The 143079-nt window shown below is 48.2% G+C and overlaps 1 protein-coding gene across 1 annotated transcript; it reads left to right on the forward strand.

Moving 5' to 3' along the window:
- The first annotated feature begins 21542 nt into the window (after positions 1 to 21542).
- FOXO1 (forkhead box O1) lies at positions 21543 to 108273 on the forward strand. The gene is made up of 3 exons (XM_054586511.1): positions 21543 to 22332; positions 104316 to 105670; positions 106124 to 108273. The coding sequence occupies exons 1-2, from the start codon at positions 21685 to 21687 to the stop codon at positions 105651 to 105653; spliced, it is 1986 nt and encodes a 661-aa protein (XP_054442486.1). The 5' UTR covers positions 21543 to 21684; the 3' UTR covers positions 105654 to 105670; positions 106124 to 108273.
- The last annotated feature ends 34806 nt before the right edge of the window (positions 108274 to 143079 follow it).

A 143079-nucleotide genomic window follows, 5' to 3' on the forward strand; every position in this document is an offset into this window, starting at 1 on the left:
GCAGCAACCTGATAAGGACTGATACTAGGGCACTACTTTCACAGCATGTCTTCACGTCTGTCGCTCATCCATTCCTGTGTTAAGCGTTCCCTGCGCTCTGCCATGTGCCAGGCCTCTACTAGACACCAGAGTATAAATGCACCGGTCCTGCGCCCGCTGGTCTTGAGATGTCATCTTAAAGGCCACTTCTCCAGAAAAGCCTCCCCTCCCTGCTTTGTTCAGTAGGTCCTCCCTTCTTCCTAACACCCCTCTGTTTCCTTCCCAGTGTTTTCCTAGCCTGGTCTCCTTAAGGGGAGGGCCTGTGTCAGCTTCTGTCACCTCTGCAAAGCCAAATGTTCAAGACCTAGCACATTGCCGGGTCCCAAATAGGCGCTCGATAAAACTGTCAGCGTGAGGAGAAGGCAGAGGGAATAAAGCATGCTCATGGGAAAGAGAAAAGTAAAGACTCCGTTGCCCTACGCTGCGGCGAGTGCCAACGGAGAAAAACAGGCTGAGGGTGTAAGGGAATCGCATCCCATCAGGACATCCGCCGCCGGTGAGCGTCCTGCAGGAGAGCGGTGTCAGGCCAGGTCAGCGCCGTCTGGGGAGAGCTGGGGCGAGCTGCCTGCTTCTGGACTGCAGAGTAGGGGGGCCCTCTGCCCGCGCACACAGATAAGCTGCATTCCCCCAAATTGGCGTTGTTCATAATAAAAATGATATTCTGGTCTCCATGTGCCACGCGCTTCATTGTCTGTCTCGTAAATGGTTCAGAACTCAGAAAGAGGAACGTTATTTATCACCCTTTCTTATACTTTTTAAGCTGATAATCTAATTCTTATGCAATCTTTTTATCTGTTCTCCTTATCATTTATAAAAATAGATTAAACTGATGGGATCATATTTTAGGGAAATACTACATTTCTTTTTAGGAAAAGTATATTTAGGAAACAGTAAAAAAGTAAATGACTTACATTGTCTGTTTATCACAGTGCAGAATTAGAAATCTGAGTCTTTGGGCTGCCAACAAATGAGTAAATGGCCAAAAATAACGTAAAAATTCTTTCACTATTCTCTTCCTGGGATTCATTATGTCAGTATAATATAAATTTAATATGTCTGAAAATAAAGGTATAAATTGCTGCAGAATGTAAGATACGATCAAATCACCCAGTGGTGGAAACAACCCAAATGTCCATCAACATTCGGACGGATAAACAAAATGTGTTATGTACGTCAATGGAATATTGTTCAGCCTTAAGAAGGAAGGAAGTTCTGACACATGCCACGGTGTGGACGGGGCTTGAGGACGTTATGCTGAGTGAAGTAAGCTGGTCACAAAAGGGCATGTCATATGACTCCACTTACACGATGTGCCTGGAACAGTGAAATTCACGGAGATGGAAAGCAGACTGGTGGCCGTCGGGGCTGAGGGGAGTTATTATTTCATGGGGACAGGGTTTCTGCTGGGGAAGGTGAAGAAGTTCTGGGCACAGATGGTGACGATGGTTGCACAATCACGTTGAAGTACTTAATGAGGCTGAACTGGGAACTGAAAGAGTTAAATGGTGAATCTCATGCTTTACATAGCTCACTACAAGAATACAATTTAAAAGATATGACAAAGTGCAGATCATGTGTGTAATAAAGGTACCCCAGCCACTTGAAGGAGACGTGCTCTGTTCTCAAGCCAAACGGAAGGCCCGCACCAGCCCAGGGGAGGGCAGAGGTTAGCCAGGGCCCAGGACGGCTGGGCGGGGTGTGGTTCCGCGGCAAAGGCCCGCAGCACGGAATGTTCCCTTCTTGCTCCAAATGATGACCATCATGTTCATCATGGCTCGCGTTGTCAGAGCCACGACGGACAGGGTGAAGTTCATAGAGGTGGTGCTATGTGCTTCATGGGTACTTTTGGAACAGTCTCTGAGGGAGGCATGATTCCCATTTACAGGAGTTGGATCCATTCCCAAGGTTGCAAATAAGCGCTGCAGCCAGCACTTAACCCCTAGATCAGCAGCACCGAAACCAAGTATTTTTTACCCGCACGCTTCCAGAAGAGAGTGCAGGAACACTTCTACGGAGAGTCTGGAGTAATGGAAGAGGACTTTCTTCACTTGGGTTCAGTGAACTCATGGGATGATGAGAAACAGGAACTTCGGAGTGATAATTAATGATCCGATGAAAATCATTAGTGTTTCAGAGGGGAAGGGGGTTGGAGGCTTGGGTGAAAAAGGTGAAGGGATTAAACAAAACAGACAAACAAACAAACTTATAGACACAGACAACAGCATGGTGGTCACCAGAGGGAGAGGGGCGGGGGCGGGTAAGAGAGGGCGAACAGGGGGCAAATGGTGATGGACGGAGACTTGACGTGGGCCGGTGAGCACAATGTAACGTACAGATGGTGTGTTACAGAATTGTACACCTGAGACCAATGTCATTTTATTAACCAGTGCCACCCCCGTAAATTCAATAAATAAAACATTTTTTAAAAAGAATAGAAAAATCATTAGAGTTTAAAGAGTGGAACAACAATGTAATCAAAGAGTGTTGGGGGCTAATTCAGCAGAGCTATTTGGGGCTGGCGGGGGAGGCGGGGACTCAAGCCCGAGAGCGCGGTGGAGCAGATGTCATGGTGGCCGCACGCACATTAAAAGAGAGGTTTTTTAAAAAAAGATTTTATTTATTTATTTTTAGAGAGAAGGGGAAGAAGTGAGAAAGAGGCAGAGAGGCTATCAGCCCATTTTTAAAAACTTTTTTTTTTTTTTTTTTTTTTTTTGCCCTGGTTAGTGTGGTACAGTGGATTGGATGCCGGTCTGAGAACTGAAAGGTCGCTGGTTCGATTCCCAGTCAGGCACAGGCCTGGGCTGCGGGCTGGTCCCCAGTTGGGGGGGTGTGTGAGAGGCGACCACATTTTGATATTTCTTTCCCTTTCTCCCTCTCTTCCCTCCTCTCTAAAAATAAATAAATAAAATCTAAAAAAAAAGGAGCTGATAAGAAATAGCAATTGAGAGAGTAAGAAGTCATTTTCCCAGTGTCATTATGAGCATAAGGAAAATTGTGCCTTTAGACCGGGAGTGTCCAAACTTTTGGTGTCTCTGGGCCACACTGGAAGAACAAGAGTTGGCTTGGGCCACACACTAAATACACAAACATTAATGAAAACTGATGAGGAAAAAAAAAAAAGGTCCATGCATAATTTTCGTTTCCTGATATCTGCCACCACAGATAAGCACCCTAATTATGCAGCAGCCCTTTTGAAAATCTTTTAAAATCGTCAAGCAGATCCCAAGTTTGTGCTCAATAATGTAGAAAATGTACATATCTAAGTAATAAAACCTAGTATAACACTTAGTGATAAAACTAATTAATGTTTTAAGTTAATGTATGATTTCAGGTTGGGCTGCACTCACAGCCACCCCGGGCTGCGTGCAGCCTGCAGGTCGCGGGTAGGACACCCCCCGCTAGACTCCAGGTTAGCCTGTCATAGTCCGGGGACTGGCCATTCCGGGAGGTCGCTGACTGCTGACTGTGACGGCACCTCCATTCCCTCCGCCATGACCGAGAGGGGTCCGAAAAGGAAAGGGGAGGAAAGGAGCCAGGTGCGCTGTGCTTCGGGGTTGCTGAGAACCCCTCACATGGGAAAGGAATTGGAGACGTCATCCTTGAATGAAGTGTTTGATTCTGATGAATTGAATTTCACCCTGTGAAAACAGCTCCCTGCTAAGTCATTCGTGCATAAAATCAAGAGCTCTGAATGAGATTAAGATCTTTATTAAACTTTCTGAGATGTTAAAAATTAAGACTCCAATGACTTCTGCCACGTAAATTGACTTTGGTTCATTAATGCATTGGACTAGGAAGCTACACTAGAAACTTGTATTTATAGTCTTTGGTCACTTTTACACCAAAGCTGTAAGCTTAACTTGGAGGGGAAGGCCAAGCGAAAAGGAGCCAGGAGTTACGAAGCAGGACCCACAGAATTCCCGAACTGAGAAAGACAAACAAATGTCTTTTTCTGACTCTCATTTGTAGCCGTAGAACACTGAGGCCTAAGGAACTAAGTTGCCTAGGGTTTTAGTGTTCATTAGCAGCCGGGCTGGGACCAGAACCTCCGACAGCGGACCAGCGACCCTCCCATGGTTCCCCAAGCAGGTAATAAAAGGGAAGGTTTGGACTGGAAGATACCAGGCACCGGTAGGAGGCACTGTGCTGCCTACAGAGGGAATTAAACAAACTCTCTGAATGCTTAAATCTCTCAGCTCAAAATATTGAGAGACAGCTGGTGCTATCGATTTCACCTTCCTGAAGAAATCTCACCCGGGAGCTTCGCGCCTGCTCTGGACCACTTGCCCTCTGCCTGCCTGCCATCTCTCCTCACATCTTCCTAAGACCTCTCTCCTATGGGGTTATATTTCTTCTTGTAGCCCATGCTTCCTCCTTCTTAGATTACTTCATCTTTCGGGGAAGCACACCCTCTGACAACTGTCCGAAAAGAGGAGCATGGGTTAGTTCGTGCTGTAATATGCTGCACATCAACCAACCACAAAACCTTAAGTAGGCGTCAAGCCCTCACCCTGGGGACTAGATTCAGCTGGTCTTCCTTTCAGCTAGTAATCCTGACTCATTATAAAAATCACCTGGAATGATTGTTAAGGGCACAGATTCCTGGAACCGTCCCCAGACTTTCTGATTAGAGTTTCCAAGACCGGGGCCTGGAAGTTTCTTTAACAAAGCTATTCAGGTGATTTTGTAAAAGATTTTATTTAATTTTTAGAGAGAGGAGAAGGGAAGGAGAAAGAGAGGGATAGAAACGGTCAGTTGCCTCTCACATTCTCCCCAGATGGAGACCTGGCCTGCACCCGAGGCATGCGGCCTGACTAGGGATTGAACCAGCAATCTCTTGGTTCTCAGGCCAGCACTCAAGCCACTGAGCCACACCAGCCAGGGCTACTCAGGTGATTTTATCAGTTGGCAACTATGGTAAACACTGCTGTGACGATGGTTCTGTAAACCCAGGTTTGAAAGTTGCCCCAGGCAGGCATATTGGAGCTTTAAAACAAGGAGCCCTTCTACCCCATTCAAAACTGCGTAAGTCATGTGTCTGTGAGCGTGGACCCTGAGAAAGAAGACACCTATTGAAAATGGCTCCTGGTAGCTAACTGGGCTCAAATAAAACAAAACAACAAAAAACAGAGCCTAGCAGCCATTCCTACATAGGGGCCTTGCACGTAAACTGCATTTCGGGGAGAAGCCTGCACAGAACTGCCCGCCTGCACCATGTCTCTGCCGTCTGAGCAGCCCTTACAGAGGAGGCCTGGGATCCTATTTCAATCAATAGGACGGAGTCTTCCCCCATCCAATTGGAGCTGCACAGTTTATCCCCATCAACCTCTTTACTGCTCATTCCGAGTGGCTCCATTCTGATGAATCAGGACAGTCAGTGCCTTTTGGACCAACCAACCAGAGAAGATTTGAAGTCCTCATTTACATGAGGATGGACCAATCAGAAACCAGGGGCAGGGACTTCCCTTTATATAAGTCAGCTCCCATCAGACATTAAGAGTGCGTTTCCCCTTTCTTTAAAAGTTTTTTTATTCTAATTTGTATGTTTTTTTTAAGCCAACCTTTACAGGTCAGCAATTTAACTTTAAAAATTATTTATTTATTTATTTATTTTTAGAGAGGGGAAGAGAGGGAGAGAAACATCAATGTGTGGTTGCATTTTGTGCGCCCCCTGTTGGGGACCTGGCCTGCAAATCAGGCATGTTCCCTGACTGGGAATCGAACCAGCGACCCTTTGGTTTGCAGGCCAGTGCTCAATCCACTGAGCCACACCAGCCAGGGCAAAACATTCTTTTTTAAAAAAAAATTCATTGATTTGAGGGGGTGGGGGAGAGAGAGAGAGAAACATCAATTTGTTGTTCCACTTACTGATACATTCATTGGTTGGCCTGCATGTGCCCTGACCGGGGATCGAACCTGCAACCTTGAGGTATCTGTACCATACTCTAACTGAGCTGCCTGGCCAGAGAGGAGCACTTCCCCTCTCCATGGAAGACACCGTTCCCCTGCTGGAGCTGACTAAACCTGAAACCCCAGATAGGTCTCACCGCAGCAGAGCAGAGCCGACCAGCACAGGGCCAGGAAGACCTGCACCGAGCTGCCTAGCCTGCGAGGGGTCTGGCCCAGCCCTGCATCTCGGCCGGGTGTTTTCACAGCCCTGGTGTATCACCAACGAGCCGTTTGCACTGAATACAGTTTCCTTCTTCAGCGCACCCCAACCTGGGGATTCCTACTGCCTTTGAATTCGCACGGAGGACCACTGGTTGACATGAGTCTCAGTCTATTTTTACTCTTTCTTCGAGGTAGGCATTCTAATCAAACCACGGAATACAGATGCATAGGAGCTCCTCCTTTGTAAGAATGAGCTACTTTTCATAGGCTTAGTTATTTAAAAAAAAATTTGTCTCATCCCTTCTCCTCCCCGAGAGCATGAACTGAGAGGTGAGGTTGAGTCAAATTTATAACGTGCTTCTGACCATGTGAGGAATAAACCGTGGAGGCGAGCCTGGGCTTTCAAGTTGTCTAGTTCCTGAGAAATTACAATGGGTAGGTTTGGTTTTAGAAGAACTGTCAGTTAAAGCAGTTTTCCCCCTACAGTATGACTAATAATGGCAGTTATTAAAATTGAAGCTGAAATACCTAGAATTAAGATTTTTGGCAGAACATACTGACATTCCCAAGTTTTGGACATTTTAAATACATGCCTTGATGAAAACGTTCACTTCTCACCTAGCTTTTAAAAGCCAGAGATGGAAACACATGGCAGAAATAAGTCATATGACAAATATACTTTAAATGCTTGTCCTCTTATGAATCTTAAAATTAGGAGAAGAAAAAAAGAAAAGCAATGAGTTTGAAGATCAAGTTTGAAAGCAGCGTGGAAAATCCTTGAGGAACGAACAGAAGAGTACTTCGGGCAATTTAAATTTCCTGGGATGCTTTGCGTATTGGGAGAACTTTGAGAGTATTTTTCACTGGCAAGGCTAACCTTTCAAATCTGGCACAAGATTATCCGTGGAATGATTTTGTTTGGCCCAGTTTGACTTGAATCTCTCTCTAGTTTCTTTCTGGCTTTACAAAAACAGGCCTGCCCATCACTGGCTCAAGTGGAACCCCCCAAATCGGTGAGCTCAGCCTGCCTTCCTCGCAGGGACTGGGAACTCTCAGGCTCCACTTGGCTGTGGAGGCTGCGCGGACGCCGGCTTGTAGTTCCTCCCCTTAGTTCTGGCTAAGAGTGGACAGAGAGCTCCGGGCCACGTGGAATCCCTTTTGCCCTGGTTGGCTGTACATTCTACCCAAATACAATAGGGGGAAAAAAAATGGTTTCTGTGTACAAATCGATGTTGCACAATTATTTAATCGTCTAAAGCAGGGCTTGCTTTATCAGAGACAAAAAAAGTCTTTCCCCGCATGTAATTACGGATTTGATTAACTCCCATTTCCTAACCCTCCTCCCCCCCCGCCCCCCCCGCGCCTTACCCCTTTGAAACAGTTCAATTATTTATATTACTTTCCCTCAGTTCCTGTCTCTGTTCATGGTCCTTTCGTCTACTAGTCTCACATGTGGAGTATTTGTCTACTACCCTTTTAGAGATTTTGGTTTTTATCATAATGGCTACTCACCAATCCACTTATGTAATTATTATTGTTGTGCATGAAAATCCAAGGCATAAATTTCCTTAAAGATCCATTCATTCCCAAGGCCTTCTTCCTCCCTTTTTCTTAAGCGAAACAAAGATTTTATTTTTAGCCTAATAAAAAAAGATGCTTCAGAGAAGCTGTGAAAATCTAAAGAAAATTCTCTCTTATGTATATTTATTAAGTAAAAATTGTTTTCCAAAATGCAACTGATCGTTTTTTCCCCACCAAAACTAAATACATATTAGAATAAAATGTTGAGAAGTCAAGATGTTTAATGTTAAAATACGCATATATAATGAATAATGAAAATGGAGTATTTATATTACTTTATTTAAATTTTTTTCACTTTATTGATTTGAGAGAGAGAGAAACATTGATTTGATGCACCACTTATTTATGCATTCATTGTTTTTTCCTTTGTATGCGCCCTGACCAGGGATTGAACTTGCAACCTTGGTGTATCAGAATGATGTTCTAACCAACTGAGCCACCTGGCCAGGGCTTACACTACTTTTAAGATACTATAAAATTAAACTATTTTTAAAAGGCTCATCAAAAACTGTTTTGTTTTTTTTTTGACTTTTCTGAATTCTTTGTAAGTGAACCTCTTTTGCAAATGAACTACTAATTGACACATACCAGTAGGGGGCACTAAAACATTAAAAATTAATTGAAGTATTTTTGAAAAAGGGAGTTTTTGGCAGCTTTTCTCTTGCCCCTTAGCGTTAATCAGAAAATGATGGAAGACACTGGCAAGGGAAAGAAACAGTTCAATTAGAAGATTAAAGCTAAAGTCCTGGCCGAGTAGCTCAGCTGGTTAGAGGCGTTATCCTGATACTCCAAGGTTGAGGGTTCGATTCCTGGGCAGGACACATACAAGAAGCAACCAGTGACTGCATGAAGAAGTGGAACAACAAATTGATGTTCCTCTTTCTCTCTCTCTCTCCCTTGACCTCTCTCTAAAATCAATCAATAAAAATATACATTAAAAAGAAGATCAAAACTAACAAATTACCATGACTAAGTTTTGTAGAGAGAGAAACATTTTCTGTGTAAAAACCACGTGACAACTATGTTTAAGATGCCTAGTATTAGCGAATGTCTCATGGACACAAAGCTTCGTGCTAGCTCTCTGACACCCCGTAACGACTGTGGACAATTATCAATGGGAACCTCTCACACTGGAACAAATGGCAAAACTCCATTGCACGTGCTCGGCTATGCACTTTGATGGTCTAGAACGTGTACCATTAATGTCCCAGACTGTAACAGCTTTCAGGATGATGGCAGTTTGGGCACGGACCATGGAGCCATCCACGTGAAGCGTGCCAAGAGCATATGACGAGGAATGGCCAGAGGACATTCTTGGCCGTCGGTGCCACATCACCGTTGGCAGGCTGGACTTCTGGGGGACCTGCCCTTGGCAACTGGCACCGTGGGGTAAAGGAACACTGGGTCCTAAAAAGGCAAGCGCTTGTTCCTTGGCGTGTTTATTTCTATCAGAAAGAGGGAAAGGCAAGCCCACGCCTTTCCCTTTGGCCAAGCCGCACACCTGGAGAATGTGGACTGAATTTAGCCGGGCCTGTGGCATTTTGTCATTTGTTTTACAAATTTTAGGAGTGTAGAAAGAAACCATCAGTACAGGGAAAAAGTTCTGTGGCCCTGAATGTGTTGAGATCTGAATCAAACCCAGGGCCCAGCCCAGCTGGTGTCCTGGGCCTCGGTGCTCCGCCCTGCCCAGATGCTGAAAGCCCTCTCTGTGTGCGGGACAGGAGGTGAGCTGGGTTTAGATCTAGGCGAGGGGCGGGGCGAGGGGCGGGGGGTGGCCGCTGCAGTAGCGTGAGCCTAAAGGGGCGTGAGCGTGCCTGGGAAATGCCCACGTCCAAAGCAGCTTCTCAAAAGCGCATTTCTCTGCCCTGGGTTAGTATCAAGAGTAGGAGTTCCCTCTTCCTTCTTGTCTTTTTATTGTATCTACGTGAAAAGATGGATGTGCACTAAACCTGTTATGGTAATCGTTTCACAATAGATGTAAATTAAACCAGCCTGCTGTATGCCTTCAACTTCAACAGGGATGTACGCCAATTATTTTTCAACTGGAGGAACAACAAAAAGACTAGGAAGGGAATTCATTGTCGCATCAGCCCAGACAAGGGTATGGCAAGGGTCGCTGAGCCCGAGCCGCAGACAAGGTGGGGTGGGAGTCGGGGGGGGGGGGGGGGGGGGGGTGGCTGACGACCGGCTTGCGTTGTGGCTCCAGAGGCCTGAGCCGGGGAGTCCTGAAGCCTGTGGGCAGCTCTGGGGAGGCTGTCCCCTCGTCAGGCTCCTCCACAGCCCGGTGGGCATCGCGGGCGAGGAGCGGGGGTGCATTTTGGGTTGTGGGTGTGGGCCCCGGGCCCCCCGCAGGGGAGTGCCCCCCGGACCTGGCCTGCGTTTGCCTTATTCCAAAGGCCGCCCTTCCCTTCTTTTTGATGAGCGCCGCCCTGCCCCCAACTCCCTCCACCATTACCTTTCACGCAGACTCTGCTCACCCTGAGGCGACATTTTCTAAGGGCGCTCCAGAAGCCTAGGGGAGGGGGAGAGAATTGCTCCCCGGGCTAAGGAAGGGCTGGGGCGGGGGTGGGGGGGGGGCTCTGTTTCCTTCCCTTTCCTACTTGTCCACAGGACAGCTTGCTGAGGGCAGCGGGCGAGGGACGTGTGTGGACGGGCGTGGCTGAGCCCTTGCGCACTGCAGATCAAAGGCCGAGTGGGAGGGGTACAAACCCTGCGTGGGGCTAAGGTTCCCACTCGGTCAGCAGAGAGGCCCCCCAACTACCCTAAGAAGGCGTCCCAGACCCTGTCCCTGTGCCTGCGATGCCTGGGGCGAGCCCCGCCTGCACGCACTCTCCTACGATGCCCACAGTTGACCCACGCAGCAGGTCGGCCTTACCATCCCCGTTACTCAGATGGGGAAACTGCCTGAAGGAATAGAGAGCTCTTCTTGCCACGTAGCCCTGCTGTGTGTTGGGCTGGGGACGGAGAGGCAGGGGGGTCAGACCTGCTGACTAAACGAGCCACAGGGGTCACCGGTTAAGTGCCAAGACTCCCGACCAAATTGCCGGAGTTGGCGTCCAAGCTCCCAGGCTTGCTGGCTAAGTGACTGCACCTCGCCCTCCTGTTCCCCCATGTCCTCATCTGTACAAGAGGAACCCCCCCGCCCCACATCTGGTTTTGTGAAGGCGAAAGGAGAGTTTACATGGTAACAGCGTTTAGAACTACCAATGGCACACAGCAAGTCCCAGATGTCCGTGGCGCTCAGAGGGTGACCGTGCTACGTGGTCCTCAGTGTTCACCCAAACATTTGGTTGAGGCTTCGGCTCCTAAATTAGTGCTTTATTTGCTTAACTGCTCCCTGGCTTAGGGCCCCTTTCACTTCTCAGCAGAAGGTTAACAATCTAACCTAACCTCTGAAAAAACTTTGAAAAATCCTTTAGTCGGTGGATTGGTTTGCCAGGGCGGCCGTAACAAAATACCACAGACGGGGTGGCTTAGACAACAGAAATCATTTTCTCACGGTTCTGGAGGCTAGAAGTCCAAGATCAAGGTGGTGGTGGGTTTTTTCATTGTTTTTTTTCCCCCCTCTTTCTTGGCTTCAGATGGCTCCCTTCTCGCTGTGCTCTCCCACCAGTTTTCCTCCCTGGGAGTGCTCTTGCCTCTCATATTGCTGTTCTTTCAAATTTCCTTTCCATAGAAGGACTCCCGTGAGACTGGATCAGGCCCACCCCCTAACCTAACTTAATCACATCTTTAGAAAGACCTGATTTCCCACAACAGTTGCATTCTGAGGTTGCGGGGCTTCAATGTATGAATTTGGTGGTGGTGGATGGTGGGGGGAACACAGTTCCGTCCATCAAAGTCAGGTCTCGCAATCAAAACAGTCTAGAGGCACTGACAGTAGAACAAGAAGGGAACACGTATCATTTACAGGCAGAAGCTGAGAGTGCGGGAGCTGGCCGATGGTGGGTACCAGCGGAACTGCTGTCCTGGACCGGGCCTGCGAATCGGTACCGAGGGCAGCCAGGATTTTAAACTGAGTGGCATGTCAGGATGTACCAATCCCCCTGCTACTGCTCTCAGCTGGCCGAGAGAAGAGGGACGTAGTAAAGGGGCAGTGGAGGGCCGAGAGTGTCCGCCAAGGACAGCGAGCTACTCAGGAACGCCGACACCCCCTACTGGGACCAACTTAGGAGCCGCTTGGGACTCTCCTGGGAACCAAGTATTTTATCCGTTACGATTACTTTGATCATTTCTCCATTAAAAATACGTTTTTCCATGACGGCCATTTTACTGATCATAATGGAAAAGAATTTATCAGCAAAGGCAGCTATGAAGGTCCTTGCGAATAAAGAAACTTTCACACTTTTAAATGTTTTTCGGTAACATTGACATTACAAATTCTTACGTTGACTGTGTAATTTTGCAACTTTTTGTGTTCTTTTAATTTCAGGTCCTCCTGATGTCTAATTTAAGAGGTTTCCGTGGTTCTCATCAGTTTTTGTTTATTAGCGACTAAATTTGTTGTGCATTTTAATTGGGCTGTGAAAATAAGGTGAATTTATGATCTTTTAATAGAATCCTGGTGTGTCTACATAGAAACATGAGGGCATGGGCGTGTGAATGCACACACAGTAATTGGCACATGGTTTTACAGGGCAACTGCCAAGAACAACTAATCTAGGAATAACTGTGGAATATGATAATACAGGTGGTTTCGTTTTAGAAATAATTTATCTATGTGAACAGATATAAATCCTTTCTATTTTTTTAAAGATTACATTTATTTATTTTTCTTAGAGAGAGGGGAAGAGAGGGAGAAAGAAAGGGAGAAAAACATGAGAGAGAGCAGCATTGATCGGTTGCCTCTCCTACATGCCCGCAACCCAGGCGGGTGCCCTGGTTGGGAATGGAACCAGCAACCTCGCGCTTAAAGGGCCAACGCCCAGCCGACTGAGCCACACCGGTCAAGGCCCCTTTTGAAGTTTAATAGTGAACATTAAAATTAAGCTTCTGCCTCCTCCCTAAATAAGTGTTTAGATAGTTTCTGAAAAAAAAAAAAAAATCAAACCTAGAAAAAAAGATCTAGGATTTAGAAGTCATTATATTCCAATTCCTTTTAAGTGGGATGTTTATTATGGTTACTATTGTTCTGTATGTTTTGCTTTGCTTTGAAAAAAATTTTTGTAGGACTTTTTGGGTTTTTTCCACAAGAAAATCTCTTGTCTCCGGTTTTTATGTTTCTTAGAGGCAACATCTAACTCTTTTAAAACATGTTGGGGTGTCTGAGTGGGTTTAGTTTTTAAGAATTTTACCCAAAAGAAGAACCACAGAAAACCAAAAGATAGACACACAATTCTCTTTTGCAATTATTTTGCAGAAATTCGTCCTGTAGTTAAGATTGTCGTGCCGTTCTCTATGATAACATTATCTGCTAAGTCGATGCTGCCAGTAACATCATCAGCTAAACTCCCCAAATGAGTCAGCTAACTTTATTTTTAACTGCTTTTTAATCACCTGCTGAGAATATCAAGAATAATATAAGAGCATTTCTAAAGACTTCAGAGGAATGTTTTTGTACATCAGACCATATGAAAAAGTGAATCAAAGGTTCAGAATTCTCAAGTCATTTACGTGGGTTTTTCTTTGAAAACTCAGCTGTGGGGCAGGGGTAGGTAGTACAAATTCCTAACATGTGAGACTTTTCCTAAATTTTTGCTGTGACATTCCATGCATAGTATACACATTATCTCTGAATTCACAAAGAATACGGTTGGATTTTGGCAACTAATATGCATAATATTTAAACAGGAAGGCGCCCTAGCAGGATTTTGAACAAATATCAATGATTTAGAAATCAGGTGTTTACTTAAGTTAAAGGAATTCATATAGTAGCAAAAACATGCCCACGAAGTTGTTCCAGTACCGAAGGACAAAAATATCATCCCTGTTTCACAGCACTTTAAACCATTATTTGATCTCTTAGAATTCACTTTGCTGAGTTTCTGCTTGTCTGGTACAACCCATTGGCGATTTTGCTTTATCACGTTTTGAAGGCAGGGCCCCATCGTGGCACACTGGTTAGAAGAGCTCCCGTGCTCTGCAAGAGAGCCGCTGGGTAGCCACCGCTTTCTAGTCACGCAGGTCTTGGCCGGAGACAACTGAGGGACGAAACAGGGCGTGCTTTCGCAGCTGGGCCTTGTCAGACTCCCAGGACGCCTGTGTCCACAAGGAAAGGCGAAGAATCAAATCGAGCATCAGGTACATAGCTATTCAAGGAGAGAGAGGAGATAGTGGAGCGATGAATTGATTCTCCTGGGTTATCCCCCAAGAGTCGGCATTAATCTTCAACCTCTGCTGACTCTCCCATCCACTGGGTGCGTTGGATGATGTTTGATGGGTCATTAAAACTAGGGCATCTCCTGGAAATGGAAGAACACCACGGAGTGACTTTCCTTTTGTGATTCATTGGCAATTCAAGCTGTTCCTTGCGGAAACAAGGAGGCAGCCACAGATAAGCTCTTCTGGCGAACACTGGCCTCAAAGTCTGGTTTGCAAAGAGGCTGTAGATAGAATGCAGCCTAAACTCTTAGCCCAAGGATGTCTTGTTCATGCTTTTTATGAAAACTAGGGGCATTCCCACAGTAAGTTTTTCTGAAGGTGCTTTAAAAAATATTTCTGGTATTTTTATACTCACGTGGTTGATGGAGGGGCGCTTCCTGATTTTCTTTGAGGTTGACTCCAAAATGAAGAGGAGCAAGAGCGTTTTTTCTTTTAATTTTGTTTACTGTCTCATGAAAGTAAACTTTCTAGCTTCGACCAGTGCCCAGCAAGCTCAGCAACAGATAAAAAGTACTGGGCTAGCACCCCATGTAAACTGTAAATCCATTCATTTGTTCTAATCTGACTCCAAGCTTGTGAACCTCAGAGGCAGGCAGACTTTCTTTAGATAAAAACTCAATGCTAATCTTTTTCTTTGATGGCGCTAGAACTCAATAACGCTGTAGAACTTGATTGGATGTGTCTTTATTCAGGATAAGGGAAGTTTTGGAAAGAGTTTCTGATAAGCCAACCATTCTAGAAGGGGAGGGTGCTCCTATGGTACGACGTCTTAGGCTGCTGATTTCTACAAGGCAGAAGTGCTAATGGCTAATGCCTTGAATTCCCCCACATCATTTGTTACACAGATGCGAACATCAGCATTATTATTGTCATTTATGTTCCATCTCTAGGCTCCTTTCATTAACATAAACTGAACTGGTTTCAGGCGGAGCTGATCGGGGACAGAGGAGTCTCCTCCACCCTCCACCCCCAAGCCCAGATAGCAATTTTCTGGAAAAAAAATTGAATCATCAAATTGTGTCTGGTTAATCTCTAGTCCTCTAGAAAATCCCCAACATTTAATGGAGGCAGGAAGTACAATATTAAACAGGAGATGAGCTCTGGATTTTGATAATGGTAGCTTCATGATGATTATACTCAGATAAGCTTCTAAGATAAGACATAAGGTAAGTCTCTGAGCTCTTTGTACCTCAGTTTCAATTTCTGTAAAATGTGAATCATAATAATTCCTACATTTTTGGGTAGTTTTGAGTAGATTTCGATTATAACTATAAAGTGCTTAGTGTATAGTTACTGTTGGGAAAAAAGGCATTTTTATTAATGGTGGGGCATAAAGAAATTTTATGTGTAAATTCTAATTTTGGGTAAAAACAATTTATGGTTTAGAACTGAAAACATTTAGAAACAAGACGTATATATATGTTTATATTGATCAATTTACGTATCTCGTTTCAGATGATGTATAAAAATGGAAAACAGGAGGAAGAGCTACCACTAAGCCTGATCTTAGACTGCGGAAAGGCTTTGCAGGTTGGAGTCTTTTAGAGCACAGGCATGCAATACAGCTGTCAAATGTTCTGTTTTCAGTTTGTTGTTCAAACACAAAATTATTTAAAGATATGAAATAAAAATCAGTTTTCCCTCCTGCACGATGTCAGTGATCAGCTAATTAGAAATTCCATTTTTAAATGTTAACCCTTAGACTATAGACTATTTCAGTGTGTTTTAAAGGTTGTATTTACTACAAAATAGAAACCTGACATTATGGAGAAATACCCTCTGTTCACCTATGTTTACCCTCTGGCAGGGCGAGCTTTGCCTATGGGTGGGCCCTTGTGAGTCAGCCAAATCTGAAATTTCATCAACTCTTCCCTCCTGTTTTTATACCATAACTGACACACTCAGCGGCTACGCCTCTCATATTAAAAACACATGCACTCTAACTACACAGTCATTACCTCTTGTTATTGATTTTTATCACCAGGTGACAAGCAACATGGTTAGTTACTATAAAATGCTAACAGTTTCTTCATCCTTCATTCTTTCATTACTGGACTCTTCGTGGTTTGTTTACGATCACATTCAACTTCCTTTCCGTATGACAGTGTTATGGAAATAGGGTGATTTGACATGAAAAAAACTGATTATTGAAAACAGCAGTTAATTCTTACTGCTGAACTTGAACATTCATACATATTAGTTTCCCAAGTAAATAAGTAAAATGCCTTGTAAAACTTCCTTTCTGCCAAAAATGTACTCCCATCTGTGTTCTACATGGCAGCATTTTTAAATTTAATACATATGCCCCCTTTTTTCGAAGCACATTAAGAGCTTTAATATGACATGAAACAGAAATGAAATAGTGAAAACACATTGTGTTTCAAGCATGAATGGAAAATTCAGATTTGTGACGTTCAAAGAATTTGGGATTTCACGTGCCATCCATTCATTTTATGGTGATTCTATGAGTCCTTAACATCAGAAAAATTTTAATTGTAGTATGTAAACATTTTGGGATTTGAGTTATTTTATTGTCTCAAAGATAAAAACCTAGTGATTAAAATAGGTCGGATTTTATCAAATAATCTGAAAACCCCCAATTAGAAAAGTTACTGTGAAAAGCAATGAAGTAGAAGACAAAAAGTTTTGGTCTGAATACCAGGAGGTCTAAATTCTGATCCAAATACAATACTTTACTAACTGCACAGCCTGGGAAAAATCACTCGACTTCTTACTATCTCTATTTTCTTGCCTGTAAAATGAGGGGTTTTAGTTAGGCAATAATAGTCACCTGTAAATCCATCCCTCAGATACCACCATTGCTGACACTTCCAAATATATATATATATATATATATATATATATATATATATATATACACACACACATATATGTGTATATATATATATATTTTTTTTTTTAGTTGATCGGTTTTAGAGAGAGGAAGGGGGAGAGAGGGAAACATCAATTTGTCGCTCCACTTATGCATTCGCCAGCTGATGGCTGTATGTGCCCTGACCGCGCACGGAACCCGCAACCTTGGCATGTGGGGGTGCCTCTCCCACCAACTGAGCCCCCCAGCCAGGGCAGCTAACGTTTTTAGCTGTCGCAATGTCGTTACCAAGATGCGTCCACTATATTTTCAATGACTGCGTGAGATTCTGCCTCACCGATAAGCTTTGAGTCACTTAACCATTCTCTAGTGTTGGTCATTTAGATTATCTACACATATATTTTAGAATTCCTGTGGAAACCCACCAGTTGACCCTCACTAATCCTTAAAGTGAAGGAAGAGAGTAAATGGAGGCTGAGAAACAATGGAAAATATTGACCGTCTGGTCCGTGACTTGCCCAGTGCTTCTCCCTAGTTACAAGTCAGTAAGCATCATCTTTATATGTCACAGACAAATAATCTGATGTAGCCAGTGTCTTTCGTCCATTTGGAGCAGGATTATGGAGACCCCAGACTTGGTGGTCAGAGTTCATACTCCAGTGCCTGTGGTCGGCACATTCCTTTAGCTTGTCTACCTCGCTGCTTTTCTTCAAAATGGTTATGATATTTGATGTTTTTCCTGCTTTAGCAGTCCTTGTATCCATCAAACACTTTTGTGTGTAATTCCTCCAAAAAAATATTTCAGTGTGCGTTGCTGATCATTTAAGAGCAACGGGATCTTAATTCTGACATCAAATGTCATATAAAGGAAAGTAAAATAAAATGTTTATAACCTCAAGGAATTTAACATTGAAACTATGTACTATATAGCACCTGGCATGCACACAGTAGGCACCCTATCAATATTTGTTAAATGATCAAGAAAATCCAGAGGAGATTACCCCTCAAGAAAAATGAACGACTACTTCTGATATTACCATAGTACCACTTAATATGCCAGTGCACTGAAGCTGGTTTTTTTTCAATTATTTTCTATGCACATACTGACAAAAGGCTGTTTTAGGTTCACAGCAGTACCTTTTATTAATTCAGATAAAATACTGGGAGTGAGTAGCTTTGGGGAAAGGGAAATGTGAAGTATGCTAAGTGTCATGACTGAAACATAGGCATCCAGACTATTCACTTACTCATTAAATTTGACTTCAATGACCTATTTTGATGAATAAGAACTTAAATCAGAGATCAGTGTATGGTGTTTTGATAGTGATGGGTAAATGCAGAAGTTTCTGCTTGGGAATTGATCAGTTGAGATGGCATCAGTGAGAATAAATTTCCATTTTCATTTTAATTGTCCTTACCTGACATGAAACATTTTTCTTCTCAGTTTGGCCACATGTACCAATTAATAATTGATAATCATTAGAAAAAGCCTTCAAAGCAAAAAATACTAACAGAGAAATGAACATTTTTTTTCTTTTAAGCAGAGCTAGTGCCAATCTAAATACTTTGGCATCCTTCAAAGAGAGAGAAAACATTTATATTTTTTACTAAAAAACCTAAACCACATCTTTCGTAATCTTTTTTTCTTTCATTATCTTACTATCACTATCTTTTTGTATCTGCGTTTTACATCTTTTAAATCAAAACTTCATTCAGTTCAGTGGAGTTCATCTAAGTAAAATTACTAAAATCTGAGCGGTTCACTGGAGAGCAACACACCACAGTTTATTAGTGGTTGTTCATATAGTGGGGTTACAGAGTATTTATAATTGTCCCTCTGTGAATTGAGATTATTAATGGGAAACCAAGGCAGCAGAGATCCCAGGCCTTGGGCCACATGGCCTTGGACAAATCAGTTAGTCTCTCTGTGCCTCAGTTTCCCTATCTATAAACTAAACGGGGCCACCAAGGTGATCACCAAGTTTATTTGCAACGTTCAGATCACGTAGGTGTAGCTGAAAAGAAAGTTCAGCTCGATACAGCTCTTACGGAGGGCAATTTTGGCAGCGTGTCTCAAAATTACAAATGCATTTAACTGCTGACCCAGTAATTGCTTTTCCAGAAATTCCTCCTATACAGTTGGAAAGTTACAAACTGAGTTCTACAAGGTTATTCTTTACAGAATAGCTTGTGGTAGCTAAAGATTGACAACAAGCACTCTATAGTTCACCAGCACCCTACAGTTCATTAAATTGATACACCCATTGCTCCGGTAGGCAGCTATAAACTAGGACATTAGTTGAACATATAAACAATGAGGCAGGATAGCACTGAATCCAAGGATCTGGGCAGTCTGTAAGAAAACTCCCTTAACCGAACACTCTCACCCGACTGAGGCCCTGAAAAACCGGAATTGAAATGAAGGCCAGGCCAAATTTGCAGCTGCCTTCCTTCGCCAAGAATGATGCAGAGAGCAACGCCTCTATGCAGGGTGCGGCCGTCTGGATCCGGGACTGCCTGGGCCGAGGGTAACTGCAAAGGGTCGACTTTGCCACCTTCCTTTGAGCTCATCCTCGGGGGTGCTGAGGTCCCCTAGCGGCTGGCAGAGGAAGCCCGAATGTCCGAATTTGATAGTAAACGCCAGGAGGCCACAAGAGGAAGGGGGTATGAACCAACCCCATCCTCAACACACCGGGCTCGAGAACCGCCCCCGCCCCCGGTCCACGCCCCCCCAGCAGGCCCCACCTCCCAGATCAGTAGGAAGCTGTCGTGGTAAGTGGATTATAAAGAAGTAGGGGGCTGTATAGGGAGATGATGGTGAGAATGTCAAGGAAGAAACAAATCTCTAAGTCTTCACACTTTTATAAAAGAGGCCTAATTTTCTCAAGATGTCATTTTTTTTCCCAACTGAAGATTTACCTGTAAGAAAGTTTGTTTTTTTTAAAAAAAAAAAATTGGGAGCTGTCATTTTGGACAAGATATTTAAAACCCTACTGTCAATCTTCCATCGTAAGTGATCCCACACCTCTCTGAAAGGAAATGCCTTCCATATTCCTCCTAAAAAAAGCAAAGCAAAACAAAACAGAACTTGAAAACTGTTTCTTCTGTTCCCTCAGATACAAGGGCCGTTGTCTTCCTACCTTTGGCTCCACTGATCTCGACAGGACGTCCTAACCCTGGAACCCAGATGGGGCAAGGTGGGGTGGGGTGGGGTGGGTGGGGGTAGGTGGGTTGATTGACGCACGTGGCAAACAGCCTAAATTAGAAACCTGGGGGTGGGGCAAGGCTACGCCCTAAGGCTCTTGAGCTTTTAACATCTCAACACCTCATCACTTCCATTCTAAATAGCAAAGAAATTACAAGCAAACAGTTAAACTTAATTAGGGGTAAATACTAAAGTGTCACTTGTCAGTTTCTCACTCAATGCTCCTCTTTCCCCGCCGTCCCTGGCTGACTTGGCGGGCAGTCTGAGGTTCCCCCTGAGGGAATGAGGTCTAGGATGCCTTTGGGGCCATCTGTGTGTGAAATAGGACTGCATTTGCCAGGCCGAGCCCTTTCCCCTGATTGCTGGCCGTTTAGGTCAAGGATGGAGTGAGTGAACCTGGCTGGTGGCTGCCAGGTTGCACGACTGGCCCCGGACTAGACCGAACCGCCGAGGCTCAGCTAACGGGTGCGGAGGCGGCGGGAGGTGCTCGACGCGCGGGCTGGACCGTCAGAGCCCTGGCGCCGGGGGGCGTGCGCGGCCCACGCCGGGCCGGAGGTCTTGACAAATCGCGCAGAGAGAAAACAAAAAACCAAAACAAAACCCACCGGCAGCCCCACGTTTCTTTGCAAAGAAATCGTGGGTGGAGCTCACAGCCAGGCGATTGAGCACAATTCTGCGAGGCCGTCGCCGCCCGCCCACCCAGCGCCCCCGGAGCGCGGCGCGTCCTCCCCGACCCCCGGCCGAATGCACCCGGCTCAGGGCCCGGAGAGGAGGTCGAGGTAAAGCGAGCGACTCGTTCTTGTGTTTCCCCAGTACTCGGCTTTGCTCCTCGGTAGTAAACAAAGTGTCGCCGCCGCCGCCTCCACGCTGGTTTGCCTCCTAGCAATCGAACACTGAGAGGGCGAGAGACTCACGAAACACTCGAGAATTACCAGAAAATAATAACAGATCCAAAAAGAGAGAGTGTGAAAGAGAAAAACACCCCACTACCCCCCACCAACCCACTGCCACCTCCCGGTGAAAAGCCGGCCCCCGCCCAGGCCGGCCTCCACTGGCTGCCTTGGCGGCGGTGCCGCGCGCTCATTGGCCGCTTTAGCTGTCAGTCAGGGGCGGGCCGGCGCGCGCGCCGCAGCGGGCGGGGGGTGGCGGCAGATCCCGTAAGTCGGGCGGCAGCGTAGTAGCTGCAACCTCCGCTGCCGCAGCCACATTCAACAGGCAGCAGCGCCGTGGTCGCGCCGCGGAGGAGAGCGAGCGGCTCGCGGCTCGCGGCGTCCGTCAGTCCTCCGGTCCGCGGGCCCTGTCATCGGGAGCACGGTGCCGGTGCTGCCCGGGCCCGGCGACCCTGGCCTGCTGTCCCGTCGGTGCAGCGGACCCAGAGGAGTCTAGATGTTGATGGACTCGTGAAGTTAAGTTCTGGGCTCGCGCTTCCACTTAGCCGCTTCTTCCTCCCGGTTTCCGTCCGCTTGCGGCACCGACCTCGCTCCCAATCTCGGACCGGCTCTTCGCGCGTCCCCCCCCCCCCCACCTCGGCTCCGGGTGCTGCGCTCTACCCCTTCTCGGCTCTCCCGCGGCTGGGGGAGGGGCGGGGGTCACCATGGCCGAAGCGCCCCAGGTGGTGGAGATTGACCCGGACTTCGAGCCGCTGCCGCGGCCGCGTTCGTGCACCTGGCCGCTGCCCAGGCCGGAGTTTAGCCAGTCCAACTCGGCCACCTCCAGCCCGGCGCCGTCGGGCAGCGCGGCCGCGAACCCCGATGCCGCCGCGGGCCTGCCCTCGGCGGCCGCTGTCAACGCGGACTTCATGAGCAACTTGAGCCTGCTGGAGGAGAACGGGGACTTCCAGCAGGCGCCGGGCTCCGTGGCGGCGGCCGCGGCGGCCGCGGCGGCGGTGGCGGCAGCGGCCGCGGCAGCAGCGGCTGCCACCGGGGGGCTGTGCGGGGACTTCCAGGGCCCGGAGGCGAGCTGCCTGCACTCGGCGCCGCCGCAGCCCCCGCAGCCCGGGCCGCTGTCGCAGCACCCGCCCGTGCCCCCCGCCGCTGCCGGGCCGCTCGCTGGGCAGCCGCGCAAGAGCAGCTCGTCCCGCCGCAACGCATGGGGCAACCTGTCGTATGCCGACCTCATCACCAAGGCCATCGAGAGCTCGGCGGAGAAGCGGCTCACGCTGTCGCAGATATACGAGTGGATGGTCAAGAGTGTGCCCTACTTCAAGGATAAGGGTGACAGCAACAGCTCGGCGGGCTGGAAGGTGAGTGGCCTCGGGGCGCACGGCCAGACTGGGAGAGGGGGCGCGGGGACCTCTGCCTGCGTTTGAGGTCACGGTGGGGCAGATGAGGGGCGGTGGTGCAAGTTTGCTCGTCCTGAAAGTGCAGGGCTCGCGTGCAGGGAGCGGGCGAGAACTGGCACATGCGGGTGGCGGGCTTGCCTGGGACCAGTTGGGGAACACAGGTATAAGTGGGTCCGCGCGCTCAAGTGAAAGTTGGAGTGGGATGGGGACCGAGCCCGTTTAAGGGAGTGAAAAAAGTACGCCAGGAAGTGGATATCAGAGGAGGCAGAAAAGTTCCCCAGTGAAAGGAGGGGGTCCACTGGGAGCAGTTTTCTCCCCCGCGGCCCGGGCAGATTTCTGCGGCTGCTCCTTAACCTCCAGAATCTCGGGGCTAAGGGCGGCTCCTTTCCCACTCGCGGCGCGCGACCTCCCAGCTCGGGCCGCACCGGGGAGCCGTTTCCGCCGCACTGGGCCGGTACGGGCGCGGCGAGGGGTATCGGAGCTCCGCCAGCGGGGGACAGGGCTCGCAGGTGGAGTGGATAGGCGCGAGCTTGCCCTGTGGGGGTTGGCTGCGCAATTTTTGGAGGCCGGTGTGCATTTCACTTTGTTTTGATTGTATCCGAAGTGGAATTGAGTGGAGGGAACCGGTCGCGCCAACCCCGAGGTAGCGCATCCAACACGTGCAGCGGGGTGGCCACCGCCTGCGGAGCCGTGGCGCCGGGCCGCGCAGGGCGAGCTAAAGTTCAAGTGTGACCCTCGGCGGGGGTGGAGGCGGGAGCTGACGACGGCGAGGGAGGGGCCGAGGGCGCAGGAAGCGAGCGCCTTTAAAGGGCCAGCGCGGCTTTCCGCCCGGCCCGAGGGACTGCGCGGCCGGCGCTTAGCTACGCAAGGAAGTGCCCGCACTCTTGGCCTCGCCCGTGGCCCCCAGGCCTTGAAGCCGCAGGGAGAGGCCCCCCTGGGAGACCCGGGCTGGGGACCTCTGTGTGTACCTTCTCTTTCGCTTTGCCACCTCAGTGTTACCATCGAGCGCGGAGGTACAGATCGGAGGGCCTCAGCCTGACTGACTACACGGCATAATAAAGATAATCATAATCTTTATGTGCAGCATAATCTTTAACGCGCAGTGGTTACACCAGGGTGATTCTACACATAGTCATTCCTGTGGTTATTGTGTGTCAGAAAGGTTAAGTTACTCACATTGTGTTGAAGTTCCTGGAGAAGGAAACAGGATTTTACTTTTTTTCCAAAGTGAGTTTTAGAGTAAAGTTATCACTTACAACTTAATTACTAGGTACCCATGAGACTGATCAAGTGTTTCAGAAAGGCGGAGTGCCTCCTTAGTAGGTTTATAGTTGTGAGTACGCTAAAAACAGTTTATTCTTGTATTACTTATTAATTATTGTATTACTTTCCACACGAACAACTGTAAACCTACTTTTGCCCCACCCTGCATTCTTTTAAGTCACAAAGTTGGGATTGTCTGCCCAGTCCAATTTTACTTAACATTTGAATATAACTGCTTAATTACTTGCTCATCTGTCATCCTACTTGAGCTATGATTAAAGCGTTTGCTATTTTAAAATATTTTTTTTTTTGCCATTTGAAGTACAGGGTAGACTTACACCATCCGTTTACTCTTTTACGTCTTTGGATTTGGATACAACCGATCTGTGCTTGCTGCAGTGTCTTTCTTTGAAGGTAGACCAAGGCAAAGTTTTGTTAGGATTTTAGTTTTGCCTCTCAAATGGTCTTAAGTCAGGGTATTGTCCTCCAGCTAGTAATGTAACTAAACTTTTTAGGTTTAGTGCTTAGTAAAGAAAGAGATAATAAAGCCATATCACCCCTCCCAACATTTTTATTAGGTTCTTGTTCTGATTTTTCCCCACAATGCACTTATAATTTTATTATTTTTAGAGGTTTACTTAACAGAATGAGCAGGTCTGTCAGGTGTTAGGACTCTCTGTCCAGCCTTGGAGGCGGGGCGGCGCCTCCCACCAGCCAGCGAGTGGGGCTTGGGGAGGGGGGGCAGGCCGTGCTTCTCAAGGGAGCCAGCGGTTCAAGTGCAGTCAGGAGTCGGTCGGTGCGGGCAGATAACAGCCAGTGCGTTTTCACTTTGAGTAAAAGGGTATTTTAAGAAGAAAAGAAAAAAAAAATGAGGTGTCCTAACTCATAACTAGGCTTATGGTTACAGTTTTCATAAAAATGAGTTACTTGTTCAAGTTTCACTCAGACCTGAAAGATTCTCCTGTTTTAAAGATTCATAACAGGGAGAAACTGAGTTCTAAATGGCAAATCAACCAAGACTTAACTGTTGTCGGACTGAGGAGTTGCTGCTTTGGAACACTTAAGTATTTCCTGTGATTTGCTACTGGGAATTAGGCTGAATCTTTAATTAAATATGGTTTTCTTGTGCTTTACTTCCTATGGCCTGCCTGAGAATTTGAAAGTCATTTGCATGGACAAAGTAGTTGGAAAGCTGTTAAAGAGCTCAAAAAGTGCTAGTTCCTTAAATACCGGTTTGTTTTAGGGATGTGAATTTTGTATTGGTAGGGATGGTACCTTAATTCTCTTTTATACTTGTTTTAACATTGGCTATAGCTGTCGTAAGGTTACACACTAAGTAGAAGCTAAGGCTTTTGGAAAACCCGGGATCTTTTAAACCATGAAGAGTATTTATAAATAGTGAAACTTCATTTCCATGACCTGTTTTGTTTTGTTTTGTTTTGTTTTCTCTCACATAGAAAGCTTTCTAGAGTTTGGGAAGTAGTATTGTGAGTTCTGGCGCTCGCTCTCTCTCTCTCTCTCTTTTGTAAATGGCAGTTTTGAGTTGACTCTTGTTTTTTATTTTGATATTATTTGGAACACTTAATTTAGGTTAAAGGAATGCTTCCACATATAAGACTCAACACATGTTTAAGAAAATTTAGATTGTTTATTATGAAGTAACTCAGGTACTCTATTTTGGAATGAAGTTTCTTTAATTTGGTCTGTGAACTGAGAGTGCATTTTCTTGCATTGTAAAATTCGTGTCTGTTTTGTAATTTGGGGTTTTAAGCTGCAGGTGAGTAATTTACAATAATTAGCCCGAGGTCTCATGGCAGGAAGATGGCTGCTTTCTTGCTGCACCATCGCATTCGACTTAAAGACTCCTGGTGTGGCCAGCTTCTAGTTCGTGACTGAGATAACCTTAAAGAAAACCTTTTTCACAGTTGACTGAAAATTGCAATATATGCATTTGAAGGGAGCACGAGGAAAGAGATTAAAATTGGTTAATGGGATTATACAACCAAGTACATCTTATTTGCTAAAAGCTAGAAATTGTGTAGGACTGATGTGCTCATGTCTTAGGATGAGATATTTTGTTCAGCAATTTAAAAAGAGATGCTAAGTGTAAATATCTTTGATAGTCATAAGAACTTTATGTTTTGTACTTTTTTTTTTCAATTGATTACAGAGAGTGAGGGAAAAACCCACATCAATTTGTCCTACCTGTTTCTGTATTCATTGGTTGTTGTTTGTATGTACCCTGGCCTGGAATCGAACGAACGCCTTGGCATATCAGGACAACATTCTAACCAGTTGAGCCACCTGGCCAGGGCAAGAACTTGATTTTTATTTGACCTATGTTTTTGTGTATGGCAGGAAGGGTGGCTTCTATTTTTGAATGATACTGAGCCTTTTTTTTTTTTTTTTTTTTTTAAGGATCAAACAGTTGCATATTGGAAAGAAAGTTTCGAAAGTCTTCATGTAAACTTTAAAAAAGGTTAAAGTTTGTGGAGACCTTCCTAAAATTACTGAAAGGCTGTCATGTTGGCAGCAGACACAAACGTGGCTAGATATTGCGTGCTGTACAGAGAATCCAAGTGGACATTTGAAATGAAGATGAGGGGAAATAATACCCAGTGGTTAGTTAGAATCCCCAGTTGGCTGGGAACTTTTTGACTGTCCTTGAGCTCTTCATCCAAACTCCTAAACTGCAGTCTGCATGACTTTCTAAGAGAGCAGCTGTCTGTATTTGCCTGGAATTTCTTTGGGAAGTCTGAACTATTTGTATTTTTCTGGAACACTCTGCCCTTGGAAACTACCCAGTAACCTGGCATCATGGGAATTTGCTTAGCTTTTTTTTTTTTTGGGCCTGTGTGTACTGTAACTTCAGTGCTTCCTGGAATCCTCTTGGAAAGGCAGTCTAAACTCCGTGGTGATTGGAGGGAGCAAAGGAGTTAGCAAATACATACAGCATTAGTAAGCACAGAGTGGATTCGGCCCAGCTTCCCTGCAGTTCAAGATCTGCCTTCGCCTTCCCAGGACCACCTTGCAGAGACTTACCCCAAATCGACCTCCCTTGGGCCAGATAACTACCTTTTTTCTGTGCATACAAAATGCTGGAGTTGATGTGGTATTCTTAAGTGTGAGACACAGAGGACTAGGTGAACTTGGAAAAAATGTTTATTTTGATGTCTAAGGGTTGCAAGCTTGCATTACAATGAGTATGGACTGTAAAGAAATGTACTCAAGTGTGGGAGAACTCTCTTTTTGCAGGTTTCCTGACAAGGACTAACAAAACTCATCAGTGGCGCGGAAGTCCTTGTGGTCTTCTGAGGAACACATGAAACAAGAGAATATATTTCTGTACATTGGTAATTTCATACGGTTCCACCTTCTGGAAGAGCGCTTTTTCCATTGGCATTTTGTCTTATTCCACGCCATCCACCTGTGGTTCCTCAAGCTCCCTGTGGGTTAAAGCACTCTGATACTGAGCCTTGGGTTGAGTTAGCCTTGCTACTTGGAAGACATTTGGGCTGCCTGCCTTTTTAAAGTTTCCTTTTCACCTAGCATATCGCTTTGATAGAAGCTAACGAAAATAAAAAGAAAAGCAACTTGGATGTAAAGCCAAATAAAATTGGAATGTTAAATACCTTTTCAGTTTATTATTTAGTGAATTTCAACTTTAATGCATTACTTACAGACATAAATTCAACGTGTGTCCTTTATTTCACGCCATATTCATTACCGGAAAAAAGAAGCAAACAAATAGCGAGACCGAGCTGCGTGATGAGCTTCTGTAATCCCAGATTTTGTGTTTTGCTGATCGCAAAGCTTCACTCTTGATTGTCAGTCAGTCACAAAGGCTGGCGAGGACTGCCTGAGTCTTCTCCTTTCTCATTTTCTGTTGAACACCCTCTTTGTAGAAGTATTTCCTTGTCTTGGACTCTTACATTGACTCTCCTGATCCTCACTCTTCATTCTGACTTCTCTAACTGGTTTGTTCGTGATTTTCCTTTTCCTGTGCTCAATCATGAGTAGGAGGTCTGTGCAGAAGGTATCCCGCCGTGTAATTTGAAAAATAGAGCCATTTATTGAAGAAGATAAAAGATACAAGAAACATTGTACATAGGACAATGACACCTCACTCCCCTTCAAAGTGAGGCACCCTGGGACCTCACACAGTTCTCCCATTCGTCACCAGCCGCCCTGTCTGGTTTTCCTGAATCTCATGCATGGTTGAAATCTCTTCCCTTTCAAAGGTTATTTGCGTTTTGGGAAAAGCCAGAAGTCTCAGGGCGCCACATCTGAGCTATAGGGGGACTGAGTCAGCTGGGTGATTGGGTGTTTCTCCAAAAAACTCTTCAAGAGAGATGATGCGTGAGCGGGCGGGCTGTGGTGATGAAGCTGCCAATCGCCAGGTTCTCATAGCTGTGGCCTCCTGAGTCATCTGAATAGTGAATAGTTTCTGGGAGGAATGTTCAAGCTTAATGCAAAATTTGATGCAGATTTGTTGCTCTACTTGCTCATTTTGAGTGCGACAGCCACACAGTATACACGTGGTCACTTAATGGCTCTGCTGCTCCCACTGGGTGTAGTACAGTGAGGGCATCATTGTTCACGCATGCACATTCCAGTCCACTCGCCTTGGCTGCCAGGTCACATCATTGTGGCACAACCCGTTCTCATTGTGTTAACGACGGCTGGACCTTTCCTGGACAGCCCTCGCGTACCTTGAAACCAGTTGTGTCCTTTTTCTCTGGTTCTCTTCTAGATGACTTACCCCTCTACTGTCCTGGGTCTCTAGGTACCTAAAGGCCATAAATGTCCCACTTTCATCTCCGAGTCAACGGTCTAAACCCAGGTGTAGTATATTTCCTTTCTCTCGGGTGAGGTCCCTATCCCGAGTTCCCTGATTTGGTTAATTAATGGTCTACTTAAACCTTTCCGCAGTTTTCAAACCTGGATTTTTCAAACCTGGATGTTGCCCTCAGCATTCTCTTCTTATCGGTTCAGGGTCCCCAAGCCTGTCAGCTCTTCTTCCTTAGAGTTTTCTGAGACTTTTACATCCTAGCCTCTAACCATTCTGCTAGGTCACCTCTTAATTCAGGCCTAGACCACATTTGCCCCAGGATTTGGATCCTCTGTTCTCCTGAGAATTCCCCAAATTTTGCTTAGTCTTCAAGGCTCAAGTTAGTTCCACCAACTTTTATTCTTGGCTTTTGTTTTCCTTGAGTGAATTTCTGGTAAGCTCTTAATGCACGCTTAATTTAACTTGACTGTCTGCGTGCTTTAGCATCCCAGTTATTTTGTGAATGTATGGTTGGGGAAATTTTTCTTAAAATAGGGGCCCTCTATATGGGATGCTATTTATTTATTTATTTATTCATTCTGGGCTTCCTGTTTCCTAGATGATCATAATCTTTATTATGTGAGAATAATTTTATTAATATAACTAAAGCACAGTGATTATGTTATTTTCAAGAGACGGTCAAAGCAGTGTCCTCCTAATTTGCTGAATGGTTCTTGTGTATAAGATGTACTGGATGCACTTGAATGACTGAAAAATTATTCCAGCTTGGATCCTTGAGGGAGATAGAAAGGGTTAAGTGCTTTGGAGAAAAATGGAGTTCTTCATTGGCCATTGAAGTGCGCCTTGAAAATGAGATGCTGTTCTCCCAAGATTTCATTATAAAACTTTTCATATATTCAGCAAAGTTGAAAGAGTTTTACGTTGAACACCCATATACCTACTACCTAGTTTGGCTACTGCCATTTTGTTATACTCGCTTTATTGTGCATCTGTGCATGGGTACATCCGCCTGTCTATCCTTCAGTCCATCTTATTTTTTAAATTTATTTTTGGAATGATGGCCTGGCATTTATAAAGGCATGAAAATAGGGAAAGTGTCAGTATCTCTGAGTGATGGACACATGAAATACAGAAAGTTTGAAAAGTAAGAGGAGAGTCTTGTCAGACTGACTTGGACTTTATTATGAAAGTAATATTGGTTATAAGACAATTTTTCTCTGAAATTGTGTCTTTGTTTTTATAATAGGAGAAATTACAAAAAGATTACATTTTTAGTTTTTTTAAGTGCAACTTTTTAGAAACATGCTCATTTGTAAATATAGAGGCCCAAAGAATGCAATTTAAAGCCAGCAGTATACCACATTCTTTTTAACTCTCACCTGAGGATGTGGTTTATATTAATTTTGAGAGCGAGAGCGAGCGAGAGAGAGAGCGAGAGAGAGAGCGAGAGAGAGAGCGAGAGCGAGCGAGAGAGAGAGAGAGAGAGAGAGAGAAGAAACAATGATGTGAGAGAGAAACATCAATTGGTTGCTTCCCATATGCGCCCTGACGGGGGATCGAATATGCAACCTAGCAATGTGCCTTGACCAGGGATAGAACTTGCCACCTTTTGGCTACGGGATGATGTTCTAACCAACTGCGCAACGTGGCCAAGGCATTTAAGATTTTTTTATTTTTCAATTACAGTTTACATTCAATATTATTTGGTAGTATATTGCATTTGATTTAAAACTGACATAGAATTTGGTAAGACATGGAACAGATTACATAATTGACTTAATGAATAGTAGGCATTCACAAAATATTTAGCTTTTTGCTTGATCTGTTCTTTAAAATTAACTTTTATGCCCTGGGAGCTGAGTGATTCACCGAAAGAAATATCCTTATTGAACATAATTCTTGTTTTTTTTTTTTTTGAGAAATGAAGTTAGCAATCTTAAAATATACTCAGGGAAATTGTAAGAGAAAGGCATAGCGACTTAAAAAGATGCTTTAAAATAAAAAAATTTAAAAATTTAAATATTTAAGATATTTAAAGTTTTAATATTGCATTACTTAAATATTAGTTACCCTTGATATAATAGCTCTTTATCCTCTAACTCAAGTGGAGGAATAGAGAAGATTATAATGAGATACTTCAACGGATCTAGGGGAGGTTAAATTTGGGTTGGCTAAACCCCAAATTAATGCCAAGCAGAGAGACATGATGGAATGTATTCAGAATACTTGGAGTGAGAATGAGTAGCTTATAGTGATCTAAAAGTTTTATGTAATAAAAACTATTGTGGCATATCAAAAGGCACAATACAGATTTCTTAAAACTTCTGAGCCATTTTGGAAATGACATGTGTTGACATGTAGAAAGCTATTTTACTATTCTGTTTGTACCTACAGTAGCAGTTACATTTTAGTTAAAAGTACTCTGCCTGGGGGTGGGGGCAGTGAAACCGAAGTAGACCGAACAGCCCACCACTGTAAGGTTTTATTAAATGTGTGAGTTATCTTCCACGTGTACACAATAGCTTTCTAAGCACACTTGTGTGATTGCTAATGATATCAGGGCAAATTAGGAAACCCCCTAGGAAACAATATAGAACTGGCCAATCTAATTTTTTTCCCATTATTGTCTGTGGGTTGAGTGATGTTCAGAGTTGCAGCTGGTCTTTGCTCTTCTCATTCCGTAAGTGGAGAGAGATGTAAAAACATCCTTCAACTCACTGCTCATCCCGGCTCTACTATTGCCGGGGGGCGGGGCGGGGGGCGGGGCACTTGCCCCTCTGGGAGGAGAGGCGGAAGTGGATTTGCCGGGGTCTGGGAGGGCAGGTTATTTCTGCCCAGGTAGCCTGTCCCTGCTGGCACTGAGTCGCGCGACTTCTTTAATTCTTCGGGACCGTGGATGGCACCCTTGTCTTCTCAGAGGAGCATGCCACCTCTAAAGCATGTGGCTCATGGGTCCGCAGGGCGGCACCTGTGACCCGGGGTGTGTCACCCTCAGCAAGTGCTGTCCCTCTTACACACCCCTGCAAGCCGCACGGATGCAGGGGGCCAGCATCTCTGGATCTTTGGCACCTAAAATGAAAATACTTTTCTGCTGTGATTAATTTCCCCTCCAGATGATATTTGTGTTAATTACAGCGTGGTTCTTTGTGTGGCTTAAGTCACAGAACTGATCTTCATGCTAAACCCCAGGAACCTAACCATCAAGACGCTGCCCAACTCATGTTATTAAAGCAAAACTGGGGGAGGGGTGGGATTTGATTACGCATCAGAGTTGAGGGAAAAAAACTTTTTTTTTCTGTTTTCAGCCCAGCCGGGATCATGAAGTTGTTACAGACTTACCTTTGCCCTGCTGGTGAGGGGCCTCCCCACTCCCTGGTTTGCTGACTTCAGCTGAGCGAACCTGGCAGGAAGGGGAGGGGACTGCGTGTTGTAACTGCAGTTAAAAAAAGAAAAGGCCTCAAAGAGCATGATGGTCACCCTCTGGGCCGGGCCTGGCTCCCGGCCAGGAGGAGGAAGAGGAGAGCCGGTTTGGGTTTTGCGGGGATGTAAAGATCTTGTCAGTCAGTAGCTCGAGATTTCTCCCCGAAGTTACCGGGGCCTGGAGGCACTTCATTCTTCCTCCGCGGGCCTCCCCCCACCCCACCCCACCCCAGCCCAGTTAGTTTTCCATTTTTAATCTAGGAAATTACGCAGTGCCTATCCACCACCCGCACGGGGCCCCAGGAGCCGGTGGTGGGCGGCGGTGGATGGAGGGGAGACCTGCCCTGTCTGCGCGAGAAGTACCTGCGGACGGAATGGGACAGAACAGACCGGGAGGCAGGGTCTTTATCTGCGGCTGAGGGGTTACAGTGGGGAGGGCCTTCATTTGGCGTCTGAAAAGAAGTGCATTTGGATTTCAAATCCAATTTGGGGAGATAAGTTATTGGATTACATAACTCCTAGGCTTGTAAATATTGTGCCCTTCAAAGCTTGAAAACAAGATAACCATATACATATTTGCGAATGTTCGATACAAATAAATTATCAAAATGCCTCAGACTGGTTGCTTGGAAAGCAAGGTCCAACCGAAATAGTTTGCATATGGTTTACTTAGCTAGAGACTTTTATTTTGCCAGATTCTTGAAGCAGTGACTGTCAAATGTGAATTTTATTATACTGTTTTGTCGGGAAAGGAATATTTCACAGCTGTTCTCATATAACCTTAAGTGTGGGATTGCATCAAGATAAATGCATCATGACAGGTGCATTCACTCACCACCGTTTGTACCTTAGATGATGTGGTTTCTTGTCTCTGTGAGGCTTAATTTGAGGAGTCTCTAATTTGTCACACCAGTGAGGGTCCAGTGTCAGGTTTCAGCCAGCGGTTCTGTACTCTGAGGACAGGAGAAGCCCGGCTACCTTCAGGCCAGCAGGGCATCACCTGTCTGCAGCCGGGGACCTCCGTCTCCTCCGTCTTGAAGGGCGCTGAGGGGGAGGTGGCGGAGGGGAGCTTGCAGAACTTGTAAATACCATCTGAGGTTGTTTGTGTGCTCAGCGCCAAGCTGGGCGCATTTCTCCAAACCTTTCCTGAGCCCTTTCTCTGGATGGGTAGGTATGCATGCCATCAGGAAATGTGCATGCAGTGAATGTGAAAGCTTCCTTTGGACCGTCCTATTTTTATGTAATCTATGGCTGAATTGATCTCTCTCCTTAAAAATTTAACTTTACCTTTTAGTGGCTCATTATGACATTTGCATGCATTGAATGTGGAAGATTCCTGTACCCTCATTCTCTTTTGTGACCTGTGTGTCCATGGTGGTTTCTGGAGCCATTTTAGAATTCATGAAATAGAATTCTGTAGTGCCTAGGTTTGTTTACTTACATGTAATATATAATTATTAATATATTTATATGCATTTGTGTTAACAAGTAGGCTTTGAGGATATAACACTGATTTTAAACACAGTATTTGATGGCTTTACATTTTAGATGAGGCCACCAAATGGTGGTGGTTGCTGGTGGGTTGGCCAGAACGTTTGTTCGTGTGTCTCTGTACCATGGCTCTGGTAGTGCTCATGTGTCTGTGACTTCATTAGAAACAGTTTTGTTAGGTTGTATTGTGACTGCGGTCATCAGTGTGCATTTAAAGAAACAAGAAAAGTTGGTAAATTTTTGTGCAGCCATTTTAATACTGAAGATGGAAGAAAATATGCAACATTTTCAACGTATTATGCTTTATTATTTCAAGAAAGGTTAAAATGTAAGTGAATGCAAGAAAAGTTGTGCAGTGAATGGAGAAGCTGCTGTGACTGATTGAATGTGTCAAAAGTGGTTTGCAAAGATTATTGATACAACTGACATTTTGGCCAAATAATTCTTTGCCGTGGGGTGTCTTGCGCATTGAAGATGTTGAGCAGCCGCCCTGGCCTCTACCCACTCGGCGCCGATAGCGGGAGACAGCCGACAGACTCAAAACCTCCAAATCAATAAAGTTATTGGTGAAAATGAAGAATGTGTCTTATTTTATGGAAAAAAAACTTACACGGACTTTTTGGCCAACGCAATATTTTTGTTCTCTTGTGAAGTACTTGGGAAAATTTAAAAATTAACAAGGAAATTCATTAGGGTTAAAGATTGCTGTAATTAGATGCACCTTGACGCTCTTCGCACCCTCTTTTTGGTGGGTGTTTTGCTGTGTAAGGGACGCCCCCCCAGCTCGGACGGCGTTGCTCTGTAGCAGTCCTGTCACACTGCACTCCAGTGTTCCTGGGGTGTTTCCTTAAGGTGCTTTCTGTTTCTTGAAATGCCATTTTAACACCTGTGATCATGGCTAAAGAAAGCCGGAGAAAAGTGGACTTCGGATTATAAAAATTGAAGCGTAAAAGTATGGTTGTCGCAAACCTCAGGAGTCACGCCGCCCGCACGGCCGCGCGTGAGGCCCGGCCCCTCCCCGCCCCCGGCGTCTGTCCCGGCCCCTTCACAGGGGTCCGCGGTCGTGCTCCGAATTTCTCGCTGTGGCGGCCAACTCAGGAATAAGTGTTTCCAAAGCAGTCTGTTCATTTGAGCTGAGTTTCATGCCATTTAATAAGTAGTTTGAATATTGAAGTGTGTGCCATTGAATTTTTGAGTGTGATTTCTTTATTTTCAGCCTAAGGTGGAGGATGTGGGAGATGTAGAATACAATGGAGAATTTTACATTTCTACATTGGTCCACAGAGGTCGCCCCTATTTATGCTAAGTGCTTTTTTCTCCATGAACTATGGGCTGTTGAATGGTTGAAGTTAATTTCAGAATTCATTACTTTTTGATTGTATGCCTTACAAATTGTATTTCTAAGAGAATTAAAAAAAAAAAACACATCGTGCCCTGTGATCTCACTGAACAATGTAAATGACCTTGGATTGTATCAGATGTTGAATGTATCCATGGGAAGACCCTACTTAATTTCTTTTGTGATGTGCTTGTGGAGTCATTTAATTAAAGACAAGCTGTTTGTTGATGGCTATGGCTTATAGACTAACCGTGACTTCCACCTGTGTTTATACAAAGGCCAGAAGAGAAAAGGAAAATACATTAAATCAAGGAAGTCTTGAGCTGAGATCTCTTCTGCGTCCATCCGACGAGGCAGGGCCTCCAATTAAGCCTCATTTACACTTCCCGCCCTCATTTGTGTTTCAAATAACTTTTAAAAGCAGGGAAAAGTGATTGGGGGGGGGGGGAGAAAATGAAAATTGAAAACATCCCAGAGTCAGAGGCGATGAATGCAGGGGAGGGGTTCCTTTCCTGATGGCCTTCTTTGTGGTCCTTACCCGTGAATACACCCCTGGGAGTCGAAGTGGCGACTCCCTTGCCCCCTTCATTAAGCTTATTTCTGTCTGTTTTAGGGACTCACCTAAAAAGAATGATGTTGAATTTTATTAAGTGAACTGCGTGACCTGCCTTGTGCGCGAAAAGCCCGCCAGTTTGCGTGCAGGGGGGCCCTCCCCAGGGCTGCGGGCTTGCCACCCTGGCCTGGAAGGGTTAGCCGCCACCTCCCTGAAGGACGTCACGTGATGACCTCACTGATAAGAGCTTAATGACTTGTTAGACCACATTTATTGTGCAAATGAACTTGAATGTCTCTAGGACAGCATACCTATGTAGGTGTAAAAACTTTTGAATTTCATGCCCCTTCCATTTTTTTTTTTAAAGTTACAGCTTTTGGACTTACATGTTCTTATTCTGGCTGTAAATGTGTTAATAGTATTTTTGGCCAAATATGGGGCATGACCTTTGACATCTTGCTTGGCGATGCCTGGGAATTTGACAGCCTTCAATTTAAATGGAATTCCCTTTGTTTCCTGTGATAGTGTGGGGAATACACATTTGGCAGTTTCAGCCTGAGGTGGAAGAAGACAGGAAATAAGTAGAACTGGAACACACAAAGAGGGTATTAATTACTTCTGCTGGGTGTGGTTCAGTTGGCATGCTTTTTATAGGAGTCCACCTACAGAAGTAGTCAGTGCAGAATACTAAGAAAGTGCTGTAATATTTAGTTTTGTTTTCTCTCACCTGGACTTAGTTTTTGGCCAGTTGACACTTTAGGGCCTTAGAACTGTTTTGCATGTAAGTGCACATGGTAGAGAGAACTAAACCCCGGTCCTGTCCTTTGTGACGCCTTCCCCCGTCCTACGCGTCCTCAGCACAGAAAGCTGCAAAAGAGACCACGTTTGCACTTTCTCCAGTGCGCAGGGAGAGGACCTTGCTGTTACTGACAAAAAGTTCACACGTGCGGTTGTTTTCCTCAATGTAGTCAGAACCGCTTATCAAAAATGACCCGTTTTTGAACTGCCTAATATTTGATGTAAAGTGAAATCTCGAAGCCAGATTTTTTCAGTATTTCCCTTTAAAAGTCGCAAAAGTCAACTTTTGCTTTAACAACTTCAAATAAAAAAATCATGATCCCCCCCCACCCCCGCCCATTAACAGACTTGTTTTTTTTCATTAGCTTTTTTCTGTATTCCTATTTCTAAGGCCAATACCCAGCGTAGACTAGTTAGCAATGTCGGTTGTAGCCGTATCTGTTCTGTTCTGTTCTCACTTACTCAGTGAAGAAGGCCGCATGTGGCCGTCTGAGCTTTTGAGGGTGCACATCTAAATGGCTCCTGTTAACAGGGGCAACTTGTTTTTGATCATCGTCTACACCCCTCCCTATTTTTCAACTCCTCATTTGCTTTTTCTCTTCATTTTTAGGCCTATCAGTCAAAGTATTTGATTTGAATAAAATTTTCCCACCTGTTAATATAAATTAGGTGAAAAGCCTCTTTAAAAGTCATTGCTAGTTACTGGTGCCTTCTGCTTTTATCACAACAACCTTGCGGTGTTTACTACTGCAATCCCACTTAGAAGTATCGATAAGTAGAAGATTTACTGTCTGACAAGCTGTCTGTATGGGAGTTATCTTAAAGTGTTGGTGTTCCCCCTTTATTTCCTAGTTCTTGGGTTTTGGCTTGGAAAGTTTATTTGTGTAATAGATGGTATGAAGAATAGTGGAGTCTTTGTGGAACAAATTTTAAAACTACCACTTGATACAGGAACAATTTGGAGGTTTTGAGAATCCACCACTCACACTGCTGATAGTTTATTTGTCTACTGACCCTGTGTGGTCGCCTACTATTCCTTCCCTCCCACGTTCCCAGCTTGCTTCTGGTTCTGGTTTTGGGAGCTGCATTGAACGTTTTATTTCCCCTCAGGTACATGAAGCCAATTCCCATGGTTATTCTTTCCCTAGGTAACCCGTCCAAACTGTTGTTTTTTCTTTTTATCTTAACCTGAGGTTATTCTTTTCACTGCTCTTAGAGTGGGAGGGAGAGGGGATGGCGGGGAGAGAGAAGGAAACACGGACTGGCTTCCATCTTGGACGTGCCCGATTGGGGACTGAACCCACAACCTGGGTATGTGCCCTGACCAGGAATCAGCCCTTTCGTGCGACCTTTCGGTCTTTGGGACAGAGCTCCAACCAACTGAGCCACACACGCTCAGAGCCCATTCTGACTTCTCAGTGAGACCTTCAGAGGACTTAGTTTTTTACATGTTGTCCAAACTGGGAACCCCAAAGCAAGTCTTCCGTTGTGGAGGGACAGGGGCCGGCAAGCAGCAGGGGTGGTCAGCCCCTGTCCAGGGACTGCGTGCCTCTGGGGGGGGTGGTGCTCGAGAACGCCTGTGCTGGCTTTTGGATGCTGTTGCCCTTGGACTTAGAAGAGAGGTAGACGAACTCTGGGCCAGCAAGGCCTGTGTGGGTTGTGACCAGTGTTCAGAAGACGGAGGTTCTGTGCTTCCCCGGGTACGGGAAAGCTGCAAGGCCCGTATAGAGGAGGTCAGCGAGGGGCAGAGCAGCCAGGGGAGTAGGCGAAATGGAAGCAGCTCTGTAGTCTAGCCGCGTCAGCGGAAGTCTCTAAAGATGTGTTCGTCCGCCTGTCCTGAAAGATACCTTTGCTAACGTCGGTTTGTGTTAGTAAGGAGTCAGGGAAGTGAAGGAGACGCTTTCCTGGTGTCGGGTCATCTTGCTGCACAGAGGTGAATTCCCAGTGAATGTGCCCTCCCAGGTCCACCCCACTGTGTGCTGCGTAGTTAAGCTGCATTTGACTGCAGGGAGAGAACCACGCCGCGGGGCGGGGTGGGGGGCGATCCTGGCCGTCTGGGCGTTCCTCTGGGTGTGCAGTGTCATCAGCCATGCTTCCTGAGCTGGGGCAGTGTCTTGGTACTGGTCAGTGGTGAATTTGAACTCAGCCTCCAGCCATGGTCTAGTTCAGCAAATTCTGCACCCACCCTGCTCCATCTGGGCTACATGTGGAAATTGCAGACTTCGAGATCGGTGGTGTTGGCTGACTTCACATTTTGAAGTTTTAAATTTTAATTCCTGGCTTAAAAAAATATGAGACCATGCACTAGAGTAGTCTCTATGTTAGAAAAAGGAGTGCTTTAATAAGAATGAGAGAGGGTGCTGCCGCTGTGTTTTGGGTGAATAATTCCACAGATAAATATTTTATCTGTTGATCACATGGATTTGACCCAGTCAGACCAGGCTTTTTATAGAGTTGAGATGCTAAGGAAGGCCCGTGTGCCCCTATAAACTGCTTGGGAAGCGCCTGAGCTAATGCTGAGTGTGCAACCACGCACAGCCCTCGGGACCCCGTGGATCTGACATCATGAATGTTTCTCCGGCTCCACTGGATTTGGCTCTCACCTGATCTTTGGCTTTTAATTGGTTGTCCTTTTATTCTCCCATCTTTTCTTTCCCTTAGAGTAACTTGTCCCTTTCTGTGGGAGGCAGCAAAGTTCCTACTCTTCTTGTCAGTCCACACGAAAGCTTTATCTACTTGGCTTTCCCCTTGGGGTGAGCTGAGGCGGAAGAGGATGAGTGTTCTGTCTTAATCCCAGATTTACAGGGTGTGTGTTTCCGTTTCCTTCTGTCTCAATTCCCCCACCTGTAATTTTGGTCCATGATAATTGGCCAGCCAGTGCCAGTGTCTAGAAACATTAGAGATCCTTGGTAGATGTGTGTTTTCTCACACCCCTGGGAGGACGCCCCTTCGGTCGCTGGGGTGTTCCAGAGCTGGTGTTAGGGTCATATCAGAACTATCAGGCTTCCCTGTAGCACGTGCTTTTTGTAATACCCTTGTGAGCCTAGCCCAGATCTGTAATTCGGCTGTAACTATTCAGAGTCCTGGATTCAGTCTCTAGATTGGCAACGTGACAAGTCATGTGGAGAGAAGTCACAGCACTGCTGCCCTGGCCTATCCATCTGTAAAGTGGGGTCAATGGTGCCACTGGGAAGTACTTGCAGGGCGAGTCACGGCGCTCAGAGCAGGGAGCCGTATAATTACGCTGTAATAGACCAGGTCTGTCCAGAAGGTATCCAGCCATGTTATGTGAAAAATGGAGAAGATACAAAACACGAGAAACACTGGACGTAGGACAGCGATGCCTCAGTCCCCTTTAGGGCAGGCACCTTGGGGCCTTGCACAGCTCTCCCAGACTCCATGAGTGGCCCCGTTGTATTTTCCTGTATCTCATGGATGGTCTGAAATCTCTTCTCTTTCAAACATGATTTTAGTTTTGGGAAAAGCCAGAAGTTGCAGGGCACCAGATCTCGGCTGTAGAGAGGCTGAGTAACCTGGATGATTTCATGTTTCACAAAAAAACTATACAGGAGACGTGATGCATGAGTTTGCGCATGGTAAGTGATGGAACCCCACCATGGCTGGTGGGTTTTTACTGTAGATATCAGACTCTTAACTACTTCACTTTGCTACATCAGGGAGATGATTATCCTTGGAATCTGGGGGAAAAAACACAGAGGACTTTATATTGTGAGCCCTGGCGCATGCGACTCAGTGGGTTCAGTGCCAGCCAACCAACCGAAATGTCGCTGGTTCGATTCCCGGTCAGGGCATGTGTCTGGGTTGCTGGCCATGTCCCCTCTTGGAGATCACTGATGTTTCTCCCCTCTCTTCCTTCCTCCCTTCCCTTCTCTTCTCTCTAAAAATAACTGTAAAAAATCATAAAAATAATTTAAGTTGGAAATACAAAAGTAAAATAAAATTAGTAGGTAGATAATCAGTTAATTAACAGAATCTAAACAATTAATGCACGTACTGATAAGATAGAGGCTTGGCTGGCTCATCCAGCTAGTTGACCAGACCCTTAAAGATGAAAAAATACTTTGGTAGAGAGTCTCTGGGTTAGCGGATTTTCTTGTCTTCTGAGGAGGAACATATTTGTGGTGGTGATGAGTAAGCAGTTGGGAGGAGCTGACTAGAGACCCATCATGGCTCAGAGCGCGGCAGAAAAGAGGTGCCCCATGTTTTCCTCGCCAGATAAATGGGTGGGCTTTGTTCGTCCAAACTCTGGGCTCTGTCACCCTCCACAGACTGCTTGGGAGGAGGAAGAGTAATGCTTCCATGGGGAGATGGACTCAGCCTGTTGATGCTCTAGGGTTGTCAAACAGAAAGAATACTGGCCCCCTTTGGACAGAAAAGAGTTTGTTGGTGAGCTTCAGCATCAAGACGGCTGCTGAGCCCTTATTTAAGGATGAGGATGAGGTCACATTCTTCAGCTGTCATCCAAACTGTATGAGTGCCGGTCAGTCTTCTTACCACTTGGACGTGTCTCGGCTGCATGGATTGGAAACCGAGGCCAAGGGAGGCTGTGCGGCCTGCGCCAGGGCGTCCTTCCCGCCAGGCGTCCGTTGGCCCGGTCCCTCAGCGCTTCCCTGGCTCTGAAGGAAGCATGGGTCGGGGGGAGGGGTGGGCCCAAGGTGGCGTAGCTCCGGCTTCAGAGGCAGGCGCAGCTGGGCTTCGGGTCTTGCTTGCTTCCAAATACCCTTCATCCTCCCTGTCTTTGAAAAGTCATGGTAGCCCGCAGCGACCCTTGCCGCTGCCTCCCGTACGTTGCTCGTGTGAGGCGGTGGCACACTTGGTTCTTCCCAAACGAGGAGCTCCTGATAGGATTTGTGCCGTTTTAGCGTGGGGCTATGGAGAAGGTTATTAATACTTGTTTGATGAAAGCAGTGGACTCTCCGCCTTCCTGAGCGGAGGGCCCCTCGGGGTAGCAGTGCTCAGGGCCTGGGGTGCTGTCACTAAGGCCCCCGAGCTTGTGGCGCTTAGCCGGCCTCTGCACAGGTTAACGTGAAGTGCAGCTTTTGCCATCTGTACAATTAGAGTGATCCTTCCAGGAGTGCTGTCAGGGCCGAGAGGTTGGGGTCTGCCCCATGAGGGGGCCAAGCTTCCCGTCTCCCCTGTCCTCGGTCCGTTATCTGCAGAGAGTTTTAAGTGTGAAGGGAGAAAGGAAAAAATTCTAAGTGTTTTCACATTCTTCCTGTGCAGAACAGTAGGCCGGTGGTTCTCTCCTGGGGAGGGTGGGCTTTGCCCCCAGCGACATAATCTGGGAAACATTTTTGTTTGTCAAAATTTGGGGGGTGGTGTTGCCACCGGCATCTAGAGGGGAGGCCAGGGTTGTGGCTGAACATGCAGGACAGCCCCCCCAGCAAAGAATGACTGGTCTCATATGTCAGTCAGTCCTGCGGAGGCTGCGTGACCTTGTGCTGTGCAAAATGATCCTCTATGTTTTCCTTTAAAAAGGGAAAAAAAATTAAATCTTGATTAAAATTAAAATTTCTTGATTTGTTATCTACTGAATGGCTTCAACACCTACAGAAACTCCTTATGCTTCCCGGGCTGAACCTGCGGGGAATGTAGAGCTGACTTCCATTCTTCCCATCGCTGTCATAAGAGGGCATGAGTCTGCCGCCTTCAGAAACCCCGGGCCTGGACCCCGGCCCAGGCCCAGCCCCAGCCCCTCCCTGTGCCAACACCTTTACGAGGCAGCATTTAGGTAGGCCCTACTCCTGTTGTGCTTCCTCCCAATTTACTGGCATCTCAGCCTTTCCTTGGATTTCTTGCAGGGGCTACACTTTCTCATGGAACTTCTCCCAGATTTGCCCCTTGCTTCCTGTCTTTCCCCGGACTGGTTGTTCTTTGGGGCAGAACTCTTCTCCTCTCTTCTCTGGCCCCTGGTAACACAAAAGTCTAGTACTTCAGATACTGGGCATGAAACAGACATTTGGAAAATAACACATTAAGAAAAAAAGATTTTATTTATTTTTAGAGAGAGGGGAAGGGAGGGAGAAAATATAGGGAGAGAAACATCAATGTGCAAGAGATATGTCAGTGGGTTGCCCCTTGCATTTTCCCAGCTGGGGACCTGGCCCACAACCCAGGCATGTGCCCTGACTGGGAATCGAACCAGTGAGCTTTCATTTTGTGGGCCAGCACGCAATCCACTGAGCCACAGCAACCAGGGCGACATTTTTCTTGATGAGGATGTAAAAACAATTTGTTTCATATTATGTCTTCCTTATGTCTCTTTAATATTCCCCTGTAAATGACGATGACATTCATGTTCTTAAATGACAAAGTTAATAGTTGCTGAGGAATTAAGTGTCGTCGGGTGGTTAAGAGCTTTGGTTTTACTGGTAGCATTGCAGTGGTCGAATTCTGCCTGTTGTACTTAGCAACCTTGTCACTTGGGTGCTTGACCTCACTGTGCTGTAAAAAAGTTTAAATAATAATTCTCTTATAAGCTGTAAGAAATCAGTAAAACATGCAATGTTCTAGGGCAGTGTTTGGCACGGAGGAAGTGTTTTATAAATGGCAGCTATTACTTCTTCAGTCTAGAATGGAGTAGATAAAAGGCAGAAGATGGGAGACGGACGTATATTGAGCGGGTGAAGATTTGACGGCTAGGAAGCCTCCGGTCAGGAATGAGATCCCAGCTTGGGCCTGGGGTACGGTTTCCCGCCCGCCTCAGCAGCCACTGTTCCCCGCCGCTGCCGCCACGAGAAGGGCCGCCAGCTGTGGCGTTGGGAGTCTTGACGTCTGATTTTTGAATCTAAGCTGCCTTCGCTCATGAGTGACACTGCTCCCTGTGCCTGTGTCCTCGTCTGCCAACTGGGGCAGTGGTGGTGGAGGCGGCTGTGAGAGCTCTGTGAGTTAGTGACACCTGTCGAGGGCCGGAAGGACAGTTCCTGGCACGTGGTGCTCAAGAAGTACATTGTGTATAATGACCATCATTTATTTAGTTTATACTTGCTGCCAAACACTGTGCTCGGCCAGGCTTGTTTAAATGTGGCTTCATTCTCACAGCGACCTCTGAAGGTAAGTATTGTCATCAGGAGGCCCAGAGCTGGGAGGACTTGCCCAGGAATGTGTAGCTCGTTGAGGCTGTCTTCGGTGGCAGGGGTTTAACTGCCTCCGTGGCTTTTTCCAAAGATGGGCACTCTGTGGACCGTGCGAGGCGGATGCGGCTTCCCAGGCACGGGCAGTGGTTCCCCCAGGGCATCGCAATGGCCAGAACCGCGCTCAGGCCCTGGGTGTGGCCGAGGTCGGCCCCGGAGGAGGGTCACCTTTGTCAGAGGGCTTGCTGGTGGCCGCAGGCCCTTCCTGCAGACCAATGGCCCTGCCTGGTTGTAGAGGGCGGCGGGTGTTGAAGGGGACGCGTCTCGTTTAAAGTGTTGCCTGGACATGACACCTTCTAAATTCTCATTTGGACACAGATATTCTGCCAGGATGGTTGTGCAGGTATTTTCATTACAGCCTTCACAGGGTGTTTGTTCACGGATTAGAAACCGCAAACATTTCAATAGTGTTTCACAAGCGGATTGTGAAGCTGAGTAAAAACAAAACCGACCATGCGATGCGTTTTTTCTTTTTAAATGGCCTCGGCGGTGTCTGAAATGCCTTCTTGTCCCATGGATCGCGTATTAAACTGCACGTTAAGTCTCGAGACGTTGCCTTGTGTTTTAAAGGACTTTTGATTAGAAACACGATGAACATTTTTCCTACATATAAAAGAACTTGTAATGGTTTTGTGAAGCTGCAGATACTTAGTAGCTTACAGAAATTTTTTACCATCTTGAATTCACTACTCATTTATCTTCTTTTTTTCTAGGAGGAATCGAGAAAACAGAGTTTTTTAGAACCAGTATTTTTCTAAACTTTTCTTTTGTAAGCATTTCTGATATCTAATAACTCATTTCAGGCAGATAGAACAATGCCAGGTACCCCTTAAGATAAGGGGCATTTAATTGATCATGACTCATAAATGTTATGAGATAGGTTTAGAGGCCTAGATTTTAGTGAATGATGCTACATCAATGGTGAGTTTGTAGCATTTTTTTAAAAAAAGAAATGAAGACCAAAGCCATTTTTCTTTTTAATATACTTAGAGTGATTTAAATGACATGTTTTCCCCTGCAGCTTCTTAGGTTTCTATGGTCAGTTTATTGAACATGGGACTGCTCATTTGTTGACGTCTAAGTATAGCAAGAGAATTATATGTGCTTCTGTGTGGTGGAATAGACAGGAAACAGTTAATTGCTGAGTCTTCTCCTGCAAACTAGTCCAACACAAAGCAAGTCTTTGTGGTGTCATTGGGAAAACTCTAAGGAGACTTTGCCACTGGCATTTTTGTTAGAAAAGTGAAGCTTTTTTAAATTTAACTGTTAACTCACATAGCTATGGAATATCAAGCATTTAGTATCCTATCACATACCGATTTATCACCTGGGCAAACAGTTTGATATCAGGCCCTAGATTGTAAAGGAAACTTCTCACAATTACATTTCTGACCTTAATAGTGAGTGTTTCACTTGATACAACACTTTGACCCCGAGTGTTTAGTATAATACGTACATCAGGCATGACTACTGACGTGTACATGGGCTAGTGTCTCCACGGAGGCTGCGGGGGAACGTTCGGTTCCTGTAATTGATTACAAGGTGAGTTGTGAATTCTTTCCTCTACCATTCAGAGAGTTACTGTGACTAAGGTATCTTCTAGGCACGGAATGGATAGACATCCGTATTCATACTTTTTTCATAATAGCTTTATTGAGATATAATTCATATACCAATTAATCCATTTATTTATTTCTTAAGTCCTCACCCAAGGATATGCTTATCAATTTTGAGAGAGAGAGAGAGAGAGAGATCAGTTGCCTCCTGTATGGTCCCCGACTAGAGACTGAACCTACAACCTAGGTATGTGCCCTGACCAGGAATCAAACCTGCAGTCTTTGATGTACGTTTGGTGTACGGGACGATGCTCCACTCAACTGAGCCACCCAGCCAGGGCTCAATTAACCCATTTAAAGAATGCAATTCCGTGGTTTTTAGTATGTCCACAGAATTGTGCAACCGTCACCACAATCGATTTTAGACCATTTTCATCACTCCCCAAAAGAAAACTGTAACTCTTGCCAGTCACTTCTCATTGCCCTTTTCCTTCCAGCCCTAGGCCACTACCTATTCTTCTACTTTCCGTCTTGGTGGATTCGCCTGTTCTGGGCATTTCCTCTTAATGGAATCCTATGATATGCAGTATCTGTGACCGGCTTTCACTGAGCATAGCGTTTTCAAGCTTCGTCCATATTGTAGAATGAGGCAGTACTTATTCCTGTTTGTTGCCAAATGGTGTCCCATTGTATGGATATACTACATTTTACCCATTTGTCCAAATGTCACTGATAGACATTTGGGTTGTTTCCACTTTTGGACTCTTATGAATAATATTGCTAAGATCATTCACGTACAGTTTGTATGTGTGTATAAGTGTATACATATTTTTCATTTCTCTTGGCTAGCGGTGAAATTGCTGGGTCATATGATAACTCCATGTTTAATATTTTGAGGACCTGCCAGACTGTTTTCTAAAGTGGCCACTGCATTTCTTATTCCTACCAGGAGGGTGTGAGGATTCTAGTTTCTCCATATCTTTGATAACGTTTGTTGCTCTCTGTTTCATTTTAGCAGCCTAGTGGTTATGAAGTGGTATCCCATTGTGGTTTTCTTGTCCAGTTCTCTGATAGTTGATGCTGTTGAGCAATCTTTTTATATGCTTACTGGCATTTGCCATTTGTGTATATTTGAAGAAGTGACTTTTGAGATCTTTTATCCAGTGTTTAATTGTGTTGTTTATGTTTTTATTGTTGAGCTATAAGAGCTCTTTATATGTTCTAGGCATGCATCCCTTATCAGATACGTGATTTGCAAATAACTTCTCTCACATTCTGTGGGTTGTCTTTTCACTCTCTGGTGTGTTTTTTTTTTTTAATTTCTTTTTTTAAGTTGTGGTAAAATACACACAGAGTTGCCATCCTAACCGTTTTTAAGTGCACAGTTGAGTGGCATTAAGTGCTGTCACCATCCCTGTCCAGTCTCTTTCCTGCGTGTGCAACTGAAGTGCAGCCGTGGCTCCTCGTACCTCCTACCGCCGTCCGTCCCTGGCGGCCATGATGCTGCTTTCTGTCTCTGAGTCTGGCTGTTTCTAGGTACCTCTCCAGCGGAGTCCCGCAGCACTTGCCCTCTCGTGACGGGCGTATTTCCCTTCGCACAACAGCTTCAAGTAGATACAGCGTATAACAGAATTTTCTTCCTTTTTAAGGCTGAGTAATATTCTGCTATTTGTATATACTGCATTTTGTTTATTTGTCAAATAAACAAAGTAAGGGACAGTTGAGTTGCTTCCAGTGTTTGGCTACTGTGTGCAGTGACAGACATTGGTATAGAAATGGTGGTGGTTTTCCTTGTGGTATAAAAGTTGGCCATTTTGATGAAACCCAGTCTACCTGTTCTTCCTTTTGTTGCTTGTGCTTTTGGTGTCACGTCTAAGAAAATACTGCCTGATCCAAGGTCACCAAGATTTACACTCAGGTTTTCTTCTGAGAGTTTAATGGCATTTGTTCTTACGCGTAGGTCGTTGGTCTTTTTGAGCTACTTTCAGCCAGCAGTGTGAGGTCACCTCCATAGTCTGTGGAATGGCGGTTCCAAACTTACCCTCCAGGGGCGAGGCCTGCACGGCCTTGCTGCAGAGCTGGGGCCTCACGTCTTCCTCAGGAAGCCCCCGCCCTTCCACAGGACCCCAAGCCCAGCTTCTCTGGGCCCCACAGGGTTGAGGACTCTGGAGCATTCTCTTCGATTCTGTGTTCATTGTAGTGGCTTCTTTCGTTTTCACTTACCCTCATGGGCAATCCCCCTGTGCCTCTGTAAGCCCCTTTGGGAATCAGGGGTCACACCGGGGGGCATTGCCTCTTCTGGTCTCCTCCAACCGCATCCACAGAGTGGCGCCAGGAGGTTCGCCTTGTGCCTGAAGGCCCCTTCCCTTCCGTGTCAGAAATTTAAAAGAATGAAACAAGGAAAATGGCAGTGTTGTTGCCAAAGCATGTAGGCTTCACAGTATTTTGAGGGGAAAATTTTTACACCCTTTTGTTGTTTGCCACACCGGTCATTAAGTAGCAAGCCTTTCCTGGTTTTCCCAGTGTTGACAAACAATTTTTGCTTTTTGGTAGAAGCAAAAACCACAACAGCGTAGGCTTTCTGAAGGACTCCCCCGGCAGGCAGGTTTTCTCTGTAGCCGGCGGCTCTCGGGGTCCCCCTTCCCCTGCTGCTTCAGGGGATGGCACTTGAACTCCCAGAATAAATACCTTGCATTTTGGTAGGTGTGGGGTTCCTGGGTTAGCTCATTACATTTTAAACCGCCTTCCCTTATTTTTTGGAGGTAGAAGGTAGAAGATATTAACCATGTTTTTTAAAAAGTGGTGACTATTATTTAATATGTTAAAAATACTAACAGTGATGTAACTAAAAGTTCTTATCACACCCTGTGTTAATGGGCTTGAGCACTTAGCTTGAGAAAAGCATACACCCGGCTACTTGTACCTTCTGGAGCCTTCTTGACCACTAGTCCCCATCTGCCTTCTAGGTCCTCTGGGTTGAGAGTGATGTACACTCGCTCCCCAGCACCCACAATCCTGTCTCTGTAGCTTCCTCTCGAAGAAGCCAGCGCTCCCGCAGGGGCCACCGGGAGCCGGATGCCCCAGGGAAGCTGGGCCGCCCTGTGGTCTCTGCCCAGGTTTTAGCGAAGGCCCACAACCAGCTCTGTGAAAGGGGGCCCTTGCGACACTTACAGGATGTGAAGGAAGGGCGGGCAGCTCAGAACCAGGTTCTGGGGCACGCAAGGCTGCCCTGTGAGGATGAGGCCGTTACACTGGGGCGCAGTGCAGCGCCGGCGATTCTACTGCCGAGGCCCGCTGAGTGGAACACGGTGCGCCACGCGCGGCCTCACGAAAGCACTCTGATTCGCTCTGCGTGAACTCGGGCAGAGGCGGGTCTGTTTCAGAGGAGGCTCTGCCCTTGCGAGGAAGGTTGAGCTCGCAGGGCCTAGATGTGCGGAGATGGCAACCCTGCGCACTGGGCTGTGGTGTTGCGGTGACAGAGCACCCTCATTGCTACCCCGCCTTCCACCCCGTTAGCTTGAACCCCGGCCCCGTGCTGGTTCCCGTGAGCCTCTTGTCAGTAGGTGGCCGAAACCCCCATTTTACAGAGGAGGACCTGAGCTTTTAATTGAGTGGCGAAAGTGTGTGGTTGGTTAGAGCGTTGCCCCGATAAGCCAGGTTATGGGTTGGGTCCCAGGTCAGGGCACATACGAGAATCAAGCAATGAATGCGTAAATGAGTGGAGAAACAAGTCAGCGTTATTCACTTACCGTCTTTAAAATCATTAAATGAAAACCAATGTGGCCCTGACCTGTGTAGCTTAGTTGGTTGGGCGTTGTGTTGTGAAGTGGCAGGTCATGGGTTTGATTCACGGTCAGGGCACTTGCCTGGGTTGTGGGTTCGGTCCCTGGTCAGGTGCGTATGAGGGGCAACCCGCTGATGTTTCCCTCTCACGTCAGTACTTCTCTCCTTCTCTTTCCCCGTCCCTTCCCTTCTTTAAATAAATAAATGAAATCTTAAAACAAATATAAAAGTTAAGCTTTGACATTATGTATGCACTTGTGAAACATTACCACCATCAAGATAATGAACATCCATCACCATGAAAAGCTGACGCATGCCCCCTCAAAGGACTTTTTTCCCCCTAGCAAATAAGCTTAGAGAATAATATAAAGAACTTCTATACGTCCTTTATTCAGATTCACTAGTTTCTAACATATTTGCTTGCATTCTGATGTATGAAGTCTGCCCAGAAAGTAATATGGAAAATAAAGCCATTCGTTGAAGAAGATACAAGATGCAAGAAACATTGTACATAGGACATCTGTCCCCTTCAAAGTAGGCACCGGGGGACCTCCTCACACAGGTCTCCCGATCGCCATCAGCTGCCCCATCATATTTTCCTGAATCTCTTTGATGGTCTGAAATCTCTTCCTTTTCAAAGGTGATTTCAGTTTTGGGAAAAGCCAGAAGTTGCAGGGTGCCGCATCTAGCGGGGCTGAGTCACCTGGGTGATTTTGTGTTGTGCAAAAAAAACCGCATGAGACGTGATGCTCGAGTGGGCACCTTGTGGTGAAGAAGCTGACAATCACCAGCTGCCTGTAGCTGCAGCCTTCTGGGACATCCAAATAGTATTGCAGAGGAATGTTCATGTTTAGTGCAAAATTTGGTGCAGATTCATGGCTCTACTCAGGCATTTTGAATGTGACGGCCCACACAGTATACACGTGGTCACTCAATGGTGTCCACTGCCCACTCTGACTAGTACAGTGAAGTTGTCACTGTTCACACATGGGCATTCCAGTCCCCTCTCCTTGGCTACCAGGTTGCATGGATGACACACAAATCATTCTTGTTATATTAACAATGGACAGACTTTTTCTGGACAGACCTTGTATATACTCATGTGTATGTGTAAATTTATATAGACATACATTTATACGCACGTTTTTCCCCAACCTGTTTGAGTAGTTGATGGAAGTGGTCTTCCCTTACTCTTTAATTTTTTTTTTCTTTTTCTAAAAGATTTTATTTATCTTTTAGAGAAGAAGAGAGGGAGAGAAACATTTATGGGAGAGAGAAACATTGATCAGTTGCCTCCTGCACGCCCCCAACTGGAGACCTGGCCTGCAACCCAGGCATGCGCCCTGACTGGGATTGAACCAGAGACCTTTCAGTTCGCAGGCAGGCACTCAAGCCGCTGAGCCACACCAGCCAGGGCTTATTCTTTAATGTTTTCAGTGTATATTTCCAAAAAATCGAGTCATCTCTTATGTATTCATGGCATGACTACCACATTCAGGAAATGAACGGTTCACACAGCATCTTTCATTCCATGTTCCATTTTGTCAGCTTCCCAGTAGTGTTGTTAACAGCAACTTTCTTTTCCTCCTGGAAGAGGATCCAGTACAGAGGCCACACAATACATTTAAGAAATTATACCTTTGTTTAGTCTTTTTTTTTTTTTCAGTAGAACAGTTCCTTAGTTTTCATCCTTCATGCAGTTGCCAGTTTGGAAGAAGACACGCCGGCCATTTTACAGTGTCAGAAGGCGTCTGAGCAGGTGGGTGGGGAGGGCCCGTCTCGGCTTGGGGACATGAACAGGTGTGAGCGGGATGGGGGTGGTGGGGAGGTTGGAGGCGGTGGCCCTGCTGCTGTGAGCTGTGGCGGAAGCACTGGAAAAGCTGCTTGGCTGCGGGGAGAGCTGGAGAAGAGCAGAGGCGATGGCAGGGCCTCTAACGCCCGTAATCTGGAAAATTAAGGACAGGAGGAAGAGGGAAGAAGAAAGAAAAACCGACAAAGGACAGTTTTCTGTCTCCGAGTTGTGTGTACACACACACACACTCTCTCTTTCTCTCTCTCTCTCTCTCTCTCTCTCTCTCTCTCTCACTTCTGAAATCTTATTGGACATCACAACACCTCTGGTGTGGTAACTGTTTAGAAAGAGGGGGTGATGTTTTAGAAGTTTTGGATCTGTGGCCACGTGAAGCTCGTCGCAAAGCTGACAGGGAAGCTGCCCTTGAGCATGTGAATGGCCCGTGGGGCCCTTCAACTGTAGACCGCGGAAACTTGTCCTCGTTTTAGGGCATTAAGGCTGATACCAACTTGGGCAGAACCGGGTGCCCCTGGTTTTGGGGAAAGTCGCGGGTCCTGTGTCTCCACTTGAAGCGAGGCGTCTTCCCCACCCGAGCGCGCCCGTGGAGAGCCTCCGTGGAGGTCGCGGTCGGCGGCGGCGGGGGGCGGGGGTGCGGGCAGGACTCGCAGCTCTGTTCTGCAGCCCAGTTGTCATTTCTGTGGGCGTTGCATTTGGGAATTTTAATTGACATGGAATTATTTTTACAACACTTGCGATACAAACAGCATTACAAGGCGGAGGGCGGGAGGTCTGACAGAGTTAGAAACAGTGTTAGGTTTTCAGTTTTGTATGATGTTTATCATTTATATTAAACTGTCATTATGGCCTAAGGTCCTTTATCTTACTTGGTTCTTTGTCAGGAGACTTGGGAATATTGTATCCTTTCAACTTCTTACAGTATTTTAAGTAGCAGGATTAGTTAAAAATACATCCTGTTACCAGGATGTCTGCTGCCTAGGCCTTTTCATTTGTTTGTTTGTTTTTAAATTCTATCTCAATAGAATATATCATAGAACAGGTATTGTCTAAATTAGCCTTAGGTTTTAAAATAGCGGTGAGGGTGAAAAAGGCTTCCTCCGTGGTCCCTGGTCCCTGCTTGGGTATATCATTTAAACTCTCCTGTTTCCCACTTTCAGCATCTATAAAATAGAGATGCTAATCTGTACTGGCCTGAATTGCGTTTCGCAGTGGACAAGCTAAGGCATGTCTTCAGATGGTAATAGGTTGTTACCTCTGCGCCGTACCTGTCATGAGCCATGTTTTCCTTTAATTTGCACCTGAAATATTTTAAAGAGGCAGTTGCCTTATGTAGAATTACCACAAGATCATGCACACACGTCCTCCCTCTTTGTGAAAAATCAGACCAGCTTTTTACTTGAGTCTAAGCTGACAGATTTATACAATTTTCTGTTGGGTCACATGTGGAATTTTTGCTGTCATATGGACACTTACTAAAATTATTCAGAATTAACTGGATTTCATTTTATTTAGTGGGAAGTAGAGCCCTCGAGTTAAGAGTTTTTGGATGACACATTTAGTACTTGGTATATTTATGCCATGTCCAGTTAATTTTAGGTCATAATAAACAGTTTATTAATATGCCACATTTGTGGTAGTCATGGTAATGCATTTATTTTCTATTTTGGTTTGAATCTAGATAACTTACTATATTTTGTGTTTCTTTTAACTCTGTATGGTAATACCATTGCATTAAAGCTTTAAGCAGTTTTCCTTTTACAATTTACTTTATCACAATAAATAATACTTCCATGATTTCTACTAATTAAAACTTTGCCTTTACTAGGCTTTTTTTTTTTTTTTTTTTTAACTTTCAGATAACATTTGAAACCATGTTCTGCTGGCAGAGAGCTTTAGGATATAAACACAAATCTTCAGTGCTGAAACTGATATTATTGTTAAAGTTTCTATGTAATGGAGTGCTAGAAATATTCTTTGTTACATACGTTAAAAACTGTGTGCGTAACTCTTGGGGAGATAGTTATTTCCATTACTGAAACCATCTCATTGGAAGTTAAAATCATATGTTCCTATATGTTCCTTTACATGTTTACAAAAACTGATATTAAATTGGGAGAGTGGGTAATGCCATACACTTTGGAAATTTCCAAAAGTAATTCAGAACGCGGCCGACGAACTTGAAAAAGTGTGACGCTCCCGCACAGAGGCCCCCTGCCCGGTGCCTGGCAACCACCGCTGCATCCGCGCTGAGACCGCGGCCCCGGCCCCGTGACCCCCGCCCCACCCCGCCGCCCTCCTGGCGCGCCGTGGAGCGCTGCTGGGGTTTTATGAGTGGTTGGGTAAGGTGGGCGATACCTGGTGAAGCGTGCTTGGTTATTCTTCTACGGTACGATTTTTATGATGTTCTAAAGCAAAGCATTACTGCAGATTCTGGTAAATGTTTATGAAGCTCCTATAGATAGTGCAGTATTTCTTCACGGTCCTTGGAAATTCAAGAGTGATGTATTTCTGCAGTAATAGTGTTTGCTAACAGCTTTGATCACACTACCGACCTGCTTCAAGCACAGTGGGACTTTAATTTCTCGTGATCTGGAAATTATACTTTGGCTGATGCGGCCTAGGACCCTAACCGCTTGTTCAGCATCTTTTTCACTCTGATGGTTCATGTAAAGCTTGCAGTCAGCAAACAGGTTTTGACTCCTTCCAAACACACTAAAAAAAGAAAAACAACTGTTGAACTTTAAATTTTGTTCTTTTAAAAAAAATTTTATTTATTAATTTGAGAGAGACATTGGTTAGTTGTTCCATTAACTTATGCATTCATTGGCTGATTTATGTGCCCCAACTGGGGATTGAACCTGCAACCTTGGTATATCAAAATGACACTCGAAACCAGCTGAGTTACCCAGCCACAGCCTTTCATTTTAATCTTAATTTTTAACCCAGAATTCTAACTTGACAGTATAATTTAATTCTAGTTTTTATTTTCTTGCTTTTCTCATTTTGCTTTTTGTCATCGGCACATTCGCTGATCTGCCCTCTGGGTACTCATTCATGTGCTACACAGAGATATACTTGCAGAATAAAAAAAGTTTATTAATAACAGTCAGCAACAGTAAGAACTAAGTGCCCCCTGTGATTCCCACTGCCACTTAAAAAGTCTGTGTTCATGGAGTAGCCTACCAATGGATTGGTGTCTTTATTGTTATATTTTTTGATAGGGAAATGTATTTTAATATAGGGGTTGTGTTATTTTTCAGAAGTCAGCTTCCCTTTTACCTGCATTTTATTGTTTTTAAAGTTTCCCATTGGAGGATTAGAGGAAGAGTGAATAAATGCAAATTAGGTTGTTTTGATTTAGTTACTTTGGATAACAGGTATTCTTTCAGCTGAGAATTTCACTGTGTGAGTATTAAGCGTTAGCATACTTACAGGCCTGTGAAACGGTCAGCGTGAACTGAAATCTTTGGGCGTCACTGTGGAAGCTGATACTGCTCTGGGAACCTCCTGCGACCGGAGAAGTTTCTCAATGGGCACCCGCCTTTTCCACGCGTGCTTCCAGCTCCAGTCATTCCTTGGGAATGGGCAAAATAGGAGGAAACCGGAAAATAACTTTTAAAGGATTGAGATTTATCGGTAACAATAATAACAAAGAGCTGACTTTAAAAAAAAAAAAATCACTTCGTGTGCGAGGCACGGAGCTGTGTGTGTTCCGTGCACTATCTTCTTTCATTATCGCCAGGGTCCTGAAATAACTGCCTGCTGTTACCGCGGCCTTGCGGTTGGGGGAGCGGGCTCAGGAAATGGAGGAATTGTGTGGAACCAGCGGAAGGCTCGGCTCCCTTTGTTCAGGTGCCTTTGACTTGGGAAAGGCAGGTTTGCCTCTGCCAGGAAAGGGCCGCCGGGGTGAGCAGGCGCTGGAAGAGGGATGTGTGTTGAGGCTCGGCCAGTTCAGCCGGGGCCTTTATCTTTTTCTTTTTAAATAAACACTGCTCCTGCACAGCCAGCTCTTTCCACAGTTAGGAAATTTGAGATTTTTACTTTAGAACGAAGGATGCATCTTTAATGGATATAGGCTTTTAAATAAGAAATGTCAAGCTCATTAATAAGGAGAAATTATACAGATTTGATATAATACTGTATACAAATAATTATGTAACGCTGAACAATACCATTAAACCATCAGGCATCGTCTGGGGAGCCTCAAGCATCTGCAGGCGGCCGCCAGTCTCGCAGAGAGCTTTAGGGTCTCTCAAGGAGTGAGTGGGAAGAACCCCGTTCTGGTACCATTTCCCGTTGCTGGCGTGCCAGTGGGAATAACGGAAAGAAGAATCGATACCTACCTTTCGTTGAGCACTTATTTTGTGCTAAATGGTAAGGGCATAGTCCCTCTGTATTAGGGAGATAATGCTGCTGTTCCCTCTCTTCAAAGTAGAAGTTAAGGCCTAAATACGTCAGGTAGATAACATACTTAATTAAAATATCAACCCAGGGCCAAATACAGGTCTCTCTGTCTTCAAGGTTCGTAGTTTTAGCTTTCTGGTGCTCGTCTCCGATTCGTAACTCTGCTCTTCTGTGGGATGACATTGGCTTTTCTCTCTGCCTTCGCCACCTGCCAGAACTTCACCCTGTAACATGGGACACAGCTCTTGGGAGCCCGGAAGAATGAAGAGTGCTCATTTTGTTATGAATTGGTATTTATACTTGCACATTTAAAGTTCTTCAGCCTTGAAGGACTCTGGAAGGAACATCTGAAGATGCAGACGTCCCTTTGGCAGGCGTGTCCTGTGTTGGCTTCTGTTTTGCCAGTGAAAGAGTGATGCTGAAGTGGCTTATTAGTTGTTCATTAGTTATTAGTTGAAGTGGCCTAAAGTGTGGGAGAGCTAGACTTTTCTAGTTCTTGGTCGCTATAATTGTAGGCGAGTGTGTGAGAGCTTCTCTTTGCAGAGAATTTCACATACACTACCTGTCGTTCTTCGTGCCTGTGTGTGGCATAGAACACCCCTCTTCGCATTGCTCGGCATCTCTGAAATTACTTAACTGCTGCATATGTTTGTGCTTTCCTCTTGGTTCTTTTTCAACACGTTCCTTTGCTCTTTTTCTCCTGTTTGCAGATCCTGATCTCTTCCCCTCTCCCGCTTCACTCATGGGCTGTGTTTTCCTTTGGTCCCTTCCCCCAGGTACGAGTTGGGCCGGCAATGGTGCTGGCCTGTCGAGGCCTGTGTGCCGTGGTTCTGGGTCTCCCGTGGCTGAACTGGATTCCCCGTGTGGCCCTTGTATAGGGGACATTTTGTCTGGTCTTCTCCTTTTCTGTCAAAAGAATCTGAGCTCTGCTAAGATAAGTCTCTTTTTAGTCATAAACATTCTCAATAACCTTCCACTTTTTTAATTCCCTTAGTCGTTAGGGGTAGACTGTTCCCTAAAATACTGTTTCCCTTCCTCTCATCCCACTTGGATTCTGGGCAGGGAGGAATACTTTTGTGCAGTATTTTAAAGGTCGGTTCGGTTATCTGCCTTTCAGGTGGCCTGGATTCAGTAAGGCAAGGGGGCAGGGTGGCTGTGTGTGGGTTTGCCTGTAGGGGTAGGGGGTCCACAGCAGAAGGGATTTTGCCTGAAAAAGAAAAGAAAAACTTGAAAAGCTCAGAATTTGTCTAGTGTTTACTCTAAGACTCTCCCACCAGCGGGGACTGAAGTTGGCCCTGTGGGCTCGTTGTTTCTCTTTCCCCTGGCCCCTGGCCCCGGGCTCCATTCAGACCACCACGTATGCAGTGCCGGTTGGTTCTTTTCATTTCGTGGGTCTCCTCTGTAGGTCCTACTTGGTTTCCTTTGCCTGGCACCCACCCTCACCCCCACGGAAGCAAAGCCTCGTCCTCCCTGTATTTCAGCCTGGCCCCGCCCCGTGCTGGCCCCGCCCCATGTGGTTTCCTCACGCTTAACCTGCTGTGGTAAATAACCTTCCTCCTTCCAGCCTGGTTGTGCCACCAAGCAGCTCCCGTTAGGAAGGGGCCTTTCTGCTGCCCCTACCTGTGACTTGACCTGCAGGCCTGGCCTTCCGCCACGTGCGTCTTGCCCTCTCCCAGGCCTCTCCATCAGGCTTACACGGTCTCATCCTAAAGACTCATTTCCTCTGCAGAACTTTCTAGAGCTGCCTGTTTTGATTCTTTTTGTCAGTGTTTCCATCACTCTCCTTCATACTTCTTCACTCATTGCCCCTCTGCAGAGCGCTGTGACTTTTTTGTTGTGTGGGCAGTGTTCTTGTCTCAGTGTGGCCTACTAAAGATGCGTGTGTTCCGTTTAAGTAAATAGTACAAATAACTTTAAAACAGTTTTGAATTCAGGAGGACCTTTTGCCTTTCCTTCCCCACCGAACATACAGTGAAATCAGCAAATTGTCACATGTGCCTTCAAAGTATATCCAGAATTCCCTTCCCCTTCTCCCTCCTCTCCTGCTGCCCCTGGTCTGAGCCGTGTGATTTCTCACCTGCTGTTTGCAGAGGCTTCCGGCTGGTTCCTCTCCCTGGCCTCTGGCAGCCCTTCAGCCCGTTGCCTGCAGGGCCAGGGAGCTTCTCTGCTCAGTGGGACGCCGAGCCTCCTCCGGTGGCCTGTGACTCCCCAGGCCTGGTCCTCCTGTTGCTTCCCCGACCTCTGACTCAGCGTTCCTCCGGTCACACTGACCTCCGTCGCCCAGCGTCCCCCTGCCCGAGGGCCTTGGCCCAGCCCTCCCCTCCTGTGGAATGCGCTCCTCCAGGCGTGGGAACGGCTGACTGCCTCCCTCAGGCCCCGCCAGCCTTTCGTGGGTCTGCCCTCCCTCCCCGGGGCGCCCCTCCCACCTTCCTTTGCGCTCTGTTTCTCTTCATAGCATTTATTGCCACCTGACCTCTTGTGTCTTGCCTGTTGTCTCCCCCGCAGAACTTGGGCTCCCCAGGGACAAGCTTTTTGTCTGTTTTGTTCACTCCTTTGAACCCAGGATGCGGCAGGTGCCCAGCAAGTGTCTGTTGCGCGAATGCACTTTTCCTGTACCTCCAGGTTCCTTCGCCTTGTGCCTTCTCCCCGACCGGGGGTTGGGGGCGGTCATTGGGGACCCCCCCCCCCCCGCCGTTCTGGAGCCGTGGAAACATCTTTCGTAACTGTGTGCTGATCCGTCTCTGAGCTACTTAAAAGTGGTCTTCAAACGAGGATGGCGCAAGGTGCTCGGGAGCCCCTGTGAGCCAGAGCGTGTTGAGTAGCTGGCCTTAGTTCCCACGCAGGTTTGGCCCAGCGGCTCCCATCCTGGGCGGAGGAGCTCCCTGCTCTGTGGGTTGGCCTCTGCCTTCACCACTTCCATTGGCCCCGACTCTCTGGTTCGCGTTTGTTCACGTGGTTGAAATGTTCCCTGAACAGCGGAGGCCGTTGGAAGGCTGGCCCCCAGATGACACGGTGGCAGCCTTGTGAGTGTCTTGTCTTTGCAGGGCCCCGGCCATGGGTCTGCCGCTGACCGAATTCTCCCAGCATCACTCAGTCATTAAGCCCTTGGCACGAGGACTCCCCTCTGTTCTTCGTTTTCCTATTTGGAGAGTGAGATGGATCAACTGTATCTTCAAGTCTTACCATCCCAGTGACCTTGAGTCCTGTAGGCCACTTCCTGGGTTCAGTGAATTGAACGGTAGGCCATCGCGCCGCAGGGCCACGCCTTGAAACGGAGGGCTGTGTCCCAGTGGTGCTGCGGCCTTTCTCAGGTGGGCTTGGCTCCTGGTTGGCACGCATCCTGGTGGTTACATGGACCTGGTATCAAAGCTGTCAGCCACGGGGGGACAGGCCAGCAGGACCAGGCGTACAGCAGACGCTCTGGCTTTCAGAAGCATGGCATGGCCTGGTGAGCCTGCACGTACCCACCGGCGCCAGGTTAGTTCCCTGGGGCTTTTCCAGCGTTTGTCTCTGTGCTGGATTTTGATCTTATTCCTGTAACAGTGGCCACTGAAATCAGGAACTAGAACCGCTGGAAAATACCTTTGGAAACCACTATGATAGAGAAAAGATAACTGCCACTAGTTCGAATGCTGGGTTGGGTGCTAGTTTATTTCTCTTTTTTTTTTCCCTGAAGGAGGAGCGTGGCAGATATTTTCTCTTCTGTCTGTTAAGGCCCTTCACAAGCTCTTAGAAAAATGAGCCATTTAATGGTACCCTCTAGGAAGGTCCAGCCTGAAATCCTACAGCAACTGTCCTGTCAGTCCCGGTTACGGGGTCTGGATAGACGGCTATGCGCCTGAAAAAGCGGGACTCCCACCCAGGCAGCTGGCCAGGTGGTTCCGCCGTGGCCTGAGCTCCAGTGTGTGCCAGTGACCTGAATGTGCTTCCTCTTTGGGGACCTGTTTGAAATGCAGATGCTAACGCCCTGCTGAACTCCAAGCTAGAGGCAGGAAATTCAAATTGATAGAGCCCCAGACCCGGCCACGCTGCCCCCCGCCCCCCACAAGGCAAGGTCTCAGATGAGAGAGACTGCCATCTACAGTAGCACCCAGATCGCAGGCAGGAGCCAAGCTGCTGTTGCTGTGGGAACTGCAACTTTGAAGTTTTAGATTTTGATGTGATTAACATCCCTTGGGTAACTTTTTTCCCCCCTTCAACACCAAACTGAAAATAAAAATTGATTCAGATTGGGGAACGGTTTGGAGAAGCAGATTGTAAAGGGAGGAGGCCTCTTGCAAACCACATATAACTATGTCACATCCTCCTGTGTCTAAGGAAGAGAGAGACGACAGGCCGCAGCTGACCTTTCACTCCCTCTGCCCCTAGCTGCTCCTCACACAGGCCCCGCGCCCGCGCACGTGCCGCGCCCCGGAGCGGACACCTTGACTTTGCCCTGGTGCGTTGACCTGGTGGTGTAATCCTGACGGAGGAGGGGAGTGCAGGCGCGCTAGGTGCCCCTCTTCACCAAGACCTCCGAGGTCAGGCGCCTCGGGCCTTCTAGCAGATTTCTTAAACCTGCGACTGGTGGAGGCTTCGGTCTTTGCCCGTTTGCTGATGAAGGAAGTATATGGGGGAAGGGAAAACGGAGTCTGTGGGTCATTCCTCCTTGAAAAAGTTGCCATTAAAATTGGAGATCTTATTGTAGGCCAGTAATAGAATTGACTTAAGAAAACAGACAAGACATTTTGTGCCTAGAACTTTAAAATTTGTAGGCCGTTGAAATTGTAGGGTCCAGTTGCTTTTTGAAAGAAATCTCCTTAGGTGTGCGCGCGCGTGCGTGTGCGTAACGTGTGTATATCAAGGCTCCCTTCTGTTTTTTTTCTCTTAAGGGTGAAAGCCTGAGGTGCCATCTGATACTAACTTGAAAGATCCGGGGAGACCCTATAACATTTTTTCCGTCACAAACAGCGTACTCTTGTGAGGTTGGGGTGTCCGCGATGTGCTATGTGCCTGCCATGCTCTGTGCCGTGTGAGCTCTGTAGAGCCTCCTGGGAGAGGTGGTGAGGCCCAGATTTTGCCCAAGAGGCTCGAGGACCCTGCCGCGTGACAGCCAATACAGGGAAAGTGGCGAATTGGAGCTTCCAGGGGCTGTGCCTTCTCTGGCTGGCCCCTAAGGGCCTAGCTGGTTGCAGCCTTCCCTCTGCCGGGTCCTGCAGCAGGCAGGGGAAATCTGGCCCCAGCTTTTGGTTTTATTGTTTCAAACTGTTGGTAACACAGCAGCTGTGATGGCCAGCGGGCGGGAGGGAGGCAGGCAGCCGGGCTTTAAGAGCGCAGATCGCCTGCCTTTTCAACACCACTCTCGCTTGGGAACGAGCACACCCCCCATGGAGGTAAAGCCCCGCCCGCCTCTGTGCCTCCCCCTTTCCCCTTTCATGCTTAGGAGCAAAGAGAGGGACTAGGCAGGAAAGTTGGCGGGGACTCCTGGCGGGTTGGGTCACCTCTCAGCGCCATGGCATGGAGGCGGGACGGGAAGGTGGCTTCGTTCTCTTACCGTCACAAGTCGGCAGACTGTGGGTTCTCTTGTCTTCAGCTGTGTTAAACACTGAGAACCTGGCACGTAGTTCTAAATTAATTGCCCATATTCTGAAACATATACTGTATGTACCTAATACTGGCTACAGTGATGATGGCTTGTTAAAGTGTGTATTTTAAAATGCATAGGATTCACTGTCATGCAACTTGGGGTACATTCTGAAGCAGTGCCAGCGGGGGGTCTTTGGAAGCCATAAGGTCATGTAGAGTATGTGTCTGGCAAGACGGAGCGCACTGCTCGCCCGATGCCGCTCGCTCATCCCGGGCGCCCCACCCGCAGCCGTGGCGGTTGGCCGTCGCCTGCAGTGTAGCTGTCGCTGGTGAGCACCTGTTTCTGGTGAAGATGTCACTTCTACCCTAGCGTTTACTTGAGAGCTTGTAATGACTAAGACTGGAGGTTCTGGAATGTATGTATGTATTTCTATATAAAAACATGCAGTTTTTTAAAACCTGGCAAGTCTAACGAATGCTGAGAGACTTTGGCTGTCGTTACAGCATTAGTATGTGGTTGACAGTTTAATAAACAGTTCTTTATCTTGATGAAGTGAATGCATTTAATTGGTTATCTTGACCTACCAGGGTATTTGTTGGTCAAAACTTAATTTCCTTTCTGTTTATATTATTTTTCCTTCTAGAGATTTGTGGGTATTGTTTTTATAGCTTATATTGAGCACATGCTTTTTTTTTTTTTAAACTATGGATTGTAGTATAGAGCTTTGTTAATAAAAAGTTAACATAAAAATGGTGAGGCGGGATGACTTAGTTATTTTTATATTTTCCTGTAAAAACAGCCTCAGTGAAGTGAGCCACAATGAGCCATGATGTATTTCCTCCATCAGGATGGAAAATAAGCCATTTATTATTTCAGGTCTGACTCACAGTGAACCTGCTGACACCGGCCTGTTTTAAAATCACAACCATAAGGAACAGGTCGGGGCAGAGACTTGGACGCCAAGACTGCGACTGCCTGCTTATTACAGGGCCACACGGCTCGGATGCTTTAGGTTTTCTGGCTCGGTGTCCTAAACCCTACGCGCTAAATACCCCCTTGTCGTACGATTATTACTTGCCAGTTTTAGAGGGTGCCAAGCAGACAGATGCCTCATCAGAAGGGCCATTTTGAAGTCTCCCGCTGCGGACACAAGCGCTGGGGGCCCTCCCTGTCCTCCGCCTTCCCACTCGGGGCGTGAGCAGCGGCACGTGGGGCTGCGGAGAAAGCCAGTCACAGTGCATACAGTCCTCAGGCTTGTCGTCTGCCCACAGCTGTGCTTCTTGATCAGTACAGGAGAGCGGTGGGATTCAGGAGCTAGGCAGCGTAACACAGTGAATTTTTGACAGTGACTGTAACGGGAGCGTATCAGGTTTCCCACCTGATATGTTGGCGTGAGAGTCAGGTGCTGCTAATACTGTGTTGCATCACCAGTTTTCATAATTGAAATGCTAACTTTCAGTGAGAGGTAAGTGAAAAGAAAAATGTATGTTTTCCCCCCTTACCCAGGTTTACTGAATCCCTCAACTTCTATCTTTAGTCTCTAGGTTAAGAACCCTTTGTCGCGGGGATTTTTTTTCCCCCCCCCTCTGAAGACCATCTTCAGACATGGGACATAAGCAAATCCAGTCTTCCCTGGAGACAGTGCTATTCTACTGGTTTTGGTTCAAGAAATAGGGAGGAATGTTTAACTTTGTTTCCCTTGTCAATGCTGGTTAACTCTCTGAAGTCCAAACGGACAAATCAGCCTTTACTTTTCTAAGAAGATTACCAGCTGTTTTGACATTAAAAGACAGATGCCTTGAAACTTGTATTTTCTATGGTGTTGCATAAATGGAGACTCACAGTAACAGGTATTCATGCATAGATCTGTACACACACCAGGCATATAATACTGTGTACGTGTGGGAATTGCATACTTTCAAAAGGAAGTATATCCTTCTCATTCCATATGACAGAAGAATAAAGGAAGGAAACAAATTTAACCTTGCCATAGCAGGGAGGAGGAAAAATAAGCGGTAGCTTCCCTCCCTTCCAGATTACTTTATTGCATGTGTTTAGTCATGGAAACGTAATTTTATTTCAAGTCTACTGAGCTCAAAAATTACAGAAGGTAGAGATAATTAGAGTAGTTTTACCACCATTGAGCTATATGCTGGGATAAGAAAATGGCTAAACTGAAGGACATTTACATTGAGTGAGCCTTTAAAAAGATAAAGAAATCAGTGTATTTTATCGTAGCCGAGGGCTTTAAAGCAGTTTTTTAAAAAACCTGTAGTACCTGCTCTGAAAAAGATGGATGTGCTCCCCACCTATCTGTAGGATCCATCATACGAGCTGAAAATTACCTTTGAAACATTAACTGTGATCTGTGATCGTGACAACTCTTGCTGCTTTGAAGGGAGAAGGTGGCATTTCGTGAGGTGATGCTGAAAGGGTACGTTCTTCCCCCGCTTTACATAACGTCTGCCTTCAGAATCAGTGAAGCTCTTGGATGACATTTTCACGCAGAGCCATGTTCTTTCTGGAAGATAATTCAGACAAAAGATGGCCTCGAGAAATGAGTAAAATGGAAATAAAGTATAAGGCGATTGGTACTTTGTTTAACAGGGAGCTAATACTCTCACAGCGACAGACAGCCGGAGTATGTAGTTTTGACTGGAAGGATAAGGCGTTGTATCCGTCGGCTGGTGCTGCGTAACAGTCTAAAGCCTCGGTGGCCTGCGCACCCAGGAGCCTGCAGTTCTTGCTCACGCGCACTGTGCAGAGCTGCCTGAGGAGGCCCCTCTGTTTCTGGCTGTGAGGCCCAGCCTGCCAGGTATGTGACTCGCTGCTCGTCTCACGGTGGTGCTGGAGGTGCAGGTTCCATGAAAACCTCCCATGGGTGTCAGGTTCACTAGCATCCCATTGGGCAAGACAAGCCACATGGCCGAGTGTGAAGCCCAGGAGGAGAGGAGTGCGCTTCGTGCAGCCAGAGGCCACGGGAATACGCACACGGGAGCAACCGATCAGCAGTTCTGTTCACCGCGGGAGCTAAACAGGGTAGCGGCTGAAGGCAGCACTCGGCGATGAGGTTACACGGCACTACCTTGTTGCCTTCAGTTTTTGCCATTTCCTCCTCACCGGTTCAGCTGTTGACATGACTTTGGACTACACTGAACACATCCTGGGGGCCAAGAGAGCAGGAAGGAGGATGGAGCTGAGATGTGGGGGTTTGGGTTCAGAGGCCAGTTCGGCGGGAGCCCCGCTGGGAGCCCCCCGGGGCAGTTCGTGCAGCAGAAGGAAGATGCCGGGCTAGACCGTCACCGAAGTTCCTCCTACCCCTAGAAGTGAGATTTCCTTCCCCGTCTGTAAACGCAGCTTTTGTTTACTGGCCCTTCCAGTCCACCTTTATGTTGCCAAATACCAGAAGGATGTAAAACTTGGAGAACGGCCCAAGGGCAGCAGAAATGACTGTAGTAGCCAAAGGGGATGAGAATAAAAGCACTGAGTGTTTAGGGACTTATTATCTATATGTGTTGTAATGTGGAATAATGACTACCTAATGCTGAATTTGGGGGTACAGACTCCTCCAGCAGGCTCTAAATTCCCTGAGAGTGGAGACGATGCCTCAGTTTATCTCTCCCTCTCCCGCCCGTTCATCCGTCCATCCACCCATCCATCCACCCATCCATCCGTCGTGCCCTGTATAGTGCCCTGACATGCAGCAGGGCACATTTGGAACAAGTGAAGTAAGATGCCTCACACGGGAAGTTAGTGCAGGTGCCCCTGAAAGTATCTCCAGGAAGAAGGTGGGTGTACCGGAACCCGAATTCAGTGACTGGGATGGGTGGTTGCCTGCCTCGGGGCATTGGGAACGTCCGGCAGCGCACGGAGGGCAGCACTGATGTAGGCATCACATGTTCTGACTCCGCGTGGCGTCGCTGGCATTTTGCCAGGCGCTCAGGCTGCAGGACAAGGGAGCACGGTCACTGTCCTCCAGCTTTCTGTTTCTTGCAGCTGCAGCTCCTTGTGTCTCCTTCCGTAATGGAAGCCTGGACAGGGCGCAGGGGAGACAGGCAGGAGGGACAGGGACGCCTCCCTAGTAAGAAATGTGAGAGCTTCACGGAGAGCCTGTGGGAAACTTGAAAGGGAACATGCGCGGGGGGAGCCTAACTGCAGAGTCTGGGGGGAACAGGGCAGGGGGAGGCTGGGCTGCCCAGGTGGCAGGGCTTGGCTTCGAGAGCCTTGCCTGGTGGCCCAAGCAAGGCACCGAGGTGTTTGAAGCCACGTTGGGGACAAGATCAGATGTGCTTCTTTAGACGGCGGTGGCATGGCTTGGAAAGGATGGAAGGCGGCGGCTGCTGGCAAGTAGGGAGTCCGGCGTGGATGTTTGCTTCCACAGCCCCCGCCCTCTCAGTCTCCTGGTGCCTTGTCCCCTCCCCTGTCCTCTCAAGAAAATAGAGAACCGGCGTGCGGTCAGTTAAAACTTCCTTCTCATAGGCTGACATAGGCTGCTGGGGCGCTGCTTCTGAAATGTTTCAGTTCTTTGAAGCCTCTGTTTCAGGCTCAAGAGCTTCAGGTGACAGGATGGGTGTGGTGGAGTCCAAGGGGATGTAACCTCAGCTTGCAGCTCAGTACGGTTGAAACCACCCTGGTCACTAAAGTAATAGATGGTGTTTGGATCTTCAGTTTTTACAGAGTATCTTGCTATTTGACATTCGGAGAAACTGTCTTTACTGTGTTTTGGTTAGGTAGACAGTGCCTTTCTGAAAATTCCACTGTATTATCGCGTCAGAATATCTTTTCTATTGTTCCGGGTTTGCTCGTACTTCTTATCATTGCTCAGCCCATGTGCATATTCTAGACCAGCAATTTTCGGCTTTTTTCATCACACGACACACACAAACTAAAAAAAATTGCGACACACCAAAAATCATTATTATTATTATTTTTTTTTTTTGCTGATCTGACCAAAAAAGGTGTGATTTTGATTGATTTCCAAAAATTAATAGTAAGAATTACCTACCCTTTTTGCTCTGTAGTAACTTTAAAAAGTCAGGTGCCTGTACTTGTATGTAAGGATTTCTAGGACCAAGAATTAACCAATCAGATGCAGCCTTATTATGCAGCATGACCGATAAGATGCAATTCCATTATGCGATCTATATGTTTGTGGTTCAAGACAGGACGTTCACACCAGGGCGGTGACTGTCATGCTAGCTGCTGTCATTTTTTAATTAGTCTGAGGGAAAAGAGGTCAGTGCCCTACATAGTCAGGGATCGCATGTTTGAAAACTTCTGTGGCACACGTGTTGAAAATGGCTGTTGTAGATGATTAGGTTCATATCCACTGGCTTCAAAACAGTTGGCGGCTGATATTAAGAGACATCCCGTAGTGGTTACTGTTGGCAGCACTTCTGGTGTAGTTGGTGGCACCTTTTCACACCCTCGTTGGTTATTTCTGCCAGCCCTGCACCTCTGTGGACCCTCCTGGGTGGTGTTCCTTCCCCTTGTGCAGTTGACGAGGACGAGACACTGCGTCTGCCTTAACAGCCTAACAGCCGATAGCTGAATACTGTGGGCAAGCAACTGGGGAGACGTGTAAAAGGGAGCCCTCGGGTTTAGGGGCTGGAAAGGTCACGTTGGGTTGGAAGCTCCAGGACAAATGAGGCCCAGGCTTCAGATGAGTGCTGAAGCGCAGGTAGAGTGTCAGCGGGCGGAGGCTGCATTTTGGGCTGGGCGGGGAAGAGAGTCAGGAGCAGCCTGAGCAAGAGGATGGTTGTGGGAGAGAGTGGCGCTTAGAAGGGTCGGCGACGTGGAGTGTGGTTGGACTTGGATTACTGGGAAAAGTGCTGAAAAAGGGGAGGCCTTGTCCCCATGGCTTCCGCCTGAGAGTAGGGAGCTATTGAACAGGGCAGCTGCCACGCGTGCCTGGTTGACAGGGATACTGTCAGCATTTTAAGCGCCAACTATGACACTCCGGGCTCTGCTTCGACGCGTAACCAAGCATCTGCCAGCAGACGGGGTCCCTCTCAGAGCACCCTGAACAGCGTCTGTTGTTCCTTGATGGGAGAATACAGGGGTACGGTCAGGCAGTGAATTTTAAGTTTTATTTTTCTGTGTAGTTACTTACTCCTGTAGCCGTGTACGGCTGGCTTCTAGTATTGACCTTTCCCACAGTATGTGGGTTTGCTGATTATAAATGAGGGCTGGGTGATAGTGGGTGATAAAAGTATTAATTATCACTGGAAAATTTGAGTTGCCAATTTTTTCCACGTAAAAGTGTGTTTAAAGGACTTAAACCTAACGGAGCATAATTTCTTTTTCTGGGGATGCCTGTTTCTTTACTGTTACAAACTCCAAGTGTACTTTTCAGTTTTAAGAAGCATTAAATCACTTTTTTTTTAAAAAAAGTAAGCGATGAATAACATTCTACCCAGTTTTGTTTGTTTGATTTTTAGTAAATCAAGAACTGTATACCAGTTTTTAAGTTCTGGAAAGCAGATCTCAGGTTTTCATGGCATTTAACAAATGTGATTGTTCATAGCAAAACCTGAATTCCTGAAGCAGTTTAAGAACCGGGGGAAAGAATTCATGTCAGATAGGAAATAACTGGATTTTAGAAAAAAGGAATTAACTTACAGCTGTTTTGTTCTCTGTGGTGTTAAATAAATAATACACTTTTGGTTTCTGTCTGGAAAAACACAACGTCTTAGTGTAGTAGCGTGTGGCTTGTCCTGCATAGGACTGTTTTTAGGGACGACAGTCGTAGTTACAAATACCGTGAGCAGATGCAGAGCTGGCTGGTGTGGAGGCAGCATTGCACGTACGGCATTTTCAAAGAAGAAAGCTTCCAGTAGACAAAGGCGTGCGGTGTTGAAGTCACGTCACCTTTTAGTCATCTCCAGCATAGACTGTGTGTCTGTCTTTTTATAGATGGCGGGGCCTCGGTGTTCTTGCCTGGTATCGATATGACTCTGGGCTGAAAGCTTCTGAATCAATCCTCATGTCAGTAGAAAGAACACAGGGGAAGGTAAACGTGCTAAGAAAGCAACACGCCGACTGCAGCATGTGTTCCAAAGCCTAGGAGAGGTAAACCGCTCTGGTACCGCAGTAATGGTAAGGAAATTGACAGTTACATGCAGTCATGTGCACATGCATCAGCTGGTACACACACGCACACTCACATATACTACCACTGTTCAGGTTTTCTAGAAGAAGAACCTGTAGGAATGAGAAACCTTCAACTCTTAACACATTTAAAGTGTTAATACTAGGGCCTCTTGAGTGGCAAGTCTTCCTTACTTTTCAGTGGAAGTTGAAACAAATGTATTTTATCACATTTAACATAAATCAAACATATTAAAAACCATCCTCTGTGTGGTCTTCCCTTTTGGCATGCGTGTTTCGGGTGGTCTTGGTGGTAACCCTGGCACCTGCTGGAGCAGCCCCCCCGCGCTGGCATCGGCTCCCTGGCCTGGCCGCTGACCCCGCCCTCAGTGCGCCCTCGAGTTTCTCTGTCTCTTGGGAGTCAGTTGTATGTTTTTTTAGACAAGTTTGTGCACTCGTACTTGTTTTCCTGATTAATAAAGATTAAATATTAAGTGATCTCATTAAATATCAGTAACATAATTATCTGTAGGAAAACTAAATCGAACACTTTGGAAAGACTCTTGATTGCTGATAAGTTAGGTGTGGTCTCCCTATGCACGGTTGGGGGAAAAGCTTGAAGAATTCTGTAGTGGGTTGCTCGGCAGCAACTAGGGAGAGTCCTCTTCCACTCTGCAGTCAGAACCGCAAATCTTCGGTGCCAGTGCACTGTGGGTTTACGAGTGAGACTGGAAGTCCAGCCACAGGACCCGTCCTCAACAGAAAGCTTTTACCTTACCTAAAGCACATATATATGTCCATTTTAAAGGTGAGTAGTTAAGGATTGTGCATCATTTTAGAATATTCTCTACTTTTTTAAAATTTCTTTTTGATTACTTGACCAGTTAGGGTCTTGGTCTGATTCGGATTGGACTGGATTGGATGAAATAGCAAACCTGTTTCGACCTAATGGTTGCTGACATTGGGAGCCCTGACTGCCGCAAGGCACATCTAACCCACTTTATTTAGGATAAAGATTGTTTCTGCTCATTACCTTATATCGAAATTACAGATTGAGCTTAAGCATGTGCTGGGAGAAGTCTACACTGCAGGTAAAAGGCACAGGCATAGGAAGAAGTGGAGAGACCTAAAGGCTCCTGCCAGCACCTTCGGCTCACACTGCGGAAGTGGCCTGGCCACGGTGCAGCTGCCAGGAGGCAGGGGTCGGGGCGCTCGCGTCTGTGGGGCGTGCTTGCGTGCGTGGTGGTCGCGCTCGTCCCTTACTCATCACACACAAAGGTCTTGGTTAGGACCTGGAACTCTGTACCAATTTTATGGCAGTGTGAATAACATAGAGAATATTTTGCTTATCGAGTAAAGAGCTTGGTAGTATGGCTTTTTTGTTTTGCATTTGGGACGGTCTTTACATGTGTCAACTAAAAAGGATGCATTGTTAATCCACTCCCAAATCTCTGGCACAAATCCTGGAAACGTCTCAAAATGTGTGGCACTCAGTGGACGGAAGTGGAGCGTGAGGGGCTGTGTGAGTCGTGCCTGCCGATGGGATGCAGTGTGTTGGGACGAAGTTAAAAGAACGTTTTTTGTAAAATTATGTAGAATAGAAAACATGAGCATCGAAAAGCTGTATTAGCAGTTGAAGATCAGTATCTCACCATGGGTGCTGGAAATAATCTTTATACTGCTTATGAATTGATTCTTTTACATTTGTCATGTACACTGCTTGTGCCTCTTCCGCTGTCCTCTACATTTAAGACCCAAGGGGCCTGTATTAATGAGTTTTATGTCTTTCTTGTCCTCCAAAAGTGAGGCTGGGGAGAAAGAGAAGGAAAGCTTTTCAAATTTCCTTCGAAAGCTTCTATTCATCTCATAGATACTTCCTTTCATACGTTTCTCTGTACAACAGGCTTAGTTTTTTGCAAATGACTGATTTAAATGCCAGATAATATGTTCAGATCCACTGTCCCTTGATTGTTCACGTCCCCGTTTCTCTGCTCAGACTCACCTTCAGAAAGTGAGGGAGAGGAAGTGTGACCTACCTACAGTTAAGGCATAGGTTGGTTATTTAATTTGTAGTTAGTAAAAACAGAGCTTTAAAACTTTGATTAAATTTGTTCCTACCATGATGGAATGGAAAATAAACTAAAAAGAAAACCGGAATCCTTATATATTTCTTGCTAAGGTTTATGTCAGTTTTCCTGTGCGTGATTTCAAGCCAGTGCCTCTTGGCTCTGAAAGCTATGTGTATATAATTACATAGTTAACAATAATATATATACCTCCATAAAGTTCCAATTACTTTAGATTGAAATCCCTAATATTTGAAACTATTTCATAGGTCTTCTACTGTTCTTTTTTTTTGTTGTTGTTGTTTGTTGTTTTCTTTTCCCAAGATAAAAAGTTTGAACTGAGGATCTTTGGTGATATTTCAAAGTATTTATCAAATAAAGTTGTTACTCATAAAACAATGCTTGTACAAAGATAGGTTTAATCAGTGCTCTTTTTTCAAAAGAATAGCAAAACAAGAATAACATCTTTGAAAACACGTATGAAAAATGCAATCTGAAAAGAGCCATTTGACCACTGAGAATTTTAATAGGAATTCCAAAACCAAATTATAGTAAAGTATCACTGTTTAGTGTGTTGGGTAGTTCAGTTGATTGATGTGTTCAGATTTGCTAGATTTGATGAGAGCAAATTTGACTTTTAAGTTTGTATTTATAATTTAAAAATATGATCATTAAAATTTGAAAATAGGAGAAAGGGTCAGCTGTATTTCTTTTTTCTTTCTTCTTTCCAGTTTTGTTGACACAGTTGACCTCACTGTGTATGTGTAAGGCAAACAACATGAAGGTTTGACTTACTTATATTGTGAATTGATTACCACAGCAGGTTCCGCTAACAGCCTTCTTTTCAGCCATATTTCTTTAATGAAAGAAAACTTACTGTGTTAGCAATGCTTCTGTGTCCTTTTCTGTGTATTATCTTTTAGAAATCATTGCTTAATGCCATTTACAGACCTTGCCAACTTACTTTGATTAATAGAGTAAGTTTAGTCGGGGTATAATAAAAATACATGATCATTGACACCACAACTGGAAGCGACTCAAGCCAGTAAAAACTAGCCCCACGTTAAAGCTAAATCCCTCTTTTAACATCGTCGGCATTGAGAGAAAACAGTCATGCTTCATCTAAAGGATTCTCGTTGAACGTCTCGCCTCCTGTGCACTGGGCTTTAACCAGTGAAGCAGTTGCCTCGCGGTGGGGCGGGGGCGTGAGCACAAGGAAGAGGAACGGGGCCTGAGTTCAGCTCAGCCCGGGGACTTGATGCCCAGACTGGGTCCCCTGGGCTTAGGCTTCCAAACGCCATTAGTGTCCAGACGTTGATCTCAGGTGTTCTGTCTCTCTTTCTCTTTAGCTCCTGTTTGCTGTGGGTTTCTTGAGGAAGGACCACTGTGGATTGTTGTAGTTATCTAGAATTCAATGACGATGAGGAGGCTAAAGAAAAGTCTTTCAGATCCGATGTGGACAGAGATGTGAATGTTCGGTAGAGTGGGCTGCCTTTAGATTATCAGGGGCGGTGAGCATCGTGTTAGAGCCTTGAATGTGACAAGCACTTTCTAGGGTCAGTGAGAGGGGGCGGTGTAAGCCCCAGGAGCCCTGTCAGAGCGCCGGGCCGTCGGGCCGCTGTCCAGCCTGGCCCGGCAGCAGCTGGCGAGGAAACGCCTTGGTGACGCCAGAAGGAGCTAACGAAGCCTCGGAAGTTACCTTGTACTTTCTTGGAGAGTCTAGTTGGGCATTTACAGTGGTTGTACCTGTAAAAACTGTCTCTTGTTAATTTTGAAAAATTGTCCTGACTTTATTGGGGTGACACTGGTTGACAAATCTGTACAGGTCTCAGGTGCACAATTCTGCAACACATCATCTATGCGCTGTGCTGTGTGTTCACCACCGCAAGTCAGCCCCCTTCTGTATCACCATTTACCCGCCTAAACTCTCTTCCACCCCCCGCCCCCGGCAGTCACCACACTTGTCTGTGAGCTTTTTTCCTCTTTTTTTGGTTCAGCCCCTCCCCCAGCTCACCCCTATGCCGCACCCCAGCTGTCAGCCTGCTCTCTGAGTCTGTCTCTGTCGGAAATACTGCCTTTAAACCGAATGCCTTTTGCAGGAATTGCTGCTCAATTTAAGATAGGATCTTTTGGTTTTTATCTTATTCCTGTTCCTTTTGTGCATGTTCCTTTTTCTTAATTTATAGGAACATTCCACAAGGTTTGCTCCTGTACTCTATGGTGTCTCCTCTCCCCTCCCTGGTTTCAGCCAGTTTCTTTGCTGCAAACACATGGTTTCTGGATTCCCATTTAGTTAGTTTTTGCCGTCTTCTTCTTCGCCTTCCGCATCTACAACTCCACCTCTTTTCTCCTGACCTTTAGTCTTAATTTGACAACTAGCTGGTGACCAAAACAGTGATATCCCTGTTGCCTTAAACTTACCTTCCTCCCTGAAACTGGCTTTCCCTCCTGACTGCACCGTGCTCTCCTTAGCACTGCCCCTGTCCGCCGACCCCCCACCCCTTCAGCAGGCTCCCCACGCCGGCCTCCACCGTGGGCCGCAGGCTGAGGCTCCCGGGCGTCTTGCCCCCCCCACCCTTCCCCAGAACGCATGCCGGCCCACAGCTGGATCGCGCCTGAGCTTGCCTCTGCCGTCCTCCTTTGTTCCGCTCTGGGCAGGCTGTGCGGTTGGAGTCCTTGACATACTGCTTTGATTACGTCATTCTCCTCCTTAACACCTTCAGACACTCTGCAGGCATTCACAGCCGCCCATCGGGTTTCCAAACGTCCTTTGTGACAAGCTCTCCCCCAGCCCACCTTTCCTGCTCTAAGGCCCTCTCCGCCCTCCCAGGTACTTGTCTCTGTTCCCCAAGCAGGGCATGCCCTTCTCTCTGTCTGCACCGGTCTTCTGGGTGGAACCATTCAATGAAAGAAGCCAGGCTCGGAAAGGTGCGCCCTACATGATTCCTTAGGTGTAAATCTGAGGAAGCAAGCAACATTAGTCTCTGAGCTGGGAGTCAGAGCTGCGGTTACCTGTGGGGGCGGGGCCAGGTGCTGTGAATATGAGCGGGGTGGTGGTTCCAGGGGCGGGCACAAATTCAAAAGTCCTCGAGCTGTGCAGGCGGATCTTGGCACTTGGCTATTTTATTTATTTATTAGAGGGAGGGGAGGGAAAAGAGGAAGACGCAGAGGGAGACGCCAGTCCGCTGCCTCTTGTACACGTACGCACCCCGACAGGGACCGAATCCACAACCCAGGCATGTGCTCTGACAGGGAATTGAACTGGTGACCTTTTGCTTTGTGGGACAGCGCTCAACTGAGCCACACTGGTCAAGGCTGTAGTGTACATTTTTGATTATCAATAGAAATAATGGCAGTGTGGTGTGTTGTAGAAAGCCGGTAATGGATTTAAAGATATTTTTTTACCCCCACATGTTGTACACATCAAAAAAAGAACTTTGAATTTGCTTAAATAGTATTTACACAACAAGCTTAAATAAGAGTGGGGTTACAGTATTTCTGAGAGCATTTTAGTGACCAGGGAACGGTCATAAATGGGACCTACGGGACAGCATATGACAACTCAGTGCACGGAAGACTTTCTCTGTAGAGCTGTTAAAATGGGCTCAAATGATTCTTCAATAATAAAACACCTTAAGAGATGGTGGTTAGCAGACTTTCACGTATATATGAATTACCTGGGGATCTTGTACAAATGTTGTCAGTTCTGACTCAGCAGGTCTGGGTGAATCCTGCGATTCTGCATTTGCAGCCAGATTTTAGGTGGTGGGTGCTGGTCCCCAGCCACACTTCGAGTAGCACGGAGCTAGGGGTGTCACTCAGGTTGAGAGATGTGACATTATGAAGGGCAAAACGGGAACATCTTAGCCCATGAGAACAGTCTACAAATCGGGGGGTGGATCGTGGGCATGTGAGTCACATTGTGTGAATATGCCTGAAAGAATCCGTTCAGGAAAGTATTAGCTCTCCTTTTTGGTGGTGGGGCTGTGTGGTTTTTGTTTTCATTTTAATGGCAAGCCCGGTTGATTTCTTTAGTTCGTTTTTGTTCCCTCTTGCAAGTTATGCTGTCATCAGTGGAAATGGTCCTGAAGTTAATCAGAAGTTTTAGGGACAAGAACTTTAGAAATAACTCAGAACTGTTTGAGAATGCCCCTCTTTTAAAAACAAAACAAAACAAACACACAAAAAAAACCATCATCAAGACACAGTCTTCCCTCACCTGTCAGTGTATTCAGGGAACAGTCCTTGACAGGCCAACCGCCACTGTACTGCGTGTCATGTGAGAGCCAGTTTCACTACGCACGCTTTGCCACTTGCTGCGAGTAGATTTCCATTCCCCTTTTTTGAACTGTCATCTCTTTTATTCTGTCGTTCCTTTTTACTTGTCATTTTCCGGACTCAGGAGAGGATGGCTTTCAATATACCCTGTCAGCCTTTGACCTCTGTCAGCCTGCGATTTGGAACTGAGAGAAACCCAGGTTACACATGGACGATGAGCTCCTCGGCTTTGACGCTGGGAAGCAGCACTGTCCGAAGACTAAGCTCCGCGTGGAGCCCGCCGCCCTGCCCACCTCGCAGGTCGCGGGAAGAATGCGGCTCTGCCTGCTGGCTCCTGGGCGCATTCCTTTCTGTTTGGGACTGAAGTCCCAGACGCACACATGATTAAGTTACTTCATGGAGATTTGGTGGCTCACCTCTAATCCCTTTGAAAGGGCCCATTCAGCCTGAGAAGGGTGTGTGGGCAGAGAAGGGTGTGTGGGCCGTCCTGCTGGTGAGCAGGGACCTCAGACGCTCCTTGGGATGCGCGCCCATGACTGGCTGCTTCTGGGCTGCCCTGAATCAGCAGAAGAGGCCTGGGGGAGGGAGGGTCTTCCAGGGCAGGACCCTTCACCAAGGGCAAATGTAGGGTTTCAGCCTCGGCCTTGGCTCATCGTTGCCGTTTACATGCCTGTGCAGGAGACCTTTTCAAAGCTGTGATCAAGGGCCTCAGGTGGCAGGCTGTAGGTGACAGATCCTAGCAACTTAGCGGGCCAGCTCAGAAGGATGGGAATGGGCTCCAGGGGTCTCTGTCAGGACCTTGTGTGTGTAATTGAGTTATGTAAATGGGTCGAATGACAAAGACATCTTCCCTTAAGGGGGGGAGGGGATTTCTGCTTCAGAGAATGAGGGAGCCAGCACAGAGGCTGGGTGGCTGTGAACTTTTCTCTGATATCAAGCCCTGGGAGACTTTGTCTGTAATGGTAGTGAGAATAGTAGTCCTAAATACTTCACGGGGTTATTGCTGGAATCGATTAGAGACAACATGTATGGGAAGGCTATGGAATTCAAAGCATAATCGCATGTACTTATTGGTAAATAATGGTTTCCCTCCCCTTGTGATCTGTGCTCAGCGGGCAGAGGAAGGGCGGTGCTGGGGGAGGGGTGGGGAGCTGCTCTCGGCTCGGGAAGGGCAAATACGGGGAGAGGGAATGAGGGGGCAGGCCTCTCTTTGGGGTGCTGTGCTGGTCCTGTGGTGTCCTAGAGGGAGTGAGGGTGAGAGCCCATGGTGGGAGGGCAGGGGAGGGTTAATGACGAGATGGCTATGCATGCGACAGTCTTTCTTCCCCACACACCGCAGTGCTTAGACGAGTATGTAGACATCAGGAATTGCCAGTGATGTTTAATAAGTGGGTGTCACTTGTGTAAGCTGGCTGAGAACAGAGCCTACCCACTGACATGTATACATAGTACGGCGCACATCGGGATTGGTTGGCTCAGCTGGAGAGGGTGGTCCTACTGGGAACAGTGGTAGTTGCACCCTTAAACCTCGCTGGGCCAGCCGCTGGGTGCTGGGCACTGGCAGTACGTGACCTCACTCTGACCTCGCTCAGTGGCTGTTGCCCTCATTTATAGTCGAGAAAACAAACTTAGAAAGTTTAAGTAGTTTGCCCATGGTCACACACCTCATCAATGGCAGGGATTTGACTCAAGATCTCCAAAGCCACATCACTTCCTAAGGCTCGTTTAAAAAGTTTTAGTCCTCATACAGAAATAGCCCCCAGACTGTAAGAGAGGGTCCAGAAAGCTTCCATTTCTGCTAAGGCACGTGAGGCCGTGAAAAGAAATGGTTCCTGGAGCTACCGCCAGTGACTTCCCTGGGTCAGAGCAGGCCTGCTCCGTGGCCTCAGCCGGGCCTTCGGCGGGCTGGCAGGGGAAGGCTCCGGGGCTCGTGCACACCATCGCAGTGCCCCGGGGGAGCGGCCTGGCGGTCCTTTCCTGTTCGTGCTAGGGAGTGCTGGTCTTCGTGCGAAAGAACACTTGGGTCATCTGGCCGCTCAAGAGCACTTAAATCAGGTCCCATAACCCTGCCAGCCTTTACTGTCCCTTTGTCGTATGGCAATCACAGGGGCCGAAATTGTCCTCCCTAAGCCCATAACAAAGTCTGTTGTACTAAACAACCACCATGCCATATGGTGAATGCTTTTTCACTTAGGTATTGGACTTGAACCCTTTTCCCTCCCCCAAGAGAAATTATGTTGACATCTCTGCAGAGCCTGTCATTCACCAGAAGGAAAAACATGTCACTGTTTTGTAGCCAGCAATCCAAGTTGTGAAATAAACATACCTGGAAATGTGGCTTCATACCTCTTGTCTTTTGTGGCATTGCTACTTAAAGTGTCCTCTCTGGCCTGGGCCGGGGCCGCCCCCAGGCCCACCCAATCAGAACCTGCGCGTGTTTAAGTGGGTGAGGCACTGGGCTTTCACGGTGCTTGTGCCCCTCCAGGTTCATGGTTAAATTAAGCTCACTGATCAGTGGCTTTTTTCTTCTCTGTAAAGCTTGTTTCAAGCATAAAATCTTATATTTTTAAAAGCTTTTATTTACTTTTAGAGAGAATGGAAGGGAGGGAGAAAGAGGAGGAACGTCAGTGTGCAAGAAATCTGGGTTCCCCCTCCAGGGGTTGCCTCTTGCACTCCCCCCACTGGGGACCTGGCCTGCAACCCCGGCATGTGCCCTGAATGGGAATCGAACCTGGGACCTTTTGGTTCTCAGGCCAGGGCTCAGTCCGCTGAGCCACACCAGCCAAGGCAGAATCTTGTATTTTTAGAGGTGCGCCCTAAAGAACAGAAGCCTCAAGTGTAGCTGCTCAGCATCAAGGGGCATTTTGCCAGTTCTAGCAAAGTCTGACTTACTTATTAAACCTTTAATTACTCCATCTCAGCTTTCTGTTTGTACTGTGTGTGTACTCCATTTGCAATGCAAAGCTAGTAGGATGTTCATTTATCTGGCCTGTGAAGAGTAAAAAATCACAATCAGATTCCAAATTTAAATGTAGCTCACACAGATACCACTGAAGGGAGGAGCCCGTGGGCCAACGTGGATTATCCAGACGGCCCCTCTTCCTCCCGCGCTTCACCTGTGTTCTTTCGTGGGGAGCGGGGGGAGGTGAACACACGCAAAGGTGCTGCCCCGTGGCCCTCGGAACCTCTGCACTCAGTCCGTGCGTCCCGCTCTCTCAGCAGCTGGACCTGATCCCTGTCACTCACTGGCTCTGTGACCACAGCCTCCGTCCCCTCGCCCCTGAAGCACAGGTGTTGGATTCCAGCCCCCAAGGGCCCCACAGTAGCTTGTTCCCACCCCGTTGCACCGGCTCTTCGCTACCAGGCCGCTTTTGCCCACACTTTTCACAGCCCCTCCTTTCTTGACTCTTCCTCCCCGCCAGCCGGCCCCTCCCGCGCCCACGCCCGCGCCCACGGACTCCTTCAGCTCCGGAAGCGCACCGGAGGGTCAGGGTGGGGCTTCTGTGCCTGGCCATTGCCATCCGAGGAGGGGCAGGGCTCCTGCCCAGGGGCTCCAAGGCGGGCTCCCGAGTTCCTTTGTTAGCTGTTACTGTCCCCTCGATGACTGTCCAGTTCCCTCGGGGCTGCCTGAAGCAGGAGGCACCCCTTTGTGAAACGTCACCTCTGTTTTCCTCCCTGTTTTTAGGGAGGAAGGTTCACTGAAGCTTTTATGGATTCAGAGAAACTAGGAAATGTTGGGTCATTTTGCTGTTGACAGTGTGTGTTTGTTTGTTTGTTCTCTGTCACGTCAGCCCTCGTCTAAGGGGACCTCATTAGGCAGTGCTCTGCAGTCCTGGCAGGGCAGCTTACAACATCTGATTAAATGTAAATTATCTCAGAGGCCATTGAGTTTCACTTGAAAGCCAGTGAAACATCTAATTAAGGAGCAGAGAAGGATCCAAAGTACTGACTTTTTAAAATAGTATATTAGGATAGATCTTACTGGAAGCCAGAGCATTCTTTACAAAGACTTAAAAAGATAGGAAACACCAAAGAAGTAAATTTTTCCTTACTCCGTGTGTTGTAAACAGAACCAGGTCCGAGGTTGGGACAGTTAGTAGTTTGTACTGCTTATCTATCCCCAGGCTTCGCGTTGGAGCTCAGGACTTTCAAAGCGCACTGTACAGTGGGAATGGCGGCTCTGTGCAGCACGTATAATTATCTTGTTAAACTTTTTCACGTTGCTTAAGTAGAAAACAGTAACATCTTGGAATGATTGTAAATTGCTGCCTGGCAGGCTGGGAGTTCCTTGTTTTCTAATTACTCTGTTATATGGGTGACCGAGGTTCCATACCCCTCCTGTTTGAGCCTAAGATTTTAAATGATCTCATTCAAAATGTTTCTTTCTGTTCTTGAGATATAGTTGATGTTCGCAGTGTTAAGTTTTATTTATGTAACTGCTATTTTATGTCAGCTGTTACGTGACGGATTATGAGAGTGGCGATGTCACAAGCCATGTGCCTTTTTTTACTATGGTTAATAACGGGAGACCTAGAAATGCTCCCTACGCACTTGAATGTTTCTTGCACGGCAGTAGGGACCGTCACTGTTGTGCGGCGTGGTAATACAAGGGACTGGAAAATGGGAGCTGAGATTATGGAAGGGGAAAAAGGGGGAGTAACTGGGATTCGTCAAAAGCCCGATTTCCTGCCTGCGCTAAGAATTAGAGAAAGAATGCGAGGGTGAGGCATAGTGTTGGTCCCCAAGGAGCATGCCGCCAAGGCCGGTGTCACCTGCAGCCACGTGGCTGTGGAGCTGGGCTCTTCAGAGAGCTCTGAGGAGTGCAGCCCTCAGGGCGCCCCCAGTTCGTCTTCCTTCTTCCCCTCGCACTGCTACTCAGAAAGCCTGTGTCCTTTGTTCTGGACCTTTGAAGTTGATCTGTTGCTAGTTGCCCGTTCACAAATGAAATCGCACAGTGTGCGGAACCAGCTCTCTCTGAGTCCTGAGTCTTGGCAAGTTTTTCTTTTTTAAATGGAGGGCAGTTTCCCAAGTCCGTAGATTCGTTCGTCTGGCGTTGAGTCATCTGAGAGCTTGAGGATGAGGTGAGGTGGGGGTTGCACACCATGCCAGCCCCAGCCGGGGAGCGTGAAATACACGCAGTTTTAGGGGGGACGAGGGTGTCACTTGGAGAACTCAGGCACGTGCACTCAGCTTTCGGAGTTCGCACTCACTTAGCTCCAGCAACCGAAATTTCCAATAGTCCTCGCATGGCTCTCGTTCTGTGCTGTGCCTGGGAGACAGCGTCGAGCCAGCAAGCGGCTGCGGGGGGTGGTGTCGGGTGTGGAGCAGCTGAGCAGTGCCGGCGGCCGCCACTTCTGTGCACACAGCCTCCTGTTGATTGAAGTTTATGAAGTTTTTTCCGTAAGAGACACCGTTCAACAACAAAGTGATTGGGAAGATGATGCAGTCACACTTTGAGATACCTGTAATGATTTTGACTTAAAGTAAAATAGGTATAGGAACCTCTTATCAACAGTAGAATTTCACAGCTGCCACTGATGAAGGAAAGGCCTCCGTTTTGAACTGTTTTCGCCTGATGTGCACCAGGGCAAGGTTCAGTGTTTCTGTGGAAAAGTCACCTTCCTTCTGGAACCCTTGAAGACGTCAAACCCAGGAGGAGAAGCAATTTAAATTTAAAAAAGTGTATGTGGATCTCCACAACAGTAGCCGCGTCAGAAACACATAGACTTTTGTCATATTGCATCTCCCTTCTGTTCACGCAGTCAGTACGCGCGCGTCGGGCACCATCCTGGGCACGAGGCCTGGAGGAAAGCAGCACCGAGGACAGCCACCCCTTGGAGGCCTGCGGTCTCGGCCGCAGGGAGAGACAGTAATGAGACCTGTGTGGTGCGAAGTATGTCTTGTGGACAAGCACTCTGGAAAAAGTTTAGCAAGGAAAGGGGAGTCCTGGGCTCCAGAGTGTCCTTATTGGGGTAACACTTATGTGAACAACTGAAATGGTGACTCTTCTTTTGAACCACATGCATGTATTTCCTTGTCAGGAAAGAACATATGGCACCAGCTCCTGACTGCCCCATGCCACTCTCATCATCTGGGGCCCTAATGAGAGCTTGGAGCCCAAGGGTGGGAGAAGGAGCTGAGTATTGAGTTGGGTGGCTTCGTACTTAAGCAAATACTGGTTTCAGTTGCTTAAATTTTTATATTGAAAACTTTAATGAAATGGTATATTTTTGTTGTCAACTGCTGAATGACAAAGTCTTGCAAAACTTAATGGTTTAAAGTAACACACCGTGCTCGTTCATAGTTATTCTGAGTTGGGAATCCGGGCCCAGCGTGGCTAGGTGGCTGGAGGGGAGGCGGCGACACGGGGCTGGCCTCCCAGGAGGCAGCCTTTGGGGCATCAAGGGGCTCGCTCTGTGCGGGGTCTTCACTGACTCCACTTCCCTTCGCACTGGCCCCCAGATCTGGGAAACAGAGAGAACTACACTTCTTCCTGCCTTCTACGGAAGGAGAGGAGAGCACTTCCTGACTTCTTATCCAGTTTTTCAATTAGACATTTAACACTCATCCCAGGAAAACAAAGGATTGACAAAAATAACAACAGTAGTAAGACTACACCATGACCAAGCCCCAGTGGGTTTGCGCTTTCTCAGGTTACAGGCCCCATCGGGCGTTGCCTGCCGGCCTCCACTCTGTGCGCTGCCCGTCCCGGTGGTCTTGGGTGCTCGCCCTGGTTGGCCTGCTGGTTAAGGGTAGCACCAGGATTCCTATCCTGGGCCTCCGCTGCCCTGAACTAACCTCGTAGTCCCCCTGTAGTCCTGGAGGTCGCTTCTTGTCTGCGCATCCCCCCTACCCCCACCCCCCAGTCTAGTTTGCAGTTCTGCCGAGTCCTGCGAGAGAGCATCGCCTGCGGTAGTTTCTTCTACCGATAGTTTGCGGGGCTGGCCTTCTCCTTGTGAACTGCTGTCTGGGCCGTCTTAGTCGTGGTGCTGTAGTCCGCAAGGTGGGAGCCACCAGGCAACTGTCTACATATCACTGCCGTCCTTCAGCCACAGAGGGCGGTTAACGTGCCCTCTTCCCTAGTGTGTCCCCTCCCTGCATTTCTCAGTGCCCCTCCTTCCTCCTCGGACTTGTGGGCAAAGGCCCCTTTGTTTCTTGGCCGATAACAGAGCAGACAGGATGAGATTGATGGAATCCTCGAGCGGCTGTCCCGCTGCTTGAGGCTGCAGCCCTCTTGGCCTCACACCCCTACGCCTCCAGTCGTGCCTGTCCTTCCAGAGGTCCTCCAGGATCTGCTCCTCGTGGGGTTTTGTTTGTTTGTTTGTTTTAAATACCTTGCATAAAAACCAGAAGGGAATGAAAGGAAGAGGAGAGTAGTTGTTAAGTAAAAGAGAATTTTGCTGGCCAACTTAGGAAGTGGAATGTTAACTAAAACATTGTCATGTGCCAGGTGAAATGTTGAGTTAAATTAAGTCCACCCTCCCCACCAAACAATTGGATTCTCTTTAAAAAGAGAAGAGCTGCGCAGAAGGCAGGAGTCCAGCGCCTGGTACGTTGTTCGAACTGCGATGTCACGCCAGCGTCTCTCCCCGTCCCTGCTGTGCCTCCACTCCGGGCAGAGCCGAGCCAGCGTGACGAGGCCCGGGGGCCGGGACTGCTGCGTTGCCTGGAGTTGTGCTGGTTTTGGTTCATCTTTAGTTTCCCTGGTTCTGGTTTTGCACCCCCATGTTTCAGTCGTGCCGGGCTGCCGCCTGGAGCACAGCTGGCGTCTGCGCCGCAGCGCAGGCTCTGGGCCCTGCGTTTCCTCAGGCTTGCTCGGTTCACTGAGGCGGGTTCTGCCCTCCTGGATTCGCGGCCTAGCACAGGCGTCGACCGGCCTTTGAAGACCCTCAGTTTGCTGGGGGAGCCTGAGGGCGGGAGACGAAGGCTGCGCCCGAGGTCACCAGGCCGACTCCTGACGCCCGGTAGGGCAGGGCTCCTCGGCCGCCCGCTCAGCGCCCGCGCCTCCCTCACAGTGGACCGCAGGCAGCCGCTGTCCCCATCCTGCACCCTCACGGGTGGGCATTTCTCTCAGGGCTGACTCACTTTAGCCCTGGTGGGGGGGAGCGTTTGCCTAATGGTTATTTTGGGGAAAAAACCCCTTCAAGAGCGGTGACTGCCCAGAGTTGTTGCGTAAGAAGGAATCCAAGCGTCTCAGCAAGGAGACGATTTCCCCATTTTTGTGGCAGTTAGGCCATGGTGTGAATTTCTCCATGGTGTTTCGTAGTGCATCATATGCCTTGGGTGTCATTCAGTGTTCGTAGTCTAATCCAACGCCTGCTTTTGTGAAAATGGATTTTTTTTTTTTTTTGTTTCTCCAAGTGGGCTTCTTTTTGTCACTGTGTTGAAATACTCGTTCTTAGAGAGAAGCGATGGCTTTTGAATGTGTCACATTGCATACATGCCGTAGAGGTTATAAAATCACGGTGCTGCCCCCGGGAGGAGTTGGGCAGGGACCGCGAGCAGCAGGGAGAGGCAAGAGAGGCTGCCGCAGACGAAAGTGGCAGACCTTGACTCACGCGCACGCCTGCTCTGCCAGCTACGCGGAATCTCTGCAGTGCCTCCAGTCGCTAGTATCTGTGTCTCCACGTTGCTGTTTCCAGCCACCCCTGCAACATCGGTTTCAGGCCTCGTTCTGTCTGCGAGGGACCCGTCTGCGAAGTGGGGCAGCTCTTCCTGTCTTGGCGCCCACCAGGTCAGAACAGCTGAGCACCCTGCACGTGGGGACAATGGGACTCCTGAACGCCATGGCTGTTTTGACGTAGGGACAATGGGACTCCTGAACGCCATTGCAGTTTTAACGTACAGGAGTGCGTTTCCTCGTTCTCAGCTTCCAGAGAGTTACCGTGGTGGCTTTGAAAGTTGTTTTGAGATGGAATAAACTGAGAAGATTCTGATAATCTGTTCTTATTTATTTAGGAGGCAGCAGCATTCATTATCTGACTTGTGTTAGTGGTTAATTAACCAAACTAGAACGTGTTTCCTTTTTTCCCCCCCACACAAATTGCATGCTGTGAGAGAGTTACAAAGAACAAGTATTTTACAACACAGATCCTTGAGTTTGACTTGGAAACACTATATTTTATTTTGCTTCAACTTCCGGTTTTAGTGACACTTAAATACTGTTTCTATTATTAGCAAGTTTTCAATTTTAAGTAAATTTAATGGAAATGAAAGTTGTTTCTAAAAATAACACTGATTGTGCTTGTGTGAGATTTAAAAAAAAAAAATTCCACATCATTGTTGGTGAGGAAAGGCCTTGGTTGATGAGAAAAATACAAATTTCATGCCAGTCAGTCTCTCTCTGTTTGGAATCGATGAGAAGTGGGCTGAACTGGCTACGAGGGCAGGTGGGCATGTTTGAGGTTTCTTTTTGTGCTGAACACTCTCGTAGTCATTTCTCGATGCTGTCCTGTTGGTCCTACGGGCTGGTCGCAGGCACCGCCTTGTGGACTCAGTTTTTGCTGCCTTTGTGAGGGACCTGCCTTCCTCCTACCGAGGGAGGCGCCCTTCTGAGTCCCTGAGGGCAGGTTTGGTGAGGACCGCTCTGACGAGGCTGGGGCCTGAGGCCAGTGCGGGTCGGGATTGGGCGGGTTGGTCACGCAGAAATAAACCTTGTGCTTCCCAGGTCCCTCTTAAGCGGATCTTCTTAGGATGACTTTTTGGCTTGCGATAAATTCCTCCCAAAATCTTACACACTCTACAAATGTAAAAATGAAGATGTATTTCAGACCTTAAAAATATTTTTTTTCCCTAGGCTTTGGGATTGCTTCTGTTCATGGGAGCTTCATGGAAGACCCCGTTTTCACTAATTTTTTTTTTTGTTAACTCAGTGGAAAATGAAGCAGTAGGCAGGGAATGGTATTCCCTTGTGACCTCGCCGGCTCACTCAGGCGCAGTGAACCGAGGCAGGGCAGCGGCGGCCCGGCCCCCCCTGCGGGGGGAGCTGCCCCCAGCGCCTGTCCTGGGCCCACACCAGTCCTGCGGAGATGGGAGGGAGGTGTGAGCCCTGCCTTAACGCACCCCCGTCAGGCTCCTGAGGGTAGAATTAACAGTGGTGTAGATGTAGGGCTCTGTTTGCCTGAACCCCTGGCCTTTGGTCGGTGGTCCCCGCACCTTAGGAGATGGGGGCACGGAGCATCGCGCGGTCTTGCGGACTCTGCGTGCGGAAGGGGAAGGCCATTGGAGACGCCTGTTGCACCCTGGATAAGCTCGTGTGTTGGTTCCCTTCCATGCGGAAGGCCCCGTGGTGTACGAGGAGGTGGGCCCAGGCAGCAGCGCCGAGAGAGACCCATTTCCACAGCCAGATCCTGGCCATTTTCAAAGACAGGGACAGGACGCTGTGAATGCCAAAGACAGCGCTTTGATTGGATGGGTTTCGTAATTACTGTCTCCTTAAGTGAAGACTTCTGTTTAATTTGCCTTTCCAGACCGTTGGGTGGAATTGCAGAGGAACAGAGGAAGAGCATCTCAGCTGGCAGGCAGTAGAGCAGGCGGCAAGTGCCAAGTCCTGTGTTTGAGGGTGGCTGTTTCTCTTCACGCACTTCGGGGAGACGTGGTTTTTGTCGGGTGGGCTGTGCGGTCGGTGCGGGGCTGCCTGTGGAGCTGCCGTAGTGATTGTTACAGTCGGTCCGTCGTCTCCCTCCGGGCTTGAGTCTTCTGACAGAGGTGGCCTTTTATTTGGCCCAGGGACCCAGCCTTGCAGTGCCTTGGAGAAATCTTTATGTTTTTTAACCTGAAGGGGAAGATGAAAAAGGTTCACGTAAATAGCGGTGTGGCTTCTCCGGACGTTTCCACCGTTGGTCTGTTCCTGCTCTTGCGGGTGGTTGACCGTGGGCCCCTGCTGATGGCGGGGGCACTTCACACGCTGGTCTGCTCTGCCTCTTTTTCTCCATTGTTTTGGGCCCTTCTCAGGCAAAGGAGGTCAGGCAGGTACATGTGCTTTTGGCAAGGAGGGGGTGGAAAAAACACGCCATAATGGCCCTCCGACCTTGGCCTCGGCGGGGGAGCGTCGCTGCAGTGGGCGGAGCTATTCCTGGAGGCCCTGCTTGAAGACGGCTGTGCAGAAACCCATCTGTGCTGCTGGTTGCCAACATTTCTGGTACAAATATTGTCATTTGCTCTGGAGGCAATCTGCTATTTCTGTCCTAGATGCAGCTCTGTAATATGCTGGGCGACATAGTAGAGAAAAAATATCTTAAGTGGTGGTATCATCTTCAGTTTCAAAACACGTTAGCAATGTTTCTAGTCAAGGATTGTTCAGCGTGCCTCCTCTCCTCCTCTCCTTGGCTGTAAACAGGATCTAAATTCAGTTTCCCTCACCCGCCTGAGCCATGGTTGGTTTCCTTGTGCGGACTCTGCACCCACCCAAGGGAAAAAAGGAGGGACAGCTAGAAGGCCACAGTAGTAATAATTTCTTAAAACCACACCCTGTGAAGGTCTCGTATACTGCGTTCCATTTGTGGATAAGAAAGTAACTTGCTCAGAAGTTTCCTTGGTCAAAGAAAAATTTGTCAGACGCGGTGCCACGCAGACTTTCTCATCTGCACCTTTCCCTGTTCAGGTGGCAGGAGTCTGCAGAGCAGGAGCTCCCTGATGGTTGTGGAGGGACTCTCCAGAGACCCTGGGGACCAAGCCGTGCCACCCTCTTACTGGGCTCTGTTGTTCCGGAGCGGGGAAGCGCGTCCTGCCCTTCAGGAAGCTGTCCGTTTCTTCCTGTCTCTGTGGCTTTCTCATTTCCCCCAGCCTCAGGTCTAGGAGGGAATCCGTCCTGCAGCGTGGCTCACTGTGTTTGTGAACACGATGCAAGAGTTTTCCTGAATGGTACTGTGCTTTTGTGTGAGATACGTTCTCTTTGATTTTTAAAAAATATTGGTCACAGGCTCTCTAGATTGACTCGTTATTTTATGGATTGTGGTCCACAGATTTTAGCCTGAGGGCTCTCCTGAGTTTATGCTCCGTAGACCCGCCTGTCGAGGCCACGGCATTAGAGTTAAAGGCGAGATGAGGCGAAGCATCAGGGTGCAAAAGATGGGCTGCAGGCATGAAATAGACAGGAGGCCATTCCCAGGTGGGCGGAGCTGAGAGTAAGAAGCAGCCCCTCTTTGGGTTGGTCCCCGCCATGGAGCTAGTTAAAAGCTCCTGTGATGTGAGCCCTGATGCGACAGGCCAGCCAGGATAGTTCTGCGCTTATCTGGACATCTTTGTCGGGGAACTCGGCAGCTGCCGGGATGCACTTTGCTGGAGGACGTTTCGTGCGCCCCCTGCGTCACCCTGAGTGGGCTCCCCGACCTCCCATCCAGTGTCTGCAGAGCCTCCAATCCCATGACAGCGTGCAGGCCACTGTTCCTTCTCTCAGAGCAGGAGAGGGGGCCCCACCATACCGGGCCCAGATGGGCCATCAGGAATGTCAAGAAGTTCTAGGTGGTACCAAGGAGCTTCCTTAGAAATTATTGTCATTTCACTACCAAACTGGAGCAGCCGAAGCATTCGGGGTCAGGCCGCGGTAGTGTTCTTTGCCCTGCGTCCCTGGCTGGCCTGCTGGTATCTGGAGCAATGATCTTGTAAAGACTCTATTGTGAGGCTGGCAATGTGTGTGTCCAAAGGAAATACTGTATAGTAAAGGGGAAAGCGGGGGAGGAAAATTCCAGGAAATTGAAAGGTGAGGTTGACACGTCCTCATTCACTAATGATGCTTTTGTTTTTCTTTTTGAAAAACAATGATTTAAGAATTTATCTCAGAACAAACTGCGTTTTATCCATAACTTGCTAATTATTTTAAACATCCTCTCTTAACCATTTACTAAATGTTGACTTTTGTTATACGGTGTCAATGACCCAAAATACCACTAACACAGCATTTCTCAAACTTGTCTGTCACATGAGATACTTGTTAGAATATTCACCCTCTTCCTGTTGACTCAGAATGTATAGGGAATGACCCAGTTGAACTATGATATATTACAGTCTTAGACTATTAGAACGAAAAGGGACCTTGGACACGAAGCTCAGCCAGGTGTTCTCAAACCCACTGACCTCTGTACCATGGCTGTCCACCCAGCGCCATGGGCCCGCCGCTCGCTCCAGACCTGCGGCGTCTGAGCCTCTGAGCTGAGGACTTTCGAGCTTCTGTTTTCAACAAGCTCATCGTTAGTCTGGAGTGGTAACAACTCATTTAGTCAGACTCCTTTAGGAAAGGGAAATTGATTGGATGTGCATGGTTTCTGGGCTAGGTCAGAGCAGATCAAGAAGTCTCCTTCTGATACCTGTAGATTCATTCAAACGGTATTTGTGTCTCAGGCACTGACGAGGCAGGCGAGGATGGGCAGGTCTGAGATGAGTGAGCAGGGCCCCTGCCCTTGAGGAGATGAATCATTACTCGGCCTTTCTCAGCGGATGGATTTTGGGGCGGGGGGTGTGGGAACCATGGGGAGCATTGATGACCTCGATACAGCGCCCTCCCAGCTGCCAGATGAGCACGTGCTACATCGCGGGGTCAGAAAGCAGAGGGTGCCAACTCTCCTTCCCTTGTTGACTGCTGGCTCTCTGCCTTTTGTTTTTCTCTTACGGCTTTGTGAAATATTCCAAACATCTAGAAAAGCAACGAGACTAACAAAGTTAGTACCCGCAAGCCACCACCCCATGTTAACAAATGTCGCCCATCCTGCTGTAATTCCAGAGGTAGCTACTAATTCCAGGATGGGCTCCTCCTCTCCTTCGAGAAGTCTGCCCTGTGGCTAGGTCGATGTATTCGGGTCCATTGACCCTACACAGTTACTCCCCCTTTTAACATTTACATAAATGTTGTCAATGTAGGTAGTATTCTGCAACTTTTTTTTTAAAGTCAGCATTATGTTTGAGATTTACCCATTGTTTTTTGCATGACCTGACGCGGCCTCGTATTTAACAGTAAAATCAGGAAATTGAAGCCAGACAGCTTGAAAACTTTCTTAATGGAAAAAAATGCAAGGAGATGTGGGTGGGAGAGAGTTTTTGTTTAATTTTTAATATAGGACATTGTCATTTTTGGGAAAATAGCTGATTTGAATCTCACACTTTTAAATAGCCCAATATCAGCTTAAGGAGAATTATTTGCATGTTGTAGGAAAAGTTCATTGTTTTTATTTACTATGGGTGTGGTTTCTCGCACTTTGGTCCAAACAGGTGAAAGTTAAGATTTGTGGCATAAAACAGGAAGCAGATGGGCGCTAATTAAAGTTCTGTTGATGATAAAAGGATGACTGATCAAGGAGCAGGTGGTTTCCCAATTTAAACACAATTGGTACTATGTATGAGGACAGCTCTCTGCAAGTTTTTATGCTTCTCTTTCAAAGGTGAAGGAATGTGTTTCAGCCAAGTGTGAAGGCTCTATTTTTATTCACCTTTTTGCCTTCAAGCAGTGGGTCTTCAAGGTTCATCCGGGATAAGGGGAGGGATCAGAAAACCAGCTAATACTTTCATTGGTGCTCCATCTACTTGAGACACCGATCGTGCCCTGGAGAAGACTCACTCTCTTTGTGCTTTCTCTGTGCAAGGGCCCAGACATGTGATTTCATTTGTATTTCTTCTGTGTCCCCCAACACCTCCTCCAGATGGGTTTTGAAATGGCGGTGCCCAGTCCACACCCCGCGAGGCCCCGTGTGCCTGCCTGAAGCGCTTGGCGCACACATGTGCTGGTGTGCACTGCGAGGCTCTAGGGAGGCCGCGGAGACGAAGCGTTTGAGCTGCCGTCCGAACCTTTTTGCTCCCCCGTGCCCTGGGTGATGTTCACCTTCAAACGACAGCATCTTTTGTTGCTGCTGCTAATAATGGCTGGCTAAACATTCAGACCAAGGGCTCTGGATGTGTTTTGCCTGAAAAACGTACCAGCCCTGGGCTCTCCTGGAATGTCTGTGGGGAGGGGACGCGAGGTTCGCCGTGCCTGCAGTCAGAGGCGGGCATGCGCGTGACGTGTGTCTGTGTAAGGGCCCTGTGCGCTTGCCTCGCCCATCCTGGTGCAAGCCCTTTGAAGTGGCAGCTGCTGCCCCGTGTTGCAGACGAGGCAATTAAAGCCTGAGGGGTTCAGCGACGCGGCCAGTGTCGCACATCTGCTCAGCCTTAGGACCCGGTTGGAATCCAGGCTTGTCCGAAAACAGGCCTGTGTTCCTCAGCTGGTATACTCTGCTGTTTCGTGTGAAACTGTTACTATTGTTATTTTGCTTCCTGCATAAGGAAAGAGCTATGATTTCCTAAAAAAAAACCCAGAAATCTTAGATAGTTTGCACTTCATCTTATTTGATTATGCACATTTATTTGCGTGTATGTGTATCACACGGTACTATGGCTCCTGGCACTCAGTGGGAAATTGATTTTATTATTATTAATTTTAAAAATAATTTATTTTTTAGAGAGAGAGGGAAGGGAGGGAGAGAAACACCGATGCAACAGAGAAACATTCATCAGTTGCCTCTTGTATGTGCCCTGACCAGGGACCTAACCTGCAACCTAGGCATGTGCCCTGACCCGGAATCAAACCAGTGACCTTTTGCTTTGCTGGATGATGCCCACCTAACTGAGTCACACACCGCTTGGGGCAAACCTTACTATTATTTTTAATGGATGCGTGAAAGAGGAACAGGTGGAGATTTTTTGGTTTGTTTCCTCCAAAGGAAGTACCCTCATTCTGATTTTAAAAGTTGTGCACGGTCTTTCTTTCAACAGCAGCAGAAGACAACACACAAAGTGACCAGTAAGTGGAGACCCCCATTACCCTCGCCACGCAGAGATTCCATCACTGCACCCGTCAGGGTTGTCTTGTGAAAGACATGCAGACCTCTCGTGACTGGCAGTAAGGGCGCCGTTTATTTATGCTCGCCACTGATAGTGAGCACTAGAGGTTTCAGGGTCCTCATAATGGAGGTTCATTGTCAGATGTTGTGTAGAAACTTTCTAACCCCAGATGCTGCTGTTGCTCATTCCGGTTCTCTACTAGTACTGCTCCCTTTATGCTAATGGGGAGAACCCGTGTGCTCCCCACCCAGGCTCTATTCTCATGACCCGGGACCCCGTCTCCCGGGTCATATGGGGGCTCTCACAGTGTGAGGCATGGTGTCCCAGCCAAAGCTACAGTATTTTCCTGACCTTGGAGAAGTCTCAGGGTTCTCAGTCATTTACCCCCATTCTGTTGTCTTCTAAGCAAATCAGCCTACAACACTCTTCTCCTGTCTTCTCTTCACCTTCCTGTACCTTCCTTGCTTGCCTGCCTCCCTCTCACAAAAACATTTAGGAAGGTGGGAGGGAATCGAAGATGAAGCGCGAGCAGGTCCATTCTTTCACCCTGGCAGCTCTGCCTTGCGTAGTTCTGAAGACACCGATCTTGACTGTGCAGTGTTTGGGAGAGGGGCCTGTGTAGGGCCTGCTTGTGCTGAGCGGTCCGGCCCGGCTCGGACCGTGTGTGTCTCTCCCTCATCGTTCAGAGAGCAAGAGGCGCGGCTCGCAGTGCGCTGGGGCCTCCAGGGCACTGGGGACAGGTGCGTCCTTCGGCACAAAGCTCGGGGGGCTCTGTGGCTTTCAGGTAGCACCCCTTTCTACTCCGGACATAGCATAAAAGCTCACGAATGCATAGCACTTGAATTATGTTTTTGTTATTTTTAATGAAATTTATTGGGATGACATTGGTTGATAGGCTCATACAGGTTTCAAGTGTGCATTTCTGGGATGTAGGATCTGTATACCGAGCACTGCGTGCCCACCACCCACAGTCAGACCATCTCTGTCACCGTATGTGAGGCCCCCTGCACCCCGCACCGGCCCCCATCCCTCTGGTAACCGCCTCGCCGTTGTCTGTTTTGGAGCAGTTGTATCCATTCCAACTCCTGCGAGGCGGTCCAGACAGGCGTTATTTCTCCATGCCATAGATGAGGAAGCGGAGACACGGTGCAGAATTTGTCCAAAGTCACGCACACAAAAACAGCGCTGCACTTCGGTCTTTTCCCTCCTGGCCAGCATTTTGCTCAGTGGACCAGCATTTTCCAGAGCACGTGCCACTGAACATTGGCAGTACAGTGTAGTCTGTCCAGCAGCATCAGAGAAATGGGGGAGAGCGCAAGTTACCACACCCCACAAATGAAGGGAAAAGCCTGTTAATGGAGGGGTTTTGCTTTGCTTTGCATATTAACATGAAGTTACTGTACTAAGGCTCTAAAACCCTGCAGCGAGGAGTCCCATTGAAGTTGGTGCAGCCCGCACGTCCCGGTTGTGTCTCCCTCACCCTTGCTCTGTGGTTTGCAGGTGCTTCACCAGGCAGGCACATGCTGCTTCTCATGGGTTTACTTTGGAGGTGCCCCGGGAGCCCGTCGTGGTCAGAGGGAGAGCGGTGCGCTGGGGACCTGGAGGGAGGGCCCGGGAGATGGTTGGGGAATAAAGACTGACCCTGGCGGGGAGCGAGGGGCTGGCCACGGGGAACCTGCCGTCCAGCCTCGGCCACAGTCCAGCGGAGCTCCGTGAGGCGAGGCTTCCACGGAGCGCAGCCCGGCTCCAGCAGTAGGGTCAGCATCCCGGGACTGCGTGGCAGCGTGATCGTAGGTCAAGCTCCGCGAGCTGCAGCTTGAGAGGCGGCCGCCCTGTTGGGCAAGGATGAACTTCAGAAACTTGGACCCAGAACAGCACGCGGCTGCATCTCTGTGGGCGTTTGACGAGGCACATTCCCTGAGGGAGGCCGCCTGCGTCAGCGCCCCTCTCCCCAGCTCTTCTTTAATGTTTAGTGTTCAGCTTCGCTTGCACTTGCACTTGTCGCCCTCGTTAGATCGGCCGAGGATGAGGGCTGGGGCGGAGGAGGGCGGCAGAAGTGCAGTCGAGGATTTGGAATTCACCCCATTAGTCCCTCCCCTTCCTTTTAGCAGGAGCAGAATTTCTTAACAAAACTCTTTTGTTTTGAAGTAAATTGTTTCAACCAGGCAGAAATGATAGATTATATTTTGCATTGAAATCTCAAGTGAGTAAAGCAAGTCCAGTGTCTTAGAACTGATGTTGGACGTTGTACTCGATGGATTTTCTTTCCTTCCCCCCGCCCCACCCCAAGGGCCTGCCTGCTTTCCCCCTTTCCAAAGCGAAGCTGCTCCACAGTGGAGTGCAGATCAAAAGTTCACACGCAGTATTGTAAAGTCCAGAAGATAGAAACTGAGTTCATGGAGTGCTGTGTTTGGCTTTGTGTGTTTTGGTGGAGAATGCAGTGTGCTCAGCGGCAGGCATGGAACGAAGCTGGGAAGGACTGCTCAGCAAGCGCCCCTCAGCCGTCCCTCGGACAGGTGGCCCGGCCGAGTGTTAGACTTCCACTCACCTTTTACAAAGAGCCAGGGCCGCCTGCTGTTCTTTCCTTATTTGTAGTAACTTTGTGACTTTACACTCTTGAAAGTTGCGATGCACTTACTTATTTTGTGGCAGAAAGGAAACACGGGGGACAGAGGCCCGGGCCTCGGGCTGTGGAAGAAGGTGAGGGTAGGGTTTAAATCCACCATCATGGGTTTTTTCATAATCCAGTTCTGGTGGGATAATCAGCCATTAAAAATTAGGTTCCCAAGACCTAGACCTGTTGTGTGTGTGCGCGCGCGTGCGTGCGGTGTCTTTCACGATGATCGGGTTGGGGGAGTGTTGTGTGTGGAGCCCACGGGGGAGCCACGCGTCACTGCAGCCACCCTCAGCCCGTGCCGCCCAGCCTTGGGTCAGCCTTGGTTCTGGGTCTCGTAAACACCTGCCTGCGCACTGACTGCTCGGCGGACCCGTGAGTAATTTGTGGCAGCTTTGGCCATGTTTACACTGAACAGGGCACGGCTGCATGGCAGGGCATTATTTCCTTTAATTTCCCTTTAGCTGTTTTGAAAAAACAACCCGAAAGATGTTATGGTCGAGCCTAGACAATAACCTCAAGAAACAAAAATAAACCTTTAAAAAGTAAGAACTGAGTTTGTTTGCCAAATGTTGTAAACGATGGATAAAGTACGAAAAAAAACAACGAGACTGCACGGAGGGAGAGTTTTAAAATTTGCTTTAGAAACAAATGGTTCCTGCTTCAGTATCCTGCCCTTCTCTGACTGTGAAAAAGGCAGAGATTAAGCCATGAGTTGCAAAACAACCAAGTAATCTTCAAGTCATGAGACAGAAGCAAGCAGCTGCTTTAGTAGAAAGCCTTGTGGTGTTCCTAGGGGTAGGCAGACATTTCTTGAGGCCGCCCTTTTGCCACATCAAGCTCTCCGCACCAGCTGCGGCAGCGTCCTGGTGCGGGGACGGAACGAGGGACGTGCCTCCGGGTGATAAGAACCACGCCAAAAGAGGGCACCTCTCTCTGACGCCGGTGCGCATCACCAGAAATTTATTTGCGCAGTAATACACCCACGCATTTAAACGGGCTAATCCAAAAAACCTGCTTCCCAAGCAAAGTGCAAACTCTCCGTCCCACCGTCTCGCGGGAAGACAGGTGGGCGTGTTCCTCTGGGTTCCAGGCTGTAACTTTATCCGGATCTGTCCGCAGCTCTCCTGTGCGTGCCATGCAGGGTGAAATACATGCTCCTATCTTGTGTTTTCAAGTCCCCTCCCATCTTATTTACCCCTCTTTCTACGTCTGAGCTCAAATGCAGTCACATTTACCTCAGTCTTCTTTAGACATGTCTTGTTAGTGCTTTTAAAATGTTTTTTCCACAAACGCTAACATGCAGTAGCTTGGAGGAGATGCAGGGCATTTGTACCCTGCACAGGAATCCAGCCGCAGCGGCTGCCGTTCTCAGCAACCCTCAGGAGGAAAGTCCGTGCGCAGACAACACCAAATACAGTGAGCGCGGGAGGCGCTGAATGTGTGCCAGCACTGAGTAGGGCCTGGGGAGAGACGTCCCCCCTTCATCTTGGTTGGGATCCTTAAAAATGGTTCATTTAATCATTTATTCACCCTTCCTTTGCTAGTTTTCCTCCAAATATTTATAGCTAACTGTAAATAACTCTTTTGTTTCCTCAACCCGAAACAACACGTGTGTATCGTGTGCGACCAGTACATTTAGAAATGATATTCATAACTACCAAAAGTAGTTACTACCAAAAGCCATGAGGTTACTGTCTTGAGAAATTTATAAACATCGCCTTGGACTTTTAATTCTTGGCTAAACTATTGTTGGTGTTTCCAAAGAAGACATGAGTTTCAGCTACAGATTAAAGAGTTTAATACAAGGAATATTGCTAATCACTCAAGTGAGGATCCTTTTTGTGCTGACTTTGCTGCTTCCCTCTAGACTGTGGACTAGCCTTGCCCTGGGGCTGAGCTCAGAAATAATGGAACCCAAAGGACCCACAGTGGGATATACCAGGCCACCTACATCTGCTTCCAGGGCCAACTCCCCGGGGAGCCCTCCAGCCCCCTCTGAGCCCAAGAGTGACCCTGGGGCGAGGTATTCTCCCAGGGCGGCCTTTGCCTGGACTGGAGGCCTGATTTGGGCTGTGTGCCCTGGCAGGCAACACCAGCGTGCATGTGCTTTCTTTGGGGGGTGGGCCCCTCGCAGCACATGGGGGAGGGGGCACGCCTCTCCAGCTGCCGTTCAGCTCGGTGGGTGGAGAGTTTTCGAGCAGGTGGAAACGCTGCTGACGGAGCCTGCATCACAGAGGGCGCTTGGTCCAGGTCAGCCCAGTTCCGTGTTGTGAGGTGCCGTGGACACCTGCTGCTTGTGAAGTTGCTTGTAGGCCTGTGGCACAGCCGTCTGTGCCAGTAGGGAGGTGTGGTTTTAGGGTGGACACAGATGGAGGGTCACGAGGGTCACGCTGTTTGCAGGCCTTCAGATAGCCTCATGAAGCTGCGTTTCCGGAACGTTTGTTTGGGTTCTTCCGAAGCCCCTGCAGCGGGCTCCTGGCGGTGGTGCGGGAGGAGCCTTGCTTGTTTGAGGGGGGCTGTGGGGGCGGGGAGCGGTGGAGCCGTTACTACTGTGCCCCGTCCTGTTGCACTTGGCTTTATTGCATTCGCAGATGGTACATTTTTTACAAAATGAGGGTTTGTGGCGGCCCCATGCTGAGGAGGTCTCTTGGTACCATTTTCCCAGCAGGCTCACCTAACCTTTTTTTTGTTTGTTTGTTTTACCAATGAAGTATTTTAAATCAAGGCATGTACATCTTTTAGGCATCATGCTATTTTGCACGTAAATCATGTAGTGTAAACGTAAGTTTTAATTTTCACATGCACGGGGACACAGAAAGCTGTGACTGCCTTCGTTGTGGCATTGGCTTTACCGTGGTGGTCCGGGTCAGCTAGGGGGCTCTGACCGCTGTTGGGCCTGGGGCTGGCTCTTAAGAATTCTGGGGCAGTAGCCCCAGAATACTGTGTACTAAGCAGTCACAAGCCATTGTTTCATTTGGCTCCTGCACCAGAACAACGGGCAAAGAACCCGATTGCCAGATTCTGTGCAGTGGGGAGAATTGCTACCGTTGCAAGTACTGCGTGATTCACACCGTCGCATTTCTATTGCGATTTGCTCTTCTTTTTATAACCTGGATTCATTATATTCGCGTTCCAAAATAGGGGGATGAAAAACATAAACCTAGACTTTGTACTTTTTAATTCTGTTTCCCAAGGGTAGCTGTTCTTGGTAAATAGATTATGCTTTCAGTGGATTCATTTTCTCTAGATTTTGCAGATTGTGAGCATATTTAGGATAAAAAACAATTCTAGATAGTACATCCTATAGGTATGCTATTTACCTATAGGTAGGGTATAATCCCTGTCTAGGGATTTTAACCTTAGCTTCAGCGACCTTGCCTTTGAATTTGCATTCGTGAAAACTACTCACTGGCTCTTGTAAACACCTTGGACACACACCGTGAGCAAACATTTATATGACCTGAACAGGTTTAGTGGGCCCATCGCTGACTGTGACAAAAGACTTTAAACTTCACCTTAGTCCTCCAGTAACTTTAGAAAATGTTAAAATTGAGCAAACTATTGATATGCTGTGTTTTATGCCTCATTCAAATTCTCCATCAGAAGAGTGTAGATCCTAATGTGGTGTTTGTCTTGTTTTTTCTTTTGTTTGCACTTGTTCTGCTGATAGCCGAATACATAAGGTAGTGCGCTGTAAAGAAGTGCGTTTATAGGGCCACTGAAGCGCGGAGAAACGGTGTGACCTGTAAAACAGACAAAGACTTTCATTAGGAGTCCGCGGACTCACTTCAGCAACAAGTGGGTTTCCTCTTAACTGTTTTGCTTTGGTGGGGCCCTGTGTGTCTGACATAGTCAGCGAGGCAAGAGCAGCTTTGAGAGAGAGAGAGAGAGAGAGAGAGAGAGAGAGAGAGAGAGAGAGACCGAGACCATATTCTGGGCAGTTAATTAAATAGATATTTCAGAAAGGCTGGGCTCCGTCAGGCTGCCACAGGGGCGGTTGGGGCGCTCTGCCCTGCTCTTGGCAGAGCCTGGGCCCTGCGCTCCCCAGGGGAGGGAGGGAGGTAAGTAGGTCAGAGGTCTCCAGGGATGCCTGCAAGCCCTAGGAAACGAGGATCCCGGATCCCGGGAGACAGAGCCCCGCTTTGAGCTCCTCAGCAGCCTGCAGCATACCCTTTAAAACAGTAGCAGCCACACACACGAGGCGCTTACCAGAATTTCAGCGAGATGACGTTCAGTCTCCATGTACCTGCCGCTGGGGCCTTGTTAGCTGGGCTCAATGGCGCGTACGTGAGAGTTGGCCTCGCGGGCTTGCGTGGCAGCGGGAGGCGGCCTCTGTCTCCAGACTGGAACAGGGATCGGCAGGAGCGCCTTCTCGGGAGGTCCGAGAAGGCGAGTGATTCCAGGGAACGACTCGGGGCCTGGAAGAAGGCAAGGTGCTTGTGTGTATCCAAGGCTTCGACTTCCTGCGGGGTTGGGTTTTGCCTTTCAGGGTTCCCAGTTTCCGGGAGTGTAGAATGCACGTGGCAGTGAATGGCTTGGGCAGGACTTCCACTTCCGCGTTCTGAAGATGAAGGCCTTAGCACTTCCTTTCACAGAACAGTGGCTGTCCTTGAAATGGGTTTTTCCTGTGGGACACAGTGAGGGAAATCACTGTGCTTCTTTCTACCTGTGACCTTCTGAGAAGGAAACACTTGAGCTAGTTTTGGTATCATTAAGCGAATGTCCTGTTCCATCCTTCAAGAATCCGTCTGAAACCTGGTCTAGGAGAGGTTACTGGCTGGAGGGGACTGGGATCGAGGCTTCGGGCCAACAGGAGGGCTTATCAAAGACCCCACGGTGGGGTTCCCTCCCTGTCCCGCTTTCTGGGCTGGGTGTTTATTTCCTGATACCCATTGTCCATTCACTTGTCACTCGCCTCTTCACCAGGCATTTTGTCCCCCATTTTGGGGAATCGCTCTTTGTGACGTCAGCAGTGGAGGGAAGCCAGTGCGTGAGAAGGCACCAGGCAGAGCGTCGTCCGCAGCAGTGGCCGCTCTGGCTGGGCTCTGTTGTCAGCCGTGTGGCGTAGCTCCCTCTTGAATAGCTGTTTGGACCCACCTGCGTTCAGCGTAGGTAACCCAAACAGCAGAACACATTTGTGAAACGATCCAGTTTTGAAATTTAACATCCTCAGAGGAGAAAACGGTCATTGCATAAAAGGCCTGCAGCCCCGCTGGGAGGGCAGGAAGAGGAGCCTGAGGGGCGGGAGCTGCCGGCAGTGCAGGGGGTCCGCGGTGGCCCGGCAGTTCCTGCGTGCATGTCCCCTCGCCTCCGGCCGCTGAACAGCCAGCCTTTCTCTCCTCAGCTGTGTGCCAGGCGGCGGACGTCCACCGTGCACTGCGTGGCCGTCAGCTCCTGGCTGTCCTTTGTAACACTCAGCTCTGTTTCACAGATGTCAAGACTGAGGCTGCGTGAGAACAAGTGACTCACTCGGTGTCCCCAAAGTCAGTCTGACCTTGGGCTCCACCTCCCTGTGTGCCTCCCCCAAACACAAAAGTTTTCATGGCACTTAGGAGCTCTTCCTACATTCGTCTTCTTGGTACTGTTTTACATAAGCACATACTCTCCCACATGCCTTTTATTTTTTGTTTACTTTTTTAGTAGAAGCTGCTTTACTGTAGTGTATTTTCCTTTCTTTGGAATGATCTGAGTCAGAGATAAAGCTCTCATTTGAGATAAACGTGCATCTAAGCTCAGCGGGGAATCTGCTCTTCAGAATCGGCAGTTGGGGAGGGACAGCTCACGTTCTGACTCTCGTGCGTGCGATCTGGGAGTCAAGCCCCGTGTGGCTCTGCTGTTTCGTAAAGGAGCACGCGCCAGCTTTCCATCGGTGTGTCCATCTTCCTGAGCTCTGTCCTGACACAAAACGAGGGTGTTAGGCCAGACCCCCTCCCAGCGTCTTCCAGCTGGAAAGGTTCAGGAGGCCGCGCCCTCTGCCTGCGTACAGCCCTGGGGTTGCCGGAGAAGCCCGGTGTGGGGCAAGCCAGGGGCGGGGGGAGCAGAGGCCGGCCTTGGGGACCATTGACGTTTCTGGGAAATGAGGCCCACGTCAGGAAAGCAGAGCTGAAGGTGTGAGCCTGTAGGTTAGCTGTTCATAGCAGGTCTTACAACACCTTTTGAAGTTGACTTTCTGTGTTGTCTGTTGATAACGTGTGTCCAGTGATGTCCCTTGTAAAAAGAACTATTGGCTGAAGGTCCCATGTTTCCTTTCTGTTTGTGAGCGAAATGGACTATTTTGCCAACTTGCTTTATTAGCAACTCTAATGGGAACTCTGTTGAATAGAGATTATTCCTACTTTCTTCTTAGTTTGTTTTCACTTGTAGAAGAGCAGGAAGAGATGGTGTAAAAGAGGGGAAGCAGGAGGAGGGAGTAAAGTTCATACTGAGAGTCCACAAAACAATCACACACATTGACAAAGTTCACAGAAATTAGATAAAATGCTTTTGGAAAAATCTAGTTTATCTAGCATTTTGAAAGAATTTCTAGAATTTCTAGAACAACAAATTGGTTTAGTCATGTGTTCCCGTGTCTTGGAAAGCCTTTTGTTTGACTTGGTGAGGGCTGCGCACGCCCAGCCCCCCGGTGGCGGCCGCTCCAGGCCGCAGCAGCCTTGGGGGACCTCTCCGTCTTCTGTGGGTCCCCAGGGCGATGCTCCCATCTGAAATTCACACTCCAGCTGCTGCCACAAAGGATAATCGTGAGAATTCAAAGCAATGTTGTTTTTTAAAATTTATTATCCATCGAGGCAGGAAACGAGTTTCAAGTTTCGTAAACTGGTATCTGTAAATGGTGTTGCTTCCACCCCCAGGAGATGCACTTATGCAGCCTCAGTCTTGCCGGCGGAGCCAGGGAACCGGTTTTCCTGCTGGCAAGGGGTTGCACGCGGGGTCTTCAGACCTCAGCCTGAGTCCTGCCAGCCAGTTGGCTTTCTGAGCCTCGGTTTCTCCGTTTCTGAAACTGGGCCAGTACTATCTGTCTTAAATGCTGCTCCTCCAAGGCGGGGATGGAGGGAGCAGTTTGTCATCTGCAGCTATGAAGCATGAAGGCCAGGGGTTCGTGAGCGCTGTGCGTCAGTGAAGGTGTTGGTTTGTTTTATTTTGGTCAAACACGGGCCAGAGGCGTCTTAGAGCTGCTGAGCAGAGACGGGCAGCGTGCAGCAGCGAAGGGAAGGCCCGCGGCCCAGCGCTGGTGACATCCGCTGACAGTGGCGGGCCTTGCTGCGGCTGTAGCCGTGCAGGGAGCACGGGAGGCGGGGCAGCGGCCCAGGAAGTCCAGGGTGCTGGGAAGCATTGGGCTGGGGAGGAGAAGAGAGGGACACACCCCGGCCTGGGCGGACAAGGAGCTTGCTGGCCGGACTTGAGGGCCTGTCGTGCCCCCGCGGTTTTCTTTGTTGGGGCTTCTAGTCTCCTGGAAGCCTGCGATAGACTGGTGGTCTTAAGTGTGTTTGGAAAAATCGTATGCCCTTTTGACAGCACATTTATTCATTTACACTATACCATTTGATTGTGTATATTCCAGTCCATAACACATTTGCAAATATAAACTTTTTTTTAACGAGTAAAACAAAGGTATAAAGATTCCTTCTCACACGTGAATGGCTGTCTGATCATCGCTGTAGACAGTGGCGACTGCCAAGAGCATCCTAGGGAGGGGCGGTCCCTGTCCCGGTCCCTCGGGGTTTCCGAGGGCCAGCTCCTTCCAGCCAGGCGGGGGCTGACTGGCAGAGCTGCCAGGCGGGGGCCTGCTGACGTGGCCCTGCTGGTTCCAGCCACATCTTCCTGTCACGCGCCGGCTGAGGCCAGAGCCCACCGCCGGGTGTGATGCCCACACTCAAGGCTGGGCCGCGGCACCGTAAGGAGACTCCAGGGTTCTGACGACTCGGGGCGGCACGTGCAGTCACAGAGCAGCTTCAGTGGGGGGCTTCCTGTGCTGACGTCCGCACGCAGCCTCGCACTGTCTAGTGTAGAGGGAAGACTCTTCAGTCGTGCCGCAGCCTGCCCTGCTTTTCTAGAAACGCCTGTGTGAATGCCTCCTGCTCGCAGAGACCGTGTAAGGTGTGAGCATAGAGAAGGGAGATGAATGTTATACAGATAAACCTCTAAAACAGAGACATGTCATTTTATAGACGCCATCATGCTAATAGTAACAACAATGTTGGCTAATATTGATCGAGGCAAGCACTTCACACATGTTACCTCATTTGGCCTTGCCAGCAGCCCGGGAAGCTCAGGACCCGTGAATCCGTTCGGCAGTGACTTGAGTGCCGCTTGGCGGTGAGCTGTGAGTGCACGGGGAGCAGGAGGCAGACTGGTCACCGAGCTCCTGCGGCTGACAGTGTAGGGGGCAGCCAGGCGGCCCCCAGGGACAGGGCATAGCGGGGTCATAGTTACAGAGAGCCACAAAGGTCCTGTGCTAGAGAGCTCCGGACGAGGGGGGCCGTCCGGAAGGGCTTCTGGAAGGAAGGGACACTCGGACTGAGACCGAAGTTGGCAGGGGTGGGGAACGGTGACTGCTGGGAGGGGCGCGGGGCGCGGGGGGGCGGGGGTTGACACTCCTGCATAGTCCTCTGTGCGTCAGTCTGTGTCCTGCGCATGTTTCGGCGGCTGGTTCTGTCCCTGGGTGGGAACATCCAGAGGGCAGAGATCGTGTCTCGTTCCTTCTTCTGTCCTTCCTGCATGTAGCGACAAATAGGTCCCAGGAAATGTTACTGAGTGTGGGTTGGTACATGGAGGGATGGATAGAAAATGTGTAAGACATTACGTCTTCCCTGTGATGCTTTTGGGATGTCCATCAACCATCATTGAGTGTATGTGGCATGTAGAGCATGTTAGGGGATTTGGGATTAGGCGTTAAAAACAAAACGGAGCCCCTTGCCCTTTAAGGAGCTTGGACTCTGGTCTGTGCAGCACAGAAGACAGAACACCCAGGAGTTAGAAACAGCCAGTGGGGCAGGCTGAACAAGCAAGCAAGTGCACGTGGCGCCCAGGGTCCCCTTGGTGATCCACGCCCACGTGATCTGTGGAGCTTCCCAAGGAGAATGCGGTAGCAGAGGGAGGTGTGCTTGGAGGGGAGCACGCCAGCTCCGCGCTGGCAGGGGCTGGGGCTGCGGGGGAGCACGGCTGGTGGAGAGGAAGGCTGCTGGCTTGCCCTTCCCTTTAACGGCGTCACGCAGAAACATGGCGCGCCGTGCGTGCGTTCTCTGCCGCACACCTTGCCTCCTCCCTCGCAAGATAGCTGTCATGGTTCAAGAACCGGCTCTGCTGCCTGGCCCCCGGGATGAACCACACTTTCCCCCAGCCTGGGCCAGGGCCACCAGGGACCTGCAGACATAACATCGCTACAGAGCAACACGCAGTTTTTACAAGATTCACCTATTCAGCACCGCTGCCCCCGCCCCCTGGAAATCAGAGCTGCTTTAATGTCCTGCTGGCTGTGTGAAAAACAGGAATTTATGTAACAAGCCCTGCACAGAAAACCTTTTCCTGTTCGGAAAAAATTTTTTTTAATTGTTGGCAAAGTTAGGAGACAGCTCTGTTACTCAAAGAGCGACCTCAAATGTCCTCTTAGAAAAATATGTGGCATAATGTTTTGATAAGTAAGGGATTGCTCTGGGACCTTTTCTCTTTTTTTTCTTGTGAGTCTAATTAGTGAGTTAATGTGTGTCCCATCTGAGTTAGCGAATGCTTCTTGAATTTTATTAAAGACTTCATCATTGTGCCTTACCCGTGTTATTAAAAACATCCCCTAATTGCAGTTGCCAACGACCTGATCTAATTATAAATGTTGTGGAGCCGCACGGCCCTTCCCCCAGTCAGTGAGGACAGCCAGGAAGCCACTATCTAGGAAGATCTTCCCCCTTGATCACTAACTGCCTCTGACAGGGACAGGAGTCAAACGTCCTTTCCTCTGGAACTTTCTTCATTGTAGCTTGTCTGTGTGTCTGTTCTTTCAGAGGCCAAGGTGGCCCTGCGCCGGAACGCCGTGCAAGGGCTCAGGCCTCCAGCACACGGGACACACCGAGGCCGGAGTGCGCGGCCCCGGCCCCCGCCCCCGCCCCCGCCCCCACCCCGGGGCCAGGCTCGCTTCTTTAAGGAGGAATTTGGAACTTGTTTTGCTGGGGTTGGTTGGCCCAGTAAATGAAGCTGTGGAGCGCGCGCATGCGTGCGTGCGTGCGTGTGTGTGGGGCGGGGAGAGACCTTCCTGTAAGGGAGTGTCATGGCGATGGCAGGCTGTGAGGGAAACACAGCGCTTGGCCTCTTTCGGAAGCCTGGAGTTTGGGGACAACATGGGGGGGAAGGAAGAGGAAAGTCTTGGGAACAACAGAACGCTGTCATTCACGCGACACTGCTGCCAGCCTCCAGGCCGCGGACCCGTGCAGGTGCCAGCCTGGCCCCACTCCCCGCGAGCCCTGGCCTCAGCCTGGCGTGGCTGCCGCGCTGCGACCCTGGGGTGACAGGCAGCGCAGAGGGTCAGAGGGCGTTTTGAAAAGCGGATTCCTCCGCCCCGGCCGTCTGGCCTCACTCTGACTTTTATGTCTCCGTTAGAAAGTGAGACCCCCCCCACCCCCCGCCCCTTCCCCGTTCCCTTTTCTACCTCCTTTTAAGGAGGGAAGCCGTGAGCTTTTGGCCTGTGTCCGTGCCCCACCTTGTCCTGCTGCACCCAGCCTCTGCTCTGGTGCAGTGATTGGCATGTCGGTGGCATGAGGATGTGGGCGTTGTGGCTGCGTCCCTGGGTGACCACAAACCCAGCCAGAGCCTTTCTGTGGTTGGGGAGAGGGGCGACGGGTCTGGGGGGCTCGATCAGTGGAGCCGCGCGCCTGGTTGGCAGAGGCAGCGGGGAGGCCTGGGGCCTGCGCCCTGCCCCGTGCCCGGGGTCCGGGATACCCAAGGGCCTTGAGCCTGGCTCCTGGCCTTGGACAAGCTCTGACGGCAGGCGCTGGCCTGGGGCGTCTGCAGTGTGCCCATCCTGGGGCCGGGCAGGGGGCTGCGGGGCGGGGTCCTCCGTCTCGGGGCCGCTCTTCCTTTCCCACGTGTCCCAGAGGCCCTGGGGAGGCCACCGGGCTGCCCTGTTGGCTGCTGTTGCCACTTCTGCTGGGACTTGGGACTCTTTCCAGCCCCCTTCAGTGTGTGTTAGGAGTTGTGGGTTTGCATTTGTGACACCTCTAAGCTCCTCCCTGCACCCCAGTGACTAGGAGGAAGGAACTGGGGCTTAGACTTGTGTCCCCAAAGTTGGGATCTCATCCATTCTTCCGACTCTTACCACATACCAGACACCACCAAGCCTTTTAAACACCATACCTCGTCTAACCCGTGTAACAGCCCCTCGAGGTTACGTTTCTCTCTCTGTGTTACAGACAGGAAACTGAAGGCACACGGGGCCAAGCAGTTTCGTGAGGTCATGTAGCCAGTGAGTGGGGGAGCCCCCGAAATGCTCAGAAAGTGCTTGATCTTTCTCTGCGAATGTCCCGGGGCGGGGGGTCCTCGCGGCCCAGTGCAGCCGTGGAGCTGCCCGGGCAGGGCGACACCCGGAGCCCTTGGTACTGCCCCCCCCCCCCGCCCCTGGCTGGGTGGGGAGTGACCTCTGAGGCTGTGTCCGTGGGTTGGCTGCCACGTGCTGCTGGTGATTGTTGGGAGGCCGGGGTGGCAAATAACACCGGAATTTTTTTTTTTTTCCTTTTGTTGGGAGGGAGATCAACTTTCTAAAATTAAAAAAAAGAAGAACCAGTTTGTCCTTATTCACTTGCGCGTATTTGCCTAATGAACTTCTAAGGGTATAAATGAGTCTGAGTCTTACAGTTTTCAGACTTTTAATTTTCGTCTGAGACTGTATGCTAGTTTGTTTCTTTTCTACCTCAAATCTTGTAGTAGCACACAGCTTCTCACTGTAGTAAATGGCCTGTGCAATCTGAAGAGAATTCGTAGTGGTTTTAGGGGTGATAGGATGGAGAGAGGATTTTAGGGATGTGTATTGAATTTTGTTCCCACATTAAGATACAGGTAACTGTTTTTCTGTGTCTATTTGAGGGGGTTCAGAACCACTGCAACTGTATGGGTTGAAATCTGTACTTTCATGCAGTTGGAGAGGTGCTGTATTTCTAACACGGTGTTTTGCTTTACAGAATTCAATTCGTCATAATCTGTCCCTGCACAGCAAGTTCATCCGTGTGCAGAATGAAGGAACTGGAAAAAGTTCTTGGTGGATGCTCAACCCAGAGGGAGGCAAGAGTGGAAAATCGCCCAGGAGAAGAGCCGCGTCCATGGACAACAACAGTAAGTTTTCTAAGAGCCGAGGCCGAGCCGCCAAGAAGAAAGCGTCCCTCCAATCTGGTCCAGAGGGGGCTGGGGACAGCCCGGGGTCTCAGTTCTCCAAGTGGCCTGCCAGCCCTGGCTCTCACAGCAATGACGACTTTGATAACTGGAGTACCTTTCGCCCCCGAACCAGCTCCAATGCTAGTACTATTAGTGGGAGACTGTCCCCCATTATGACCGAACAGGACGACCTCGGAGACGGGGACGTGCATTCGATGGTGTACCCGCCATCCGCTGCCAAGATGGCCTCCACTCTGCCCAGCCTGTCGGAGATAAGCAGCCCCGAGAACATGGAGAACCTTCTGGATAATCTCAACCTCCTCTCGCCGCCGACGTCGCTGACTGTGTCAACCCAGTCCTCCCCCGGCAGCATGATGCAGCAGGCCCCGTGCTACTCGTTCGCGCCGCCCAACACCAGCCTGAATTCGCCAAGCCCGAACTACCAGAAGTACACCTATGGCCAGTCCAGCATGAGCCCCCTGCCCCAGATGTCTATGCAGACGCTTCAGGACAGCAAACCGGGCTACGGAGGCATCAATCAGTACAACTGTGCACCAGGACTCCTGAAGGAGTTGCTCACTTCTGACTCCCCTCCCCACAACGACATCATGGCACCGGTGGATCCTGGGGTGGCCCAGCCGAACAGCCGGGTCCTCGGCCAGAATGTGTTGATGGGCCCCAATTCGGTCCTGCCCGCCTATGGCAGCCAGGCATCTCATAACAAAATGATGAGCCCCAGCCCCCACACCCACCCCGGGCACGCCCAGCCAGCGTCCGTGGTCAATGGGCGCGCCTTGCCCCACGCGGTAAGCGCCATGCCCCACACTGCGGGCATGAACCGCTTGGCCCCCGTGAAGACAGCTTTACAAGTGCCTCTGCCCCACGCCATGCAGATGAACACCCTCGGGGGCTACTCCTCGGGGGGCAGCTGCAATGGCTACGGCAGGATGGGCCTTCTCCACCAGGAGAAGCTCCCCAGTGACTTGGACGGCATGTTCATCGAGCGCTTGGACTGCGACATGGAGTCCATCATTCGCAACGACCTCATGGATGGAGATACGTTGGACTTCAACTTCGACAACGTGCTGCCCAACCAAAGCTTCCCGCACAGTGTCAAGACAACGACGCACAGCTGGGTGTCGGGCTAAGAGTGAGGTAGCGGCAGGTAAGGCCACCCCGCAACCCCACGCCCAGAGCGCCGAGCTTGGCGGAGCGGCCTGCCCGTGTCTTCCACGGCTGCTTAGGGCTTTCTGGCGGTCACCTGGCCACCCCGGGCAGGGCAGCGCCTTTTATTATTTGCTCTTTACCCTTTTTCCAGCTTAGAAATTTTCGTTTTGAGGCGAAACGTGGAATCTTCCTGTAAGGGCTTTAAAGATTTTCTTGGACAGTTAGATGGCTGCGTCTCTTCCATAGCTCTTCAGTAAATGGGTACATTTGCTGTGAATCGCATGCTGCCGGGCTTTTTTAAGTGGAACGCCCCCTCCCCCCTGAGTGATTTCAGAGCTGTGGGGAGGCTCTAGCTACTCCCAATGTAGGTCTGTCGCTCTCACATGTTAGGTTGAATCGATTTTAATTTGGCTATATTTTTATTGTGTGTGTGTGTTTTTTTCCCTCCTAGGCTACATTTAAAAGTACTTCAGATTGTCTGACAGCAGGAACTGAGAGAAGAAGTCCAAAGATGTTCTGTCATCCCATTTTTTCGTTTTCTTGATTTAAAAAAAAACAAAAAACCAAACAGAAAGAACGGTTTTTTTTTTCCTTTCGTCAGACTTGGCAGTGAAGACACCTTTCCCGCACAGGATGTTTGCCCAGCGTTTGCAGGCTCCGTGCAGCGGCAGATAAGGGCCGCACCATTGGAGAACTCCTTACAATCAAGTGCCAAACTCCCTGCGCCGCGTAACTGCAGAACAGACTTCGGATCCTGGTGTGCTTTCAAGTTTTGTATATAAGCAGTAGCTACAGAATTGTATTTGTGTGTGTTTTGTTTTTTAAATAGCCGTTTGGTCCAAGGAAAGTTTATACTCTTTGTAATACTGTGATGGTCTCATGTCCTTAATAACTTAAACTTTGGTTTGTCCTACCTGTGTTCTGCTGAACTGACGCGTCACCCAGAGCCCAGCTCCCCACCCAGCACCTTGGGGAGCCGCCTGGGACCTGCTCATGTGGCCACATCACTCACGTGAGAACCAGTAACCTGTCAGCAATCTGCTGAGTTCACGGACTTGTCAAACTCTTCGGGGGGCGGGGGGGATAGAGTAAATGCCAGCCTTGTACAGGTCTTTTCTATTTTTTTTTGTTTGTTTATTTTGTTATTTGCAAATTTGTACAAACATACGAATGGTTCTAATTTCCAGATAAATGATTTTTGATGTTACTGTTGGGACTTGATCATTTTTGGAATAGATACTGAAATGTAATGCTTTCTTAAAACTAGAGTCTACTTTGTTACAGTATGCTTGTAAATTTATGGGCTCCCAGATATTTGAGACAGCATCCGTAATTTTCATTTTGTATTCTAACTGGATTAGTACTAATTTTGTACGTGCTTGACTGGTTTGTACACTTGGGGATGCTGCTTGGTGATGTTTCTGACTAACCTTAAAAAATCATTGTAATTAATACTTGCCTAGTCAATGTTTCTGGCCCTATTTTGGCAGGAGAGCGATGTATATAGTTAAGGACATTTTTGCGTTTCATGTTTTGGAGAACTTGGTATGTTTCTATGTATGTATTTTAAAGAAATTACATCTGCTCTTCCTCCGTGAGCTAAGCGTACGGCGTAGCATGGAGTCTTCTCGTCTTTGCCTTTCCTCCTGGGAGCCTTGTACTGTCTGTGGGCCAGGAAGGGAGACCCCCGCCCCAAACAGTGCGCCTTTCTCAGGCTGGGGGTTTCGGTCAACAACCATTTTAAGCTGAGCTTCACCAGAAGGCTCCCTTCCCAGTTCTGCGCTCTGTTCTGGCCTGGGTGGTGGTGGGTTCGATAGCCTTGCCTTGACAGCGCACGTCCGTGCCCACGCTCCACCCACGTCCTTCGTCCTGCTGTCCTGCAGGTTCCGTAGCGCACTGTGCACGGGGAGTCGCGGGGGTGGGGGGGCTTTAGAAATGGGACCTCAGTGGTTTGTGGGAGGCTTTGTGTTCTTGAGCATAGAAGCTACCAAATGGAAAAGGACTCCTTGAAAACCAGGGCAGTTAATTTGAAAATCAACAAACCAGCTGTGAGTTGTATATTTGAATTTTAAAAGCCTTTGTGGAAGTTACGAATTTCTTCAGCCTGTAGCGGCCCGGAACTGTGATCCTGGCCATAGCGTTTCAGTGTTTTCCAGTTCCCTGTAACCGACAGACCAAGCTCGCTGGCTCTGTGTCCCACTCACGGCATCAGCGTTTTCAGGTCCCGGGGAGGCCCGGAGGCGGCGCGGCAGGAGCGGCAGCTGAACAGAAGTGTTCCCCCCTGCCAGCCTGAGAAGGCTCTGATTTCTGTGTGCTTAGCCCAAACCACACTTGCTTTGTCTCGTCTGTGGATTGCATCTCTGTTGGCTTGATTTTTTTCTACGTGTTTAACAAGAACATAAGTGTCCTTGATAGGTTGCCCCCGGGGCCAGCGGCAGGATGCGCGTCCCTCTGTGACTCCTGCTGTGTCGGAGGTTTATTCAACAGCCCTCTTCCTTGCTGGCCGGGCCAAAACACGCCTGGCTTCCGAAATCCTGGTTCCTCCCAGCACTGTCCCCTGCGTAGGGAGCAGGCCTTGCCGGTGCAGGTTACCTGTGCTTGTGTTACCACAGCCCCGCCCCCGCCCCGTCGGACACCCCGCCCCCCCCCCCCCCCCGCCGTCACACAGGAGCCTCAGAGACAACTACAGCCACATCACCGTTAAACTCTCACTGCTTCAGAGTGCGACTTTTAAAGATCCTTCTTCCCCCTACGTCTGTGTAAATACCTTTTTTTTTTTTTTTTTTCCTTCAAGTTTCCCTTCTGTGTTGAAATCCTGACACGAATCCCAGGTGGCGAGCTCACGGGCACAGTGAGCTCCAGTGGAAGGCACCTTGTCTATTTTGAAAACATTATGTGACCTCTGATTTCTTTTTCTGTACGAAGACTGACTTTCTGGAGTAATTAGCGTACCAGTTATTGTACATGATTGCTTTGTGAAATGTGCAGATGATATCACCTATGCAGCCTTGTCTGATTCATTTCCCCTGGTTTGTACTGTTATTAAAAGCATATTGTATTATAGAGCTCTTCAGATATTTTAAATATAAAGTATTGTTTCTGTAATATAGACACGTACGGACTATATTTAGGTAATAGACACATGACATGGGAAGTTTTGCTTTGACAAACTGACACAGTAAGTCAATGAGCAGGTGTTCTGTTCAGGGAGCAGTCAAGCAGGGGGGCCTCGCGAGCAGAGGAGGGCACTCGGCGTGGGGCTGGTTCTCCGAAGGTGGACCACGCAGATTGCCCCACTGCTGGTTCTGGGTGACCCGGCCCCCCACGTTTTTACAGTCAGCTCTTCAGAGTTCTTAATTTATCACTGACTCTTAAAGGAGACGTTTCTCTCGCGATTTGAGTTTGGAAGTAATCATTCAATAAAAAACGCAGCCTGATTCAAAGCTGCGGGGCGTGGCCCTGGGCCGCCTCCCGGAGGGCGGCGTGCAGCCTGGCGTGTGGCCGGGGGTGGCCGTGCCAGCCCGGTCCGGACCCAGGCATGCGTCCCTGCCTCTTGCTGCGTGGGTTCAGTAACAGTGCAGGTCCCCTGTCCCTGCCCCCATACTCTGAGAAGTGCCTGATGATGCGGATGTACTTACAGACCCAAGAACAATCTTTGCTATTATTGTATAAAAGCCATAAATGTACATAAATTATGTTTAAATGGTTTGGTGTCTTTTTTTCCTCATTGTACAGAATAAGTTCTTCATTAGGATTTAAAAGAAAACAGTTTGCTGTCATTGGGGTTCAGCCTCGTCGGCCTCGGGGCTGTGGTCTGTTCAAATCTGGTGGTTCCCTTGGAGGGACTGTCCCTCTCCGACCAGCCCACGGTCCCCTAGAGTTAAGGACAGGTCAGATCCCCGACAATGGGCAACCCAGGAGCGGAGGCACTTCACCTGTGGAATGCCTGACGCCGCCCTCTGGCACAGTCATTGCTGGGCCATTCGGTCTCGGCTCAGAGCAGACCGGGCGAAGGTCACGGCGCCGGCCGGCTGCGTCAGGAGGTTCTGGCTGGGAGGTCACCGAGCAGGCCCTGGGTGGTGCCGACAGAGCAGGTCTGCAAGGTCCCTGGGGCCTGTGGGCACTTCACACGCCCTCCTGGAGGCGGAGGACAGAACGTCACGTCCTCCCTTTCAGTGGCTGCAGGTTGGAGAATTTACACGTTTGCTGTTTTCACAGAAGGCCCGAGAAAGGAGTAGGATACATTGACAGATTAAAATGCACGTTTAAACCAGGACGAAGGCCCATCTCTCCTTGCTTCCGACCCTTTTACCTGCGAGTCAGTGTCCGAACGAGCTGGAGTAGCCATGAGGAAATAGGTTATTCTCATGTTTCTCTGTTTAGACTCCAGAAGGTCAGTTCAGCTTTCCGGTTTTAACTCCTGTTTCCCGCAAGGGGACCCTATCTTTAAAAGACGTGATAGTCAGAAGCCCAGAGTGTAGCACTGATAAAACCATCTACTTCCAGCACCTGGGGCCCATACACAGATCACTTGGATAAGTGCTGATTTAGTCCAAATGCAGAAAAACTCCTGGATTGCACTGCCAGAGCTCAGACTAGCAGGCTCCTGTTACAGCCCTCGTTGCCTAACCTCGTGCATCTAATGCCATTTGTGGAAACCAGTTTCCAAGTTTTACATCACCGCACTGCAGGACCCTGCCTTGGCTATCGTTACTCCATGTTTCAGCTGACCTGACAAGCACGGTGCTAGTTACACTTGGACTGGGTGGTGTGGTTAGGCCCGTGGGAGGCTGTTCAAGAGAGCGCACTAAGTGGCGGTTAAGGTAGTGTCACGTTCACATCCGACCTTGTGTCATCTGTTCGTGGAGAGGGGGCCGTGGGCCTGCAGCTGGGCCGGGCTTCTAAAAGGAGGGCGTGTTCCCGGCACATTTCCTTATTCTACTTCATGGAATTATTTTAGTGCAGAAACTTATACTGGTGATAACTGAAACACATCATACATACATGGACTCAGTGTAAGGAACTAGCAAACAAGTCAAGTGTCTGTGGAACGCAAAGGGGGGTGTGTTGGCCTGAAGGAAGCGGGGGACCAGATGTGCAATGAGACAGCCAAGGGGTCCCCAGCCCTTTGGTGGAAGCTACAGAGTGGCGTGGGCATGTAGGGGGCCCCTACTTTGCAGGTTGCTGGCAGGGGCGGCCCTCTGGGTGGTCCCCCAGCTTCAGCAGCGCGGCAGGGAGGAGAGACTCCATACTGAGAAGAGGCTCACTTGTCACAGGAAGAGGAAACAAGGAGATTGGGGTCCACTTTTCTTAGCTTGACTGGTGACAGGACACTGTCTTCCCCCACCCAACTATTGCCCCCCAACCCCTGGCCCCAAACTCAAAGGCTAAATGAAACATTTTGGCATTAGTACATGTATTAAGTTTATGTCTTTCAATAGTGAAAGGCTTGTTTGTACTGGAAGCCACGGGTGGGAAGTGGAGGTTTACCTCCTCCAGGGAGAAAGGGCACTTTCAGGCGGGCTTGTTATTCATCATTTACAGCTCATTCTTCCCAGGAGTTCCAATCCCAGACGGGCAACTCGCAGAATTCCTGTAGCTTAAAAGTTACCCAGGGTAGTAGCATAGGAGCCCCGTGGGATTCCTATCCTTGCTTGAGTCCCGGCGTGTGTTAACGCTGGGGCTCGTTACGGTACTGGAACGGCCCCAGCAAGGTGATCTCAGCGGAGACAGCTGCCTCGATCAGGGCTCATGGTTCCAGAACGAGCCCAAGGTGCCTGCTCACTGTTCAGCCCACACCAGGAGCAGGGGCGCTTGAGGTGTTAGCAAAGCGGCAAGTCGTTCTGGTTTCTTGGGCCACAGTTTCCTCCCAGACAAGGGAAGCCAAGGGACACTTCTGTCACCTGGTTAGATACGAGATTAGAGGGTGAGGTAATGTCTGCACATGGCTTCCTGGGTACAGATGAGTTAGTGTCAGCGCAGGTAATAGTAGCCCTTGGGGATTTGTTTCCTTCGCGGGGGGTTCCTGGACAGCCAGCCTGTCCCCGCAGGGAACGCACGAGAGCCGCTTGGCTCACGTGTGCCGTTCTCCTGTGTTCTCATGCGCAGCCCGCAGTCTCTCAAGCCTCGGGGCATGTGAACAGTTGACCAGACCCGCACTCCCAGGCAGTCATCAGGCCTCTCTTTCCCTGGTGCTCTTGCAGGTATCTAGTATGTTGTAAACCTATTACCTGGGGTGGGCAAAAGTAGGTTTACAGTTGTAATGCAAAAATACAATAGTAACACAAGAATAAACCATATGCTCAACTGTGAACCTACTTTAGCCCACCCCTGTCTGCCCAGTACCAACGAGCTGTGACGTTTGTTTCTTTGTGCACTCATGCTAAGAAAATTTAGAGACATTTTAGACAACTCGACCTTGACCCCGCCCTTGTCACGTTTACCCAGGAGACGGTGGAGAACGCCAACACCGAGTGCCCTTTCAGGCTGACCTGTAAGATTTGGGCGGGGGGGGCTAGCGTTGAGGGGGGAGCAGCAGCGTGGTGGAACCCCGCTGGCTGGTCCACAGGCACCGATTGTGAAATGTGAAGCCATTCCGTGAGCCAATTTTAAATGCAAGCGTTGTTTACAATTAAACTAGATACACTTACTATTAAATGAGTTATATTTTTAAAAGCCCACAAAGGTAATAAGTATGCAAAACCGACTGCAACCTATTGTACTGTGTTTTACTCTGCTCTTGAGGTTTTTACATTGGATGTATCTCTGTGTTGGGACAAGCCACACAATGAGTCCTCGCTTGACATCGTCAATAGGTTCTGCGACTTGAAGCCAAACGGCACCCAGCAAAACTGCTTTGTCCACAGGCAAACTGATGTGACTGAGTTAGGTTCCCACGGCATCTCCTCAAGGGGACGGTGAAGTAATGTCATTCGAGGACCTGTTGTCTGAGGGGGTGCGGTTTTCCATGCCGAAGCTGGACAGTTCCCGTTTAATAAACACTTTGTACAAGGATGAGAAATAGTTTAACGGTAAGTTACAGCAGTGTATGGACAAACAAAGGATATCGAGAAACAAGTGAGTTGGGATGTAAGTCCGTTTGTTAAACCCGGGCTGAACGGCCACCACCCTGTGTGCTGGCCGCAGGTGACAGAGCTTGGCAAAAGTCAGTGACAGCCTTCTGTGAGAGTCAAGCCGCCTGACAGAATTCACAGAGTATTCGTGTATTTTATTATTTGGAAGCTGCGTGTACACACGCTTTCTATCCGTCCCTTTGTAGTAAACGTCTGTGTGTCTGCGCAGGCGCACCTCCCCACAGAGCAGGCAGGTGCTCACCGGCACAGCGGTGCCTGGGTACAGTGGAGGCATTAAAGGACCGGTGGTGCGGGCGATGGACGGGGCAGGTCTCACGGGAAGAAGGTGACGGGAGAACGGGAAGCAGCGCAGCCCAGGGTGTCTGGGAGGCGGTGAGGTTTGACGAGGTCAGGAGCAGATGCGACTGGAGGTTGCAGGGGGCATGCAAATTAGATTTCACAACAAAGCAAAGGGGCAGCAGGCCCTGGGGCAGAGAGGAAGCCTCACCTTCAAGGGCCAAAGCCTTAACCTGGGGAGCGGCCAGGAGGCAGGTTTCAGGGGGACGCCGGTGACCCCCAGGACGGGGAAGGGTGCGCAGCGCAGCAGCTGGAGGCGCTAAGCAAGAGCGAGGGCTTGGGGTTCTTTTTTATTTTTTTCCCATGAGGGTGGGAGGGGAAGATCCTGGAGTTGCAAAAGGAATGCAAAAGGATGCTAGTTCTACTTTCAGGGCTCGCCATGGTGTGTCAGAGGGAAATCGTTTCACTTAATTACTGGAGTTACTGGGGGAACTAATGAGCTGCATTAAGACCCTGGCTCAGCGCTGAGCGCACAGAAAGGGCTCCAAAAACAGGGGTGACCGAACATTCTGGTTTGCCCAAGACAGGTTTGGGCAAATTGTGTCCAGCATAATTATTAATGGTGCTCTTGTCACTCAGGAGTGTTTGAGTTTGGGTGGTTAATTATACGTTCACCCTGCCAGCAAATGACTACGTTTCATTTAATGACTTCCTAGATCCCTCTCCCCTCGTGGACATGCAATACCAAGAGTGCCCAGCGGGTGAGAGGACTTGGGGTCCTCTCGAAGCAGCAGTCCCTTCCTGGAGCGTGATTCTTCTAAAGGAATGTGAGCTCGGAGTCCAAATAACAGAGATGAAGGTTTTCTCTGGGGCACACAAGGCCCTTCCCAACCGTCCTTTGCATCCTTGTTGCCTCCACCTTCGGCCCCAGTCCCGCCTGGCAGCTGTTCGCTGTCGCTGGTTAGCCCGGAATGCCATTCCCCGCCTTTCCTCATCAACGAGGTGCGACCCCGGGCCTGCCTCTGCCCTTTCAAGCCACGCCAGCCCCTCGGATCGGCGTAGATTCCTGCCCATGTGGGCCAGATGGGTCTCAGGCCTCCTCTTCCAAACACAGGTCTGCAGCCAAGTAATAATTCTCAACAGCCCTCCCAAGGCAGCCCTATAGCCATCCTGCTGGAGAAGTTCAGAGCCTGACTAATTTGGGTCATCACCAGACTCCACACGAGCCCAAAGCAACGGGCCTGCGCGCCAGAGCCCTGGCCACCGCCAAAGGCACTCCTCGGCGGGCCGGGCCGCGCCGGCCAACATTCCAGCAAATTAAAAGCAGACCAAGAAGCCCAAGGTATTTTGACAAGTCTGGAGCTGCTATTCACTTTCTTCAACCAAAGCAAGTTCAAAGGCAAGCAAGGGGATATGGCCAATGATGAAATGCCTAACAGGGATTATTGGCTTTCCTTCTAGCCTGTCCTCCCCAGGGACCGCATAATCCTCTCTCCACAGAGCGCTCCTCTCCCGGCTACTCGGGGCCAGACCCAGTTCCTTTGACTCACCTCCAAAATTAACAAGGCCGAAATGCCAGTTTATAGCTTACCTCCTGAAGGGTTGCCTGCCCATCCATAGAGGCTGTTAGGTTATGCTAATGTGAAAACAGTCATTTAAAAAAATAAATAAATGAAGGCAACTGGTCACCTGTAGATGCCGATTTATTTTCACAGAACCTCATCTGAGAAAGAAAGAAATTTAGCCATTTGCAGTTTCTGCCTTCATGTTGTGTCACTGAGTTGTCTCCGTATGGGGCTGGATAAAATACGTGGTTTTTGCATTCTGGTTTTTTAAACACTATTTTGAAATGAATGTGAAATAGTCACATTTTTTGAAATAACATATTACTTTGAGGGGAAAGTAAATATTCTCCTTGACAAGACAAAATTTTTTCTTCCTATTGCAATCCACCACACCTACTAATACAATGACATGGTGAAAAAAAGAGACATTTTCTGAAGCCAGACAATTCTGTTTAGAAATTCTTGGGGAGAGGGGGCTATAAGAGGACTTATTGGTAATGGGAAAAAATAGAGTAGAGATTAAAAAAAAAAAAAAGTTCTTGGGAAGCTGTGGTAAAACCTACCCTGAATAGAAAATGTCGTTTATTCTTTTATGAGCTCTCAGAAGTTCTTGGAGCCCGACAATGGACTACATTTTAGATTAGTATTATCTTTAAGGTTCCAGCTCCCTCCCAACTCCCCTTGTTCTGTCTTAGTTGGTCTTCCATTAGAAGCGTGAATAATTTTCAAAACCCTAGATGGCTGGAAGCATTTAACAGCTGTATGGAATCTCATGTAACTATCATGTGCCTTTTTTTGGAAACAACAATTGTCCTTGTCTTTTGTAAGCAACTCACATGATTAAAAAAACTAGATGCCTAGCAATAACCCTGTTGTCACGTGGTTACTGGCAGGAGCAAGGACCAGGAGGAAGACAAAAGGAAAATGCATTCTTGGATCCCTCAGCCTCCCTGACCCGCAAGCTTCCTGGAGTAAATAATTTCCGTTGTCACTTCTGAGTAACTAAAAAAAGGCTTCAGAATGTTTCAGGATGGGGGTGTTATACTGCGTGGTAATTTCTGGAGTCTGTGTGCCCTTGCTTTGCTCAAAGAGTTGGCTCCAAACCCCGCCATCTTCCCCCTGCTGGATCTGAGTGTCCGAGAACTGGTGTGAATGGAATGAATGAAAACTCAGCCTTTAATATGGAACAATAATACTCCCTCTGGGATTAGAATTTCTTAAGATACTTGACTGCAAAAAGAAGTTTGAATCAGCTTTGGATCTCAAAGATCTAAGCATCTTGAAGTGGAGCTTGCCTGTGTCTCAGATGTCCCCTCTGGGGAGAGAGCCGTGGGCTGGCCAGGGAGGGCGAGCTGGCCACCTCCTGCCACCTCTGAGAGTCCAGAGCATAACGCCCCAAATGTGGAATGTTGGAACTCCGCAGGGCCACTCGCTGACCAGCGCTGAGAGCGTTGGAAGTGCATATTTCTCTGTGAAATGAGCCAGTGCTTTTTCCTGGGCTGTTCTAAGTAAGCCTCGGAGAAGAAAAACTAATTAAAAAAAAGTGGATGGGTTATTAGGAAAGGCTTTTTATGCAAAAGGTTTTGCGACCATAGTAGCACTTCGTGTGTACAACACCTTCTGTTAAAGGAGTTTGCCGGTGCTGGTTCCTCAGTCTCCTTCGGAATTGGAAAGAGCAGAGCGGAGCCAGTTTCTATGGGCCACAGACAAGGGATGGTGTCCGCTGGGTGGGGGGTCACTTCCTGGGCACCCCGAAGAAACGAGACCCAGTGTTTCTCAAAGTGGGAGCTGCTGATTGAGGGCAGCGGAATTGTTTGGGGACATTTGTAAAAATGCAAGTTCTAGGTCTCTTCCCCAGACTTACAGGTTCAGAATCCGGGATGCAGAGGGTGGTATGATGGCGGGGAAATCTGCATGTGAACCGTTCCAGGTGATTTTTACCGACAAAAGTTTGAGAACCGCCACCAACGAGGGTATGGAGATACTGTCACAGTGGCTGCTAGTCAGCCAACCACCTGCTCATCCCTCCCTCCCTCCCTCCCTCCATCCATCCACCCACCCGCAGTTAAATAGCTACGGAGCACTCCCCGTGCACCAGGACCTGGGTGCGGAGCTGGGGGTTCCCATGACAGGCACCTTATCCACCTGTTTGAGGCTGGTCTGGCCTCTGACCAGCCCAGGGGCCGTGCCTGCGTGGCGCTGTGGAGTGGCCCAAACTAGCGGAGCCCAGAGGCAGACCTGGAACACACCTGACCTCGTCCGCAGGGACCCATGGCTGCGCCGCTGGCGTCCGGGTCTGAGGAGAGTTCCTGCGCTGACGAGCAACAGGGACCTGATTTCTGTTGCCTATTCTAGACACCTCATAGGTGGGGTCAGATACGCACCTTTTTACTCTTGGCTTCTTTCACTCAGCATTATTTTGAAATTCATCCACGTTGTTTGTATCTGCAGCGTGGTCCCTGTTACTTTTCAACAGCATTTTGCTGTGATGACATGCCAGTTGGTCGAGCCCTTCTGTTGATGGGCCACCTGAGCTATTCCCAATTTTTGACCAGTAGGAATAAAGCTGCTACACATGTCCTCATACAAGGTTTTCTTTGTGGATGTATACTTTTATTTCTCTTGAGTAAATACCTAGGTGTGGAATTATAGGATCATGATACGTTTAACTTTCTAAGACAATACCACATGGTTTTCCAGACGTGGCTGTACCCCTACAACACTCCTACCAGCAGTACGTACGAGACTTGTGGTTGTTCCACTTTCTCCCTAAATGTTAGTATTGTTCATCTGTTTAATTTAAGCCATTCTAGTGTGTGTAGTGGTATATCATTATGATTTTAATTTGCATTTCTCTGATGATTAAAGATGGTGAACCCTTTGGCATGTGTTTATGGGACATTTGTATGTCTTTTGTGAAGGGACAATTCAACTATTTTATCTATTTTTTAATTGGATAGTTTGTCTCTTTATTACTGAGGTACAGGAAGTCTTTATATATTCCTGATATAAGATATAGTTGTTGTCCTGTGTCTGTCTATCCATCCATCTATCCATCCAGATACAGTTGCATATATTTTTTACAATCTGCTACCTATTTTCTTGATATTGCCTTTTGATGAGTAGTACTTTTAAGTTTTGATGAAGTTCAATTTACTTTTCTTTTCATGGTTAGTGCTTTCTGTGCCTTCACCAATAAATCTGAACCTACCCCTATATTCTTGTATGTTTTCTTTTAACCACTTTGCTGTTTATAAAAGGGATCAACAACCACAAAAGAAACATAAATGCAATACCATTATTGCACATAAAGAAAAAAAATATTTTTAACATTGTCAAATATCCATTCAGCACAGTGTTCACATTTTCTCAGTTCTTTTCTAATCTTTTCTAGTTTATTCGAAACAGACTCCAAGTAACATTTCTATATTGCCATCTTTGATGTATCTTTAAGAATCTTTTTTTTTGTACTTTTTAAAAATCCTCACCCAAGGATATGTTTATTGATTTGAGAGAGAGAGAGAGACAGAGAGATCGATGTGAGAGCGAAACATCGGTCATTGCTTCCCGCATGCGAACTGAACCCTCTACCTTTGGGTATGTGGGATGACTCTCAACCAACCGAGCCACCCAGCCGGGGCTTGCACTCTTTTGAAGAAACGAGGTCATTTGTCTTGTAGAGTGCCCCGTCATTTGAATTGTGCAGATTGTATTTTCTTGGTGTAATTTAATGTATTTCTCATCCCCCATATATCTGGAAAACTAGCAGTTAGATCTACAGGCATGAATATATTTAGGTTCCATTTTTGTTGACAATACTTCATAATATTTTATAAAAACACAGGGGGGAAGTACATGATGCTCAATTTTCTCTCTTTTGTATGATGTTAGCAGACATCATGAATCATTATTGTCATTTTATTAGGGTGATAAAATGGTGATACTCTAATTCTATCATTTCTTCTAAGTGCAGTAGCTGAAAACTTGTATGAAGCATCTTCCCTGAAACAATGAGTTGGATACCCTGTAGGCTTTATCTTGCATCGTCCCAGGAATGCCAACGTTTTCAGAGTAATTAACCTGCTTTGTATCACTAGTTTTATGTTTTGCCCACAGCATGAGGTTGAAGTTGTTGCTTAATAATCACTATACGCTGAGCACTTTGGGGGCAGGCTCTAACCGAAGCACTTGACATATTTCACTAATAAGATCTTCTGAGGTAGAAATTATTACTCATAGATCCTGATGGCTTCCATCAGAAGATAATAGCCTTGTCGAATAACCTCTGACCTACTCCTCTCTGGTGTCTCCCAGATGACTGTGTCTCCCCTCTGGGTACGTGGAAGACTTTCCTCCGTCTTGAACGTTTCAGGTTTGAAAATACCATTAAATGCTCTTTCCTGCTTAAAAAGTAGGAAGTTGGAATAAACACCCATATAATCCTAGGATGTTGACCAGTCCCAGGACAGTTGAAAGAGAAGGACCACAGCGTGAATAATGTCTATTCTGGGTGTGCACTGATTCAAGCCAGACATTTAAACAGATCTCTTGCCCCTCACAAAGGCTCCATTTCCTCCTTGATAGAATGGAAAAAATAATAGCGGGTCCCCACTGGTTGCCAAGGAGGCGTTTCCCACTGCCGACCAACGGGAGAGGGCTTGGGGAGAGGGTGAGGTCCGTAAGTGCTCCCAAATAAACACAGGACAGCGTCCGAGAGAGCACCCCTTCCTTGTGACAGTCCCCAGTTTTCCTTCTTCATGGCTTCGTGTCTTTTAAGAGGAAATGATCTCAGCGACTGGGTGTTTGAAGGAAATTATTAAGCAGAATACTTAAAACTGGCTTTGACTTGAAAGAAGAAAGTGTTTGCGAGTCAAAAGACAATTGAGCTCCTGCTGTGCAGCAGTGCCTGTGGCGGGCGGGCCGTGCAGAGGGCTCTCGGGCCGAGGGGTCCCCTTCTTCTTGCTCAGTGGGGGGAGGGGGTGAGCTCTCGCGCATCAGGCTGCTTGCGCCTCCCGCTGCCTCCGAGCCCCTGGTTCCGTTCCACAGAAGCACCTGCCACGTGCCCAGCAGCTTCCCTGCCTCCACATGTGTGGCTCGGCCATAAGACGACCTGCTCACCCTCAGAACCTCACCGAGCGTGGTGGCCAGCTTCCTGCAGGTGCCGGTCTGTCTGGTGGAAGTCGACCCGTCTCCACTGTTTAAGCTGGGAATTCAGTTTCCCATACAGTGATTACACGTCCCAGTTTTCCCAGGACGCCCCCCCCCCCGCCAATACGGTTGTTGCTTGTTATAATTATTAACGGTACACTCCGTAATTATTAATAATGAGTTCATTTCCAAAATTGCTCCGCTGTGGGGGATAAGTCGTGCGGTCACCCCGTTTAGGCACCCGAGTGGCACTTGTCCTTTCTGCAGGCCCCAGGCAGGGAGCGGAGGAAGTGTGCCCCCGGGGACAGTGAAGGTGGAGTCCGCAGGCGGAGCAAAGGCCATCGCTGGTGTTCCCTGACCGTCTCCCCTCTGACAGGGTCAACGGCAGTGAGAATGTCACCGTTTTATTTTGCAGGCTTGTTCTTTTTGATAACCAGGAAACATCGTTTTCCATCTGAAGTCACTCCCAGTCAGCCGCGGCGCGGCGCGTTACAAGCCATCTGAGCAAGAAGAGAGCGACCGGCACATGTCACGTTAGCCTGGCCGCCTGGAGCTTCGTGGCGGGCCTGCAGCGAAGGCCGATGTGCACGAGTGGGTGTGATGCCCCTTTGCTTCTGTCCGGCGACCGAGGACCATGTCGAGCATGCGTGACGGCGGAGGTCGAGGCTCACTTTGGACAGGTACCCCCGTGCTCTGGGTACGACGGTCACCCGGCCTTGCCCAGGCTGGCAGGGAGGTGAGGGAAACCCCGCGTGATGTGAAACACAAACACACAAACAAAAACAACTGGGATCTGCTCACACAAGTCCTGTGTAGAGTGAGCCTGAATCAGAAGCAGAGGCTGAGCACAGCTGAAATGACGAAGCATTTCCCAGATAGGGGCTCTAGAACTCAAAGAGGGAGAGGCAGGTAGAGAGTCGAGTTCCCAAGCGAGCTCAGCTTAGGTACCTCGTTGCGGGTACACATAATTAGTCGTGAATTGCTCTGGTCGTTATTCAGTCAGATGTTCTTCTCACAATGTAAGAATAAAGATAAATGATCTGAAAACATTTTAAAAACTAAAATGTGTACATATGTTAAATATTACTACCGAGAATCAGTTATGTTTGTGACATTGTGTTAGGGGCTACGGGAACAAGAAGATCAGTAAGGCACAATTTTTATTTTGAAAAAACTTACAATTTAGCAAAGCAAAACACAGCAACCCAAATGAGCCATAGCAACAAAATAAATAATGGTAGTATTTATATTTAATATGATTTATAGCTAATAAAGTACACATAATTTATAACATATAATTTAATATAATTATATATTCATTATGTAACTCTATATAATTATATTTAATATTAATTTTTTATACAAAATAAATACCCTTGAGTTCATAATGATAAGTATAAATGATATAAATACGGGAGGAAAAGAAACAACCCTTCTTTATGGAAAAATTGTTTTTAAAAACTTTCTATTTTCCAAGTGCAGTTGACATACAATATATTGGCTTCCGGTGTACAACTTGGTGCTTAAATATTTACAAAACATTCGAATGCACACATCCAGAAGGAATGAGGGAAATAAAGCTCACCATTAGAATACCATGGTTGTAATTGCTGCAGGAAGACTCACTGAGGAATGGTGAGTTAGACGGCAAAGCTTTCCGCAGAAACAGAATATTTGCAGAGGCTCAGAGGGTCTCCCCCAGACAGGGAGATAACGAGGTCACAGTGGGGATGCCTGGCAGCTGTCCCTTAGCCAGGGGCCCGGGGCTGACACGGCGGGTAACGAGACGTCTTGACATCAGGTACTTGTTGACATGACGTGCTGACACGGATGTGTCCTGTCTGGGGTACGCTCGCTGCAAATGAATAGTGACCTGGATGTCAACGTGTCAAGGTCCTGAAAGACGAGGAGCCACGGAGGAACCAGCACAGGTCGGAGGGGAGATAGGGCGAAGGAGGCTTGCTGACGAGACGCAACGAGGGCGCCCAGGTCGGATCTGAACGGAAAAGCAGAGCACGGGAGGAAAAACAGGTGAAATCCCAACCAAGCCCGGAGTGTCGGTCCAGACCATGGCCACGTTCACTTCCTGGTTTTGATTCGTGTACAGCGGCTACGTAAGTAGTTAACAGGAGGGGAAGGTGGAGGAAGCCTTTTCAAAAACTCTGTATTACTTGCGCAACTCTTCTGTATGCCTAAATTATCTCAGGATTTTTAAAAAAGGTTAAAAAAATGTATATGTGCCCAGGAGCTAAGAGTAAAAAATAAGCAGCACAAGAACGTCGAAGGTGAAGTTGATACAGACATCGGTCAGCCCCGCTGCGCTGGGGGTGGAGCTCACAGCTCCCTTGGACGTGCGTGGGGAGTCAGGAGAGTCTCCTTGGCAGGGGCGCGTCTCGCGCGGGACCACAGGGGCAGGGGATTTGGACCTGAAGGTGTGGGCAGCGTTGGGGAGCAGTGGCGATGGCGGTGGTCATGTAGAGGCCTGGGCCGGAGCACGGAGCAGGGGAGGGCGGCGGGAGAGCGGGTGGGCAGGGCGGGCTGGAGGCCCGCAGCCCTGGAGAGGGTTGCGGAGGCCGGGCTCCCTGTCGCGGCAGGAGCGTGGGGGCAGGACACCAGGCTGAGGTCGCCAAGAACTCTCCTGGATGGGGCGCCCTCGTGGGATTTCACTCACGGAAGGAATCAGGGACACAGAGTCTGAACCTGCTCCCGTGGCCTCCAAAGCAGCTCAAGGCGCGTGGGAAGAAATGGCGCATTTTGGTAAGGCCTTTGCGGGGCGATGCCTCGGGACAGGGATGGCCAGGGGCGCGGACTCCCGCCCACAAGGGCGTCTGTTCTGAGCACATGGGTGACACCGGGAGCAGCTGTGGCCCCCTTGGCTCCTGTGTGCCCTGTGCCTGTCTTGGGGTTTGGGGACTCCGGTTGCGATCTGATCATTACCTGCTCAGAGAGAAAGTCAACGCCTTGTCAGACTCTCTCATGTTCTGGGAGCGGCTCCCCGGCCAGGCAGGGTCAGAGGGCCCGGGGGTAGTCAGGGAAATGCCTGTGGGTACACTGACCATCTGGAGGACCCCCAGGGACGCAGGGTGCTCGGCCCCTCCCCGTCACTCCTGGGGAAATGCTGAGGCTCTCTGGCGCCTGTAAAGCAGGCTGGGGTTCAGCTCGGATGCCCGTCTGAGGCAAGGAGCTGAGGTCTGATGTTGTGGCTGCACGGAGCCTGCTGGGCCTGTATGCCCTCCCTTTCCTTTGTTGCAAGGGGTGCCAGGTGATTTGGGGGACTTCTGACTCACCTCAGCAAGGGACTGTGGTCTTTGTGCTGAGGAGCCCTATCCCCAGGGAAGAGGCAGAAGTTACCCAGGTAGGTGCTGGCAGGCCCCGGGGTGCCGATTCCAGATGGGACTTGAGGGCTGAGCCTGCTGGACGCCGGAGCATAGGTATGCGGGGTGCAGGGAGGCGCCGCGGGCAGGGTGTGTGGCTCGGCTTGCGTTTGGACAGGCTGACAGCCACTGTAAAACTTAGCAGCTGGGAGGTTCTCGGGTACCGCGGGATTCTTGGACTTGGGTTAAACCTGGCGTCTCGGGACTTGAACTTCAGTTTCCGGGCGTTCAGGCCATAAGACAGCAGTTCCTTAGGAAGGTCAACACTTAGGCTGTCTGCCTGTTTGGTTCTGGAGACGCAGCGGAGAGCGGCCCTTCCATGAGTCAGTCTTCTGAAGAAGCGGGCTGGTGAGGTAGGGCCCTCTTTGTCTTTCCAGGTAAAAACCCTTTGATCTCCTGTAGCCTGGCGTTGCACCCTTGCGCCCACCATGTGCAAGAAAGTGAAACCCACAGCACAACCAGGGAGGGGCACTGGCCCAGCCTCTGCTCCCTGCCTCTTTGTAACTGTGAGAGGCGTTCATGAGACGATGGGCCTTTGCAGAGACCTAAAAAATCATGTCCTGACAGAAACGGACGCAGTCCTGGCTTCTCCGGACGCGGGGGCGGGGGGGGGGGGGGGGCGCGGGAGCAGGGGGAGCTGGGGAGGCTGCAGGAAGGAGCGGATGGGGGGCTGGGAGTGCCTCAGACTCAGTAAACCCCGGCTCCTCCCCTGAGCAGTTATGTAACCTTGGGCAAGCGCCCTCAGTGAGCTGAGCCTTTCTTTCCTCCCTGGCGAGATGAGGCAGTAACACCTCCTTCTCCGGGTGGTGGTGAGGCCGAAACACAGGGTCACCTGCAGCCCCCTGCACTGGCCGCCCTGGGAACAGTCTCAGTTGGCATTAGCGTCCCGGCCCCTGGTGGGGGGGCCTTCTTGGAGCCTCCACAAGGAGGTAGATATGAGCACCTTCGTTCTGCAGGGTGGGGTTGAGGACCAGCGGTGCGGCCCGGCCCAGGGCGCAGACGGCCAGTCCGACTCCCTGCCCGGGCCATGCCTTGTGCCAGGCCCGCCCTGGGGGCCGGGGCCGGGGGGCCTGGGTGGGTGCCCCAGAGGCTTCTGCAGACCTTTGAAGCTCCTGTAACGTCTTCGCTATTGCAGAAGCATCCCTGGAAAAACCCGTTCACCAGACGTGTGTCCTGCCAGGTCACCCCACAGCCCCAATGCTTTATTTTATTTTTTTAGTTTTATTATTATTGTTTTGCCAGTGAAAACCGGCTGCTAGTTACATCTCCAGTTTCCTGCAAGTCTCTCAGGGTGAGGAACAATCCTTGCAGCTTTTTTGGTTCCAATGCCCTCTGGGCCAGGCAGGGGGCTGCAGGCATCACCGGCATCACCCCTGAGGGGAAGGCGTTTTCACCTGGTTTTCTGGTGGGAGCCTGAGGGTCTGAAGGTGAGACCTGGCTCCAGGTTGTTGAGCAGAACCCGCCTGTCCGCAGACCATGGTCTTTCCCACCAGGCTGCGCTGCCTAACAAACCCAGAGGGAATGTGTGGCGTTTTCTTCAGCTCAGTGTCCAGGGCAAGCGGCGGATGGTCACGTTCAGACACGGACAAACACATGACGCGCCTGCCAGGCGCACCCCAGCACCGGCCGCGCCTCACGCAGCGCCTGGCAGGAGGGGGCGCTGAGCGTCCTAGCACCGCCACGCGTGGGCAGCATCTCCCAGGCCCTTCCCTGGGACAGGTGACTCCGAAGCAAATAACCCAGGATGCAAGAAGAACAGGGGGCTGGGATGGAACAAACTGTGTAAGCCACTGCGCGGCCGGCACGCAGAGCTGTGCGGGGTGAGGCCGGCAGACTTCGCGGGGAAGGCTCACTGCTTGCCGCTCAGACCCTCCTGCTGTGATGTTCCTCACGGACGTGCGCGCTCTTTCATTACACAAAGTGAAGTATGTTACTTGAAAACGAAGCCATTCATGGGTCAGGCGATCCTACGTCACCAGCTCGATCCAAGTAAGTGACAGGACGTCTGCGCGAGGCGCTGGACATTCGTCCCAGGGTCAAATCCCCGCTGAGCAGTCCCACTCTTATTTTTGGGGGCAAGTCCATCTCTTGGGGTTGGATTCCCGTTTTGTCGCAACGTTCCTGGGGTGGGAAGCGGCAGTGTCGCGCTTTGTAGAGTGAAGACGGGAAACCTGAGTTATTATGTTATTTATGTGCCCTCTATTCCCACGGGCGTTTGCATGGGGATCCAAAGCAAAAGGAGAAGACCATTTGGTACCCTACGGTTGAATTTGAATATGAAAAGCAGGATACATGCTCACATTTTTTACTTTCGTGACCATTTTTTTCAGAAGAATGAGTTGATCCCCCAGCATCCAAAGACAACCACTGGGTTTCGCTCTGTTTTTAGTGTCTTCTCAAAGTCAGAGATTCAAACACACTGAAGTGTTTCCCTTTATTGGGGTTATTGTCCTCTTTGATTTTCAAGTGTTCCATTCTGGCCGGTTGGGATCGAATCAGCCTGGCTCGTCCATTCTTTTGGATGTGACTCGAATCGCTTTTGGTAGCTTCTTGTCTTTGTGGTATGACAAACATTTCCAGGTTTATCTGGTACGTTTTGTGCCGCAGATCTGGAATCAATCACTTCTTCAAGTTCTTGTTCTTTCGGTGGAAAATTGTACTCAGAGACCACAGTCCAGGCTCAAGGAAACTCACTAATACTGGATAGGTCATTTTTCACTACAATTTTTAGTGGACAAAGCTGTAAAAAAAAAACAAGAAAAAATATATCATTAATTCATTCTGTTACTTCCAGTTCAAACTCAGGACCATAAGGTTTTTTATTTAACCTAATTGCCTATACATTTCTATCTCCTTCCATCACACTTGAAAATTCCTATTTTCAACCACACTAATATATTCAAATATTTGTTTTATCAACATAGTAGTTTTAGAACAACTATTCTAGCACTATTACAAACAATAGGCTTACTGAAAACAACAGGCTTTTTTAAAGTATGTTTTTAGATGTATTTTACTAAGGAATGATATTCTACTATTATCACTCAGTTTTAAAGTCACTTGGCAGTAATCTCTGCATGGTTATTCCACTAAAGCATATAAATTTATGTGCTTTACTTCACTTTCAGTTTTTACAAAGTACTGCTTGCTTGTTTAACAGCTTTACTGAGGTATAATTTACACATCTTAAAGTCACCCACTTCGGAGAGAGATTCAAAGTGGAGGCAGAGTAGGTGGAGGTGGCTAGACGCGCCTCCTCCCTGGAGGACCGACTGGAATTGCAGCTCTGCTGTGGAGCAATCACCCAAAATAACCAACTGGGGACAGGCTGAAGAGGATCGTTACAGCAGAAGTCACGTCGACACTGGTAGGAAGGGCAGGGACGCGAAAAGGGCTGGCCCCGCTCTCGTGGGCTGCGGCTGAGGTTCCGGACGGATGTCTCAGCGGCAAAGGTTCCCCCTCTGAGAAGCGTGGGGTCTAAACCCCAAGCTGGGCTCCCCGGCCCAGCCCCAGAGCCGGGAACAAGCATCCACATTGTGCCCGGCTGTGAAAAGCAGTGTGGCTTCTGACCACCAGGGAGAGACCGGAGTCCGCCGGAGACCCTCTGACAGGGCCAACGCACACAACGTCCTCGGAAGGCACTCGCCCCGGGCTCCAGCGGGGGAGGGCAGAGTGGACTGGGGCCACATCAGGAGGGACTAGGGTTTGTAGCTCTGGGGCGAGAGTGGAGGACACAGCTGCCAGGACCCTCGGTGCCGCGTCCCTCTCCCACACTCCTGATGCCATCTTTCTGGGGCGGAGCCCGGCTCTCCTGTGGCATGCGCCTGGGAGGAAGCAGTAGACCCACCCTGAAGAGCGTGCATCCTGCTGAGAAGTCAGCCGCCTGGGCCGGGGTGTAGAGATCTGGGCACACTCAGGGGTGTCTCAGTGACTGAGCTGTGTGGCCTTGGGGCGGAGGCCATTCCCCCCACTTTCCCGTGAACTTGACTGGCACCTCCCCCTCACGGGAGTCCAGCTATCCCCGCCCTCTGGGACTCCAGCAGACCCGTCCCTGGGCTCAGGCTGGGAGGCCCGGCCTGCCCAGCTCCTGGTGGCTCCGCCCTGCTGAGGTCAGACAAAGTCCCGGGCAGCCCCCTGGCCGTGGCTCTGGGGCAGGGGCTGTGCCACCCCCTGTTCTTAAGTCTGACCAACCCACTGTTCGCTCCTTCCAGTGTAGTTTTCGTTCCTGGTGTTGCGCTCTTAATTTCTGACTGTCTATTTCTTATGGTTTCAATGTCCTTTTTCCTGCCTTTGTAGTGCTAAGTTCCTTGAGCATCCTTATAACCATTGTTTGGGAACTCTCTACCTGAAAAATTACTTGCCTCCATTTCATTTAGCTCTTTTTTCTGGAGGTTTCTCCTGTTCTTTCATTTGGGGCATGTTTTTTTTTGTCTCCTCACTTTGGCTGCCTCTTTTCGTTTATTTCTATCTGTTAGGCAGATCTGCTACTCCTCCCAGTCTTGGCAGGTGGCCTTGTGTAGTAGGAGGGGTTCTGCGGGACCCAGTGGCACAGTCTCCTTGATCACCTGAGCTGCGTGCTCCAGGGATGTCCCTTGTTGGGTTATGTGAGCCTTCTTGTCATTGAGTCTCGGTTGCGAGTGGCTCGTTTGTGTGTGTCATCAACCCTCAGCCTGGCTGTGAGGATCGCTCCAGTGGCAGCGCACCAGCTGCTGTGCTGGTGCAGACCACGTGCAGCAGAACTCGCGTCAGCAGCGTCTGGTGCCTGCAGAGGCTCCCTTTGGAGATGCGGCTTGTGAAGCTAATTGGATCCTGTCCTGATGTTGTCTGAAGCTGGCTGCTGGGTGTGTTGGTTATGGCGCCTCTTGGGAGGGACTCTGGTACGGGTCAAGGGCAGGTCAACAACCTGTGACTGGCCCTGAGCAACCTGTTTGGAGCTAAAAAGTGGTCCACCGTTTGTGGCTGCCTCTGCGGGGTCTGGGCACGTGCAGGAAGGACCAAGCCGTGCACGAAGGCCAGCTGTTTCCAGCAGTGGCCCCGCGAAAGATCAGCAAAAGTCTCATGTCACCCCAACACCCACCTCTTCCTGTCTCCACCTGCTGGCTGCCTGTGAGGCTCAGTCACTGAAAGAGCCTCTGGCGATGCTCAAGTTGTATGAGACAGGTTCCCAGTGAGTCACCAGGTAGAGGAGGGTGGTGCTCGCCAGAGTGATACAGGTTCAAACTTGGTGCCAGTGCTGGGTCCGAGGCCACTCAGCAAAAGTCCCAGGATACACCAATCGAGCTGCCACCTGCTGGGTGCCCGCTCACCTTTGTGGGGGGTGCGGTCGCAGGGAGCCATTACCAGGAGGCTGGCAGGGCATATCAGGCCCAGACAGACCAGGGTGTGGCCACATGATTGGAAGGTTCTGTTTCTATGGGTTGGTTTGTTTATTTTATTCTTTAGATTCCACATATAAATGAAATCATATGATTTTGTCTTTCTCTATGTGACATGTTTCACTTAGCATAGTACCCTCTAGGTCCATTCGTGTTGTCACAAATGGTAAAATTTTGTTCTTTTCTTATGGCTGAGTAATATTCTATCGTATATGTATATGATTTCTTCTTTATCCATTTGTCCATTAATGGATGAATTAGGCTGCTTCCATATCTTGGCTCTTGTAAATAATGTTGTCATAAACGTAGGGATGCATGCCTTTTTTTTTTGTTTTGTTTTAACATTAGTCTTTTGAATTTCTTTGGCTAAATACCCAGAAGTGGAATTGCTCGTTTATATGGTAGTTCCACTTCTAATTTTTTGAAGAATCTCCATACTGCTTTCCACAGTGGCTGCACCAGTCTGCATTCCCACCAACAGTGCACGAGGGTTCTCGTTTCTCTGCATCCTCACCAGCACTTGCTGTTTGTTGACTTATTGATAATAGCCATTCTGACAGGTATGAGGAGATAACTCATTGTGGTTTTAATTTGCCTTTCCCTGATGATTAGCGATGTTGAGCATCTTTTTATATACCTGTTGGCCATCTGTATGTCTTCCTTTGATTCTCACGATTTTTAAATGGACTTCTAAATATTATCACTAGTACTTATAAAGAATATAACTTCTGCATATTATGAAAAGTATTACTTTTGTTGAAAAACTAATTCTATCACTTTTAAAAATCTATCGAAGGGAATCTAAATACCATATTAATTTGATATTTATCATCGCCCATTTTAAAACTATATACATAAGCTTGTCTTTTTGCTTTTTCTTGAATTTATTGGAGTGATACTGGTTAACAAAGTAACAAAATTGTACAGGTCTCAGGCGCACGATTCCAGAGCTCGTAACTTGTAGACTGTACTGTGTGTCGACCGCCCCGAGTTGCGTTTTCCTCCATCACCGTTCGTCCCCCTCACCTTCCTCCGCTTCCTCCCCGTCTGGCAGTCTCTGTGCTGTTGCCTGTGCCTGTGAGATTTCTCTCTCTTTTTAAATAGGCTTATCTTTAACTGTCAGAAGTACCGCGCTATTTCTTTTTCTCCTTGGACATGTATTTTCAGCTCAGAATTTTATCTCCTCACATATTTTTATGCTTGAAAACCTTGGTGCGTTCTTATAACATACAAAGCAAAATTTTTAGTGTAAATACATCTTGTTTTTAAATAGACTCAGGGCAGATACCCATGGCTGAACATGACTGACTGCACAGATATATAAGTTTGAATATCATTACGTGACTATTTTTGATTTTTATAGATGCAAGTGTGAAGAAAACCTGGCTGTGCAGATAAGGAGAGAGAAGTGGGAAGGTTCTGACAGAGCGGTGTCACTCAAGTCTCAGAGCTTCTTCTAGGTTAAATGCCAAAAGTCACTTGGTGATCTTTCATCAAAAATTATTTTTAGATATCTATGGTGAATAACTCTGTTAGGAACTCCTTCCATTTTGATAAAGGTAAGGAGTTAAAAACCACTTGCACAGCAAGGAGATGTCATTAGTGTCATGTACTTTCTCACACGCAGACTCGGGATGAGAGAGAGGTAAATGTTTCTTTTGTAAAGTGGGAGAAGGATCTATTTTGTAAGAGGACGTGAGAAGAGGGAGCTTGTAAGACACTTGGCCCTGGTCATACTCAAGTTGAACACATTTAGAAAAGAACGCAGGTAGAACTTGAGCATCTGTAAAGCTTTTCCCTTAAACTATATCATAAGTGCCTAGGTATTTCTTGGAAAGATTTTGCATATCTGGGAATGTGTACCTGATTTTTAACACCCTTCTATGGAAAAGGCAGGAAGGCTCCCTTAGGAAAACGGCATTTGATAAAATACCTGGAGGAAGTGGGAGTGGAATCATGTAACTATCTGGGGAAAGAGCGTGTCAGATGGAAGGAACCACGAAGGGCTTGGTCGGGGGGCGTGGGCTTAGAATGCTCTGGAAATGGTCAGTGTTAGATGTTGCAGGGTGAATGAGGGGGGAGGAGGGAGGACATGCAGTCAGAGAGGCAATCAGCAGCATTTACGTCTCTGAGTACAAGGTGGGGATTTGGGATTATACTCTGAGCGAGAGGGGAAGAATGGCTTCCCATTGGAGGCTCCGAGCCTGGGGGGTAACATGACCTGAGTTCAGTTTGGAAAGACTTCCTCTGGCCGCTGTGTTGACTATTACATAGAAATGTTATTGCCTTTGTCATTTCTGGATAGTTTTGCTAACAACCCTTTCTGGGTTCACAACTGTGGATGACAGTTTTAACTGCATATGCTCGTAAAAATAATCTGACTCTTGAGGAATTTGGTCTGCCAACTTGGTCTGAGCGTGGTTTTCTTAGCTTTATTGGCCTCAGAACTCTTGTAATCAAAGGGCAGCTACCTCCTTTCTGGCTGTCACCTTGGCGCACTTGAGCAATAAACGTTGCGGTGTGGAAGTCAGTTAAGTGCACCAGGGCCCCAGCTGACGGCTCGGAGGCCATGGAATTGCGGTTCCCAGGAAGGAGACTCTGGAACTGAGGCTGCGTGGGGGAAGTTTCCTGGGGAGCGCTCTCACAGACGTGGCCTGTTATGGATAAAGGGGATTAGGGTTGGCCAGAGGAGGTGCTGGACTGTGGGGCATGCAGCTACTCTCAGCCATCCTGGACGAGGGGGGCCCTTTAGAGCTTGCTCACTTGGCCCCACAGGGCGCCTTCTACATAAAACTACTCTGTCATGACCAAGGGATGCAGCATATCTACCTAATAAAAGACAGGGAGGCAGCCCAAATGAGGAGGCAAAGAAACGTGTTCCAAATGAAAGGACGAGACTTCAGAAAAAGACCTAAATGGAAGACGAGCAATCTACTGGATACAGAGTTCAAACCACTGGTTGTAAGGAGGCCCATGAATTTAGGGGGAGAGTGGATTAGTGAGAACTTCAACAAAGACAAAGAAAGGAAGTAGGAACTGTAAAAATAACCAGTCAGAAAAAAGAATAAAATAACTTAAATTAAGAATACACTAGAGGGTCCTGACCAGTGTGGCTTGGTTGGTTGGGTGTTGTTCCACAAAGCAAAAGGTTGCCAGTTCAATTCCTGGTCAGGGCCTGTGTCTGACTTGTGGGTTTGGTCCGTGGATAGGGCATTATGAGGAGCAACCAACTGATGTTTCTCTTTCACATTGATGTTTCTCTCCCTCTCTTTCTCCCCCCTCTCTAAAAATAAATAAATGATTTTTTTTTTAAAAAGAATACACTAGAGGAAATCAAGAGCACATTAGATGAAAGAGAGCACTCAGCAATCTGGGAGACAAGGTAGCAGAAAACACCCAACTGGAACAGCACAAAGAAAATGATTTCAGTAAAGTAGAATACAAAATTAACGTACAGAATTTGATGGTACTTGTATACACCAATAATGAACTATTAGAAAGAGAAATTAAGAAAGCAATCCCACTTACAATTGGATCTAAAAGAGAAAAGTACCTGGGAATAAATTTGACCAAGGAGGCAAAATATCTGTTTTCAGAAAACTATGAAATTGAAGAAAGAAATTGAAGAAGATACAAATAAACGGCAGGACATACCATGCTCATGGATAGGAAGGATTAACACTGTTAAAATGTCCGTACTAGTCAAAACGATCTAGTTATTCAATACAATCCCTATCAAAATACCAGTAGCCCATAAAGCCCCTAGAAGAAAACATAGGCAGTAAAATCTCTGACATTTCTTCAAGCAAAATTTTTCTGATACATCTCCTTGGGCAAAGGAAACAAAGGAAAAAATAAATCAGGCTACATGAAACTAAAAAGTTTTTGTACAGCAAAGGAAACTATTAATAAAACAAAAATACAACCTACTGAATGAAAGAAGATATTTGCCAAATGGTAATTTGGTTAATATCCAAAATTTATGAAGAACTCATACAACTTAACACCAAAAAAAAAAGAAAAAAAGAAAAAAAAAAAAGAGAGAGAGAGAGAGGAAGAGAGAGAAAGAAAATTAAAAATCTGCAGAGGACCTGAATAGACACTTCTCTAAAGAGGCCATACCAATGGCTGGCCGATAGACAAATGAAAAGATGCTCAGTGTCACTAATCATCAGGGAAATGCAAATAAAACCTCAATGAGTTATTGCTTCATACCTGTCAGAATGGATATCAATAAATTAAAACAACAAGTGTTGGGAGGCTCTGGAGACAAGGGGACCCTCATGCACTGTTGGTAGGATTGTAAATTGGTTCAGCCACTGTGGAAAACAGTATGACGATCCTGTAAAAAATTAAAAATAAAACTACTTTATGACCCAGCAATGCAACTTCTGGGTATCAGTCTGAAGAAACCAAAACACTAATTTGAGAAGATATAGTTATTCAAATGTTTATTGCAGCATTATTGACAATAGCCAAATTACGGGAGTAACCTGAGTGTCCATCAACAGACAAGTAGATAGAAAGGCTGTGGTACCTATAAACAATGGAATATGGCTTGGCCATAAAAAGAATGAAATTTTTCCATTTGTGACAACGCTTATGGACCTAGAGGGTATCATGCTAAGTGAAATAAATTAGGGAAAGACAAATTCCATATGATTTCACCTATATGAGGAATCTAAAAAACAGAATAATCAAACAAAACAGAAACACATGCAAAGGTATGGACAACAAATTGATGTTTGCAGATGGGAAAAAGTTTGAGGGATGGGTGACAAAGGTAAATGTATTAATATGTACAAATTCCCAGTTACCAAAATAGCAACGGAGGTGTGAAGTGCAGCATAGAGGATGTAGTCAACAATCTTGTCATAACTGTGTATGGTGTCGGGGGAGGGGTACTAGATTTATTGGGGTGATCTCTTTGTAAGGTATGTAAATGTCTAATCACTATGTTGTATACCTGGGGCTGAAATAGTATCGTCTGTCAACGGTCATTGTACAATAAATGTAAAAAAAATAGAAAAGTATTTGTGTATTTCAAGGGATAGTTTGCTATGATCTTAGTGCTGCATATATTTCTTTCTTTATTTTAAAGTAACAGCTCTTTCACTTCAGGACAACCCCAGGGATGACTGAAACTATTTCAAGGTTCGCGTCTCGCCCAGTCCACACACGTTCTGATTTCCTCATCGATCTCCATATCGTTCAAGAAAATGAAAACCCACTCTGCCTGCAGCAGTGCCCACAACCAACTCAGAACATGGGGATGACTTCAGCAGAACGTAGGTCTCTTTGCTCGGATTCCTGCGTTTGCTGTGAAATGGGCATCTTGGACCACCCAGCAGTGATGTTCCTTTATTTATGAAGTTTTTTTCTTTTTTCTTTTTTTATCAAGAAGAGAAATTGGATAGGACTGAAACAACCAAACTTTATAATCTGTGGACTGAATTCAGCAAAACAACTTTGCAAAGACATTTTGGAGACAATTGAGTACATTAAGGAATAATATTAGTGAATTATTATTAGTTTTCTTAAGAGTGATACTGGATCTGTTGTCATGTTAAATGTAAGGTTTTATGTGTTAGAACCAATACAGAAATATTTACTGGTAGGTAATATAGGATCTGGGATCTGCTTAAAATACCCCAGAAAATATGAGGAATAGATAAAACAAGAACGGCACAATATTTGTAGTAGTCAGAGCCAGGCCATGGGCTAATTTGTACCACTTTCTTGACTTCTCTGTTTGAAATTTTTCATAATAAAAACTAAAAGTCTTTTAATGCATTTTTTAAAACTTTCATTTTACTAAATGGAAGCAAAAATAAGGGGTCGTCTAGTTCAGTGTCGGACTTCTGGCAGCTGGAGAGTCCCAGTTCCGAGAAGACGCGTGGCCAGCCAGCAAACATGCCTGGCCACACCCGTCTGACCCGGCTCCTTCTCCAAGGCCGGCAGGGCCACCCACTCCGGGCTTCCCCGGGGCGGGTGACCTCAACGCGACTAGGGGAGGGGGCGCTGACAGAGGGAGCGGGCCTGGGGTCAAGCCGCCTGTCGTTGACAAGTATGATGACCTTTCATAAGCATAACCAGTATAAACATAATGCTCTTACATGGCATGCATGTCTTCTCAACGCCACTTACAAGCGGAGATGTGTTTTGAGGGTTAGAAATAATGCATAGAAAGTATCTAATGTGTAGCTGATGTCTTAGAAAATGAAAATCATTATTAATAAAAAGCTGCCCATTCTCCTGCCCTGGGAAATAATCCTTCGCCTTGTGTTGCAGCCGTCATCCAGCCAGAAGGCAAGTCCTCTGTTGTGGGAGAAGTGTCCCCTGGGAATTTATCTTTGTCTGGGAGGAACGAGTCCTTCCTGCTAGATTTCTTTTCTGGGATCCCACATTACCTTGAACTTCTCTACCTGTTACTCCTTGTATGCAAGTTTATTGATCAGTCTTTCTTTAGGAGTTGGGTTAAGAACTTGAAGTACATGCTTATTTTAAACATGAGGATATGGAAGGAAGCTTAAAATGTCTCTAAAACATTTTTTCTCTTTTTATTGTTGGATGGCCTCTTGTTTTATTGTGCTCTTTTGGGATCTGCTGCCCTGAGGCCACATGGCTAATCAAATAGGAATCATGGAAGGATCCTGATTCCTTGACGGGGTCTCAGTCCCCTAAAATGGGGGAATCCTCTGCTCTTTGCAAAGTATAGGCTAATAATAATAATAATAATAATAATACCATATAAGAATATCTTTCAATAGTATTTTAACTATAATTTTTTTTGCTTATAAAAGCAATACAACATGAAAATCCACCCAGTTCTTTTTATATAATACTTCCTTTGTCTACTTTATAAGTACTTTTTCAGTTTTAAAAAATGCATATTTTTAAAATCTCATTTTGTTTATTCTAGTGACATTCCTGTGACCTAGAGATGTGGGAAATAATATCATCTGGACCCAGAGAGGTCCAAGGGGAAGGACTTCATTCCATACACAAGAGCTCACATCCACCCTAGCCTTCTATCCATTCATTAGACCCAGGCTTTTCCATGGGCAGATTATAATTTACCCATTGATTGTGAAGTCACACCTGGCTAATTTCCCAGCTGACAACCGCCACCCTTTCCCCTCCCCATGGGAATTTCCTGAGGGGAGCCTGGCCAGCCCTGACTCAGCCAGCCCACACCTCACCCAGCCTTCCAGCAGCTGCCACTTCACCCACCTTGATCATACTTGAAGGAAATCAAAAGTAACACCTTGTTGGGAAAGGGCTAGGCCTCTTGCCATAGCTCATACTGCCTCCCACTCAGCAGCTGGTGTCTTGCTCATTTGGACTCACACGTCGGGTGCAGTTTCAACCGAACCGGGGGGAAGAAGCTCATTTCCTGGTGGCCCGCGACAGTGTCAAAGCTGAGTCTCTGCATCCCCTACTTCTTGGCTTGGGGATGGCGGTAGGGGACACAACACTCCTCCCTCTTCCACGGAGTCAGCCCACTTTCTTTCTGAGTGCATTTCTGAGGCCAGTGCTTCCCTGTGTTTATCAGGGCGAGCTGGATGTTAGCGAGAGCTGTTATTTATCAAGCCCCTGTCGCGCCCCAGGCACCGTGCTGAGTAAAGCCGTCCTTCTGCCAGCACTTATAGAACCCCTGGACTGCAGTTGTGATTAAAGCTCTCCCAGACCTTACAGTCCATTGGGGGCAATAGCCGTGGATGGCTGTTTGTTAGCTGACAAGGGAGCAAAGCCCTGTAGAGGGAAGTCCAGGGCTCTTGGGGAGTCTCTAACTGACATGACTTCATTTTATTCTCGCAATAGCTCTTGGAGGTGGGTGAGTGATCCCTAATTTTTCAGACAAGACAATCATGTCAATGTCTTAGGGAAAGGGAGTGCCGAGATTCGACTCAAGATCTATCTCCTGCCAGTGACTTGGTGGACTCCTTCCCTGTACTGACTGCTCATACAGAGAAACAAACTACTCACCATCGCTGGAAGTGTGCATCCGCTGTAAGTTTAAATTTAGCCACATCAGTAGTGTATTAGAAGATCAAAGGTTCTTACTCCGTGGAGAGGCTTCAAGGGACCTGTGACATTCTATGCAAATTTTAGGAGATATGTGCATATATTTCTTGGGAGAGTCCTTAGGTCATACCATGTTCTCAGAGGGATCAATGACACCAGAAGTATGATAGCCATCGCATGAGCTCATGGATTCCTAGCCCTGCCCCTGACTTTGGTCTCAGCCCACCCAGCAGGCAGCTGAACAAACCTAGTGCGAAAAGAGGTGGGTGTTCATTGGATCCCACATTTTTTCAAGGCATCAGTAGTGATGATCTATGCCTCATCCACGTCTTAGTCTTGCTCTCTCCCATTACCTGCCAAGCCCCGTGGCTGGGACAAGTAGGACACACGGTGTAGATCTCTCGTGGGACACTGAGAAATTTCCCAATATCCCTCTCCCACAGGTTAAGTGGAGCCTGACGGGGCAGCATTTCAGATGTCGTACTGGTTTCTTGGGCGTCCCTAATAAAGTGCTCCTTCAGTCTGGGAGGCTTAAAACAACAGAAATGTAGGCTCCCAGTTAGGGAGGCCGGAAGTCCGGAATCAGGGTGTTGGAAGAGCCACGATTCCCCGCAAGGCTCTAGGGGAGAACCTTTCCTTGCTTATTTTTGGCTTCTGGTCGTTTAGGGCAATCCTTGGTATCCCTTGCCTTGTGACTGCCTGCCTCCCACGTCTGCTTCATGGAGCTAGTTTCCCTCTGTCTGCGTATCGACTAAGGATGCCGTCGTTGGACTTCTGGCCCGTGCTAATCCAGCATTACTCCCCCTTCACAATTGCATCTGCAAGGACCCCATTTCCAAATGAGGTCACAATTCGAGGTTCTGGAGGGGGACATGAATTTTGGGGGAACACTCTTCAACCTGGTACAGATAAGGTCTTTGTCTGTTGCTAACAAAATAAGTACTTCTCAGGAAACATGCAGCAGATGCCTTCTCAGTGGTTTATATGCTAGTGTGAATGAATTGTCAGGTCTTTTCCCAAAAGCAGGTTCTGTTTGGACAAGTAGGTATGACATTTCTGTGTTGTTCTTTCATCTTCTTGACTGTATAAATGTAAGTGCACAAGTTGTTAATCTCATGTCCTATTTAGCTATTTTTTGTTGTTGTTGCTGCTCGTGCTTTCGGTTTCATGGCTAAGAGAGCGTTGCCTGATCCAAGGCTTGCTTCCCTCTCACATTTAGGTTAGGCCTTTGGTCCATTTTGAGTTAATTTCTGCATGTGGTGTAAACAAGGGGGTCCAACTTCATTCTTTTGCATGTGGATATACAATGTTCCCAGCACCACTTGTTGAAAAACTCTTCCCTTCTCATCGAAACGTCTCGGCAGACATTGCTGTATTTTATGGCCTAGGAAAAACAATGAGAAACTAAGGAAGCTGCAGGGAAATTTCTTGACGGACCCGGGACAGTAGTGATTCAATGGCAGGTACGTTGTCCTCTGCCTGCCATGAGCGTTGTCTCATTTAATCCTCCCAGAAACTCTTTGAGGTCGGCTATGGCGATCCCCATCTTATCGATGAAGAAAGGTCGAGAGGTTAAGGAGCCTGCCCAGCAGCCCATTGCTAATAACCGGTGGTGCTGGCCGCTGAATCCGGCCACGGCCATGAATGGTTATTGGCTCAGGCCAGAAATAATGTCGGCAGCCAGGTCTGTGTCAGCCACTATCTTAACGACATTTTGAATTCATTTTATTTCTACCATACCCATAAGAGGGGTGTGTATTACTTTTTTACCCTCCTATGGCTGGATCGACTGAGATACAGAGAGCTTAAATAGCAGCCCAACAAGTAAGTGGTAGAACTAGACTCTGAACCCGAGTCATACGATGCTCTTGCAAGCTTCGTTGATGCAGTTTTTCCACTTTGAACTACAGCTTCTTTCTGGGTAGCTATCTGATCTATTCATTTGTGATTTCCACAGACAAGTTGCATTGATTTTTGCCAGGGCTCCTTGACTCAGGGGTTGCTCGCTATCATAGTCTTGAAGACATTTCCAGGAGGTATTTTCATCTTAATGAGATAAGCAGTTTTCATAACATTGAGCATCTGCTTTTCCAGGTTAAGGGAGTTTCTCGTAGTAACAGGAGCATCAGTAGCCTACAGGAAATCAACTGATACTCAGTGTGCATTTCATTTAAGGGAAGATGGGTGACTTTTACCCTTTAGACTTGTGTATCATTGTTCCTGGCTACATGAGTAGAATAAATAATGCAGTTCAAAAAGGTGACTGTTACCGTACTCTCCATTTTTACTGTTTCTTTTGAATCACAAAATGTCGGAATTCATTAATTCTGCTTGTCGTTTTTACAGACGAAAAAATGGAGTTCCCCCCAAATGATGAGACTTGCCCAGGTTTTCTTATCCTGGCCCAATGCATTTCCTGGTCCCCAGGCTACTTCTTGGTGATGTCAATACGTTTGTTTTTGTTTCCTTGGGGTGGACTGTCCCAAGGTGTCTGCTGTTAATGTCTTAATGGTGGAATGCAAAATGATATAATGCTTTTCAGCTGTTCAATGTGAATTTACTCCAGATAGTTTTTGTTTAATTAGAGCAATATTTCCTAGGTTGCCAGGCAACATCGTGATGGAGTTTCAGGCTTTATTACCAGCCAACAAAATAGAAAGGGCACTATCTTTTGCTCCCAGACGAACTTCTCTTTCTCTCTGACTCTTTTGAGATTTATATTTACTTTGTGTTGAGGTCAAAGAATCAAACAGGCATAAAGAAAAAAGTGGAAAAAGCTAATTTAAGAGTATATAACCATCCTTCTTTGTGGTTCCTGCCCTTGAATAAACGTTTAGTGTGGACATTCAATTGCTTGTGACACTGTATTAGGTGGGAAAGTGGACACCTTGGAGAATTACATCAAAACTCGACATAGACCTGGGCAGCTGGGGAAGGAAACAGAGTCCATTAAGATGAAATTAAAAGGTTATAACCTCAGAGTAGTTCACGTAGCTAAGATATGCATCTATCTAAGGACGGACTATTGGGAACTTCGGAGCAGAAGGGCAGGTTTACCACGGAGTCAATCAGATTACACTCTTCCCTCAAGGCCTCGCAGCAGGGGTCTAACGCATTCCACAGCTCTGTTGAGTTTAGGCAACTTCAGTGGAAGTGGGAGGATGGCCGTCTTGGAGAACGCTGAAGAAAAGAACGAATGATTTGTTGTTGCTGTGGTGTCCATTCACGTGGCTGAGCTAGATGCTTCTCGTTACCCACCAGGACCTTTTCCAGCACCGCAGTCCCGTCGTTGCCGGCTGTGAGCGCTGCGTGTTGCTTTCTCCTCACATCACCTCAGGCCTCTGATGACCTCCAGTTCCCCTTCTAGGGTCAGATCGAAGAGACCCTCTTGTGATGGCGCTCCTTTCACCAGGAAAGACATTTGCTTGGGCTGGTGCAGTGGCCCGCGCGGGGAGAAGGGCCGGGAGCCCGCGCCATACAAACGCTGAAGGCCCTTTGCCACCCTCCTCTTGACACCTCCCTGGCCTGCCTCCGGGCCCCCAGGTCCCTACGTCCTTGGTCCTAGCTCCTCTTTCCGGACGCCCTCTTTTATAAAATGAAACCCAGCTGCTAGGCCCTGTTCAGGGTTGTCCTTCCCTCCCCCCTCACGCCTCACATCCTGCAGCGTGTATCCACAATGAGCTTCCTGAATAAACAACACTCTTCCAGAATTCTCTGATCAGACTTCCTCTGCCTCACCTTGGCCAGACTCACACTTGCCAAGGTTTCCATGACTCCGAGCCACCAACAAAAAGGATGGCTTCCCATGCTTGATCAGTCACCTGTTTCCCTAGTGATGAAGCTTATTTATATTATCCTTGCACTGCGTGGAACCCATGAGACGAAGGGCGCATGCGGTCCCTGTTTTCTTACATTCCAGAGGAGGAGAAAGTCCCACACAGGCACTTAGGGCTGGCTTGTGGTGTCTTCTCACGCGAGTGATGTGGCGGTAAATGGCCCCTAGGACTCTTCCTAACTTGGCTGGCTGGATCATCAATTTACAGCTTATACCTTCCTTTGTCTGATGTACGTCTTTTGCCCTTTAACTCAAGCTACCCTTTGTCTTTTAACGCAATACTCTCCTTTGGAGATATGTAGTTCCGTGATCCTGCCCTTAGGCAGCCCCTCAATACAACACGGATTTTTAAATGTCTTCTCTACCTGGATCAAGCTGCGATATCATACAAAATGAAAGAGAGCAAGAATCCAGGAAATGAGAGTGTAAAGGAAGGCAAGAACGAGCTGTGTAACAAAAGAGAGGGATGGCAAAGCTGACTTTTCACCACGTTAGAATGAGAATCTGGTCTCTGTAGGCATTTGCCGTCTGTGGGTGTTTAGGAACAGCAGCGGTCAGCATGTAGCAGGGCTCGTTCAACCAGTAGGTGACAGATGATGGAGCGGGTGGTCACACACAGCCTCTGCTCTGATTGGATGGTGCAGAGTGGATTGACAGAAAGATGATCCAGCCTTGGCCTTGGAACCCTCCACTTCTCAGCTGTGTGGGTCGTTCCCACGGTCCTATGTGTTGCAAAATGTGTATACCTCGGACGAGTTAACTGCAGCTGGTTAAGACACTCTCTTCTTGTGTGACTTCCTCTCCATCACATTTCCCCTTGAATTGGTGGCTGCAGGCATTTGGGGGCCAGACTAAGGGAGGGGGAGTTAGGTGAGCATTCGGTTTGGGTTAGTGGGATATATTTATGAGGTTCCCCGTTACTTCTGTGTACAGTTAAATTTTTCTAGCCACTTTTATTTAGGGCTGGTTTCCTGAAATACCCCCAAAGCCCGCAGTACTGACTCAACCAGCGCCGTGGCTGAGCAGATAACTAATGTGAACAGGCTCTAAGGCACCTGCACTGGAGCTATGTGGGTAATAGAAGATAAGTTTGAAAAGGAAGGAGCCAGAAGCTATTTTGTGATAAATCATCCCAACTATCAGATATGTAAAATTTTAGCCGAGGATTTAGGCCTCATCAACGCCTTGTCAACAAAGACGTTCTCTCCTTTCCGGTAAATACCTCCTCATGCAGCACATACCATTATAAACGCCCCACGTAAAATTATTTTTCATACATTTCATAGGAAATCCATAGAAATATTCTGACATTAACAAGTGAATTGTAGCAAATGATTTCAAATCCTAACAAAAGCAATACTGCATTAAGAAGATAAGAACTCTTTGGAAAAAAGTAACGGATGCACTCTTGGACCCTTGGCAATCGAATAAGGAAGAGGCGTGGTCTAATGTCACCCCTGCACCCCAGCAAGATGGGCCTGCACCCTGGGATCCTGCTCCCAATGGGTCCCGCTCCAAGGGTGGGGCGTCCAAGGCTGGCGCAGGGACACTTGCCTTTCAGGGAGGTTAGCTAGAGGGGCATTTTTGGCAAAGAAATCTATGCCTGCCGCCCCAAGCTGGAGACCAGAATTTGGAAAGCGCATTCAAAACACTTGTTTAAAGTCACCTTGGAGACAGAGTGGCAAACCGGGTCCTATCGCTAGTGTATGAGAGGGTCCAACAATGGAAAATACAGCACAGTGTTGTGACACATAGAAAATAGCCACCCACTTAGGCCGCCGCACAGGAACCAGGATGAGCCAAGCACCTCAGCATAATAGAGTTGGGAGGAAGTTGGCGGGTGAGCGAGGCCTGTCGCGGGATGAATGTTGCTCTGATGGGTGGATGTTGGCGTGCGAGGTCAAGATGACCAGAGGCCTTCGCCCTGCCTCCTGGAGCCAGGAGGCATGCGCCGTGACCCTTGCATCCTGCCTGGCTGAGGCTGCAGCCAGACTACAAACTGAAAGGAAAATATCCTTCTAAGGGTATTTCAGGTTCAAAACGCAGTTGGCCAGTGGGAGGAAAAGGATGTTATCTGATTACAAATCGTGGCCGCCAATGTCTGGCTGTTACTCACAGAGTCAACATGTGCTGGGAATTCCAGGGAGGCCACGCCAGAAAGCCTACATCCTCGAACTTGATTCCTGCTGCCGGGGAACAATGGAGCCCGCGGGTGGGGCCACGCGTGCTCTGCGTGTCTGCGGCACGGAACGTTCGCCTCGAGCCGGGGGGTGACCGCAGCTCTTAGGCCACCGCGCCACCCCTCCACAATGTGGGGATTTCTCCGCAAACTCGACTCTGCAGAACGAGGCTTCCTTTTGGTCACCTCACTGCACAGACGTCTGTGGTGGGGCTGCCCTGGGCCCGCCAGCGGGGCGCGAGCTGGAGTGTGAAGACACGCACACACAAACGACCTCGCCCTTGGAGATTTAACAGGGGGCTCGCAGAATTATGATAGGACAAAGGAGGGCCTAGCGGGGACTGGCAGCCAGCTCCCGGGTAATTCTGCGGAAGCCGGCATTGGCCGAACGACGGGACTGCATTTCAGACTGGGAACAAAGATGGATGTCTGGGGTGAGGTAATCGAGGCCTCGGGATCTTCTGGTTCTTCACAGACCCGTTTCCCGTTCACTCTGCTCTCCTGCCCATCGCGGCGGGCTGCCCTGCGGGCCT

The sequence above is a fragment of the Pteronotus mesoamericanus genome, unplaced genomic scaffold (genome assembly GCF_021234165.1).
Source record: "Pteronotus mesoamericanus isolate MK-2021 breed Mesoamerican mustached bat unplaced genomic scaffold, CSHL_Meso_final contig_94, whole genome shotgun sequence".
NCBI classification, from domain to species: domain Eukaryota; kingdom Metazoa; phylum Chordata; class Mammalia; order Chiroptera; family Mormoopidae; genus Pteronotus; species Pteronotus mesoamericanus.

Excerpts from the sequence above, each read along its gene's own strand:
- FOXO1 (XM_054586511.1), top strand. The coding sequence starts at position 21,685 with ATGGCCGAAGCGCCCCAGGTGGTGGAGATTGACCCGGACTTCGAGCCG. Across the intron at positions 22,333-104,315 it reads ACAGCTCGGCGGGCTGGAAG|AATTCAATTCGTCATAATCT; the intron begins GTGAGTGGCCTC and ends TTTGCTTTACAG.